The sequence below is a fragment of the Ammospiza nelsoni genome, chromosome 24 (genome assembly GCF_027579445.1).
Source record: "Ammospiza nelsoni isolate bAmmNel1 chromosome 24, bAmmNel1.pri, whole genome shotgun sequence".
Classification (NCBI taxonomy): domain Eukaryota; kingdom Metazoa; phylum Chordata; class Aves; order Passeriformes; family Passerellidae; genus Ammospiza; species Ammospiza nelsoni.
The window spans coordinates 5,247,251-5,369,146 of NC_080656.1; the positions used below are offsets into that span (position 1 = coordinate 5,247,251).

A 121,896-nucleotide genomic window follows, 5' to 3' on the forward strand; every position below is an offset into this window, starting at 1 on the left:
TAAGGTTGAGCTTTTATATTTTCCACATTCTGCACTGCATTGGTGTAGAGCTCTGAACTTCAACACATATAAATTGTCACCAAGTTCTCCTCACAGCTCAGTCCCACAGAACAATCCTTGTCCAGCCCCAGAACCAAGGACCCCACTGCAGCTCCAGCCCAAAAAGTGCAAACAACAGAGAACTGAGCAACAAACAACAGAAAACTGAACAACAGAGAGCAAACTGGGACTGCATAATCTGGAGGTGGAATTGGACAATTAACCCAATATGGAAATGGACCAAACCTCATAAAAATGTGAAAACTCGTGACTCTGAGTCCATCTTGGGTGTAGCCATGGCCAGGCTCTTGTACAGCCCAAGGTGTGTCCTTTAAAACCCTTTTAATAAATCCCTGCTTTATTCCTTTAACTCTGTTCCAGGCAGCCTCTCAAGACATCGCCTCCAGCTCAGAATATTCCATGATCCAGGAATAAAAGTGGCTCAATCCTGCAGGAAACATCTCAGGTATCTCCCCTGTGTTTTTCTGGTTTGTGCTTTTCTCTCTGCACCTCTTCTGTGCTGGGTGAGGGGAATGGAGGGTTGGGAAGGTGACGCAGGGATGGTGCCAGCACAGGGTGATGATATTTTGGAATACAGCAAAAACAGCTTAGGAGGGACATCCAAAAAACAATGTGAGCGTAGCTGGGTGATGTCCTGGGTCAGGAATGAGGGAATTTAGGGATTTCCACACTGCCCTTGTGATGGGAGCACGGACACAGCCAGGATTGGAGGCATGGAAACCTTAACCTGACCTTAAGGTGTTAACCTTGGCCAAAAGGCTGCAAAAATGAGCAGCAAGCTCCTCACACATTGCATCCCCATCCTCTGAGAGCCTGCAGCCTAAAATTCACAATAAAGCCACATTTCAAGTCAGGACACCAGAGGGGAAAAAACAAAAGGACTGATCTGGGGGATCCATGTCTGTTCCTTAGGAAAGCAACAAAAAGGAGCCAACCCACCACGGGGGATTTCTTGATGTTGCAAAGAATTCTCCTGATTTGTGGCATCTGAGTAAAGGGGGCCAAAAAGAAAAAAAAAACAAAACATTGGTGCTTTTAAAAAGGTTGTAAATCACACCCTGAATGTTCACCATTTACATTTTAAGCGAAATAGGATGTCAAACCGTTTTGCTTTATGTTTATTTTCAAATACTGTACGCTTTACTGTCCACTTTCTGCAGTGCCTGTGCCATTTAAATCATATTGTATATAGCCCAGGATGCAGGGGGATATAAATCTCCCAGGGTGTGTGTATACACCAATTATTCTTGGGAAATGCAGCCAGCCAGAGTTCACAGCACCTGAGATACATGAATACAGTGGTCATGATATTCCTGGGCAACATTTTGGGGGATTCTTACCCAGCAAATATTTAAGGGTAAATCCACCAGGTTTGGTGGTGTGACACAGGTTAAAAAATGCATGCAAAACAGAATATTTTAATTTTAGGGAGCAAATTTCAGCTGTAGGCACATACAGATGCTGTGTGATAAATAAAGTCTCTCAACTGCATATTTAAACAAAGCATTAAAGCCTTCACACTTCCTGTTGGAGAAGTATTTTATTCCTTCCCCTTTATTTATACAGTGTGGCAGCGAGAGCAGGAATAAATTTCATCAGCTTCTCGCTGCCTCATCGCCAGCAGAGACACACAGGAACAAGATGAAACATTGTTCAAATAAAATGTAAATTTAACTCGCAAGCCTTGTCCAGTAAAACACTCGGAGAGGGAGAGGGGCCAGGGCAGGGATGCTCTGGGTGTGCGCCAGCTCTGCAGGAAGAGGTTGAATATTTTTGTGGGTGTAAATGCTGCCCTGCCTTTGGTGGGGGCACCAGGATCCAGGATTTGGGCTGGGTCCATCCTGGGAGCAGGCACAGCCCTTCCCTGGGTGCTGTTGCTGAGGAAATTTGGGGTTTCTTGCAGCTGCGTCTCCTTTTCGCTTCACTCAGCCTTTAACAAGGTGAGAGTTCCCACCATGCTGTCCCATCTCTGCCCTTTCCTGAGCTTGTGTTATTTCAGAAAAGGTTTGCTTCTGTTCCATCCTCCCCAAACTGACTAGTTTTGTGGGTGTAAATCCTGCTCTGCCTTTGGTGAGGGTACCAGGAACCAAGCTTTGGGCTAGGCTCCATCCTTTGATCCATCCTGGGAGCAGGCACAGCCCTTCCCTGGGTGCTGGCGCTGGGGAAATTTGGTTTTTCTTGGAGCAGTGTTTCATTTTTGCTTCACTCAGCCTTTAACGAGGTGAGATTTCCCACCATGCTGTCCCACCTCTGGCCTTTCCTGAACTTGGGCCGTTCCACCTGTTCCTCAAAGGTTTGCTTCTGTTCCAAGCTCCACAGAGCTTGAATATTTTGGTTTTTATTATTGTTTTATTATTGAATATTTTGTGGGTTTTTTATTACTGAATATTATAAATCCTGCTCTGCCTTAGGTCAGGCTGTGACCTCTCTTTGTCTTGCAGGTGACCCAGGATTGAGGAGTGCTCATTGTGACCCCCCTGCCCTGCAGGAGCCCCAAGCCACGCTGCTGGGGCACGAAGGGCAGGACCTGTGCCCAGTTTGTGCTTTATGGGCAGAGAAACTCACTGTGTTCTCATGGAAAAATATTTCCCCACCAGCAGCGTAATGAGAGGTTTGATTGCCTCACCTTGAAAAGAGAAATAGGGGGGAAAATCCACGTGGGAAAAAGGGAAAATCCATGTGGGAAATGGGGGAAAATTCATGTGGAAATGGGGAAAAATCCATGTGGGAAATGGGGGAAATCCATGTGGGAAATGGGGAAAAATCCATGTGGGGAATGGAGGAAAAATCCACGTGGGAAACAGAGGGAAAAATCCTTGTGGGAAATGGGGAAAATCCACGTGGGAAACAGAGGGGAAAATCCATGTGGGAAATGGCGAAAAAATCCATGTGGGAAATGGGGGGAAAATCAATGTGGGAAATGGGGAAAAATCCATGTGGGAAATGGGGGAAAATTCATGTGGAAATGGGGGAATCCATGTGGGAAATGGGGAAAATCCATGTGGGAAATGGGGAAAAATCCATGTGGGAAATGGGGAAAATCCATGTGGGAAATGGGGAAAAATCCATGTGGGAAATGGGGAAAATCCATGTGGGAAATGGGGGAAAATCCATGTGGGAAATGGGGGAAAAATCCATGTGGGGAATGGGGAAAATCCATGTGGGAAATGGGGAAAAAATCCATGTGGGAAATGGGGAAATATCCATGTGGGAAATGGGGAAAAATCCATTTGGGAAATGGGGGAAAAATCCATGTGGGGAATGGGGAAAGTCCATGTGGGAAATGGGGAAAAATCCATGTGGGAAATGGGGGAAAATCCATGTGGGAAATGGGGAAAATCCATGTGGGAATTGGGGTAAAATCCATGTGGGAAATGGGGGAAATCCATGTGGGAAATGGGGGAAAACCCATGTGGGAAATGGGGGGAAAATCCACGTGGGAAACAGGGAAAAATCCATGTGGGAAATGGGGAAAAAAATCCATGTGGGAAATGGGGAAAAAAATCCATGTGGGAAATGGGGGGAAAATCCATGTGGGAAATGGGGGGAAAATCCATGTGGGAAATGGGGGGAAAGTCCATGTGGGAAATGGGGAAAAATCCATGTGGGAAATGGGGAAAATCCTTGTGGGAAATGGGGAAAATCCATGTGGGAAATGGGGAAAATCCTTGTGGAAAATGGGGAAAATCCTTGTGGAAAATGGGGAAAATCCTTGTGGGAAATGGGGAAATATGCATGTGGAAACGGGGGAATCCATGTGGGAAATGGGGAAAATCCTTGTGGATTGACATCACCTGAGCTGCTCAGGCGGAAATGGCCACTGAGAGCAGCACTGGAGTCATCCCTGTCCTCTACAACACCAGGAAAATCAGAACCATGGTGAATTTGATGTGTTCTGCCTTAATTTGTACCTGTGTGCTGGACACTCAGCTCAGAGGCAGTGCTGCATCTTCCCTGAGCCACCCTCCTGGTTAATTAAAAGATATTCTCCCCTATAGCTCCTAGCCCAAATCCCATTTACCTGCCTTCCTCATGGGCAAAGAAAGGTTGAAATTCAAGCTGCAAGGGCTAAACAGATCCACATTGTGCTGTGGAAAACGAAAAAAAACCCCAAAAATCCAGCCCACATCCCAATTCAGTTAGCTGCTTAAAACGCTGCCTTGCTTATTGCCATTGTGAGAAAACCTCATAAATCATGAGATTACTTTCTCAGGCTCTGTCCTAGGAGCTGTCCTGAGGGTGGGGAGATTGAGGCAGCGCAGGAAATTTGGATTTTGGCTCAAATCAGTGGCCAGGAGCAAATCCCCCCAAACCCCAGAGACCCCAAGGCCGAGCCTTGCACACCAGGGATTTGCACAGGCTGAGGATTTTGGAACCTCCAAAGCATTTTAGGGAGCTTGCAAGGCTCTGCTGCTTTTGTGTCTCAAATTTGGTGTGGATGGAGGGGCTTTGCAGCCACCCAGATCTGGGGATGCTGCTGCAATTTGGACAATATTTTAACACATTACATTATTCTGCTTTATATTTTCTATTCCTCAGCTCTTCAGCATCCTGAGGTCTGGCAGCTCTTGGGGTTGAAACTGAAGTAGAAAGGATTTCTGTCTTGGACTCGGTGCCTGTGTTGTACTTCCAAAATGCCCAAGATTGAGGAGCTCTCCTCAACAGCTGTACAGGCGCACGTGCTGAAAGAAATTAGGGGTTGTCATAATTACAGCCCAATTTCTGCTCGTGGCAGAGGTGATATTTTGATAAATAATCAAAATGAATTGATTTTGAGAAAACTGAAAGGGATTTATCCCCACTAGGATAAATGGTGAAGCCCTTCCTCTAAAAATCTCGTTAATTATGGAAATCAGGAGTTTTTGTGCAGAGCATTCCTGTTGGTTTAATCTGTTGCGTTCTGCAGGCACCAAGTTTGACCCCAAATCCCCATTTTTCCCTAGAAATGAGCTGAATTGAGCTGAACCTGCCCTTCCAGCAGTGGGACAGGGTTGCCAGGGCAGTTTGACCAAAAATCCCCATTTTCCCACAAAAATGAGCTGAATTGAGCTGAACCTGAGGCTCAGGGCCCACGGGGCTGGCACTGAACGCAGGATGGATCCCAGGATGGAGCCCAGCCCTCCCTCCCTGCCACCACAACAGCACCTGGGCCTAAATTTAGAATTTAGCTCCAGACCTGCCACACTCTTCAAGCCAAACTGGGACAAGCCTGATAGGAGCAGCTCAGAGATAAAATATTCCAGGTCTTTCTCATTACAATTCTCCTCATGCAAGATTATCTTTGATTTCTTTTTTTTTTTTTCCATAGCTCCTCCACACTGGCAGCCAGAGGCTTTGTTTAAAACACATCCATCATTATCACTGTAATGTATTATTATTATTATTACTTATTCATTCATATAGCATTTTTCTCCCACCAAGCCAGGAATCAAAGTGGTTTACACTCTTGCTGTCTGAAAGCAATCTGAAAGGCGAAATTAAGGGCGGGGGGGGGGGGAAGAGTGTTAAAAATACCTAAATAAATCTGTGAAACTGGGTGCAGGTTCACAGTGAAAACTCCAGGTCGGAGTAGGGAGGCAGAAAAAATAATGGTGAGGAGCTGTGGGTAGCTGGGAAAGGGATTTTGTTGTGTAACAAGGTATGAAAGAGAATTTAGAAGAGGTTTTGCCTCGTCTCTTGCCTTGAAGGGTGTTCTCCAGGTAGCTGTGTGTGATACACAATAGATCAGCTCTGAAGCAGGAATCCAGAGCTGGCTTCAGCACGGGGACATCTGGGAGTTCAGGTGGAGATTTATGGCATAATTAATGAGGATGGAGGCTGGTGCAGAATTCCAGTGATACTCACATTTTCGGTTCTGCGGGTCTGGGCTTTATTTGCAGTTATATTTAAAAAAAAAAAAAGCCCAAAACCAGAACAAAACCCAAACCAAACAAACAAACAAAAAAAAAAACCCCAAAAAATCACAAAAAAAGCCCCAAAACCAAAACCAAAACAAAACAAAAAAAAACCCCAAAAACCAAAAACACAAAACCAAAAAACAAAAAAAACCCAAATAAATGTAAAGAAGGGACTTCTGAGGTTAGCTATGAAAGAAGGGAGGTGAAACCCAAATGAACTCCTAATTCTGCCCTTCCAAAAATTAAAACCACCTCACATCTGCCTCACCCCAACAAAACCCTGCAAAGGCAGTGTGACATCTTGATTTTAGAGCCTGGAGAACCCTGAAGCCTTCAATAATTCATTGTTTTCTCCTCCTAATTTCCTCCCCTGCTCCGAACGTGCCCCGCGCGTTTCTCGCTCAAGGTTTAGCTCAAGGTGATTCTGTTTGTGCAGCTTTTTCCGTGCTGCCTCTCTTCCCTTTTTAATTTTAATGCAGCGTTTGGGGTTCGTCTCCTGCAAGCCTCGCTGTCTGCTTTGTGGAGTAGCAGGAAGGCAGGAAAAGATATGACTAAGGAAGATTATGATATCATTCTGGCTAAGTGCAAATGCATTTTAAAAAATGCTTTGGCTTCTTACCAAGAGGAAGTGACAGATGATCTTTGGCAATTTTATTAATGCATCTTTTCTGTGTTGTTCTGCATATCCCCATTAGTTTCTAGAAGCAGACAAGGACCAGCATTAATTTTCTAAATCTTTGCTGTCTTCCCTCTCAAAAACCTTGTAGAGATATGGAAAACTCCAGCCCAGATCTGCAATTTTTTTCCCCCCTTTATGTATATATGTGAAATCCTTATTTGAATATCTGCCCACTGGTTATTCTATACCATCATTTGCATAGCTCAGCTTCCTCCTGACTCCTCAGCAAGATTTAAATACAACAGCCACCAGCCCAGCGTGTATTAACAGGTCTGGGAGTTCACCTGGATGTCTTCAGAGAGCTGTCACGTTCCCAACTGCAAAATAAGGAAAGGAGCCACCGTGGCCAAGAATTTTCTGGACAACTTCCTAAGCAATGCTGGGAGCCAAGGAGCAGCTCCTCTGCCACCACCACCTCTCTGAAGGTATCAGGGTGACCTCTGAGGTGACCAGGAGTGTAAAATCTCTTTTTTTGCCCCAAACCAGGAGTTTTATCCTTTTCTGCCCTGATTTCCTTTCCCCAGTTGTCCAGAGCCTTTTCCAGTGGGATATTTAATTCTAGCATGAAAATATGGCTATAAAAGCAGGTGTCCATCTGTCCAGGGATGCAGGACGAGCCCAAGTGTCCCATTCCAAAGGCCACGTGGTGTTTTTGCCACAGGAACAGACAAGGGGCTAATTACAGGATCAGGGAAACGCTGAGAGAGACGAGTCAAATACAAAATATTCAATTCATTTAATATTCCTGATGAATAGGCAAATTACTCTAATCACATTAGTTATTCTATTCATTTATTAGCTAAGAGTGATTAGCAGTGAATAGCTGTAAGAGGATCTTCCAGGTGCAAAAATTAGGCATCTATAGTTTCATGATGTTTATTTTCAGCGGAGGATAATTGTCTCTTTAGCTCCTCTCAGACACACACACACACACGCTGTCACACACAGACCCACTCCCTTTTGTCCAGGGAAAAGGTAGGGGAAAAAAACCCACACAGGTGTGGAGAGATAAGGCCAATTCCCTGCAGAATTTAACAGGATTTATTTCAAAACAGCCGGGAAGAGATTTCTCCAAGATTAGGGCGAGTTAATGCGCGGGGATTTGGGCGGCGGTTCCCACGGAGCGCTCGGATAATGCCATCCAAAGCACCAGGCTCTGCTGCCTTCCTGCTCGATTTGATTGTGCTGGGGAGCAGGAGCTTGGCTGGATCTGCAGCGCAAACGGAGCCCAGGTCCCTCGTGGGACGGTGGCACTGCCACCCTGCTCTGGTGGCTGCGCTCGCCGGGTTCCTTCTGGTGCCAAATGCAGGATCAGAGGCTGGTTTGGGTGGGAAAAGTCCATCCAATTCCATTGGCAGGGACAGCTTCCACCATCCCAGGGTATTCCAACCTTCTGCTCTCACCATATTCCTTTTGGTGCTAAATGCAGGATCAGAGGCTGAGTTGAAAGAGATGGAAAAGTCCATCCAATTCCATGGGCAGGGACAGCTTCCATCATCCCAGGGTGCTCCAACCCTGCCTGGGACACTCCCAGGAGCTGCAGGAACATCTTCCACCATCCCAGGGTGCTCCAGGGCTGCTCTCACCAGATTCCTTCTGGAGCTAAATGCAGGATCAGAGGTTGGTTTGGGTTGGAAGAGAAGGCAAAGTCCATCCAATTCCATGGGCAGGGACATCTTCCATCACCCCAGGGTGCTCCAATCTGCTGCTCTCACCAGGTTCCTTCTGGTGCGAAATGCAGGAGCAGAGACTGGTGAAGAGATGGAAAAGTCCATCTAATTCCATGGACAGGGACACCTTCCATCATCCCAGGGTGCTCCAGGCCTGCTCTCACTGATTCCTTCTGGTGCTAAATGCAGGATCAGAGCCTGGTTGGGGTTGGAAAGGATGGAAAAGTCCATTTAATTCCATGGGAAGGGACAGCTTCCACCATCCCAGGGTATTCCAACGTTCTGCTCTCACCACATCCATTCTGGTGCTAAATGCAGGATCACAGGCTGGTTGGGGTTGAAAAAGATGGAAAAGTCCATCCAATTCCATGGGCAAGGACACCTTCCACCATCCCAGGGTGCTCCAATCCTGCCTGGGACACTCCCAGGAGTTGCAGTTTTCTGCCAGCTCAAAGTTCAGGAAAGCCACGAGGCAGCCTCAGCCCAAGCGGTTGAATTAAAGGCGGTCGTGGCATTCCAGGAATTTTCTCAATAATTATGCAGTATTACATATGATGGGTTTCTAATTGTTGTTATGAACTTTCTCTAACTGTTCTCTGTTTCAGGATTCAGCAGCTCTCTGCTTCAGGAGCAGGAAGGACCTTCAGGGATGTCAAAGATCAACATCTCCAGTCAATGAACCTTCTCCTGAAGCTCAGGAAATCAATTCTCGGGGCTTTAGCTGCTCACAGTGACCCCAGATGTGTTGGAAAGTCTCTTTTCCCAGCCCAGCAGTCGAAGAAAGGAGTCAGAGCTCTTCAGTTCTCATTCTCAAGGTTGTTTATTGTTTCTTATCTATGAAATTCTTTCTTTGGCCTGCTGAGGTCTGCTCAGCAGGACAGACAGAGGCACTCTGGTGTTATCTTGTTATACTAAAAACTAGGTCTACAATATTTACAATTACTTCCCAATCCCTATCACCTGTGTTAGACAGTGAGCTTCTACTCTAAACCAATCCCAAAGTGCCACCATCACAGCAGAAGATGGAGGCCAAGAAGAAGAAGGAGAAAGGCTGGACACGCCCAGATCCCTCCATCTTGCCCCCTGAACCCCCATTCTAAAAACCCTAAAAAATCTATTTTTCACCCCATGACAAACTAATTATTATTATACTTATATTTTATGTCTTGCAGATCTTTGTATAAGGTTGGTAATTTTTTCCATGGGTCACAATCAAAGTCACAGGGGGCTTGGGCTCTGTGCCAGGGTCTCTGAGCCCCCTGGCAGGGTCTGGGCACTCCAGGACAGACAGAGGGACGTCCTGAACTCCAACAATTGTTGGGCAGCAGCGTTTGGAGCAAACTGACAGCAGCATTTACTCCTGGATCACCGCAGCCCTGCCCTAATTCACTGTTCTCAGGCACCTTCAGGATGTTATGCTAAGCAAAGGCTGAGCTGTCGTTACATTTTCATGAAGTCAATGCTGTTTCTAACAGCTCAGAAAAAAAGAATTTACAAGAATTGATCAAATATCTCATTTTTTCCAAGGGAATCTGCTCCTCTGGATTTCCCTGAGCTGTCAGCTCACGTTGACATGATCTGATTGATGCTGTTTGCCACATTAAGGAACGTTGGGAGCTAATCTGCTTTAATCCCATTCTCTGTTTCTAATATAATACTCTTGAAGGTAACTGAAGGTTATTACTTATTTTAAATAGCTTAAATATTTGTGTCAAAACATTGGCCTCAAAGGTTCAAATCCAGCCTTTGCCACACGGCTTGAGGGAGAGGAAAAAAAAAAAATAAAGAAAACCCCCAAACCAGCAATGTTGAGACCATTTGGAATGATCTAATCCATGCTTCAAATCCCTTTGTTCTCCTGTTCCCTTGCAGTGTTGGAGAGTTGGAGCTGAATGCCATTTATTGGATGGTTGGAGGAGTTTCTTCTCTTTGCAGCTCTGCATTTTCCCAGCTCCCAGTTTGCTCCCAGTTTGGAGGAAAGCTGCCATATCACAGGCAATTTTCTAATGGGAAAAAAAAACTGAGAATCCACAGGGAAAACTGCTACCTTTATTGCTGGGGGGAGAAAATTGTGTTTTTTCCAAGATTTTCAAATCAGTATTGGGGGGATTGATTAACAAAATAAAAAGAAGTCCTGAGGTAATGAGAGTTGTACATTGCCTTAGAGGAATCATTTATCTCCATGCCAGTTGTTTAGCAGGCTTTGCCAAGCTTGGAAATTTAGATTTATTGGTGCCAACACCAGCAAAGGAAACATTTAACAGGCTTGGGCTCTGTGGAGGTGAGGAGGAAAAGCAGCAGAAAGGTGGATGGGATTTTGCATCCATGGCTTTTTTTGGTTTCTTAGGAATAAGTTCAGATTGCTGAATGAAATGATCATTTTTAGGAAGATGGGTGCAAGATAGTGGACATGGATTAAACTCCAGAATTTCACTGATGTCAGGACTTAAATTACTGATTTTTCAACTTTAATTTTGCCTGTTCTGGGGCAATATTTTGTGGTTACTCAGCTTGGCTGTTCCAGGACAAAGCTCCTCTGCTTTTTCCAAAAATTCTGGAATGGGAGCCCCCATGTTTGTGTTTGGCTGGGGCTGCTGTTGTTTGCCCCACACACTCAGAGCTCACATTGCCTTTTTTTGGTTTGTTTTCTTAGGAATAAATTCAGATTGCTAAAAGAAAATATCATTTTTAGGAAGATGGGTGCAAGGTACTGGACATGGATTAAACTCCAGCATTTCACTGATGTCAGGACTTAAATTACTGAATTTTGAACTTTAATTTTGCCTCTGCTGGGGCAATATTTTGTGGCCTGTGCCAGGACAAAGCTCCTCAGCTCTTCCCAAAGGTTCTGGATGGAGCACCCCCAAATTTGTGTTTGGCTGGGGCTGCTGTTGTTTACCCCACATGCTCAAACAGGGCTGCAATTGGCTTTGGTTTTCGCATTGGTTTTCTTAGGAATAAATTCAGATTGCTGAATGAAAGTAAAATTTTTAGGAAGATGGGTGCAAGGTACTGGACGTGGATTAAACTCCAGCATTTCACTGATGTCAGGACTTAAATTACTGAATTTTGAACTTTAATTTTGCCCCTGCTGGGGCAATATTTTGTGGCCTGTGCCAGGACAAAGCTCCTGAGCTCTTCCCAAAGGTCCCGGCTGTGAGCCCCCCGAGCAGCCCCACGTTTGCTTGTGCTTGTGTTCTGCTGGGGCTGCTGTTGTTTATCCCATATGCTCAAACAGAGCTCAAATTAGTTTGTTTCCTTAGAAATAAATTCAGATTGCTGAATGAAAACATTTTTAGGAAGATGGGTGCAAGGTACTGGACATGGATCAAACTCCAGCATTTCACTGATGTCAGGACTAAAATTACTGAATTTTGAACTTTAAATTGCACCTTTCCTTCCCTGTGCTGGGGCAATATTTTGTGGTCACTGATCTGCCCGTGCCAGGACAAAGCCCCTCAGCTCTTCCCAAAGGTCCTGGCTGTGAGCCCCCCGAGCAGCCCCACGTTTGCTTGCGCTTGTGTTCTGCTGGGGCTGCTGTTGTTTACCCCACACGCTCCAACGGGGCTCGCGGTGCCTTGGCAGGAGCAGATGTGAGGCACAATCTTGGACGCCTTCCCAGGCGCGCTGCGAGCGCTCAGCATTTCCTGCACGGAGCCAGTCTGGTCTGACACGACGCCAGCTGCACGAAATGTGCTCTCCCGCTGAATGCTCAGTGTCTGGGTGGCTCGGGGAGAGCACACAGAACCACCATTCCCACCGTTTTTCCCCATTTCCACCCTGTCTCCACACCGTCTTCTTCCCAAACCTCCTGCAGCATCTCGGGGAGCATCCCCGAGCAGCAGTGCTGGGTGAAATGAGATTTTTGTGGACAAAATCCCCCCCGTGCACCTGCTGCACATCCTGCAGCAGCTGCCACTGGACCTGTGCTGGCCCAGCACGGCCCTTCTCATGGCTTTTTAGGCTGAGCTTTCCCCCACAGCCCCCCAAAAAAATGGATTTTTCACCTGTTTTTGATTAAGTCTTCAGCCTCAGAGCGAACAGCTCCACGTGCACTCATGGTTTATGTAGACCAAGCAAAGTGGTGAGCGCTGAGTCCCTCCCTGCCAAGTTTTCCCCTCGCTGCAGCACAGAGTCCACTTAAGAGCTACAATCTGGTTGCTTCATTTGCTTTCAAACTCGCCTCCCCATTTGTTCCTCCAAGACATTCGGGTAAGTGGCAGCATCTGCCTCGCGTTTGTGTTATTCACGCTGAATTTCCAAACGGACGTTTCCAACGGGTGCAAGATGCTGCTCTGGCTGGGGAATCAGACTTCTGCAGGCTGGGCTTGACTTACTGGATGTCAAACAGGCTGGGGCTGGATGTGGGGCTGGATGTGGGGCTGGATGTGGGCATGGATGGAGCCCCCCAGAGCAGCGCTGGAGCGTTTTCCCCTCTCAATCTCCATCAGCTCGGGGTGATGGCGCTGCTGGAAGGGGACCCTGTGCAAGGTCACCTGTGTGTCCCCAAGGATGGTGGAAGGTCCCAGCCCCGGGAAAGGCTCATTCCGCCGGCCCAGGGGCCCTCTAGTGGCATTCCCGGCTGGATCTGCTCAGCCTGGCTCCTCCTGGGTGGGCAATGTCCCTGCTGCGGGGACACTGGCACCAGCCTGGGTGCCCATCACTGTCTGCACCCTCCTCCAGCGCCTTTCAGCACCAAAACCCAAACTGGCCTGTGAGCATTCATGTTCTTCACTTAATTTTCCTTTATTTCCCTTTTTTCTCATTCTCCATCCTTTTATTTTCCCACTTTCCAGGCTCCCTTTCCATTCTGTTCGTAAACAAATCTCCCTTCGTCCATCCCCTTTCCTCCCCTTTAAATCAATTTTTTGGAGGCGTCAGAGAAACCGTTCAGATGTTCCCAGCAGCAAACAGGAGCTTTAAGTTGTTCCCTGATGGTTCTACTCCTTATCCCTTTCATTTACAGTGGGGGGGAAACACAGATAATTGCAGATCCCATGCATCTCAAACTGTTTGTGGTGATAGTCACAATTATCCAAAATAATTGGCAGAAAGATTTGTGGACTTAATGTGCCGGGCTAAATTAATACTTTTAAATGCTAGAATTTTACCAGCCTGTGTTTGTGCCATCCATGCTGGATCTCCTATAAAATGGGCTAAATTTGCCATGCTGGCCATAAAGAGGCATAAAAAGGTTGCTGGTGTCGTTTTGGATTGGAGTTTATGTGAGCAGCTATGAGGGAGGACAGGGAGGAATATCACTTGCACCCATAGGAATCTGGGTTTTTTTCTCAACTCATCCCTCACAGAGTTCAGACAGAGACAAAATGTTCATGTGCTGAGCCAGGCTGCCCAGAGGAAGCCAATCCTCAAATCCTCAGCAGCGCTCCTGCTCCAGGCTGGGAGACAAACCCTCCTCTGGTGTCTCAGACATCTTTTATGGAAAATCCTTTCCTTAGGATTTTTCCTCCTGAGAAGCTGGGAGGCCTCAGGAACAAAATGCAAACAATGGTTATCTGCTGCTGTGGAATGCAACAGGTGCATCTGGGATTGGTCTCGTGTGGTTGTTTCTAATTAATGGCCAATCACAGTCAGCTGGCTTGGACAGAGAGCTGAGCCACAAACCTTTGTTATCATTCTTTCTTTTTCTATTCTTAGCCAGCCTTCTGATGAAATCCTTTCTTCTATCCCTTTAGTATAGTTTTAATGTAATATATATAATAAAATAATAAATCAAGCCTTCTGAAGCATGGAGTCAGACCCTCATCTCTCCCCTCACCCTCAGACCCCTGTGAGCGCTGTCACACACTGGTTCCTCTGTGTCCATGGGAGATGTGCAACAGCAGCAGCTCATTGCTGGGAGTTTCAGGGAGAGGAAAACATCTGGAATTCCTGGGCAGGGCATTGCCCTTCCCTGCAGAGCTGACCCCAACAACAAGTGAGAAATGCTCCTCTGGGGAACCCTGAAATCCTGAATTTGGGATCTGAGTCAGCCAGGGTTGAACACTTGTGCCCATTTGAGTTTTAAGGGGTTGCTCGTGGGATGGAGGCAGAGAAAAGCTGCAGGATGGGGCTGGGGTGCAGGCAGAGATGGAAACACGGCTCAGGAGCAAACCCAGCCTTGGCTGCTGCCAGGACACCTCACTGCCCCAGCAGCCAGACTGTGGGGAGAAAGACATTGGGAGAGAAGGGCTGACAGAGACTGACAGGAGCTTAGCACCCTGCTGGATGCAGCCTTTGCAAAAGGGCGATGAAAGACAAAATCAGATCAAATCCCGCTCCTGGTGCAGCCCTTTGTCTGTCTGAGAGATGCCAGGCAAGGCTGTGCCAAGGTGCTTTTCCCTGACCATCTGCCTCATGAGCCCACATGCCAGGCTTGCCGCAATCCAAAGCCTGAGAGCACACAGGCCTGCTGCTTTATGAGTATCCATTCTGCAATTAAAACAAATATTTAGGATTTCTCCTAAGTGAAGGGGCCAAGTGCTCGTGAGGGAAGTCTGGCGGGGCTGAGCAGGGTGGGGAGGCTCCCCCTGCTCTCCTGACAGAGGCAAATTGCACCAAGATTCCAGTCCAGAGGTCGCTTGAGTCATTTCAAAGCCGTGCTGGGCTTAAAGAGAGAGAACTACAGAAAGTAAAAGTGCAGATGGAGAGGGCACTGCCTGGGTAGGAGGCACATCCTTGTAAGAGCCTGAATGAGGGATGTGAGACTCCAGGGGGTCTCCAAAATGCAGTTTATTGCATCCAAAATGCAGTTTATTGTATTCAAAATGCAATTTATTCCATCCAAGACATTACAGCAGTGCAGGGTGGTGGGTGACAGACCCTGTGCCCACAGCTGTCAGCTCCAGCTGCAGGCAGGCCTGAGACCCTGAGTTTAGGTTACAATGCATTATAGACTTTTCTTTTGGTTACATTGCATTATATCCTTTTCTTTAGGTTACAAATGCATTATATCTTTTTATTTTGGTTACAATACATTTTATACTTTTCTTTTGGCTACAATGCATTATATACTTTTGGTTACAATGCATTATATACTTTTATTTTGGTTACATTGCATTCTATACTTTTCTTTTGGTTACAATACATTATATACTTTTCTTTTGCTTAATTGCATTATATACTTTTGTTTGCTGAGAATCTTCATACAGCAGAACCAATCTATACCTTAACTTTTATCTATAGCCCATCATAACTACTGTAATTACCATATTCATGTTACTGTTCTCCAATCACTAAAAGTCAGTACTTTACAGTTTAAGCTAGAAGTTGTTTTTCAATTTTCTTGCAGTGGAAAATTCTGAGACCTTTTTTCTGTTTGCAACTTTGCTGCCTCGTTTGCCTGTGCTCTCTTTCTGCTTGGTAAAAACATCTTCTCGTTTGGGGTGGGTTTATCCTTTGCTCTAAGCCATAAAAACCCCTTCTAACTATCACACCCTTTGTCTCACTGGTTATCCAGTGAGACTGGCTCAGCAATTCTTTTCTCCCATATAAAAACTTGCTTTTATTTCTATTCTTTAATCAGATTCTACATGTAAAAATCTTTCTGTCAAGCACAGATCTGTGAGACTCTTGTCAAATTTTCATCCCTCCTAAGATATCCTCACCCTTCTGCTTGGCTGGGATCTCCAAGGCAGGAAAGATGGGGTCAGAGATGCTGATTTTGGCTTCATTTCTCCTTTACAATGTCCTGCAAGGTACTTGGGGGGGGAAAAAAAAATCCCTCCTGGCTCAGGCTGGGCTGTTCTCCTGAGCTTGCAGGGGCAGGATTCCTCACAACAAGGCTGGATGTTTCCTGAGCTTCCTCCTGGTGCTCCCACCATGTTAAACAAATGCATATGCTTCCTGCAGATCCTTGGCAGGGCTCTGCACCAATCCTGCATGGAAATGAGGAGGTCTGGCATGCCACTGTGCGATCCAATGGTCTCACACCCCGACAGAGCTCAGCTGCAGGTCATATGTTCCCCTCTGAACCATATTTTGCGATGAAAACCTTCTTGGCTGCAGCCTCAGAAGCAGCTTGAGCTCAGCCAGCGAGGCGGGGAAGGGCCTTGGCCGGGATGAAACGGCAAACTGGGAGCAGAGCGGGGTCTCCTGACTGTCCTGGCTCTTTCTGGCTGTGGTTATGGCCACAGGAAGGATTCAAACCCGTCCTTGCACATCTTTAGCTGCTCCAACCTGCTTGAGGAGCAGAAAGAAGGACGAAAATGAACTCTCCTGGTTCTTTGTGGCTGTGGCTGATGGGCACAGAGAAATTCAAACCCATCCTTGAACACTTTTTGCTGCTCCAACCTTCTTAAAGAGCAGAAAGAAGGAGAAAAATGAATTTCCTGGCTCTTTTTGGCTGTGGCTGATGGGAACAGAGGAAATTCAAACCCATCCTTGCACAACTTTAGCTGCTTAAACCTGAATGAGGAGCAGAGACAAGGAGAAAAATGAATTTCCTGGCTCTTTGTGGCTGTGGTTATGGTCACAGGAAGGATTCAAACCCGTCCTTGCACATCTTTAGCTGCTCCAACCTGCTTGAGGAGCAGAAAGAAGGAGAAAAATGAACTCTCCTGGTTCTTTGTGGCTGTGGTTGGTGGGCACAGGGCAAATTCAAACCCATCTTTGAACACTTTTAGCTGCTCAAACCTGAATGAGGAACAGAGAAAAAGAAAAAAAATGAACTTTCCTGATTCTTTTTGGTTGTGGTTGATGGGAACAGAGGAATTCAAACCCATCCTTGCACACCTTTAGCTACTCAAACCTACATGAGGAGCAGAGAAGGACAAAAATGAACTTTCCTGGTTCTTTTTGTCCGGGGTTATGGTCACAGGGGAATTCAAACCCATCCTTGAACACCTTTAGCTGCCTGAGGAGTAGAAAGAAGGACAAAAATGAACTCTCCTGGTTCTTTGTGGCTGTGGCTGGTGGGCACAGAGGAAATTCAAACCCATCCTTGAACACTTTTAGCTGCTCAAACCTTCCTGAGGAGCAGAAAGAAGGAGAAAAATGAATTTCCTGGCTCTTTTTGGCTGTGGTTGATGGGAACAGAGGAAATTCAAACCCACTCTTGCACACCTTTAGCTGCTCATTCCTGCTTGAGGAGCAGAGAAGGACAAAAATGGATTCTCCTGGTTCTTTGTGGCTGTGGTTGATGGGCACAGGGCAAATTCAAACCCATCCTTGCACACCTTTAGCTGCTCCAACCTACACAAGGAACAGAGAGGAGAAAAATGAACTCTGCTGGTTCTTTCTGGCTGTGGTTGATGGCACAGGAGAATTCAAGCCCATCCTTGCACACTTTTAGCTGCCTGAGGAGCAGAGAGAAGGACAAAAATGGATTCTCCTGGTTCTTTGTGGCTGTGGTTGATGGGCACAGGAAGAATTCAAACCCATCCTTGCACACCTTTAGCTGCTCAAACCTACATGAGGAGCAGAATGAATAGGTTCTTTTTGGCTGTTGTTGGTGGGTACTAGAGGAATCCAAACCCATCCTTGCCCATTTTTAGCTGCTTATTCCTGCCTGAGGGACATAAAAAAGGACAAAAATGAACTTTTCTGTGCAGGATAACCCTCGGGCTCATGGAGGAACCTCCAGGGTGTCACACCTGCCCCATCCTGTACCAGACCTGTGTTTGGTGCTGCCTACGCCCAGTTTTGAGCTGTGCCATACAAAGGAGTGTGGGACCTGTTTTATCCCTGCTGGTGGGGTTCTGGCTGTCAGAAAGTGCATGGTTTCTAGACACACATCCCTTTGTTTGGGAAGACCCTGGGTTGTGTTGACACAGCAGCATGTGGCGCTGCAAAAGGAAATAGAAAAAGCTTTTGAACACAAACTGGGCTGGTGCTGGAAGAATGCAGGGTGGGAAAGGGGATTTGATATGAGGGAGCAGCTTTCAGTTGGAGCTGAAAAATTCAGATTTTTCTCTTTGCTTCCTGTGTTTTTCCACTTGTAGGGAATTTACCAGAGCGGGCAGGTTCAGTGTGAGTGCAGTGGGTGAATTCCAGCAGGATTGTGTGTGGAATTCCACAAGGAAACCCTGTGGAAGCTCTCTGCCTCCTCTGCCTCGTCCTTGCATCGTGGTGCAGCAGCTCCCACTCCCCAAGCCTCAGTTTCTCCTCTGGGAATATTAATGCTTATTGCTAGAGTGCTTTCAGGCCTTGCCCATGAATTTTTAAAACACAACAGAACTGCCAAAAAAAGAAAAACAAAACAAAACAAAAAATAAAATCTGCTGTTTGGTTCCAAGTCAATAATTTCCCACCCTCCAAGGACCGTGTCCTCAATCAAAACACATCTGTCACAGCCAGAGAGGCTCCAGCAGTTTGTAACACCTGTGTCAGGAGTTATTCAGAGCTGTTCCATGGATTTCTCTCTCCCAGGCTGTTTCCTGCTGGATATTCCATGAAATGTGCCTTGCACATCCTGAGATTCTCAAGCGTGGATTTAATTCCTCATCCCGCAGCAAACTCTCCATGGGGCTCTGCTAGAGAAAGCAGGGACATTTTTTATCCTCTGAAAAGTCTTTTTAGGGAAAAAAATTGAGTAAAAATCCTTTCAGGGCGTGGGAACTGGGTTTAATCTGTCTGTGGCTCAGATAAATAGGGATAACTGATACTGTTCGTGTGGCTTTAGGTTATGAGGACTTTCAGGGGAGGCATTTGGGACCTGCCCCAATGTTGTGGGGTGCCTGGTGGGGCTGCACCCCATCCCAGCCCAGGTGGAAGGGAGGAATGGGTGGCAGGGTGGCAGGACAGGGTGCAGCGTTCATCCCCCAGCTCTCCCTCTCCACCCTCGGCCTCTCCGTCCTGCTTTGTTTATCTCTCGGGGCCTTTCTGTTTCCAATTCCATTGTTCTTCACCTGGGAGTTTCGGGCCATTATTTAATTTCCTTCCAGCTCTCAGCCCTTCCCCCCCGTGCCTCCCAGGTCTCCCAGCCCCTCTGTGCAGGGAGTTTTTTCCTTTTCTGCCCCTCTGTGCAGAGTCAGTTTTCCTTGGCTCCCGCAGCATCTCCTCTTGTCGAGGCACCATCCAGTGGGGAGCCTGATTATTTAGATTCCTGCAGCTTCCCCCTTTTTAATATATCTCCTGTGTGTCCTGCAGCCTGACCCCTGCCCAAGGAGCTGCCACCGGGGCTGTTTCTCCCAGTCTGGAGCCCTCCCCCAGCTCCCCTTTCATCTGTGTTTGCTGAGGGCTCTGTGCTCCAGGCAGCAGAGGCAGAGCAGGGTTGGGGGCCTCTGGGTCCCTCCCCCATCACCTGAGAAAAGGCAAAAACCCCTTCCAGAGCCAGCCTTGGAGGGGGTGGGGAAGAGCTGAGCACAGAGAGGGAAAAAGGAAAACATTTAATCCCTTTTATTTTGGGGTTTGCAGCACGGTTCCTAAGCCTGCAGGGCTGCAGCAGATCCTCTGCAGAGGCAGAAGGGAGGAGATCCCTAAAAACGAAGCAGGAGGTGGCACTGATGCCAGGCTGCTGCGCTTGCGGGTCCAGTGTGCCCAGTGGAACCAGTTTAGAACCCTCCACGGGGGTTTTGGGGAGCCTCTCTCCAGGTTCAACACGAGGCACAGGTGCTGGATGCTGTGGATTTATTCCTACCCTGCAGAAACCTCCCTCTCAAGAGCATAAAGGTGATTTTTCCAACCCCACTGAAAGCCTCACCTTTGTTTTTGAGGGTTTCAGTGCAGAGAGAAGAGTGTTTGGGATGCCCAGTGGAACCAGTTTAGAACCCTCCGTGGGGATTTTATGGAGCCCCTCTCCAGGTTCAACACGAGGGACAGATGCTGGATGCTGGGATTTGATTCTACCATTTAGAAATATCCCTTTCAAGAACATAAAGGTGATTTTTCCAGCCATCTGAGGGCTTGTGGGGTTTTTTTTCAGGGTTTCAGTGCAGAGAGAAGAGTGTTTGGGATGCCCTCTGCCAGTATTTTTTGTGTAAAATTGCTGGAGGAGGAGGAGATCCATGGAGATCTCCAAACTATAGACCCCAAACCCAATAAAACATTGCTAGAAAGCATTTAGCAAAGGGGAAACAGAGAGGGAAGGGTGAAAAGAGGGTTTCAGTGACGGCTTTTGGGGTTTTTTTGAGGGTTTCAGTGCAGATAGAAGAATGTTTTGGATGCTCAGTGGAACCAGTTTAGAACCCTCCATGGGGATTTTATGGAGCCTCTCTCCAGGTTCAACACAAGGCACAGATGCTGGATGATGTGATTTGATTCCTACCCTGCAGAAACCTCCCTCTCAAGAACATAAAGGTGAATTTTCCCAGCATTTTGTGTGTGAAATTGCTGGAGGAGGAGATCCATGGAGATCTCCTCTAGAGATCTCCTTTGGGGTCAGCCCTGGGTCCTCAGCCTGCATCCCCAAACCTTGGCTTTGGGATCCCTGTGATGATGAGGGCTTGGGAAACATCACTGCTGGTTGGGAAGCTGCAGAGGACACCAAGCACAGGGATCTCCATTTCAAATGGCATTTTGTAGGGTGGGGAGGAAGAACCCAGGAGCTCCACTCACAGAGCTGGACACTCCAAGATCAGCGCCCTACACCCCACACCCCGAGCTGCCCCAAAATCCCACCTTTTCCACTCTTTTGCTATTCAGGAAAGTGAAGAAAATACCATCTTCTTTCAAAGGAGGAGAGGAAAAAAATAGGAAAGGAAAATATGCAGCAAACTCTCCTGTGTGTGTTTTTTGACTCAGTAATATCTGTAGCCAATTTTCCCAAGAGACACAAACAAACACATGCCAAACCTGAATATCAATGAGGGCTTTTTTAGAGCAGGCACATTAAAATGCAAAACAGGAGATAATGAGATAAAGCAGCGACTTACAGGTTTCTTAATTCCAGATTTTGAGAGGGAAGGAGCTGGAGGAAGGGAGCTGGTGAAGGGAGGGCTGGAGGGGGTGAGGAGGGTCTGGGGGTAGGGGAGAGGAGCAGGGGGGATCAGGGAGCTCAGGGAATGCAGGTGAGAACATTTCAGCGCTGTGAGGTTGAACTCTCCTCTGGGGGATGATGTTCTGCACCTGTTTGGAGGTTTTGGAGGGGCAGGAGCAGCACAGGGGGTTGGGAGGAAATTCAGAGTGGGGCACCCTCGCAGCCCACATCTGCCCCAGGGATGGGATGCAGTGGGTTTGTGTCAGAAGCCAGGAAATTCCTCTGGCTGCCCTGGAGGGCTCAGGACCCTGCCCAGGGGGCTCAGAGACCCTGGCACAGAGCCCCAGAACCCTGTGACTCTGATTTAGCCCTTGGAAAAAACAATTACCAACCTTTAGATGGAGAATTGCAAGCCACGACAGTTTAAGTAGAATGATAGTGAATTTATCACGGGGTGAAAAAATAGATTTTTGGGGTTTTTAGAATGGGGGTTCAGGGGGCAAGATGGAGGGATCTGGGCGTTTCCAACCTTTCTCCTTCTTCTTCTTGGCCTCCATCTTCTGCTGTGATGGTGGCACTTTTGGATTGGTTTAGAGTAGAGCTCACTGTCTAAAATGGGTGATAGGTATTGTGAGGGAATTGTAAATATTGTACATGTAGTTTTTGTATAAAAAGATAACACCAGAGTGCCTCTGTCTGTCCTGCTGAGCGGACCTTGGCTGGACAGGAGAAAGAATTTTATAGATAAGAAGCAATAAACAACCTTGAGAATGAGAACAGAAGAGCTCTGACTCCTTCTTTGAGTGCCAGGCTGGGAAAAGAGAATTTCTAACACATTTGGGGGTCACTGTGAGCAGCAGAGATTCCGAGAGGTTTAGGGAGAGGTGCCTGAACTGAGGTGCAAATGAGGCCATGTGATGGCAACATCCAGGCTGGATTAATGTGGATTTTATTTAACAAGAAATGTGAAAAAGAGAGAGGGAAATAAATAGGAAAGGGTTCTCAGAGAGGGAGAAAGAGAGCAGAGGAGAATCTGCTGGAACTGGATGATCTTTGAGGCCCTTCTCGAACTAAGCAATTCTAGAGAATGTGCATTTTACCTTGATATTACTGTAGTAATAATAATAATAATAAAAAAATAAAAATAACAAGAAATGTGAAAAAGAGAGAGGGAAATAAATAGGCAAGAAGTCTCAGAGAGGGAGAAAGAGAGCAGAGGAGAATCTGCTGGGACTGGATGATCTTTGAGGTCCTTCTTGAAGTAAACAATTCTGGAGGATGTGCATTTTACCTTGATATTACTGTAGTAATATTATTATTATTAGTAATAATAATAATAATAATAATAATAATAATAATAATAATAATAATAATAATAATAATAATAATAATAACAATAACAAGAAATGTGAAAAAAAGAGAGGGAAATAAATAGGAAAGGGTTCTCAGAGAGGGAGAAAGAGAGCAGAGGAGAATCTGCTGGGACTGGATGATCTTTGAGGTACTTCTCGAACCAAACAATTCTAGAGGATGTGCACTTTACCTTGGTATTAGTGTAGTAGTAATAATAATAATAATAATAATAATAATAATAATTTGTTATTACCACTACTACCTCACCCCCAGAGCATTGTTCCTCACTGTTCAGCCCATAAAATCCCCCTGGCACAGGAGGGGACCCCAAGGAGGGGCAGAGCCCCCAACCCTTTTGGGGTGCTGGGTGAACCTGGGCTCTGGGACAAGCCCAAGCCGGGCTGACAGCAGCCCCAGAGCCTTTCCTGGCCCCAGAGCAGCCGTGCTGAGCAGCAGAAAGGTGTTTTTGTTCCTCCCTCCGGAGCTGCAGCCCCTCTGAATGGCAGCTCCGTGTTTTCCCACCCGCAGCCCCGTAGGTGACACTGGAAAATTCGGGGTCACTCTGAGGAGGTGACATTCTGGAGGCCGCTGCCAAAAAGATCATGAAAGGAAAACGAGGAGGAGAATGAATGAGAAGAAATGGAGAGAGAGGGGGGAAAGCACAAGAAAGAGCCATTATTTAACCAGACCTGGCCAAGGGTAAAGGTTTTAATTCTTTCCAAGTGCCATATGTGGTTGCCTGTGGGGGAAAGGCAAAGCCATATTTATCTGACTGGACCAATAATTCATATCTGTTTCAGAAGCCGACTTTGGTGGATTGTAGATCTCCAGCTGTTCCTAGTCTAGGTCCAGACTTTCCCTGTGGGAATCACTGTAGCAACACGTCTGACTTATAGGATTCATATGGAGGGGGAGAGGAGACCCAGAACTGTAAATTCAAACCGTGTGCACGTTACTTCTGTGCCTTCAATTCAAAAGCATTTAGGGGGCTTTTCAAAACACTCCTTTCACTACAGGAAAACTTCCCCCACACTCACAATTTAAAGGAAACAGATCTTTCATGTTTACCCTTCCTGTTTCTTGTAGGAGGTCTTGAAATAAAGGTAAGAATGCAAAGCCGGTTTATATTTTTCCAATAAAATTTGGAGCAGTTGCCCTGGTGGACGTGAGTGTGTGTGTGGAGGGGGATGGTGGATGTGTTACTGGGGAATAAATCACGGTGTCAGGACTAAACAAAGAAGGCCCAAGGAATATACTTTGGCTTTCTGTTGCTTTGCTAAAGGCTGCTCAAGATTATGTCTCTCCTCAAATTTGTTTTTTGACACACAAAACCCTCACAGCTTAAGAACCACCAGACAGGAACACAAGAGTGGGTTTTAGTTCATTTTCACAGCAGAAACTTTGGCATTTTCTTTTACCTGGTTGAGGAACTCCCTCCTTTCTCCCTGGGGACACAGAGCTGGTGTCAGTGCTGGTCAAGATTCTCTCCACAAATTTGTTTTTTGACACACACACCTCTCACAGCTTAAGAATCATCAGAAAATGGTTTTTAGGTCATTTTGACAGCAGAAACGTTGGCATTTTCTTTTACCTGCTTGAGGAACTCCCTCCTTTCTCCCTGGGGACACAGAGCTGGTGTCACTGCTGCTCAAGATTGTGTCTCTCCACAAATTTGTTTTTTGGCACACACACCCCTCACAGCTTAAGAACCACCATAATTTTAGAGGGATCTGAGAGGATGGTCCAGATGAAACCAGCAAAGCGGTTGTGGAGGGGATTTAGGGAGCCCAAATTCCATCATTTCAGAGGGATCTGAGAGGATGGTCCAGACGGAACAAGCAAAGAGGTTGTGGAGGGGATTTAGGGAGCCCAAATTCCATAATTTCAGAGGGATCTGAGAGGATGGTCCAGACGGAACAAGGACAGGGGTTGAGGAAGGGATTTAGGGAGCCCAAATCCCATAATTTCAGCGGGATCTGAGGGATGTGAAGGTGCAGAGAGGAGCTGCTCCAGCCCTGCGAGCCCTGCTGCTGTTTCCTGGGCATTTGATCTCAGTTTTGTTTGCTTTCTGTCTCTCCCTGCCTGTGCCATGTATAATGCATGATGGCCATGCAAGCTCTCCTCGCTCACCACGCCAAGGAAAATAAAGAGTTGGGAGCTCTGAGTTAACCTGCGCTCTGGAGAAGGATCACTGCTGGACTCTTCATGGGGCCAGCAATGACAGAAACCCCTCCAAACCAGGAATTCTGTGTTCCTGTTGCACCTTCAGCCCATCTCCTCTGGCCGCCCTTCCCTTGCTGAACCAGCTCCCTGTGACCCAAAGGAATGGGGGTGCATAAGGATGCTCTGGGGGGATGCTGGGGAAGAGGCTGGGACATTCCAGCCCCTCCCTGGCTGTGGTTCCTCCTGGAAAGGCAGAGGGGAATCCACTGGGATGGTTTCTCTGCATTATTCACTGCTCCACAAAGGCATTGCCTTGGTTTTCCTCTCCCTTTTGAGGTGGAAAGTGAAATTTTCTGCCCTCTGTGCAGCCATGAAAACCCCCCTGGTGCTGCTCCTGAACTGTGCAATGCTCCTGATGTGTTTCCATGCTGCTTCCTGCTCTAATCCTGTGGTTTGGGGGATTTAGGATGGGAGAAGGAACCCTCTGGAGGCAGTGATGCCTCTCCAGTGCTTAAACAGGGATTTTAAATAGCTGCTTCAGACCAGACAGTTAATTTTTTAGGGGAATAAAATTTACATGAGGTGAACCCCAGGTTGGCTGCTTGGGAAATCTGTGTCAAGCGAATCTTTGAAGAGGGTTTTTAAAAATGCAGCTGTTTTCCACGGATCCTGGAGAATCATAAATGTTGAAACATCTCCCGTCAGCCTGGGACTCTGCACAGGGGCTCTGCTCAGCTGCATCTCACAGGGATTTTTGGCAGGTGGCATTTTTGTGGTGGGAGGGGAGGATCTGAGTTGGGGAATGAGGATCTGAGTTAGGGAATGAGGATCTGAGTTAGGGAATGGGGATCTGAGTTAGGGAATGAGGATCTGAGTTAGGGAATGAGGATCTGAGTTGGGAAATGAGGATCTGAGTTAGGAAATGAGGATCTGAGTTAGGGAATGGGGATCTGAGTTAGGGAATGGGGATCTGAGTTAGGGAAAGAGGATCTGAGTTAAGGAATGGGGATCTGAGTTGGGAAATGAGGATCTGAGTTAGGGAATGGGGATCTGAGTTAGGGAATGAGGATCTGAGTTAGGGAATGGGGATCTGAGTTAGGAAATGAGGTTTGTGCTGGTTTAGTTGAGGTGTTTATCCTGGGTTGGACTCAGTGATCTTTAAGGACTCTTCCAAGCCAGTCATTCTGTGAATTCTGTGAATTCTGTGAATTCTGTGAATTCTTTAGGGTTTGCCCTGGGCAGGTGTGGACCCAGAGGTGACCCCAAAGGCTGGAAGCCACCTGACAGAGATGCTGGATAAGCCACATCTACCCAATTACAAAATGCCACCCAAAACCAAGAAGAAAAAGGAAAAGAAGAAACCCAGGACTACATCCTGTGCCCTCCATCTCGCTTCCATCCACAACACACTAAAAATCCCAAAACCTAAACTGGGAGAATGAGTCAGGTTGGTTTCTCTGGGTCGGGATCGAAGGCACTGGGGACAGTAGTTCATGTTCACACTCAGGTGTTTATTTATTATTTCTTATCAGTGAAACAGTCTCACTGCTGTGAGTTGGGCAGCTTTTCACTAGAAGGCACAAAATGGCAACAATCTCTTGTTCCAAGGTCTTTTAAGACCAAACCATCCAGTTAAGAATGGACACCTGGATTATTTTCCCTTTTAACCCAATAACTGATCCCGATGTGGACTTTTCTGCCCAATTACAAAATGCCACCCAAACCCACGGAGAAGAAGGAACCAGGACAACACCCTGTGCCCTCCATCTTCCTTCCATCCACAACACCCTAAAAATCCCAAAACCTCAATTTCTCACCCAGTGACACTCCTACACTGCTCTCTATAATCTATTTCACACTTTTGTGGGTTCCAGTCTATCCTGGAAACTCTCTCCATGGATGAGGGTCAGAGTCAGTGCTGCCCTGGGGGTCAGGGCACCCCGGAGCAGACACAGAAATATTCCCAGTATTCCCAGCAGACACAGAACATTCCCAAATATTCTCTGGGTTTCCACACCTGTGTCCCCAGAGTGATTTGTGTTTGCTCTGAGGGTGCCTGGGATGAGCACCTGCAGGTCCTGGCAGCACCTGGGGACAGGTTTGGAGCCAGGTCCTGGCAGCACCCAGCACACCCTGCCCCAATGTGAGGCACCATTGTGCTCCAACATTTCCCTGCCAGGATTCCTTTTTATTTAAGTGCTGTAGCTGCTTTCCCACCCCCCCCCCCTTTTTTTAACGATATTTTTTATTTTCTTTGAGTGTTTGGATATTTCCAGCGGGAAGTGCTGCCCACCCTGACACCGCAGCCCTGCCAGAGGAACAAATGGGAAGTGCAAGGGATGGAATGGCAGCAGCGCCAGATGCTGCAGCAAGGAAACACTTGGGGACCCTGATTTGTCCCTGCTGTGCGGCAGAGGCACCAACAGCACCCCAGCCATGCACTCAACTGACTTTAAAAGCAACCGAGGTGAAACAACCCTTCTTTTTATTTTATTTTATTTGGATTTTTTTTTTTTTTTTTTTTTTTTAATTTTAAATACCCCGTGGTGCCGAACTGAAACCCTCAGCCAGCTTCTATTTTCAGAGGGGCTGGGTGAGAGAATGTTTTTTATCTGGGGATACAATGAGTGTGGCCCTGCAGCCTGCAGTTCCCAGGCTGGTGCTGCCAGGGCCCATGAATGCGTGCTTTATGAGCTGCTCTTGCAGGTGTTCGGGGGGCATGTAATCACTAATGAATGCTGGGGACACACAAACTCGGGGCAGGCTCTGGCACAGCAGCCAGGACAGGCAGTCGTTTGGGGTTTTTTTTTTTTTTTATTTTTTTTTATTTTTTTTTTCCCCTCTCAATCTGTGAGAAAAAGCACGGGAAAAAAAAAAAAAAAAAAAAAAAAAAAAAAAAAGTCCTGGGTTTTTCGTTCGAGAGTTGTCCCAGCTCGGTGGGCACACACACACACACCCAGATGGGAATCTGGGCGCAGAATTTGATATTTTGGGGGTTTATTTCGCCTCCTCAGGGAGAAATCCCAGGGTGGGCAATCCTTCTATCCACGTGGAGTTTGCAGGAGTTAATCTTGAAGATTTTGGGGGCAGAATTTGGGCACAGAATTCAGTATTTTGGGGTTTCTTGTGTCGCCCTCAGGGAGAAATCCCAGGGTGGGCAATCCTTCTATCCACGTGGAGTTTGCAGGAGTTAATCTTGAAGATTTTGGGGGCAGAATTTGGGCACGGAATTTGGGCACGGAATTCAGTATTTTGGGGTTTCTTGTGCCGCCCTCAGGGAGAAATCCCAGGGTGAGAAATCCTTCTCTCCACGTGGAGTTTGCAGGGGTTAATCTTGAGGATTCTGGGCACAGAATTCAACATTTTGGGGTTTTGCCTCCTTCAAGGAGAAATCCCAGAGGGGAAATGCTTCTGTTCATGTGGAGTTTGCAGGAGTTGATCTTGAGTTTGGGTATAGAATTCAACATTTTGGGGTTTCTTGTGCCTCCTTCAGGGAGAAATCCCAAGTGGAAAATGCTTCTGTCCACATGGAGTTTGCAGGAGTTAACCTTGAGGGATTTGGGCACAAAAACTGACATTTTGGGGTTTAATTTGTCTCCCTCCATGAGAAATCCCAGAGGGGAAAATGCTTCTGTCCACATGGAGTTTGCAGGAGTTAACCTTGAGGATTTTGGGACCAGACTTTGGGTGCAGAATTCAATATTTTGGGGTTTATTCTGCCTCCCCCTGGGAGAAATCCAGCTTCTGTCCACATGGAGTTTGCAAGAGTTAATCTTGATGAATTTGGGTATAGAATTCAGCAGTTTGGGGTTTCTTGTGCCGCCCTCAGGGAGAAATCCCAGGGTGAGAAATCCTTCTCTCCACGCGGAGTTTGCAGGGGTTAATCTTGAGGAATTTGGGTATAGAATTCAACATTTTGGGGTTTCTTGTGCCTCCTTCAGGGAGAAATCCCAAGTGGAAAATGCTTCTGCCCACATGGAATTTGCAGGAGTTAGCCTTGAGGAATTTGGGCACAAAAATTGACATTTTGGGGTTTATTTGCCTCCTTCAGGGAGGGATCCCAGTGGGGAAAAATGCTTCTGTCCACATGGAGTTTGCAGGAGTTAACCTTGAGGATTTTGGGACCAGACTTTGGGTGCAGAATTCAATATTTTGGGGTTTATTTTGCCTCCTTCAGGGAGAAATCCCAAGTGGAAAATGCTTCTGTCCACATGGAGTTTGCAGGAGTTAATCTTGAGGAATTTGGGTGCAGAATTCAGCATTTTGGGGTTTATTTTGCCTCCTCTCATGAGAAATCCCAGGGGGGAAAATGCTTCTGTCCACGTGGAGTTTGCAGGAGTTAACCTTGAGGAATTTGTGCACAGAATTTGGGTGGATTTTCCAAGCTGGGAAACACGAGAGTGTTCCCAAAAAAGAAAAATTATTATTATTATTATTATTATTATTATTATTATTATTATTATTATTATTATTATTATTATTATTATTATTATTATATTCTTATTCTTGTTGCTGTTATTATCATAATTTTATTATTATTTTCCTATTAGTCTTCTTCTTATTAATATTGTTGCTATTATAATTATTTTATTTTTATTATCAATTTTTAATTAATTTTTATTATTATTAATATTATATTTATTCTTATTATTGGTTTTATTTAAATGTTCAGTGGAAGAGAACAGCCCCCAAGTTATGATCACTTTTCTCAGTCAGTGTCAGGTTAACATTTATCCATAAAGCAACAAATTCTTCAGCCTGAAAGGAAGACACTGTGTTGGAAAAAAATAAAAATCAATATTCAGAGTGTGCAGCCTGAGCCAGTGGTTTTATTCGTGCTCATATTTTTTCACTGCCTTTCTTTTACACCTCAAGGACACATTTATGATCTCCTCGTGGTATTTCACTTCTGAGGTGATGGTGATGCCTTGAGAAAAAACAGATTTCACATCAATTTGGCCCCAAAGCCATGAGAGTGCTTGTGGAGCAGGGATGTGGGAGTGCAGCTCTTGGATATTTCATTGAATTTAGCAGGAATTTGCCATTTTTGTGCTTTATTTCTGCAGTTCCAATGCCCACAAAGGCCTTGGGTTGGGGCAGCAGAAGTTTCCTTTAGAAATAAAGGCAGAGGGAATCATTCATGGCATCCCTGCAGGATTACCTAAAAATCCTAAAATGCTGTCTGAAAAAATAAAGCTTTGGGTGTTTATGAGTGGGGTTTTTACCCTGCAGAGGAGGAAGCAGAGCTGCTGAGGTGATCTGCTGCTAAATGAGGGTAATTAATGGTGGGGAAGGACAAGACCCTGCACTGCCAGTGCCTTTCTCATGGGCTGGTGCTGTGGTGTCTCCTCTGGGGCTGAGAGAAACCCAAAATCATCTGCAGGGTTGGTGGCACGGCAGGAAAAATAATCCTCAACCCTCCAAGTGCCAGGAGATGCTTTAACCCCCAGCAAATGCAGCTTTGTTGCTGAATATTTTTAATTTTTTTTTTTTTGAGAGCACTCTGGCTCTTTGAGGATTTTTCGAGCAGCAACTCAGCACCTGTAAAATTGCAATTATCCCAATTTCCGTGAGGGAAATGATCCCCACACCTTTGCACAGCTCTCCAGCAGGAGCTTGGCAATAGTCTGGACCATCTTTGTCCTCACTGAATTCCCAGTGAGGACAAAGCTACTGGAGCCTCTGTCTTGACAAGGGAATTTCTCTGTAGTTTTGGCTTTTCTTGGCTCATTTGTGGAAAAAAAAGCATCCAACAAGCAAAGACAAGATTTGGTTGAGGGGAGGATGAATTTCCCCAACCTGCACGGTGGCCCCAAACCTTTGAACTGAATTAAATTCAAACCTTAAATCAAATTCAAGCCTTAAGTTTGAATTTACCACTGTGCACTGTGTTACATCCCTTGTCCAGGATGTGAGAACCTTCCCCACCTTCCTGCAAGCCCCATCATCTTCACTTGGGAAAAAACAGAAATCCCCCAGGATTTCTGGAAATCTGCCCCAGCCTGCTCAGCTCTTCACCCACTGCTGGGTCCCTCCTCATCCTCACCCTGTCTCTTATTTATGCTTTGGGATATTCCTGCCTCTGTCCAATACCCCGTGCTTTTACCCCTGTTGGATTTCAGCCACTTATTTCAGACGATTTCTCAATTTATCCTGATCATTTTGAAGGCTGATTCTGACCTTACCTGCTGGTGGGGCTCTCCCAGCTCTGTGCTGTCCACAAATTTAATAAATATACTCTCTGTGAAGGTCAGCATGGAAAACATGGAATGGAAACAGAAGGACAAAACCTTGCTTAAGTTTGACACCAAAATTTTCCTCAAATTGTGCTGATTTCAGCATGAAGGAAATGTAATTCTGCCTGTAAGCTTGCAGCTCTCCCAAATACTTCCAGCTCTTCTTTGTCGTTCAGATCTGGGTGTCACCTTAAAATTAAAGCAATAAAGACCTCTGGAGATTTTGAAAAAGCACATTTCCACTCCCAAGAAATGGGACCTAAATGCTGGAGACGACATTTTCATTGATAAGGATCTCCAAATCCACCAGAACTCTTTGTGGAATATTTCCCTATTATTATTCCCAGTCATTTTAAGGCTGCTCCATTGAAACTCTGGGGTTTGGGATTTTCTGGGGAGCCACAAACTCCTCAAGCTTTAATCAGTTGCTTCCTAACTCAAAGCTGCCTCAAATTATAAATTGCTTTCCCTCACCAATGCAAAATGTGACAATTTTGAAGGCTGATTCTGACCTTACCATGCTGGTGGGGCTCTCCCAGCTCTGTGCTGTCCACAAATTTAATAAACATTCTCTCTGTCAAGGTCAGCATGGAAAACATGGAATAGAAACAGAAGGACAAAACCTTGCTTAAGTTTGACACCCACCACACCAAAATTTTCCTCAAATTGGGCTGATTTCAGCGTGGAGGGAATGTAATTCTGCCTGTAAGCTTGCAGCTCTCCCAAATAGCTCCAGCTCTTTGTCATTCAGATCTGTGTCTCACCTTAAAATTAAAACAATGAAGACTTCCCATAGGACTGCAGATTTTGAAAAAGCACATTTCCGCTCCCAAGAAATGGGACATAAATGCTGGAGATGACATTTCCATTGATAAGCATGTCCAAATCCACCAGAACTCTCCCTGGAATATTTCCCTACCTCCAGGATGAGACAGAGCAGCCATTTTAAGGCTGCACCACTTAAATTTGTGGGGTTTGGGATATTCTGGGGAGCCACAAACTCCTCAGGCTTTAATCAGTTGCTTCCTAACTCAAAGCTGCCTCAAATTATAAATTGCTTTCCCTCACCAGTGCAAAATGTGGCAGCATAATGTGGTGATTGATGCTATAGAGGAAACTCTGGTACAGTTTGCACGCTCTCAAATATAATCCTGGTGCAGGTGGGGGACTGAAGCATGGGGTAAATGCAGCTGATTAGATATTTTGTCTCATTCAGGAGCCTTTTCTGCCAGCACTATATGAGTGAATGCATATTGCATGAGGGGCCTGTTCCAAAGTCCATTGAAATGGAGTGAAAGGCTCCCGTTTTTCCCTTTGGAGCAGGGCAGGAACACTGTCAGGCACACACAACAGAGATGTTGCCTTGCAGTTTGAGGGGGGACTGGCTCTCCTAATGGCAAAAACAAATGTTTTCCCCGTGATGTGTGGAGCCCTTAATGACAGCAATTCCTCGGAGAGGCCCGGGATTTGCAAATATTGAATGTATTTCCATTCTGTGGGGGGATTGAAGGATGGAAAATTAAAGGAAGTGGCCGGGTCCTTAGAGAAGAGCTGGAATCATGACCCCTGCTATAGCCTGGACATGCTGGGATGCTTTTCCTGGCAGCAGTGCGGTGGGGATGGGGCTGGGATTGTGCTCCTCATTCCCAGTGCCATTCCTGCTGGGGAAACGCCCTTTCCTTGCACATCCAGCGTGATGGTGCTTGCAGGGGTCTGAGGATGAGGAAAGAGACGAGGATCTGACTCCATGTTTTAAAAGGTTTATTATTTTATGATATATATTACATTAAAACTATACTAAAAGAATAGAAGAAAGGGTTTCATCAGCAGGCTGGCTAAGAATAGAAAAATAAAGAATGATAACAAAAGCTTGTGGCTTGGACTCTCTGTCTGAGCCAGCTGTCTGTGATTGGCCATTATTTAGAAACAACCACATGAGACCAATCCCAGATGCACCTGTTGCATTCCACAGCAGCAGATAATCAATGTTTACATTTTGTTCCTGAGGCCTCCCAGCTTCTCAGGAGGAAAAAATCCAAAGGAAAGGATTTTTCAGAAAATACATCTCTGACAATCCAGCTGTGACTCCAGACAGGCTGTTGTTAATCCAGGTAGGGAAGAGCTTGTGCCACACCAAAAGGCAGCATGGACTAGGAACAGAGCAGGCTAAATAAACTGCTGGCATTTTTGGGGTGTTTTCTGGGCACAATCCCAGCAGGAACCTCATCCCTTACTCCTGTCCCAGCAGTGCTGCAAGAGCAGAGCCCAGGAACTCCTCTGGGAGCCCAGCTAGAGGTGTGAGGGCAAGGAATGGCCAAGCAGGGTTGATTTCCCTCTGCATTTCCCAACCACGGATTCAGATCTTTCTGCTCCCTGCAGAAAAATCCGCTTTTCCTCGCTCGCATTTTTGTGCTGCTGGGGAAGAGCAGCTCTGCCCTGCAGAGCCCAAACTGAGGCACAAAAGGCAGGGAATTAAATCCCTTTTTGCAGGGATCTGAAGCCCACAGGTGGGACAGACAGAGAGGTAGGAGGAGGATGCTCACCCGCATCCCCGCGAGCATCTCGGGGGTTTTTAGCCTGGGGGAGGGATCAGAGCCAGCTCTGTGTGCCCTGAATGTGCTCCATGGTGTTTCTCCTTCTCGTGTCCCTTTTTTTTGCCCTCCCTCCTCTCTCCTTTTATAGTCAGGGCTCGCCAGAGCCTCCGACCAGTGCTGTTGGGAGCCCAAAATTCAGCAGCACCCCGAGCCTGAGGAATAAATAACGGGAAAACCAGAAATAAAGCAGCAGGGAGCCCAAAATTCAGCAGCACCCACTGCACCCCGAGCCTGGGATAGGAATAAATAACGGGATAAAGAGAAATAAAGCAGCAGGGAGCCCAAAATTCAGCAGCACCCCGAGCCTGGGACAGGAATAAATAATGGGATAAAGAGAAATAAAGTAGGGAACACTTCCAGCAGAACTGGAGGTGCAGCCACCCCCTTGCAGCCCTCACCAGCGAGCAGCAAATGGAACTTTGTTCCCTCTCCGAAGGATTTGGTTGGTTTTGTTAATTATTTTTCCCCCCCTCATTTCTAGCAGTGCTCGAGACCTCCAAGAGGTCTGGGTGCGGATTGCAGTGACTTCCAACCTCTTTGTGCCAGTTATCTGCGGCTTTCCTTCTTTTCCTTCTCTCTCTTTCTTTAAAAAAGCCATAAAACAGCGAGGGCTATTCAGTGATTAGGATTATTTGGGTTCACTTCAGTGCTGGCACGGTGCTAATAAAATAATAATTAAAAAAAAATAAAACTAACCCAGCATTAAAGGGTTTGCTCTCTCATTTGCAGAAGGAACCGTCCCACTATGGGAATGAACAATTAACAGCATTTAAATGAGCTGAACTTGGTCCTTTTCTCCCATTGTCTTTGTGCCTTTTGAATCATCTGGAATTGGATTTTCTGCGCTGTCTCTTTTCCGGTGCGCTAAGATGTTTTACATAAATCACAGGGAGCAGCCCCGAGCCGTAACCCCCTCGTCCCCAGTGCAAAAACCACCAAAGTGTTCTGCTCAGTCACCAGGAGCTGCTGCACCATTGCAATCTTTGCAGATTATGATTTTATTATCATTCCCTGCCATTTTTTATTTTATTTTATTTTTTTTTTTCCTGAAAGGAAATGCAGCAGAGGGATGGGGAGGGCGTTCTCTGCCCGGTTCCGTATCCGCAGGCATTGCTGCCTTCATTAATTAAAAATGATAGCGAGGAGGAGAGCGAGCAGAGGGGTTTGATCTTTACATGGGAAAGGCAGTGTGTGACCTCCTCTAAAACCTTTTTGGCGACAGATTCCAGCTCTTCTCTCACTCTGCAACCTCAGCAGGCTGCATCTGTATATTAAATATATATTTTTTTTTTAATTTAATTTTTTTTCCTGGGCTACATTGAGTATGTAAGGATACTGAGTATGTAAGGATATTGAATGTATAAATATACTCAATATATATGTACATTGGTCATATAAGTATATTGAATGCATAAAAATATATTCAATATATGTGTCCATTGATTATATAAGTATATTCAATGTATTAATATATTCAGTATATATGTGCATTGATAATATAAGTGTATTAAATATATAAGTATATTGAATATATAATTATATTGAATATGTCAGTATATCCAGTGTTTAAGTATATTGAATGTATAAGTATATTCAATGTTCACATATACTCAATATATAAGTATATTGAATATATATTACTTATATAAGTATATATATATTACTTATATAAGTGTATTAAATATAATATATTCAATATATAAGTATATTGATTATATAAGTGTATTAAATATTTAGGGATACTGAGTATATAATTATATTGAATATGTCAGTATCATCATTGTTTAAGTATATTGAATGTATAAGTACAGTCAATATTTATGTATACTCAATATATAAGTATATTAGATATATAAGTATATTCAATATATAAGTATACTGATTATATAAGTGTATTAAATGCATAAGTATATTGAGTATATAATTATATTGAATATGTCAGTATGTTCAACGTGTAAGTATATCCAATATATAAGTATATTCAATATATGTGTATTCCATATATAAATATATTGATTATGCAAGTATATTCAATATATAAATGTATTAAACAGGGAACTATATTGAACACAGAAGCACACCGAATTCCCAGCAGTATTAAACATCCCAGGATTGGGATGTGACACGGAACCCGCACAGCCCGTGGCGCCGGGAGCGCGGGGCGGGCGATGCCGGGGGCGGGTTCCTGGTACCGGGGCAGCCCGGGCGGGGCGGGGGCAGCCCGGCAGGGGCTCTGGGGGCTCGGTGCCCCCGGGCCGGGCCGGTTTTGCCGATCGGGGCCGGGCCCGGCTCCGCGGCCGCCGCCGCACCTCAGATGAACCCGCCGGCGGCCGCCCCTGTTGCCAGGGCGTGGCGGGGAAGGCGCGCGCTGATTGGCTGAGGCCGCGCCCCGCCGGCCAATGGGAGACCGAGGAGGAGGGAGGGGCGGGGCGAGGCGCAAGCCCGAGGCGCGCCCCGGGTCCGGCCCCATCCCGGGATATGGTGAGATGTCCCGGGATATGGTGAGATGTCCCGGGATATGGTGAGATATCCCGGGATATGGTGAGATATCCCGGATATGGTGAGATGTCCCGGGAATGGTGAGATGTCCCGGATATGGTGAGATATCCCGGGATATGGTGAGATATCCCGGGAATGGTGAGATATCCCGGGAATGGTGAGATGTCCCGGGATATGGTGAGATGTCCCGGGGTATGGTGAAATGTCCCGGGAATGGTGAGATGTCCCGGATATGGTGAGATGTCCCGGGAATGGTGAGATGTCCCGGATATGGTGAGATATCCCGGGAATGGTGAGATGTCCCGGGAATGGTGAGATGTCCCGGGATATGGTGAGATATCCCGGGATATGGTGAGATGTCCCGGGATATGGTGAGATATCCCGGGAATGGTGAGATGTCCCAGGAATGGTGAGATATCCCGGGATATGGTGAGATATCCCGGGAATGGTGAGATGTCCCGGGAATGGTGAGATGTCCCGGGATATGGTGAGATGTCCCGGGAATGGTGAGATATCCCGGGATATGGTGAGATGTCCCGGGAATGGAGAGATATCCCGGGATATGGTGAGATGTCCCGGGAATGGTGAGATATCCCGGGAATTGAGAGATACCCCGGGAATTGAGAGATATCCCGGGAATTGAGAGATATCCCGGGAATGGTGAGATATCCCAGGAATGGTGAGATGTCCCGGGAATTGAGAGATATCCCAGGAATTGAGAGATGTCCTTGGGAATCATGAAATATTCCTGGGAATCGAGAGATGTCCCATCCCAGGAATTGAGAGATATCCCCAGGAATCGTGAGACGTCCCCAGTAACGCTGAGATATCCCCGGGAATCACGAGCTATCCCAGGATCTTGACATATCCTTGAGAATCCTGAAACATCCGGGGAATGCTGGGGTACCCCTGGTCCTGCCCCATCCCAACTGTGGCTCTGTGAGTTTGTCATCTCTGCTGTGCTGCGGCCACTCCATGATGGACAATGACGTTTGAGGTCCTTTCCGACCCAAACCATTCCATGTTTGAGGTCCTTTGTATCCCAACCATTCCTAAGGTCCTTTCAGATCCAAACCATTCCATGTTTGAGGTCCTTTGTATCCCAACCATTCCTAAGGTCCTTTCAGATCCAAACCATTCCATGTTTGAGGTTCTTTCCAACCCCAACCATTCCATGTTTGAGGTCCTTTCCGACCCCAACCATTCTATGCAGGAGGAGGAGCTGGCAGAGCAGCTGGTGGGAAGCTCAGTTCCCAGCCCTGCAGAAAACCCACCAGCCTCACGCTCTGTGCCAAGCTCTTAGAGCAGAAAATATCAATTTCTCAGAGCACAGCTGAGCAGGACCCCGCTGTTGCAGGCCCTGGCTGTGAAGCTGTCCCTGTTTGTGCTGTCAGCAGTGACAGAGGAGCAGCCAAGTCAGCAGATTTGCCTGCCTCTCCCCCTGAACCCGCTGCTGCTGCAGCAGGGATGGTTTTCTTACATAACCACGGAGCAAAGCCCCTCCTGGGTCACCACATCCATCCCCAAGAGGGATGGAGCTCCTCTCCAACCTCTCCAACCTCTCCAACCTCTCCAACCTCTCCAACCTCTCCAACCTCTCCAACCTCCCCAAGAGTGATGGAGCTCCTCTCCAACCTCTCCAACCTCTCCAACCTCCCCAACCTCCTGGGGCTGCTGCCTCTTCTTGGCATCTCGTCCTACCCATTGCTTTTCCTGGAAAGTCATCCCAGCCTGTCCCTGTCAGCCCATGTGGGAGCACTGGGATTGTTCCCTGTGGCTCTGTAGTGGCTCGTGGACCCGTCTGTGGCCACCCCTGGGGTGCTTTGTCAGAGCTGGGTGTATCCTGGTGATCCTGGTGATCCGTTTACGTTAAAATAAACGTAATTCCACGTAAGAGGCTGTGGCGGAGAGGAGATGGAACACAGACACACAACCTGGGGTCTTTGTGCAGAACGAGGGCAAAAGTCTGGCCTTGTTTATTCTCACCCTGGGAGGACTCAACCAAACACAAATCTGAAAAATCCTGGCCTTTTCTTCCATCCCAGGCTGAATAGCAATCATCATCATCTACAACCCTAAACTCACCCTCCTCAACTTCTACCTATAGTCTATTATAACTGCTACCATTTTCCTCACCCTAAACACAATCAAAGTCCTAAAGATATCTACCCCACCACTGGGGTGCTTTGTCAGAGCTGGGGGTCAGTGGTCCAGTTAACAAATTTTGGGATTTTTGGGGGTCAAATTGGTGGTGGATCCCATGGATCCCTGTGGGGTGCAGGGTCAGAGTGGTGACTCCTGTCTCTGGAGCATCTCCCTGGAGCTCCACGTGCTGGAGTCACCCCTGGAAAGGCAGCAGGAGCCATGTGGGCCATGTTAGAAGGCTCAGGGGGCTGAGGAGGAGTCAGGGCTGTGGGATGGAAGGAACCTGCCCCAGCGTGCCCAGCACAGCTCCTTCCTCCCATGCAGGATGGCTCTTGGCTCCACCATTTTTCTCCTTCCAGGTCTGACCTGGAGCATCTCCTTGGAGCTCCATGTGCTGGAGTCACCCCTGGAAAGGCAGCAGGAACCCTGTGGGCCATGTTAGAAGGCTCAGGGGGCTGAGGAGGTGTCAGAGATGGAAGGAACCTGCCCCAATGTGCCCACACAGCTCCTTCCTCCCATGCAGGATGGCTCTTGGCTCCCACATTTTGTTCCTACCAGGTCTGACCTCACCAACTCCCCTTTTCAGAGTATTTCTATTCATGGCTCATGTCCAAATTTTTTTTTTTTTTTTTAATTTTCTCTGTGTAACTAGAGCTCGACCCTAGAGCAGCCAGTTAACCCTTTCAGCTCCCTGTCCTCCCAAAGCAGAGCTGGCTTTGGTGAGTTTATATGGATTTCTCCAGAGGATGAGGCGTGCTGAGTGTTGTGTTGCTGTTGGGGTGCGCGTGGATGTGCAGGCACAGCCCAAAGTTTGCTCTGGAGCAAAACCCTCCCCACATCCCCATCCATCACCCACAGCCGCCTCTGGGCAGAGCCCACAGAGCCGCATGGCTGGGGGAAACTTCAATTTCCAAATCCCTCACGTTAAAATAAATGTAATTCCACGTAAGAGGCTGTGGGGGTGAGGAGATGGAACACAGACACACAGCCTGGGGTCCTTGTGCAGAACGAGGGCAAAAGTCTGGCCTTGTTTATTCCCATGTAAATTCAGAGTAAACCCAGGCGATTTTGTCATCGCGGGCTCTGACGCATTACTGTAAATCCTACTTTCGTAACTCTGCCATTATTTATGAGCCTGACTGCAGTGCTGTGTGAGATCAGGGCAGAGTTATGCCTGCTCACGTGGCTGCTTTAAGGACCACAGCTTGGACGTTGGAGCAGAGGAGACAAAGGCAATCGATCATCTTCATTTTACAAATAGGGGCGTAGGATTACATGATCTGCTGGAGAGCTTGCAGGAAGCCGGTGTCTGGTCTGGACAGGAAACCGTTTTCCTGTCCTGAAAAACTTTTCCTAGTAGAGGGGGGGGAAAGAAAAATAAAAAAAAAAATCCTGTTTGATGTTTGGGGTGAAGGGTTCCCAGGGCAGGAAAATGGGATCAGAAAGTGCCTGATGAGGGTTTCAGATTTGCCAGATCTGCAGGCGGCAGAAAAGGGACGTGGCTTTGCAAATATTCACTGCAGGTCAGCAGCTTTCCCCAGGTTGGGGGGTTTATGGATCATCCTGCCCATCAATGCAGGCAGATTTTCTATCTGTGATCAATAGTGATCACATGAGCAGCATGGATTCATGCTCAGGACTTGAGGTTTTGTCTGGGAATCAGGTTCAGGGCATGATGGAAATTAATAAATAAAAAAGGGTTTGGAGCAGGTCATCACCTGGCAGGACAAAGGCAGTTGGAGGAGGGTCACCAGATGGAAGGCTCTGTATGTGCCCTGTACAACATCACCCATTTAATCACCTTCTGCCTTGGCTGAGCATTCCCATCCCCTGCCCTGGCTCTGGCTGGCACTGCCCTTTGTCTTGGAGCTGCTGGGGAGGATTTCCCTCATGGCTGTGCCAGCTTTTCCCTCTCCAGGCTGCCAGCCTGTGCTCCCAGCTCCTCAAAGGCTCGTGGCTCAGTTGTTGCATGCTGGTATCTGTTGCTGCCATTCAAGGAGTTCCTCCTCCTGCTTTATTTTGCCATATTATTTCCCTGCCTTGAGCTGGAGGATTGAAACCACAGAGGAGAAATGTAAATCCCTGCTTTTCTCCGAGGAGGTCACTTGGGCAGCGTTCACACTGTCCCTGCCTCTCCTTAATCCCACATTTCTGCCCAGCTCCTCTCGCCCTGTCTGGCTTTTCCAGCCACAGCACCTGCTCAAAGCACATCAGGTAAATGCAGCGCCTCAGTATCGACCCAGGAGGGGAAAATGATTTTCTAATCTGTTGGAGAGCAGTGTTTCCTTCTCAAATCAGCCTCCTCCTCCCATGCAGAGCCCAGGAAGGAGGAGGTCTCAGCCAGTGCATTGCAGAGGAGCAGCCTTTGTTGTGTGTGGGTACTGCAAAATACTTGGGAGAGCTGAGCAGGTATCTTTCAGAGGGGGAAAAATTAAAAAAAAAAAGGTAGGTAATTAATTAGACTAAATAAACATATATTAGGGTTCAAAATATGCACAGCCAAAATGAAAGTCTCATTCTGGTTCATTAAATCTGAAAAGACTTCACACGTTTTAAACCTGTAATCATATTCACAGATGCAGCACCCCTTCCCCAACCTGCCCCCCACCCCCTCCCGCAGATTTCACACCTTGGGAATGGCTATTGTATAAAAAACCCCAAAAAAAAAAGATCAGGAGAAGGTTTTCTGCTTCAGGGCATGGGCAGGAAAATCAGTTTTTGCTGTGGCATCTCTGTGTGGCTGCATTCAGGTGCTCAATGAGGAGGAGGAGGAGGATGAGGAGGAAGCACAAAATCTCAGCTCCACTGCTCCTGCCCGACCTGGGGTCTCTCTCTGAGTTCCCCCCCTGCTTCCAGGCTCTCCCCCTCCCCTGGAGGGTGGGATGTTACCAGGGAGCTGAGCTGCAGAACATATGGAAACGTCATGCGTGTATATATAGCCGAGGAGCGAAAATGGATGCTCTTGGGTACAATAAACATTAGTGGATCTGCAGGGGGGGCAGAGAATTTCAGCTATTTGGATGTTTGTAAGGGGGGGTTTCACTGCTGTTTGTAGCCATAAATGCATACATATAATTTATTTGAATTAGGAAGGCTGTGGAGTCGTTCTTTGCATGGAAATTCTGCTTTATTCCGCAGCGGCGCAGGCAGAAAGGAGGATGTTGTGACTGCGTGCCAGCAGATATTTGTAAGGAGACATTTTGAAAATCTGGAGGGATCAGTGTGAACGTTTTCAAGATGTTGGGGCTTGTTCTGGGATACCTTGGTGATTCAGTGCTTTCTTCTGGCTTTAGGTAAAATGAGATCAAAATTCAGATGTTTCTGGTATGCAGCAGCTTCGTGCACCCATTTAGTTCTTTTAGTATATTTTTTTCTGATTTTTTTTCCTTTAAAAGAACCAATGTGTAGTGAAGATTTCTCCCTGCCCCAGTGCGTTTGTGTGCTATTCAACAGGGTGCCAGCTCCCTGGGCTGCAGCTCCCTGCATTCTCCTTTTTCAGGGAAGCAATCCCAAGGAATTTGATGCAGTCACTCGGGAAAGTAAGAAAGCTCAGCATTAGGTGCCTTACACAGAAACCTGGATATCATATCAGCCTTTCCATGCCTGGATATCTTGATCAGTTTAAGCTGATTAGAAAAGCTCCTCGGTTCATTCTTGGGCAAGCTGGAAAACGATCCCTGCTTTGTATAATGAAGTATGTTATCTATCCTGCCCTACAATAAATCCAGAGCGGGGCTGCAGGGGGATTGGCATCTGGTCTAAATTAGCATTGCTCCAGTGCTGTCGGTGCAGCCCTGCCAGGGCTCACCAGGTGAGGATGTGGCCCATTTAGGGAGCTCCCGTGGGGTTACAAAAGCAGCATTGAGGACCAGAGTTTCAGAGGAGGAAAGGAGCCAAGAAAGGAGCAGGACAGCTTGCAGGGAAATCTTAAATGGCATTAATTGAAATCTTATCGCTTCCTTCATCTTAAGGTGAACCCGGGGCACAATAAAGAGCAATTATCTGCCATCTTCCTTCATCTGTCCCAAGTGCAAGGAGGGGAAGAGTGTATCCATCACTCTTTCTGCTCTACCTTTTTTCTCCCAGAGACAATCCGATATATTTACAGACCTGTCACCCCTTCCAACCCCTCCTTTCACAGGAGAGCTGAACAAAAGCAGGTAGAAGCAATGGAGCTTGGAAAAGAGAGGGGATCTGGAAACTGGAACCAGGTGAAAACAGGAGCTTCAGCCCTCTGAGAAGCCACTAAAGGGACTTGAGTTACCACATGCCAGGGGAATGGCCATGAGAGGTTTGTGAGGTGGCAATAAATAGAGCTGAGCAGAGAGCTGCTGCTCTAAAACCTGCAGCAGGACTGGCTGGAAGCTGAGAGAGGCAGGGAATTCTTAGCAGGTCATGGAAATTGGTGCAGCACCCAGCATGCAGACCCTGGCAGCTCTTCCCCCAGGTGCCTTCGTGAGGTGAGATGGAGCCCATGGTCCCATGGTTTAAAGCAGCAATCCCTCAGCTCTTTAGGATCTTTAGGAGGGACCCAGAAGCTGGATTTCATCTTGGCAGAGCAGGGGGGAGATGGTTTATGCCCTGTCCTTTCATGTTTTCTATCCATTCTGCAAACACAGCGAGGACAGCAGTGCTGGGGCTGCTTACTCTGCACTACCAACCCAGACTTTTGTTCAGGCAGCAGGGAGGGGATTTTCTCAACTCACAAGAGGAAAACACGAGAGATGTCTGAGATTTTGAAAATCTGAAGGGATCAGTGTGAACGTTTTCAAGACGGGAAAGAGGAGCAGGAGGAGCTGGTGCTGCCCAGGTGTTTCTCTGGGGCTCTGGTGGGGCCATGGTTTGTGCCCCCACTCTCCCAGCAGGTTTGAGAGGAGCAGGAAGGGGCAGTGACATCTGAAACACCGAGTGCAGCCCGTGGAGGGAGTCAGGCTGTGAGAGGGGCAGGTTCCAGGGGCTGGCTTTGGGCTGTGTGTACGGAAACTCCAAGGCCATGTTGCTTTCTGACAGCAAATCGATGCCGCTGTAAACACGAGAACAAAGGAGCTCGCAGAGCAGAGGGGGAAGGAACACGGGAGGGATGGAGAACTGCTCCGCAGCCAGGGCTGGAACAATGTTGGGAAAAGCTCAATGACTTCAGCACCTATTCATTCCCTGGCCAGAGCTGGTTGCTTGCCCATTCCCAAGGCCAGCGAGGAACTGGTGGCCGAGGTGTGAGGGCACCGGCCGGGAGCAGGGGCTGACCCGGCTGCTCCCCATCCCTCTCCCAGGGTTCAGCAACTGCTCAGTGCCCCAGGCCAGGGGCTGGATGAGGCAGACACTGTACATGTGTAGCTGGTTAGGGCTCAGCGTGCCCCTCCCCTGTGCAGCCTTGTGTCTCATGATGGATATCACTGGCAGGGTGAATTCCCATTCATTTGTCCCGTGGCTCCGGCACTGCGAGCGGTTTCCATACAGATCCCGCCGGAGAGAATGCCGTGGAAAAATGGGGCTTTGGGAGCCAAGATGCTGGGATGTTCTTCTTCCCAGCTCTGCAGCAAAACAGATGAGCTGGGGCCCGGCAGGTCTCAGTTTGGGACGGGGTCTGGCTCCTGACCCGATGTTGGGGTCACATTGGTACGTGGGTTTGGGGTTTAACCCATTGCAGGCAGGGTGAGGGGAGTATTTGAGGCAGAATCACAGAATTACCCAGGCCCTGTGCTGATCCACATGGTTTTCCACCAGAATTAAGGGAGTGGGAATGCAGTCAGATGCTTTGCAGGTACAACTCGTCATTGGAAGGCTCAGCCCTGGGTGAAAGCAAGTTTTCTTGTTTGGGTAGGGTTTTAAGTTCAGCTATTTTCTCTGGTTGTCGTTGGGAAGGCCACATGGAAAAGCTTTAAGGACCCATCCAGGGTGGGGAGAGGGAAATTTGGAGCGCACAACTCAGCCCCTGAGCCTGCCCATCTGTAAAGAATCAGCAGAACAGCGCTTAATGTACTTCCCCAACATGGCAGTTGTGGGCCTTAATTAAACTGTGCAGAGTGCTTGGAGATCCTCAGATTAAAGGCTGTGTGTACAGTGAATTACAAAAGCAAACAACATGAAATTTTCCATGTGTTGTGCTAGAGCTGTCTTCGTTTACCAGAAACAAATCATTTAATGCACCTCTTACATGGAGCTTGTTTATATGAGATGCGCCTGTTATTCCAGTAGGAGGGAAATCTGGTAGTTTTGATTATTGTTTCTTAATACTTCGTCCAAAAAAAAGGCCTAAAATTTGAATATGATAATCAAATAATATGGTAATAAAATGGGGTTTTTAACTATGTATGTGTAGCTAGCCCTGGGAAACGCCGTCAGTTTTAACAGGCCTGAGAGATGGTGGGAGGTAAATTTAATATAGTATAAAAATAAAGGTAATCCCAGCAAAAGACAAGCATGGAGCAGTCGCTGGAGTCACCACAGGCAGAGACAGAACATGTTTTGTGTCCAACAATAGCAGCGTACGTGACTTGAAATGCTCTTTCCTTATAAAACAAAATACCCACTGGTTTGGCTTATTAGTGCTAATCTTCAAAGGGAGAAGCAGTGCTGAGGTTCCTGGTTCAATTCAGAAGTTCAGCCCCGCTCTGGCAGCGCTGCCTTGACAAAGTGCCATTGTTGCCCACGGCCGGGGCCGTGTGTGTGTGTGTGTGTGTGTGTGAGGTTTAACCTTGTGCATTTCCCCTTTTCTGCTGCGCGAGGAGTGCCCAGAGCCGCGCGGAAAAAATGTCTCTGATGTGTGGTTTACACGTGAAAATGCTGCATTTGAACTTGCACTGACTCTGCCCAGAGTGGATCGGGTTAAATGGACTATTACAATGGCGGGAGCTCATCTGGAACTAATAATTTTTGAGGCCACCAAAAGTAAAAAGTAAAACAAAAAAAGAAAAAAAAAAAGGTGGGGGGAGGAGGAGGAGGAGGAGGGATTCTTTGGGGTTTGGTGGCCAGTGACTAAAGCTTCTGCTGCCATCTACTGCACATGGGTGGCAGTAGGGCCAGCTGGGAACTGCTGGCTTTGGGCTGAACTGGCCAAAAGAACAGGTTAAAAAGTGAATTATCGGTTCTGGCACAGGCAGAGCTGCCTCTCAGCTCTACCCTCCCATAAGTGTATCTGGGGTCGGGCTTTTGGGGGGTTTTAGGACCAGTGCAGAGTGTCTGGTGGGGCTGTGGAGAAGGAGAGGAGCGCGGTGCTCTAATCACTGCAGGTTTTGGGCTGTACCCCATGGCATTGTCACCCCTTGGGATTGTCCCCCCATGACATTGTACCCCCATGGCTTTGTCGCCCCATGGCTTTGTCACCCCATGGAATTGTCACCCCATGGTATTGTCATCCCGTGGCTTTGTCGCCCCATGGCTTTGTCACCCCATGAAATTGTCACCCCATGGTATTGTCATCCCGTGGCTTTGTCATCTTTTGACATTGCTGCCCCATGGCTTTGTCACCCCATGGTTTTGCCAGCCCTTGGTTTTGTCATCCTTTGACATTGTTGCCCCTTGGCATTGCCACCCCTTGGTTTTATCACCCTATGGCATTGTCACCCCTTGGAATTATCACCCCATAGCTTTGTTGTCCCATGGTGTTGTCACCCCATGGCTTTGTCCTCCCACAGTGTTATCACCCCATGGCACTGTCACCCCTTGGCTTTGTCACCCCATGGCACTGTCACCCCATGGCACTGTCACCCCATGGCTTTGTCACTCCTTGTCAATGTCGTGTCTCACTTAGGATTCCCCACCATGGCAGAAGTTTTTGGCTCCAGTTATGGGCTTTGGGAGGGCACTGACAAACCCCTGATCCTGGGCTTTGGGAAGGCACTGACAAACCCCTGATCCTGGGCTTTGGGAGGGCACTGACAAACCCCTGATCCTGGGCAGCTTTGGGAGGGCACTGACAAACCCCTGATCTGAGGGGCTCAGCACGGATCCCCCACAGCACAGCACGGGTGAGCCACATCTGGTTTGTCTCAGCACGGAGCAGCCCGGCCCCACCCGCTGGAAGCGGCTCAGGCATTACCGTGCTTGGCCAGACAATAAAAGCAGCATTTATTTATGATGGCTGGACCCTTAGCAGGTCACTGGCACCGTCTCCAAGGGCGGCGCATTCGAATCCCGCTCTGGATTTTCCCTCTTCCCATCTCTCCAGGCTGCCTTCTATTCTTTGTGCCTGCTCTCCCGGGAGATCTGGGCTCAGAACAAACAGCTCGCCATCCCTGTGGCTCTTGGTTGCGAGGTTAAATAAGTTTAGGAGGGAAAAGTACATTTGGGAATGGTGTTGATGCAGAAGAACGAGCCAAACACGCTATTGTCTTCACCAGCTCCGAGCCTGCCGTGGTGATTTGCGGGGGACAGAGACAGGCTGGCTGTGGCTTCCACAGAGCTACTGCAGAGTGGAGCTGGACAGGAAACCAGGCTGGTCCCGTGACCGAGCACACAACTGGGGTTTGGCCTCCAGGCTTCTGTTCCTGGCTTTCTGAGGGATCCTGAGAAAGCCCTGGCAGGGAGGAAGGAAAGCTGGGTCACTTCAGAGCCAGGCTAACCCCAAAGGAGCCAGCAGCCCCAAAAGGGGGGTGGGGAGGGTGTTGGGAGGGGAACTGTGGCTCTGCTCTCTGCAGAGAGAGGTGCTAACAAAGAGAAGATGTTTGGCCAGGGCTTCTCTCCAGCCTGCAGGGTGTGCGTGCCTCAGGAGCTGCCTGGCTGCAGGGGGGATGTTCTCGCCCAGATCTGGGTTGGGATTCGTTTCACGTCGGCTCTGGTGTCTCACAGTCCCCAGGCTCGGCGTGAGGCAGTCGCCGCTGAGTTCCCAGTACAGCAAAGAGAGTCTGACCTATTTTGGGATGTGGGAAGCACTCTCTGAACTGCTGTGCCTCTTCTTGGCTGCGGACGAGGCCTGGAGTGACCCTCTCAGCTTGGGCAGGGATGGATCCTGCCCGCTGTTACACAGAGCCCAGGCCAGCAGGAACCTCCAGCCTCTTCTCCATCTTCTCGTTACCCTTTGGGATCTGTCTCAGGCTTGGGGAAATGCAAAATGCACAGGCAGCCATTCTCCCAAGTGCACAAAAATGATTGAGAAGGGCTCACTCAAACCCCAAACCTCCATTCAGGTTCCAAATTCCTCCTTGGAGAGCATCTGCTTCCCTCACCAGCTACAGAAAGATCCAGGGAAAATAAGTGTTCTTTTGGCCAGGCCAGCCTGGAGATGAGAGGCTTGGTGACGTGAATGTCACTTCTTGTCCACCTCTGCCTCAGGCCCTCCACTCTAAAACATTCCCCTCCTGTGCAGCCAGTGTCAGGTTGTAGCTTCAGGATGAATTTCATCACCTCCTGCTCACTGAGTGTCTTTCCTTTCCCAAACTGCTGTCTAGCTCCTTTTTTATGATCATCCATCACCCTGGGATTCTTTCCAGCACAGCCCCACGCAGGTGCTGTGAAAAATAAGAGGTCAGGTCTACTCCCTAAATCAATCCAGGTCTGCAGAGCCAGGGGAGGAAAAATCTTCAGAGCATGACGTCAGCCCAGCTCTGAGAGTTTGAGGTTGTGTGCTTCTGGATGCCTGGAATTTACAGGAAAGAAATAAACCTCACATCCTGGAAGATGCCATTTCTCTTGCATCCCACACTTGGCAGGTTGGGAAGTTTGTGGTAGGAGCCAAGATGTTGATGGTTAGCATGAATCTTTCCTTCCCGCAGACCTGCTCTTCCTTCCTTCCTTCCTTCCTTCAGCTGGGCTATCTGGGAGCTCTTGGCTCCTCCATCCCCAAATCCAGCTTGAGTTCTGCTGTGAAATATCCTCAGTTATTTCATCTTCCCAGCTGAGAAAGGCTAAACACAATCATTCAGGAGTCTGGCACAAGCACTGGTGGTGCTTGCTCAAAGGGGGAGCAGTGAGCCAGAACTTCAGCTGCTCTCAACATCAGAGCCCATCGAGTCTGAACAAAGTTAACCCCTGGTGGGATTTTTTGCTGTATTTCCACCTGGTTTCCTCACTCCTGCAGGCAGATCCACATCTTCCCCTCCCTGTGGCTGCAGAAAGCAGCCCCTGATGTTGTTTGGGGGAAAGAGGTGAATTTTCAGGAGTGGCAGAGTGAGGGGAGCCTGGATCCAGCTTTCAATTTTCCTGATTCTCATTGCCCTTGTCCTGTCCCTGCTGTTTGATCAGGAGCACTGAGGGGATGGGAACGGCTTCAGACTGACCCAGGGCAGGGTTGGACTGGATATCAGGGAGAAATTCCTCCTTGTGAGGGTGGGCAGGCCCGGGTTGGAAATCAGGGAGAAATTTCCTCCCTGGGAGTGTGGGCAGGCCCTGGATTAGGAATCAGGGAGAAATTTCCTCCTTGTGAGGGTGGGCAGGCCTTGCATTGGATACCAGGGAGAAATTCCTCTCTGTGAGGATGGCACAGGGTGCCCAGACGAGTTGTGATGGGTTTGTGCCTTGTGCTCCATCCAAAGCTCCTTCAGGAACTGCAATCTTCCTCTTTGATGGGTTCTCACCATAGTGGGGAAAAAAGTTACAGGCAATAAAAGCTTAGGGTGGAAACCTTCCCTATCCATAGAAACCTGCAGGTTTTGCTGGGAGATGAGGCAAACTTTTATTCCATTAAAGTTTTCTCAGTCACAGCACTGAGGCTTCAGAGTCACGTCAGTTCCTCTGGCAGAAATTGGGTGCCTGGAATGAGGTGGAGCTCCTTGTACCTCCTGGGGGGAACAATCCATTCCAGCAGCACTAGGAAACAAAAATCAGTTTTATTCAGGACCGAGGGAGCAAGGAATCACTGTTTGTTAACGTTGCCTTAAGCTAAATGTTAATGAAGTGCAACACTTAGGATGCTGCATGCCTCAATTATGTCCACCAAGATCACATGTTGCCTTTCCAATTATCTGGGCTGGGAAATGAGGACGTGTGAGGAGGCTGCTGCCTGCTCATTACCTTCCCTGGCAGCAAAAATCCTGCTGGATTTGGGCTGCTCAGGTGCAGGGGTGGGATTGTCCTGGAAATGGGTTTGAAACACAGAAAATAACGCCTGAGGTGGTGCTGGGCAAACGTGGAGGTGAAGCCTGGACAGGTTGGAGATGGTGTTTGGTGTCTGGGGGTGTTGGTGACCTTGAGGGAAGGGACAGGCAGACGTGACTGCCTTGGGAATGAGGGTGGCACCTCCCAGGGTCTGCACCAAACTCAATTTTCCTGATTCTCCCTGCCCTTGTCCTGTCACTGCCGTTTGATCGGGAGCACTGAAGGGATGGGAACAACTTCAAACTGACACAGGGCAGGGTTAGATTGGATATCCTAGAGATTGGATATTTTAGATTGGATACATATATATATTCAATTGGATATATATAGATATATTGAAGAAATTCCTCCCTCTGAGGGTGGGCAGGCCCTGGCACAGGGTGCCCAGAGCAGCTCCATGTCTCCTGGAAGTGCCCAAGGTTGGATGAAACTTGGAGCAACCTAGGATAGTGGAAGGTGTCCCTGCCCATGACAGGGGTCAGAAATTAAATTAATTTTAATTTTAAAATAATTTTTAATTTTTTTTTAATTTTAATTTTTTAATTATATTATTTTAATGTCCTTCCCAACCCAAACCATTCAGTGATTCTAAAATCCTGTCAGGCTTTGTAAAACAAAATTGTGTTCAGAAAAAAAGCTCCTTTTTCCTACACTAGACACACAGATGCTGGATAATTTCAGAACACAGAAACTGATTTGTTTACCCAATCCATTTTTTATTATTATCATTAAGTGGGGAAAAAAAAATATGGACAGACAAAAATTCCTTCAAAATTGTGCAATAATACATAGCAGAAATCAATGAATGAAAACAAAAACAAACAACCAAACAAATAAAGGACACAGAGTAGCAATTGAAATAGCACAACATTAAACTTCACTTAAAGAACCTGATTCAAAGGTGACACTACCTCTATTAGAGGCTGGCTGCTTGTGGACTGATGCAGGTTTGTAAGGATTAATTAGAATCTTGCAGCTATTTCCAGGAGCAGAGATGCTCTTGGGGTCCAAGAGTAGCTGAGTTATTGCACCATTTCCCTTCTCAAGTCCATTTGAAGGAGACTTGAAAGCTCTTTCAGAAAAGGTTTTGCTGGAAAAATGACATTTTGCTGTTTCATCAGCGAGCAGGTGAAGTTTGTCATTAAATATATTCTGATTCCAAGCATGGAGATGCTCACACTGAGCTGTGGCCCTGCCAGGAATGGGACTTGTGCTCAGGGAGGTTCCCTCGGCTCAGCTGGGGTTCCCTGGTGGGTTATGTGAGGGGTTTGGTGACTCTGGGGACAGGAGCAGTGAAATAACGTGAAATTACGTGAAATTTGGTGACCACCAAGGTGACCACAAACACAAAGCTCCTGTGGCCATGAGGCCACAAGATGTGGGTGCTGGCAGCCAGCTCTGCCTGTCTGCTCTTCCCTCCCCTTCCCAGCCGCCTCTGAGCTCCCAAACATCTCCATAATCTGATCGGTGTCCAAGGAAAAGTGGCTTTTCCTGGGGCTGAGCTCTCTCCTAAGGCTGTGTCAAGGTGGGAGCACCTGGAGCAGGTTAGGTCAGGGAGAGCTGGCTCTTCTGCACATTAAATATCTGCAGGCAGGTGTTTTCTCCCGAAATTTCACCCCTCTCTGAAATTCTCTTGCATTTTTCCTGGGGTTCAGGCCCTTGGCCAAACCCCTGCTCCAGCTGCTTCCTGCGTGGGCTCTGCTCTTGCTGGGTTCAGGAGATTTTACAGGGCTGGTGTCACAGACATCTTTTATGAAAAATCCTTTCCTTAGGATTTTTCCTCCTGAGAAGCTGCGAGGCCTCAGGAACAAAATGTAAACAATGGTTATCTGCTGCTGTGGAATGCAACAGGTGCATCTGGGATTGGTCTCATGTGGTTGTTCCTAATTAATGGCCAATCACAGTCAGCTGGCTCAGAGAGTCAAGCCACAACCCTTTGTTATCATTCCTTCTTTTTCTATTCTTAGCTAGCTTGATGAAATCCTTTCTTCTATTCTTTTAGTACAGTTTTAATATAATATATATCATACAATAATAAATCAAGCCTTCTGAAACATGGAGTCAGATCCTCATCTCTTCCCTCATCCTCAGACCCGTGTGAACACGGTCACAGGCTGGCAACCCACACATGGGGTTTATTCAGACTGAAAAGAGCCTTTTATTGACTTTTAATAGGTCTGCAGCCTGGAAATGGTACCTACTTGTCCTTTCTTGTAAAAACCAAACCCCCAACACAAAAAAAGAGAACCTCGCAAAAAGCCTGAGCCAAAGCAAAAGAAGCCTCACGGTCCAAAACCTCAGCAGATTTTTGTGTTCAACTTTTGTCTTTTGTTCAAATGGACTTGAGAGTGCTCATGGGCCTCTGAAATGGGTGCAAACACAAATTAACTGCTGGAAGTTCCTCCTAACCAGGGTATTTCCCATACCCTTTTTTGATCCAAACATTTTACTGCATTCCTATAAAGCAAACTCAAACCACCTCCCGGAATTTAGGGTAGCAAGTCATGTCACGTCACATAACGCTACTGAAAACGAAACCAGAACAAAATATACATCCACATCCACGTTCCATATTTACAGCAGAACCCTCCCACCCCCTGCATGTCTCCGTGAACAAGATTCCGTGCTTCAAAAGTTCATAAAAATATACAATTTACCCCAGAACTGCATGGGGTTCTCCCCACCTGGAGCCCAGACTCCTCTATCTCTACATATAAAATACACTAGCCCTGTGAAAGTTGCTTTGCTGAGAGCACAGTGGTGATTTTTGCAGTGAAGGGGAGGGTTTGGGGACACCTCTGAGTGGCTCTGCAGTGTCCCCAAGCCCCTGGGTGGCTCCACAGAGGGCTCTGCTCTGCCCATGCTGTGTTTGGGAGTTGGATTTAACCAAAAGTGCTGGGTTTGGGTACAAAATGCTTTGTTCTACACAATTGTCTCCGAGCCAGGAGCCTTTCAGAGTGGCCAGGAGTGACCTGGCCCCCAGGTGATGCCTGGAAATCTCCAGCCAAGGGATTTCTGCAGGATATAAAGTGGTTAAAAGGGTCCCCCTGGGCCAGACTCTAAATTCTGCTCATTTTACTGCAGCAGGATTTACCCTGGGGGAGAAAAATATCAGAATTTAACCCCTCCTAACCCTTACCAGAGAGGCACCAGATTTTGGGATGCTACATTGTAATTTTCAGTTACCTGTGCTAAAAAATTTTGCTTTATAAAGAAGGGGTTAAATACTCCTTTTCTCTGTTTTTAGGCTTCCTCTCCTGCATAAAATCTTTTGATTTATGTTTTTGAGGCTGGTTTAGCCTCTGGGTCAGAGTCTGGTCTCTCTGTGTAGCTATAACAAATTGAGCTGTGTGTACTGCGTTGGTTTTCCTCAAAAATTCAACTCCTGAACAGCACCTGATCCACTGACAAGGTAAAAATATTGCAACTCTGCGAGCTTGCTGCTTCTTATAAAAATCTGATTCTAGTTTGGTCCCAGCTTTGGTGGGGAGGAAAAAAAATCTGTCACCAGTATGGGAATGCTAACACCAGTAATTGAAAATAGAGTCAGTATTTCTCTAGAGTATCAAACCATCCAGACCTCAACTTTTTTTTTTTTATACATTTTTTCTATTGTGAAATTAAACGGATCAGTCACATATCAAAACATAGCTGGCCTCTCTCGTTTCATCTGTAGGAAGACTGCAATTATAAGTTAATTTACACAGCAAAAATACCTTTTGTTTTTCACAAAAACAGTGTGACAAGACAGTGTGCTGCATTTCCTGGTGAGAAGTTTTGCATATATCGAGCACAGCCAGGGGAGAGCCCTGAACGTCCTCTCCTGTCGTGCCCCTGGGTTGGCAGGTAGTGGTGAGGTTCACATTTTTTTGGTGAAATTCACATTTTGCTGTCACAAAATCAAAGCTCCAAACAAGCGGCAAGCAGACTCTTTGCATTTGGCTCTGCAGCCAGTATTGTGTCTGCTGGGAATGTGAGATGAGAAAATAACATGTATGTGTGTGTGTGTGTGTATTTATATTATTTCCAAAGCTGTAGGTAAAACTACAGCTGCTTTTTGGAAATTCTGATGAGGGAGCATCAAATCCCTGCTGTTGGCCAAATTAATTTAAATTTCCAGTAATTACTGCTCTGGGTGAGTGTGAAAAATCTGGATTTGCACACACTGGAGATTCCCCCCTTCCATCCCACCACTGTGCTGAGGGAAGCTCCATGGAGGAGGGGTATCCTAAAAATACCTGGAAAATGAGTTTTAAGGTGCAAGTGGCAGTTTTTTGTTCCGGTGATGTGGTGGTTGTAAGCTCCAGATTAATCAAGCCCCATGTGATGGGCAGGGGCAGCAGCAGCAAATCCCCACATTTGGTGTGGGGATATTTTTGACTTCCCACAGCAGCAGGAAGCTAAAAATCACCCCTAAAAGATATGCTGCTGTACTTTAAGATTGCTCAGAGATTGGGTCTTTAAAAGGGAGAAAAACTCAGTGAAAATGAGGGGTTTTATTATCATGGCAAGGACAATGATGGGGATGCCAAGATACGACTGCCTTGCGAGATAAAGTGGCACATGTTCTACACAAGAATGTGTACAATGTCTGACGACTCTGGAAATCTGTTCCTCACCAGATTTCCCAATAAATTAACACAACAAAAATACTTTCATATAAAACAAAGTCCAAAGGATTTTTTTTTTTTTGTCCTAAAGTAAAAGCAAAACCTTCAGGGACTATATTATCTCTCTCTACATATATAATCTCCTGAATTTTTTCTTTTTTTAAATAAATTTATTCTTGTCTTAGAAAAATAAAATGAGTAGCCAATTTAGTCAACGGAAAATATCTCACAGACTTAAAAGCATGCCCAGCAAGCATAGCCTTGTAAGACTAAATTAATGTTAAATCAAAGCAATTTGTTACTCAACCAACCTAGTCTGCAATTCACAGTTGATTACTACAAAGTGTATTCTTAAAATTATTATTATTTTTTTCTTTTTTTGGCCCATATAAAAATAACGTATTGCAACTCAAAGTGCATTTTTAAAATAAACAATCAACTATTTTTATCAAATAAAATATTTACACCATTTGGTTTTGTACAGTCAGAAATGAGCTTCAGGCGATGACCATGGGGACGTCGTCTGAAAATCCAGTTATCATTGGGGCTTCATCGTCCTCATCTCCTGGAAAACAAACCCAAAACAGAAGCTGTTAGGGGGCACTTAAAAAATCTGGGTTTTATCCTCAGCACTTTAAAATCTGGTTTTAAGTGATTTGCATTGGAAGGAGGGGCTTAATTTAATAAAAATATTGGTTGGGAAAATTTTGGCGGTTGGACTTGATCGTCTTGAAGGTCTTGTGATTTGTACTCTGAGATCAAATCCATAGAGATTGTGATGCCAGAGTGGCCCAAACCAAGACAAAGAATTAATTCTTGCACTGATTTCACATCCTCAATGCATTTTTAGGTGATTTGCATTGGAAGGAGGGGTTTAATGTGGTAAGAATGTCTGGTTGGGAAAAGTTTTGGCAATTGGACTTGATGGTCTTAAAGGTCTGTGCAACCTAAACTATTCCATGATTCTGTGATTTGCACTCTGAGATCAAACCCATAGAGATTGTGATGCCAGAATGGCCCAAACAATGATAGAAGAATTATTCTTGCCCTGATTTCACATCATCAATGCATTTCTAAGTGATTTGCATGAGAAGAAGGGGCTTAATTTGATAAAAACATTTTGTTGGGAAAACTTTTGCTGGTTGGACTTGATCTTGAAGATCCTTCCAAGTTTAACAACACTGTAATTCTGTGATTTGTACTCGGAGATCAAATCCATAGAGACTGTGATACCAGAATGGCCCAAACCGCGATAAAGAATTAATTCTTGCCCTGATTTCACATCCTCAGTGTGTTTTTAAGCAATTTGCATCGGAAAGAGAGGCTTATTTGATAAAAATGTTTGGTTGGGAAAGCTTTTGCCAGTTGATGATCTTGAAGATCTTTTCCAAGTTTAACGACTCTTTAATTCTCTGACTTGTACTCTATGACCAAACCTCTGGAGGTTGTGCTGCCAGAGTGTCCCAAACCGCGATAAAGAATTAATTCCTGCCCCAATGTCACGGCCCCAGTGCTGTCCCCAGATGCCACCAGGGCCATGTACCCAGATCATCCCCCGAGGAGAAGATGGCCGAGCCCAGGCGCGAGCTGTAGTGGCTGTTGGCGAAGGCAGTGAAGCTGCTCTGGAGCCTCCTGTGCCTCATGTAGAGCACCACGAAGCCAATGCCCAGGGTCACCAGCAGCAGGAACAGCACGGGCACCACGATGGCAGCCACGTCCGTGGCCTGGCCCGATTTGGTGGCTGAGGGGTCTTTACCTGGTGAGGGAGGGACACAAGAGCTGTTTGAGCACATCCCTGGTCACAATGGGACACAAAATAAAACAACACAGACACTGGAACTCCAAGGTAAGAAGAAGGGAAAAGAAAGGAAGTTTATTTCCTGCCTCTAGTATTTATAGACTTTCAAATGTGACAGTGGATTGGTGCGGTGGTGTTCGCAGGGGTCCCAGGACAAGGGAAAAGATGAGAATCTTGACTCCTGTCACAGACATCTTTTATGAAAAATCCTTTCCTTAGGATTTTTTCCTCCTGAGAAGCTGGGAGGCCTCAGGAACAAAATGCAAACAATGGTTATCTGCTGCTGTGGAATGCAACAGGTGCATCTGGGATTGGTCTCATGTGGTTGTTTCTAATTAATGGCCAATCACAGTCCAGCTGTCTGGACTATCTTGGTCAGCCACAAACCTTTGTGCTATCATTCTTTTTCTATTCTTAGCTAGGCTTCTGATGAAATCCTTTCTTTTAGTACAGTTTTAATGTAATATATATCATAAAATAATAAATCAAGCCTTCTGAAACATGGAGTCAACATTCTCTTCTCTTCCCTCATCCTCAGACCCCTGCAAACACTGCCACAGACTCCATGTTTCAGAAGGCTGATTTATTATTTTATTTTATATATTATATTAAAATAAATTTATATATTAGAACTTACTAAAAGAGTGGAAGAAAGGACTTCATCAGAAGGCCAGCAAGGAATAGAAAGGAATGATAATAAAATCTTGTGGCTGCTCACAGCCTCGACATTGGTGATCAAGTAAAAACAATTTCACATGCTGGGTAAACAATTCTCCAAATCACATTCCAAAGCAGCAAAACATGGAGAAGCTGAATCTTCTCAGGAGAAAAGAGCCTAACAAAAGGATTTTTCTTAAAATGTGTCTGTGACAGATTGGAGGATGAACTTGCCACCTCTGCAATGACACTGGACAAACCAACAGTCCATCAAATTTCTCCTCCTCCAGAGAGGAATGTAAACCAATAATTATTTACATAAAACTGCGCAAGAAACTCCATTACAAGAATTTAAACATCAGAAGGCTTAGGAGAACTTAGAAGAACAGGGCGACACATCCCTAAAGAATTTATGAGGCTTCCTGAGTGTTTTTTAAGGAGGATGAGGAGGAAATGGGGACTCACCTGTTCCCAGCTCGTCATAGAGAAGCGTGGCTGGCTCCCCACACATCTGCCCCCCGTACAGGCACCGTGCCTGCACGCTGAATGAGTAATTGTGGCCCATCTTCAGGTTGGACACCTTGAAGAAGTTCTCTGTGGTGTTGCCCAGGTAGGCTGTGATGTTCATCAAGCTGTCAAACATGTGAATCTCGTAGCCCTGAGGGAAACACAAAGCCCAAGTCACTCAGCTGCAGAGGGCGGGTTTGCTCCTTCCAAAAGGGCTTGGAAATTTGGTTTTCCTCCTGGATCTGGCTTTGATGAACCCTGCTGGGAGGGAGCAGGGTGGAGTCTCCTCCAGGAAGCCCTGCTGGTGTGCCCTGACCTTGGCCAGTTTAGGGAGGAGAGATTTCTCTTCTGCCAAGTGACAGGATGAGAGGGCACGGCCTCGAGCTGTGCCAGGGGAGGATTTTAGGAAAGATTTCTTCACTAAAAGGGTTGTTAAACATCGGAAGGGCTGCCCAGGGAGTCCCCATCCCTGGATGTTCAGGAAACAACTGGAGGTGGCACTCAGCGCTCTGGGCTGGGGACAAGGTGGGGACTGGACACAGCTCGGACCCAATCTTGGAGGGCTTTTCCAACCTACATGACTCTGGTTTGGTTTGTTTGCTCTACTCTATCCTTAGCACACACCACAGCCCATCCAAGCACAGAGTCCAGGAGGGAGAGGGTTTTTTTTGGTGCAGTTTTCTCCTTGCCCATGCTCTGACAGACAACATTTCACGGATTTCCTATCCAAGTCTGAATAACAACTTTCCAGACTTCCTGGCATGGCAGGGCAGTGTCCTTTCCTCAGTCCTTTCACACAGGGGACAATTGTCCTTTTCTAGCAGGATAATTATGTTCCTAAAAGGTGACTGATTGGATCTATCAGCTTCAGAGCCTCAGCCATGACATGAATTTTAGTGAGCCCTTCTAGAGGGCTCACCAAGGACAGGATGGATTTCAGAGCCTGTGAAAGGAGCCTTGCACTGACTCTGCTCCAGGATTTTCTGTAGGGCAGGAGGCACAGCAAAACTTACCCGGCTTTCATTGAAATTACTTTCCTTCAGTGCCAAACTCTTCCAGAAAAGCAGAATATGGTCGTTTTCAGTGATGATTTTTAAGGCGTCCGGTGCAGAGAGAGGGACTGCAAATGGGAAAAAGTGGAAGCAGGTGAGGTTGTAGCACTGGTGGCACTTTCCTCTTACACAAATGGAGTAAATTCTGAAAGTTAGTGGGGTTTTCTAGGGATCAGCACAATACTCTGCTTGGAAAAGGGATGTGCTGGAGGAGAGGATGCAGGAGGGATTTTTCACTGGGAGGGCTGTGGTGGTACTTGGCGATGTGTACACAGCCAAACTAGTGCCTTTCCCCTCTCCATTTATCAGAAGGAAAACATTGGGTATCACTGGAGAAGCTTCCTCTCCAGTGCTGATATTTTGGGGTGTAACCACCTCCCAAAATTGGGCTTTGCCTGTGGGAGAGGACCAAGAGCTGCAGGAACATTCCTGCAGCCTCAGGGTGGGCGCTGTGTCCCTCACCTGTGTTGATCTTCATGCTGGACTCCTTGCTCATGTTTCCCAGCTGGACAATCACGTGGTATTTCCCTCCTGGCTCCAGTTTCTTTATGGTGTACTCCACCGTGCTGTTCTGGCTTTTCACTTTGTAGATTTTATCTGTTTTCCTCACCAAATCTTTAACTGCCACGGCATAGAGCTGGATGGGGAGGAAATGGATGGGAAAAAAAAATCTAATTTTCCTGCAGAATTTCAGCTAAACAGTGGTAGGACATTAAACAGGGTGGGTAAAATTTGCTTTAAATCAAGGCTGAGCTTTACAGAAAACCTGGGGAGCAAAATTCCAAGCCTCTCTCTGGATCCCTGCCCAAAATCAGCATTTACTGATACAGAAAAAGACTGATACAGAAAATCAGCATTTACTGATACAGAAAATTACGGAAAATCAGCATTTACTGATACAGAAAATGCAGTCAGTGGAACAGACGAGAGCAGGAGGAAAAGCTCAGGCTGTATTCTCAGTGAATCACAAAGATGCAATGCAAACCCCTGCCCTGTCAGCCTCCAGCTCTGCTGGGAAGGTTTCTACCTCCAAACTTTTGCTATTAAAGTCTCTGGAGCAGAATGGGAGGGGAAAGCTTGCTGAGAAAATGACCGGCCTTCAATGGAGCGAGACCTGAGTGTATTCCAGCGTGGCAGAGAACAGAACTGGGCTTTGTTGAGGCAGGAGCAGTGCCCCAGCCCAGCCTTACCCTCCTGGGCAGAGCCAAAGCCCAGAAAGGTGTTTTGGCACATGCCCAGGGCTGGTTTTAGACATGGTCAGCAACAGATATCCCAGACCTGGCTCTTTTTTTGTGTTACACTCCTGAGCTGATGGCCAGCAGGGAGGAAACCAAGATGTTGGAGGTGTCAGCACTTTGATTTTATGCGGAGCACAGACCTGACCTCAGGCTTTCTCCAGCAGAAGAAAATGAGACAGAGTAAAAATTCTGCAGAGCAGAAATCCATTTTGATTTAGGTGAAACGTACATCTTTAAGTCTGTGTAGCCTGACTGCAAGGCCCAAGCTCAAGGGAAACTGCTTCAATGAAGGACAGAGGTAAGGGGGGCAGACAGAGACTGCTGTGAAAGCAGGTCAATCTGACCTAAGAATTCTTTCTGATAAAGAAGAACCAGCAGCAAACATCACGCAAGATTCGTAAAAATGAATGTGTATGAACCTAGTGTGAAATTGTATGCATATGTATTTAAGAGAGAGATAAAAAGGGACCTGAAAGTTCCCTTTTTGGGAACCTGAAGTTCCCAAAAGTACACATGTCTTTTAAAGAAAGTAATCTCCACATGTGTCCTCCATAACAAACATATCGTCATTACAACTTTCACAAAGTTGTAGAGTTTTTAGCTATCTCCAGAAAACAAAAGGCAAGGATCTGTTTTTGGGGCAGGATTTAGCGTTCACAGGGCCAGCAGGAGGCTCTGTGAGGGGTTACCATGTCCTGGTCGGGCGAGTCGTAGGGCGATTCCCACTTGATGACGGCGAACGTCTTGCCGGTGCGCACGGCGTGCAGGTGGCGCGGCGGCAGCCGGTTATCCGGGATCATCTTCACCACCACGGAGTCAGACGGGGGCCCTTGGTAGGGAGACACCACCCGCACCTGGGAGGGAGGCACAGAGGTCAGGGCAGCGTCCTGGGGGAGCCAGGGGCGGGCAGGGGGAGGAGGAGGAGGATGGGGAGCCCACCAGGAACAGGTACTGCTCGTCGCGCTGCACCAGCACCGTGGCGTTGTGCGCGCTGGTGGTGCTGTTGTGGGGGCTCCTGTACAGCTCCAGGAAGGACGTGGCGTAGAAAATTCCATAGATCTGAGGACGAAAAAGCACAGCAGGGATTGGCACAACCCAGAGCATCCCCTGGCTGCTGTGGGAAATGGATTTGTGGAGAATTCTCAAAGTCTGACGGGAGGTTTACGTGGCGCGTATCTGTGTGTAAACCTTGAGATAAGAAATGTTGACTTAGAAATGTCATGGGATAGGATGGATATGGTTGGGAGAGAAATGGAGCTAGAAACAGACATTGTAGAGACAGAAATGGAGGCAGAAACAGATATTGTAGAGACAGAAATGGAGGTAGGAACAGATATTGTAGAGACAGAGATGGAGGTAGAAACAGATATTGTAGAGACAGAAATGGAGGTAGAAACAGATATTGTCAAGAGAGGAATGGAACTAGAAACAAATATTGTTGAGAGAGAAACGGAACTAGGAATAGATATTGTAGAGAGAGAAATGGAACTAGAAGCAAGTTTTAAAAGATGGTTTTATAACTAAGACTAAATAAAAGGGAGAAATGTTGAGTTAGAAATGTCATGGGATAGGATGGATATGGTTGGGAGAGAAATGGAGCTAGAAACAGATATTGGAGAGAAAGAAATGGAGCTAGAAACAGATATTGTTTAGAGAAAAATGGATCAAGAAACAAGTTTTAAAGGATGGTTGTCTACATAAGACTAGATACTTTGGAGAAATGTTGAGTTAGAAATGTCATGGAATAGGACATATTTTTGAGAGGGAAATGGAACTAGAAACAAGTTTTAAAGGATGGTTTTGTATATAAGACTGGATATTTTGGAGAAATAGGACTATGAAAGATGAACTGTAGTAGGATTTATGTGGAGTAATTTTAGATTATTGGTTTTAAGGTATTTACAGTGTGGTGTGGTAAAAGTTGATAGGTTAAGAAATGCTTATAATGTATTGTAATTAGGAAATAGAATTCTGTCAGACTTTGATAATTTTCTATAAATCCATTTCCCACTGGCTATCACTTTTTAGGGGCATGAAGCAAAGACCCTTTTCCTGCTTTTCCCTCTGTCTTGCCCAAGTTCAATCTGCCCACTTTCCTTTGAACTCCCAACCCAAAACCCCTGAGCTCAGCTCAGGTGACAGCAGCTGATTCAGAGGCTGCTGGAGCATTGCGCTGTGTTTGAGCCACTTCTCACAGCAAGAAACCTTGCTTTGCTTCTGTTTAAAAGGCAGGAGGTTCCTTCCCTCATCATCCCCAAAATTTTCAGGGCCTTGGAATTCAACCCAAACAATTTATCCTGGTTTCAGGGGGGTTGTGAGCTGCTCTGAGGGAAGGGCTGGTGCCTTACCACATTCCTGGGGCCAGTCCAGCTGCATTCCACGGCCGTCTGGTTGATGGCCTTGGCCTTGAGGCTGGGGGACACTGGCCTTGTGCCACCGGTCACCACGTGCACAAAGGACAGAGGGCTGTCACCCAGCTCTGTCTTAGCCCAAGCAGAAATTTCATAGGGGGTGTGAGCTGTCAGATTGGCCACTGAGCAAGAAGAGAAAGAGGCACTGTTAGGTGAGGCAAAGCACAGCAAGAGCGGGGTGTGAGCACGAGGGAAGGGTCAGCATCACAAACAGGCAGGAGCCTGCCTCTCCTGGGCTGTACTTTCATGATTTTGCAGTAATTTCCTTTATACTAAAGGATCTGAGACTCTGGAATCCAACCCAGCCTTGCTTTTCTGTGCCTGGATGATTTCACAAATCCACACTGAGATTTTCCCAAACCAGAAATGTCATTACTGTGTGCAAGCCCAAGAAATCCTTGTGCTGTTTCTGCTCCGTTTGGCAGATTAAAAACAGAACAACAAACAAAACCCCATGTGATGAGAAAGGACTGGTGCATCACTGGGGGTAAATCCCAAATCTGCTTTGAAATCTCCAGGTCCTCAGAACAGAGAATTTGCTGCTTTGTCCTGTCCAGATTTAAACAGGATTGCTTAAAGAGAACTACTAGTAGCAAAAAAGAAATAAAATAATCCAATAACCTCTCACAAATCCTTCTGCTTAGTGTTGACCAAAGCAAAGCTTTCTATTTTGAGCAGAATTTACCTTTTTGGATGGACTTTTCTCCTTCTATAACCAGAGTCCTTTTTTCCTGCCTGTGGCTATCGAATGTCCAGTAGATGTTGACCACGTAGCCACTGACCTGTCAAGGCCAAGGACACAGAGCCATCAGCTCAGCTGGTGCACACAGGGAACCAGGGCTACTGTCAGACCCCTGACAGTCCTTGCATTGTATTTTCCATCCCAATTAAGAGCCCCAGGGCAGTCTGGGAGCAGGAAGAAATGATTTTGCACGAAATAATTGGTAATTGCAATGCTTCAGCGGGTGACAAATTCTCCCAGCCTCTATTCGCCATTTCCCCAGATCAGATGGAAGGGGAAAAACTCCTACCTTGATATTCGTGGTCATTTTTAGGCTGAAACTTATGGAGTCCTCAGTGTAGCTCTCAATGTGGATGACAGGGGGAGGAATGACTGGGAGGAAAGAGAGAAAAGACATGTTAGCACAGCACAAAGAAATAAAAATATTTCTTGAAAGGGGACAGATAAAATACAGATTTTTGTGTTAAAAGCTCCCAGAACAGGACATCCCAACCTTGCCTAAGCCAGTCCCCCTCAGAAAAGACACTGATTTTTAACTCCAGCACTGAAAAGCTGCTTTATCTGTGCCTTGCTCAGTGCAGGCTGGAGCTGGAGGGGTCTGGGCAAAGGGATTTCCCTCTGAACTCAGCAGGGTGAGCTCCTATCCCAGGAAACAGCTCCTGCCCTTCCAAGGAGCTGCTGAGGAGCATCAGGAGCTGTTGGTGCTGAGCCCTCCTGCAAAACCTGAAGTCAGAGCTGTTTCTGTTCCTTCCACCTCTGTTTTTCTAACCATCAGGTAATTCACATTATCTGGATCCTGCACTTTGAGCAGCCTGGTGTTTTCTTTCCCTTCTTTCATCTGCCAAATTAGCTGACAATTTTGATGCAGGGACATAAGTTTGGATGGAAAACTTGGCATGAATACAAACGACTTCAAAAGGCTTTTCTTAAAAAGCAAAAACAGGTTGGGAAGGAAATGATTTACTGTGCTGTTTGAGTTTCTCTGCTGCGATGTTGTGATAGTTCTTGGGAGCTGTGGTTGTTTTTTATGGTCTGAACCTGCAGGAGGAGCCACAATAATTGTGACCTAAGAGGGAGAAGGATGAGCCAGCATCCTTTTAGAGTGAGAGTGATGGAGTTGGTAATTTCTTGTCTATCTGGAGGCAGAATTTGGCCTACAAAAGTCTGAGGGAATCTGTCTGCAGCTTGGGAGAGGGAGGACAGGCTCCTGCTCAGTTCCAGGGCATCACATCCATCCCCTGTGCAAGGAAGAGGCAGTGACCCCCTCCAGAGATGCCACTGAACTCTGAGGCAGCTCAGGATGAGAGAAAAATTCACTTTTTAGAGGTCATTTTCAACAGCAAAGCTGTGAAAGGCTCAGCAGGGAGAATAAAGGGCAGGGAGGTGGCTCTGGATGCTGCTGATGTTTGAAGCTGCTCCTCTGCCTTGTGGTCACCCAAACAACTTTTACCTTTGCCTTTGACCGTGGTGATGGACTTGGGTTCACTCCAGTTTCCCACCCCTCGGCTGGTCACTGCAGCAACCTTTGGAAACCAGAGGGAGAGGGACCATGAGCAACATTTCACAGTGCAAACAGAGAGAGGAGGTGAGAGCAAGGTTACAGACCTGGCGGGGCTCCTGGGAACGGGACTTGGAAGCAAACAATGGCTTAATTACTCGGCAATAAAATGCTTAATGCAGAGATAAAGCCGAGTGCTTAAAGTCAATTAAAGGGATCTAAGAGGAGGGAGGTGCAGCCTCTTTGCAGATAACTGCTCTCTGATGGGATCTTTGAGGAGCCCATCGAGATAAGGAGCTGGGGACTCCATGGGCCATAAAGTGGGTGAGGGCCACGCCAGGGAAGAACATGCAAGGCCTGAAATACTTCCAAAGATTTATCTGGGGATGGGTTATATTGGGAGGGAATAGCATGGGAGGAAAGAATAACACAGATTTGGAGGAGGGGACTCATCCCCCCTCGCAGTGAACTTCCCCAAGAGCTCAGGAGGATGGACAATGGCAAAGCACTCATTTCCCAGGGCTCACTGTGCAGACTTCTCATTTCCTTTCCTTATTACTTCTGTCTATAATTACTCAGCCTCTCCCCTGTGCAGACATTCCCCACAGGCAGATCTGCTTCTTTTCCCACTGATACACCAAGGACCCAATTTATCTCTGGCCCACATCCAGTGCAACTGCAGTGACATTGGAATGGGCAATTAGCAGGGAGGATTTTGTAATCCAGCCTGGCCTTGTGGGACAAAGGAGCAAATCAAGGGCTTGGAACATTAGCAGTGGTGGTGTGGGTTGGCATTAAAGGGCAGGGCTTTAACAAGATTTTTATTTTTTTTTAATAAAATATTTTTTTTAGCAAGTTTTTGGCTGTGCAGGACTGAGGCCACTCAGGAATGAGAGTTTACTTAGAGGGAGCTTTGGAAATAGTCATTATGAGAGGGAGCTTTGGAAATACTCATTATGAGAGGGAGCTTTGGAAATACTCTGAGAAAGAGTTATAGAAATACTCTGAGAGAGAGTTTTGGAAATACTCTGAGAGGTCTGGAAATGTTCCCTCTGAGAGGGAGCTTTGGAAATACTCACTCTGACTGTGTAGAGAGTGTTGACCTGCAAGTTCTTGATCTCCGTGTAGTTCTTGGTGGTTCTGAGGGATGACCACTCCTTGGATCCACTGCTGCTGTATTCCACCTAGGAGCACCAAAACAAGGCGTGAGGGCTCAAAAATAGCACAGGTCAGCAGAGAGACCTGTTTATCCCTCTGAGATAAAATGCCAGCAGAAAGAAACACAACATCTAAGAAAGAGAGAAATTAAGAACTCCAGGGCTGTGGTGCTGCCCACAGCATGTCTTCTCCCAACATGCTTGATGTTCCCAGCAGATTTCCTCCACAAAATATCCCATTCCAGGCCCACCCCTGTGCAGCTGGCTGTGTGCTGGTGTCCCCATGTCCCCAGGGCCAGCAGGACTCACGATGAATTCCCGGATGAGGCCGTGGGCGTTCACGGGGGGACTCCACCAGCCCAGCACCACACCCTCAGCTTCTCTCTTCAGGGACAGCTGCAGGTTCAGAGGAGCATCTGGTACTGGTGAGAGAAAGAGAAATATTAGTGACAGTCACAGTGGTGGAAAAGCAGCATCTCCCTGAAAATCAGGGCAAAGGGCTGGATGGCCCTTTCTCTCCGTCCAGTACAATTCTAGTTCTGGAATGTTCTGCCCAGGGAGGTGGTGGAGTCACCATCCTTGGGTGTGTTTAACAAAGCCTGGATGTGGCACTGGGTGCCAGGGTTTAGTTGAGGTGTTGGATTTGATGATCTTGGAGCTCTCTTCCAGCCTGGGGATCTGGTGATTAATTCCCAAGCCCAAGGAAAGACCTTTCTTGTTCACAGCAGGGATATCTCTACTTTTCAGCCCTATGGCATTCACATTCCCTGAAAAAATTTCTCTCCTGGGAAGCTGAGAAGCCTCAGAGAAAAGGAAAACAATTCTTATCTCATTTGCTTCTCCTCTGTTTTGCTTGTGTGGAATGTGTTTGGAGATTGTTTCATTGGATTTCTGGTTTGAGTTTTGACTCTTTGGCCAATCAAGGCCAAGGTGTTTTTTGACTCTGGAAAGAGTCACGAGTTTTCATCATTATCTTTTCAGGATTCAGTATATTTTCTGTATTCTATAGTATAGTATAGTATTTTTTAGTATAATATAGTATTATAAATATAGTATTATGGTATATACATTAATAAAGTATATAAAAATATATTAATAATAACACAATAAATAATATATTGTAACATATAATTATATATTATATTAATATATATAATCTATTGTATATATACTATATTAATAGTATTATAGTATAATATAGTATTCTGAGAACATGGAGATATATTATGAGAACATAACATAGGATTATAAATATAGTAATAACAGTATTATAGTGGAATATATTAATAGTACATATAATATATTATTAAGAATAATATAATGTAATTAATATATTGTAATATATGTAAAATATAGTAATTATATTAATAAGATATGTAATGTATATATATGTTATATATATTAATAATATTATAGTATAATATATTATTATATATAATATTATATAGCATAACTAATATATTGTAGTATATGCAATAATTATACTGATTATAATTATAATGATCTATATATAATGTATTGTATATATATATGTTATATATAATACATTAATAGTGCTATAGTATAACAGTATTCTGAGAATACGGAGTCAGATGCATCATTCCTGCCTTGGCTGGGGCATTCCCTGCAAATACAAAAATACAATTCATCCCAAAGCAGCACAAATCAACACAATTTAGCACCAGTGTGGCAGGCAGTGGTGGCAGCAGCAGCTGTGCTTACGTCCTTCGGGCACCCTCAGCGTGATGAAGTCGTTGGTGTTGTAGACCCTGCTCAGACACTGCACCTGCACCTTCACCTGGTAGCTGCAGTCGGGCTTGAGGACTTTGAGAACGCCGTTGGTTTTGTTGCTGTGGGTCTCCAGGACCTTCCAGATGCTCTCCCCGACCATCCTGAGGGACAGAGCCACACATCTCCCATCAGGATGGGCTTTTTTTTTGCCATGGAACATATGTACTTATCCCAAAAATGGAACCATTTCAAAAGGTTGCTGCTCGTTTTGGTAGTGCCACAACTGCAATTTGAAAAGATGCTGCTGGAAAGTCTGAACTAACCTCGCCTTGGTGACTTATAAGCCCCTGAGCTTTTCTGTAACTCTTGTGCTCAAATTTATTACCTTTGTTCTTGCTGTTAATGGTCCCACAAAGACAAGGCCCAAGTGGAAAAAACAATGAATATAACCACTTTACTGCCTGAGTACATGGTCAAGGAGAAAACCAATGCAATTTGTCACAATTCCTTCTGGGTGCACCTATTTTGTGCCTCTTTTGCTACCAAATATTACATTTTCCAAGCAGAACTTGATTAAGGAGCTCTCAAAGTTTCAGGCCTGATTCTGTGCAGTTTTCTGCAGTAAATACAGGCACACCTGTGCTCATGCTTGTCCTCTTTACCTGCCACAGCAGCAGGGAGGGATGAGGTACCTGTAGTAGATGTTGTAGACACAGGAGGCTGAGGACATCCTTTTTGGCCGAGCCCACGTCAGGGTGACAACCCCAGAGAAATCAGCTGTCCACTGCAGGTTCTGCACCTTGTACACGATTGTGTCATCTGAGCAGAGAATGGGAAAAGGGGATTAACTACAGGGAAACAAACCCTGTGCCCAGGAGAGAAACAGGAGCTTTGTTTGTGACACCGACAACAGGGAAGGCAGGGACAGCACTGACTGAAGGGGTGTCTGCACGCTTTAAATGAGATGTGTGATTTATCCTGGGCTCACAGAGGGCAGATCAGAGCAGGGATTTATCCCTGGTGCTCTGAGTTCTACCCAAAATACCTTTATGCTGCATCAGGCAAGCATCCCCTTTCCCCTAAGGAAAGAAAGTGTGGCTGCTGATGAAATAATTAGGAATTTTGGGATTGTGTGAGTGCAAACTGCTCGCTGCCACCCTTCTCCTGCAGTGATCAGTCTGTGCTGTCCCTGTCACCATCCAGGCCCTTTCTTTGTGTGTTTTCCCTCATCACATCTTGTGCTCAGCAGCAGGACCAGGCAAAGGCTGGTAATTCAGGTTTGGGGCTTGCCTGGACACAAACTCTGTGGCTGAATCACTGCCTGACCTTCTCAGAGGCATTTGGGGGATAAAATCACCGTGGAACCCAGCCCAGGAGGGAGGTGCTGATCTGAAATGTCCCAAATCCATGTCCTGCTCCCACCAGGTCACTCCCTGCTCTCTCTTTGTGTGCCCAAATCCCTCTGTCTCTGGAGCCCAAATCCCACTGTTGTGGTTTGGCTCTGCTGGGATGCTCAGCTTTGGTGCTGAACAGAAACCAAGCAGAGCAGGGGCAAATTGCTGCTGTTTTGCTTTCCCCAAATAGCTGGAATTAAATCCAGCAAGCACATGGGGCCATGGACAGCATGGCAAGGCAATTTTTCCAAGGGAAAAGGAATGGTTTGGTTTTCCCTTGGTGTAGCAGCTGAGTTGTGCACCTCAGCAGCTCCTTCCCCCTCCCCTGACCCTGCCAGCCTCTCCCAATCAATATTTAATTAAAGAACTAAACCTGATTGATGGCCAGCCCCCCCAGCAGTTCTGTGGGGGAGCTGCTGAAGCTCATGGCTGGCTGGAGGCAGTGATCAATCCCTGCTATCAGGGTGGGCTCTGTCCCTCTGCTACCACAGGAACACCAAGGGATGGCAGCAGGGCATGTGCCACATCCCCAGGGTCACCTTGCAAAGCAGGGCAGAGCAGGAGACTCATTTCACCCGTGGGCTGTGTAAAATTGCCAGTTTTGCTCCTATCCATCCTAAAATGATTTTATTTTTTTTCCTGTCTCTGAGGCTGCTGGAAGACAAATTGTCAGTGCAGAAGCTGCTGGGAAGTTTGTCCCGGCTGGTGATAAATGCTTGGACAACAGAGGCAGATAAATGAAGGACGTTGTGAGGGAAATACCACACATCCAGGAGAGCACATCTGTGTGCTGACAGGGAGCAGGGAGTGAGGCATGGGACAGGGGATGCTGCTCACCTGTGCAGTTCCTCTCATCGCTGCTGTCTGAGCAGTCCAGGTACCCATCACAGCGCTCCGGCAGCAGGATGCAGGCCTCCCCATCCTCACACCTGAAGCCATTGGGGCAGGACAGGCTGCTTGGAGTGGCTGAAAAGAGGCACAACAGGTCAGGACTGGAGGCAGGGAAGTTCCCTCGGCAGCACTGGAATGTTTGCAGGTGGCTGCATGTCAGGGATGGAGCTCAGGCCGGTGTGGCACACTCTGGAGTGTGGCACACTCTGGGGTGTCTCCTGCTGGCTGCACCTTCAGAGGAACCTGGAGCTCATCCCATGAAAAACAACAACTGGACTAATGGGAATAGCACCCCTTGGACTTTTTATCCTTTTTTTTTTTTTTTAATTTTTTTTTTTTTTTCTGTAAAGGATTTCTGTTTTCTGTAGAGGATTTTTTTCCTTAGAGGCTTCCCTGTCCTCACTAGTCTCGGGTTCTCTAGCTGGTCAGACTCTGAGATATTTTAGAAAGTCTCTTTTCTCAGCTCAGCATTCAAAAGAGTCAGAGTTCTTTAGCTCTCATTCTCAAGGTTGTTTATTGTTTCTTATCTATAAGATTTTTTCTCCTTTCCAGCTGAGGTCTGCTCAGCAGGACAGTCAGAGGCACTCTGCCTACCTCAGAGGCAGTGTTATCTTTTTATACCCAAAAACTACCTGTACAATATTTACCATAACTTCCCAATACCTATCACCTATGTTAGACAGTGAGCTTCTACTCTAAACCAATCCAAAAGTGCCACCACCACAGCAGAAGATGGAGGCCAAGAAGAAGAAGAAAGGCTGGACATACCCAGATCCCTCCATATTACCCCCGAACCCCCATTGTAAAAACCCCAAAAATCTATTTTTTCACCCTGTGATAAATTCACTATTATTCTACTTAAACTGTCATGGCTTGTAATTCTTCATATAAGGTTGGTAATTGTTTTTTTCCAAGGGCTCAATGAAAGGCACAGGGGTCTGGGGCTCTGTGCCAGGGTCTCTGAGCCCCCTGGCAGGGGTTTGAGCCCTCCAGGACACACAGGGATCTCTCCAGGAGAAAGCTGCAGGCGTGCCCCGGTCCCTGCCCGCACTCACGGCAGCTCCTCTCGTCGGTGCCGTCCTGGCAGTCCCTGACTCCATCACACCGCTTCCAGTTGGGGATGCACTTGTGCAGCTGCTGGCACTCGAACTCGAAGCGGCTGCAGCGCCCCGGCAGCGCGGGGGACGTGGCTGTCGCGTTGGGTCCTGCACACAGAGACAGAGACAGGAGAGCTCCAGGGCTGGCACCGCCACCAGGAGCGAGCAGCGCTGTCCCCAAGCCCCGACTCCACTAGATGGCAACCTCCTTCCATCAGCAGGTGGATGGGGATGACGCCTTGGCCATCCTCTCTGCTGACTGCAGAGGGCTGGAAAAGCCTCGGCTCTGCAGGGAATGTGTAGCCATGATATTTTCTGAAAAATCCTTTCCTTAGGATTTTTTCCTCCTGAGAAGCTGGGAGGCCTCAGGAACAAAATGTAAACAATGGTTATCTGCTGCTGTGGAATGCAACAGGTGCATCTGGGATTGGTCTCATGGGGTTGTTTCTAATTAATGGCCAATCACAGTCAGCTGTCTTGGACTGTCTGGTCAGTCACAAGATTTTGTTATCATTCCATTCTCTGATGAAATTCTTTCTTCTATTCTTTTAGTATAGTTTTAATATAATATATATCACAAAATAATAAATTAGCCTTCAGAAACATGGAGTTAAATCCTCATCTCTTCCTGGGACCCCTGTGACCACCACCACAGGAATGTGCTGCTCTGGAGCACTGTCTCAGCTGGTGGCACTGCTGGAGGGTGACCCCAGAGCCAGGGGACATTTCACACCACAAATAAACCCTCCATTCCAGCCTAATCAAAGCCTACCTAGGATCACTCGCCCTATCCATCCTCATCATCCTCATATCCACATACAGAAACAACCAATGGCCCTCAATCTTCATAAAAACCACCAAATCCTGAAAATTATCAACGACGCCTTAATTGACCTCAAATATCTCAACATGACGAAACTGATGTGATCTGGGAGAAGGGAAGGGGTGAGGGAGAGGAGGGCTTACTTGGGGTGGGACAGGCCTCTTCATCAGAGCCATCGGAGCAGTCCTTGTAGCCGTCACACACCCAGCCGTTCATGATGCAGGCGCCGCTGTTGCAGCGGAAATGGTTGGGCAGGCACGTCGGGGGGATCAGCGTGGTAATGGGATGAACTGGAGAGCCTAAAAATACACCAGGGACAGCTGAGCTGAGCTCCTGCTCCTGTGTAAGCTCCCTGCTGGCTGAGGGGGAAGGAGGTGAGGCATCACAAACCCAGTGTTTTCACCTGCATGGTTTCGGTGTTCAGGATATCCAAGAATACAGAGTAAAAGGGGCATGGAAGTGCCCTCAGGGGGCATTTTGGGGGCTGTGGGGAGGCAGAGTGATCCTTCAGCAGGTCCTAGTCCCTGTCATGTCCGTGTCAGTGTGTCCTTACCCTCGCAGTCCCTCTCATCAGACCAGTCCCCGCAGTCGTTCTCCTGGTCGCACTTCCAGCGGTTGGGGATGCAGTGCCCATTCCCACACTGGAACTGGTAATACCGGGAGCAGTTCGGGGCTTCTGTCGGGTTCTCTGGTGAGGAGAGGAGAGTCCTGTGAGCCACAGGGGCACCTCAGCACAGCTCAGAGGTGGGAGCATCACCTGAGCAGCACAAGCACGTTCCTTCCTCATCATCCCCAGCACTCCCATTACTCCCAGCCCTCACTCTGTCACTATCACTGTTTTGTCTGTGTTCTTTGTGGCCAGACACTGTCACAGACAACTTCTGTAAAAAGTCCTTTCCTTAGGATTTTTTCCTCCTGAGAAGCTGAGAGGCCTCAGAAACAAAATGTAAACAATGATTATCTGCTTCTGTGGAATGCAACAGGTGCATCTGGGATTGGTCTCATGTGGTTGTTTCTAATTAATGGCCAATCACATCCCAGTTGGCTCAGACTCTCTGTCCGAGCCACAGACCTTTGTTATTCATTCCTTTCTATTCTTAGCTTAACTAGCCTTCTGGTGAAACTTTTTCTTCTATTCTTTTAGTATCGTTTTAATGCAATATATATAATAAAATAATAAATCAAGCCTTCTGAACATGGAGTCAACACTCTCATCTCTTCCCGCATCCTCAGACCCTTGTGAACACGGTCACAAGACACCATCCTGATCTCAGAACCAGAGCAGGATCCACCAGAGCATGGCAGAAATGGAGGAGCAAACCCTGCAGCTCTGAAATGAGGCTGCAGCTGCCTCGCCTGGCTGGGTACAGCTCCTACAGCCACCCAGGGAACAGTGGTAAATATTGGGTTTGGCTGCAAACTGCCTGTCTGCTCAGGGCTGGCAGGCTGCGCAGTAAATATGGTCACAGAGGAGTCAGTCAAGCACAAGATGTGCCAGGTTTTCTGCAGGCTTCACTTCACCTGCCTGCAGCAGGAGGGAAACTACACCGATCTGCAGGTAGGACAGGCTGTGATGCGCTACACTCACACACACACGAGTGAGAACATGAGGAAGACACTGCTCCATGCTCCTGGAATCCAAAGGAAGCTGGAGCTGCAGTGGCAGAAGGCTCTGGGGGTGCTGCTCACCACAGTTTGCCTCGTCAGAGTAGTCACCACAGTCATCCATCCCGTCACACTTCCACACCAGGCTGATGCACACCCCGTTCTGGCACTGGAAGCTGAACTGGTCACAGGTCCGGTGGAACTCGGGATCCTGGGCTGCAGGGAGAGGTTGGGTGTAAAGATCAGGGGCTTCAGGAAAGCTTGAGCAGGAAGGAGCAAGCCTGGATTTCTAAGCAGCTCTAGAGCCATCTCTTAGGAGAGCTGGCATCCCTGGTACCCTGGCTCTCCCCAGGGCTCTGTTTCCACGCTGTGCCCACCCTCCCCTGAGCATTTGTGACACTCACAGCACCCAGCATAGCTAGCATCCCTGGTAGCCCACCCACAGCTCTGTTTCCATGCTGTGCCCACCCTCCCCTGAGCATTTGTGACATTGGTGACACAGCACCCATAGCTGGCATTCCTGGTACCCTGGCTCTCCCCAGGGCTCTGTTCCCATGCTGTGCCCACCCTCCCCTGAGCATTTGTGACACTCACAGCACCCAGCATAGCTAGCATCCCTGGTAGCCCACCCACAGCTCTGTTTCCATGCTGTGCCCACCCTCCCCTGGGCATTTGTGACATTGGTGACACTCACAGCACCCATAGCTGGCATCCCTGGTACCCTGGCTCTCCCCAGGGCTCTGTTCCCATGCTGTGCCCACCCTCCCTTGGCAGAAGTGTGACACTGGTGACACTCACAGCAGCCAGCGTAGGCGGCGTCCTCGTCGGAGCCGTCGCGGCACTGGACGACGCCGTCGCACACCATGGAGTGGAACAGGCACTGCTGCCGGTTCTTGCACACAAAATCCATGTAGCGGGTGCACAGGGGCTCTGCGGGGACGGGGCAGGACAGGGCGACGGGGCTGGCACCTCTGCTGTCCTTGCAGTGTCACCCACCAGGGGCTGTGCGGGTCTGAGCGCAGCTCAGGGAGGGTTTTGGGGATTTACAGAGAGTTCCCGACACAAATGGTCTGAGCTGTGTCCCTGATCCTCACCAGATCAGCCCTCAGGGTGGGCACAGGCACCAGGAGGGGTTTGGTGCCTCCCTGGCAGTGTCCCCCAGGCTGTGCCTTTTGCTGACCTGCTGATTTCACAGTGGGCCCATGACTGCCCATTATCTCCCAGGGCTTTACTCCCAGTGCAGTAAAGTGCCTTTACTGCCATTCCTGGCTTGGGCAGAGCAGAAAAATAAATGCAGCTTTGCTTTTTTACCAGCAGAAAGCTGGTTCAGACAGTACCTAATATGCTTAAACTACATATTTTAGATTTTCTGGATAAAATAAGACAAACCCCTGGCTTTTTGAAACCTTTTCAAAAATTATTTTTTGAAAGCAAAACCTGGGTTTTCCCTGAGCCTGGTACCCACCACAGTGCTGCTCGTCCGAGGCGTCGGAGCAGTCGCTGATGCCATCACAGTGTTTGCTGGTGGGGATGCAGGTGCCATTGGGGCACTGGAAGCCGTTGCACTTCTTCTCTGAAAGGCAGAATTGGGTGGACGTTGTGCGTTTTTTTGGGTTTTGTTATGGTTGTTTTAATTAGCGAAAAAAAAGCCAGGGTGTCTGTGGTATTCAGATGCCTTCTGAACAGAAAGAAGTTGTGAGACAAGCAGAGAAGAAGGGAAATACAATTCTTATCTTGCTTGCTGTGCCTGTGTTGTGCTAAAGTAGAATGCAGTATGGAGATTGCTTACCCAAAGTGAGGATGTTTTGCTCCTTTGGCCTATCAGGGCCAAGAAGTGTGTGTGATAGTATTCATTTATAGAAATTATATAAATAAAAGAATGATGATATTCTATAAATAAAATAATCTATATAAATTATCTAAATAAAAATATTATAGGAATAGAAGAATTATAATATTATATAAAAGAATATAAATTACATAAACAAAATGCAATAAAAATTAATTATATTATATACATTAAATGATTTGTATAAATTATATAAATAAATTTTATAAACAAAATAATTATGATATTATGTAAATAGACTAGTTTATATGAATTATATAAGAGAATTGATATTGCATAAATAAAAATAATTTAGATAAGCTATATAAATAAAAATATAAATAAGAGAATTATTGTATTAAGTAAATAAAAATAATTTAGATAAGTTATCTAAATAAAATAATATATAAATAAAAGAATTACACTATTATATAAATAAAGTATTTTAGATAAATTATATAAATAATTATGATATTATACAAATTATATAAATAAAATGTTAATTATTTCATCATACTATACACATCCCTTGGTATGTATAGTATGATAAAGTAATTAATTAGCCTTCTGATACCCATAGAGTCCTCCTCATCATTCTCTGCCCTTTGATTTACAATAGGTTTTCTCTGCACTGTGACTGCTTTTGGAGGGGTGTGGTGCTCTCCCCCTGAATTTGCCGCTGTTTTATCTCAGTGGGAGTGCAGAAATCCCTCCCATCCGTGCAGAGCCCCCCCCACACACACAGGCCAGGTTACCACAGGTGGCAGGGTCCTCGTCGGAGCCGTCCTGGCAGTCGGCGTCGCCGTCGCACGCCCAGCGCTGCGGGATGCAGTGCCCGTTGTGGCACTGGAAGCTGGAGGCCTCACAGGTGTGATAAACTGCTGGAACCGGAGCAGGGCGACACCTGAGCGTGGCTGTCACCGCGTCCCCGCGGAGCTGAGAGCGTCAGCCCACACGGTCCCAACCCTGCTCCTTCCCCTGCCCCAGCATGTCCCACCAGGCTCCCAGCACAAGCAGCCACCCCGTGGAGCCCAGGCAGGAGAACTCCCTCAGAATTCCCACTTTCGCATGGTCTTCCCCTCTCTGTGCCACTCTTGCTCACAAGCCTGCTGTGCTCAGGGATGGCTTTTACAGGGCAGAGATGTCCCAAAGCTCTCCCCAAAGCCAGCAGCCTCTGTCCCTTTGATCTCAGCCCTTGGGGTGCGTGGGCAGAGGTGACAGTGGTGGCACCGTGCCAGAGACGGTGAGAAATGTCACCGAGATCAAGCAGGGCTTGGCAGGGCTGCAGAGTCCCCCGTGCAGGGCAGAACAGTCAGAGAGAGCTTTTAATTAAGGCAAACAAGGCTCTTCTATGTTGCCAAAGCAAACAAGAAATACGATTCTCCCTGGGGGTTTTCCTTAGGCTCCTGTCAGGAAAAATATCTGCCTGTGGGGTATCTGGGTTGCAGCCTGGTTTGTGTTGTCACTTCAGAGACAAATCCTGCTTCTCAAGCAGGAGAGCACTCAGAGTTATTGAGAAAATCAGTGTTCAACTTAATTAAATGGCATGATCCTGAGTTTCAGGTTAGAGAGTGACATGCACTCGCAGATATTTCCAAATAGTACAATCTGCTGGCAGTAATATTCTATTAGGTATTCAGCATGAAATGTAATTATTTCAGATAAGAGCAATAATTGCAGCCCGGTGAAGTCAGACGGAATGTTCCTCAAATAATTGTGATCCTCTTAGATAATTCCAACTCGGGGCTTTACAAACCTGACACGCTTTTTGAAGTAGGTTCCTCTCCTGTAGTAATTCTCTCTGGAGAAACTCATGCGAGAGATAAGTGATACCAATATAAATTAAACCTCCTTACAAAGCCACACTCATGGAATACTAATGACCAGGATCAGCCCAGGGTGCTCCAGGCACAGCAAATGCCACAAGGGGTGAGCAAAGAGGAGCTCAAAGACCTGAAAGAGATCTCTTAAATCCTGAAATCCTCCTGCCAGAGCCCAAGGACAGCACAGCTGGTGCCACTCTCTGTCCCAAAGGCTCCAGACTGCTGCCAGCATTCCCAGATCCTGGTCCCTGCAGGCTCCCCATGCCATGGAAAGCACTGCTTTTATCTTAAATATCCCATGGATGGCTTGATAAATACAACTTTGTGTCTTTTATTATTAAATATCCCACGTATGGCTTGAAATACCCCATGTATGGCTTGATAAATACAACTTTGTGTCTTTTATCTTAAATATCCCATGTATGGCTTGATAAATACAACTTTGTGTCTTTTATCTTAAATATCCCATGTATGGCTTGATAAATACAACCTTGTGTCTTTTACCTTAAATATCCCATGGATGGCTTGATAAATAGAACTTTCACTCTTTTATCATGAAATATCCCATGTATGGCTTGATAAATACAACCTTGTGTCTTTTACCCTCAATATCACATGTATGGCTTGATAAATACAACTTTGTGTCTTTCACTGACAGACTGGTGCTCTGCCTGCTCTGAGAAGTTTCTTCCCATGCAAGCACTGAGGTTTTTGGTTTGGCTGATAATTTTGCTTGATTGTTTCTAGTGGAAAAGGCCAGTGCAGTGCTATCTGTTGTTTTATCTGATGAGAAAAGGGCTCTGTGTGGGTGTGTGAACCTCGGGAGGCTGCTGAGGAACATCAGCAGCACTGTGGTGGTGAGGAGGGTGGAGTGTTGTGACTTTCCACTCCAAGCACACAGCGAGGCTCACAGGAGCTGCACAGGAGGCACAGAGTAGGAGCAAGGTTATTTCTGCCAGCCAGGCTGCTTTACAACGAGCTGTAAGTTAAACCAAGAGTGGGTTTTCTATGTGGGACCCCCTCTTCAGGTTTTTGAGCCCGTGGAGCAATGAGGCTGCCAGAGGAGGACTAAAACTGCCAAACTAAACTTGCCAAACTAAACCTGCCTCTTCTTCACATCAACTAACTGCGGAGAAGCGTGCCTGTTTTCTGCCCCTGATTAATGGCAAGGAAACAGAGTGAAAGCTGTGAAATGCTGCCAGTGCCCACCAGCCTCATTCTGCCTCCCTGCAACATGAGCTCTTCTTGCAGGAGAGCCCTTTGGCTGCTCAACAGCCACAAAACCACTTCCCATCCTACAGAGCTTTGCCTGTGGGTGCAATTTTGCAGGTAAAAAGCAAAGCTGGGTTACTGTGTGAGCATCTAAGCTGCCAGCAAATTCCCAGTGAACCTGGGGGAAGGAAATCCTTGGATTTGGAGCGTCACATCACCCTAAGGTGCTCTAACAAGCACAGAAACTGAGGCACAAGGCACTGGCTGATGCCTCCCAGGCTGGAAACAAAAAGTAGGAGCAGCAGGAGGTTTTTGAGCAACAGCTGAGCACTCACCAGTGCAGTTTGCTTCGTCAGACCAGTCCCTGCAGTCGTTATCCCCATCACACATCCAGGACAGACGGATGCACATCCCTGAGCTGCAGCTGAACTCATCATTCCTGCACTGGTGAGCTTCTGCAAACAAAATATTGGGCTTCAGGGCACGGGAATGCCCAAGGAGCAGAGAGGAAAGGTGGATAATGACGGCACAGAAATCTCCCAGCTGGAACACAGCGAGGGGAAGGACCAGCAGACGGCCTTGCTCTCTTGTCCTGTCCCTCACTTCCCGGTACATGATGGTGCTGGATTCTGACATGCCCTAATTCCCAAACACCCTGGAAATGCTGGTCCTGTCCCCCATTTCCCAGCCCTGAGCAAATGAGTAAATTTGTAAATGAGGTGTAAATGAGAAGGAGAAAGGGCAAACAGTGGGATCCTCCCCTCCATCATCCCTGAGCAGCATCCAGAGCAGGAGCAGCTCTGAGCAGCACAGAGAGCAACAGAGAGCAGCTGCCCACCCGTGCCCAGGGCAGGAGGGACACTCACCACAGTGGCTTTCGTCGCTGTTGTCCCCACAGTCGTCCTCCAGGTCACATTTGTAGGACAGGGGGATGCAGGTCCCCGAGCCCTGGCAGCGGAACTGGGTCTCGGTGTCGCACACGGTGGTTGCTGATGGAGACAGGAGGAAGAGGAGGAGGAGAAGGTGGTGGTAAGAAAACGGTTTCTGCTGCCTGAGGGTAGGAGAGACAGGGACAGAATCCCGCCCGCCCAACCTGAATTCCTGCTCTTGTGTTTTAATGCCATTTTTAGGCGCTCCATGCAAAGCAGAGCGCACAGGGGTCAGTTTTCTGTCTGGGGACCAGGACTGAAACTCATGATGTCCCCTCCCAGGCGCTGAGGTGCCGCCAGAGCAGACACCTGAGCCTGGCCAATGCCACCAGGGCAGGACACTCACGGCAGTTCTTCTCATCGCTCATGTCCCCGCAGTCATTGTCATTGTCACACTGCCAGATGCTGTTGATGCAGTTCCCGTTGGAGCACCTGTACTGGTTGGGCAGGCACGTGTTCTCTGGGGCAGGAGGGACAGCAGAAACAAGCTGGCATGAGGCTGTGCCTCCAGAAACGGGCCAGAGGACAGGTCACACCAACCTCTGGTGATGGCAGGAGCCACCTCAGCCAGGCAGGACCTCACCTCCCTTGATGCAGGGCCTTACCTTGCTTGATGCAGGTATTGTTCTTCATGCTGTAGCCATGGGGACAGTCACACCTGAGCTCCCCACTGGGCAGCACCGTGCTGGCCACCCCCTCGGGGCACTTGCAGCTGCGGCCGTTGTTGGACCTGGGCAGGCAGAGCAGGCTGCAGGGCTTGGTGATGCAGGCGTTCTGCCCTGGAGCAGGGCAGGAGGAAGGGGACAGAGTCAGGGCAGAGGCACAGGAGCCCCAGTGTCACCTGCCACCCCAAAACAGAGGCATGGGAATCCCAGTGTCACCTGCCACCCCAAGAGAGAGGCACAGGAGCCCCAGTGTCACTGCCACCCCAGAATAAAAGTATTGGAATCCCAGTGTCACCTGCCAGACTAGCACAGAGGGACAGGAGCCCGAGTGTCACCTGCCAGCCCAGGACACAGGCACGGGAGTCCCCGTGTCACCTGCCACCACAGGATAGAGGCATTGGAATCCCAGTGTCACCTGCCACCCCAGAATAGAGACACGGGAGCCCCAGTGTCACCTTCTATCCCAGGACAGAGGCATGAGAACCCCAGTGTCACCTGCCAGCCCAGGACACAGACACAGGAGTCCCAGTGTCACTGGCACCCCAGAACACAGGCACTGGTACCCCAGTGCCACCTGCTTAGGGTTCAGACTACCTCAGGAGCCATCTCTGCAGGGCTGAGTGCTGAGGTCACCCCTAGGAATGTCCAGAGCCATCTCCAGGGAGTCTGAGGGCCTTTAAGGGACACAGCTCATCCCAGTGGCTTTGGAGGTCTACCAAAGGATGTCAGATACACCCCCAGAGTGCCCCTCCAGTCTGGAGCCCTTCAGCGGTCTGGTACCCATGTGGAAATGGGTATGAACAGCCCACGGGGGTCAGCACTGCCTTGGCACAATGCAGACAGACATTAAAGGAGGGCAGAGTTAGTGCAGCCCTGAAATCCTGTGGTTTTTTGGTCTATACAACACTTAGATGGAAAAGCCAGGATCTGACACAAACCATGAGGTGCCACCACAGCCAAATGCCCTAGGAACTCTCTCTCCTGGCAGCCAAAAGCAGAATATAGCCCTGATGAAACTCATTCCTGAAAGCCTCAAGCCCTGCAGGAATGGGTGGTCAGGAAATGCAAGCCAGGATGGCCCAGTGGAAATGGGGAAAGAAAACATTCCTGAATCCCATGGAGGATCATCTGCATCATTACCTGTTGTCTTTCCTCTGTAAAAGATCTTCATATCCATGATCCCATTCAGTCGGCCGACCAAGATCTCCATCCTGGAGCCGCTGGTTTTGGATGCTCTGAAAATACTCAGCTGTGACCAGTCATTCCAGTAGATCTCATTCTGAAACACAGGCCTGGCTCTCAGTGTGAGCAGAGGCACCTGCAGGGCCGTGCTCATCACTGCCACCTGCACTCATCACCCTAAACACCGCAAAAGAGAGAGTGAAAAGTGTCCCCAACCCAAGGGGGAGAGGAAGAGGAAGGCCTGACGTGGGATCTGAGCAGGAATGAGAGTGACAGAGTGATCTGCTGAGTGGCAAATGTTGCAGCGCAGCTGCTTGGGAATGCTGGTCCTGGATTGGGCTGCACTTCCCTGCTGGTTTCAGGGATCTGTGGGAAAGTTTCAGGGAAGCAGACACAGAGACAAAGTGGGCTCCAAACCACATCCCTATCCTTCAAATTCAGGGATTTGTGGGAATGTTTCAGGGAAGCAGAGAGACAAAGTGTCATGCCTGCTCCAAATCACATCCCTTTCCTTCAAATTCAGGGATTTGTGGGAATGTTTCAGGGAAGCAGACACAGAGACAAAGTGGGCTCCAACCCACATCCCTATCCTCCAAAATTCAGTGTGCCCCGTGCTCCTCCAGCACCAGCCTCAGAGCCTGCATGCTATGGAAAAACTAACAACGGGGGAAACAAACCTTAAATACAGCAATGGCGTAGGGGTGAGGGAGGCTGTCCAGGATCACAGATCTCTGCATGCCATTGAAATCCACCCTCTCGATCCTGTCCATGTAGGCCTCAGTCCAGTAGATCCAGTGGTCATCCACGGAGATGCCGTTGGGCCAGCGCACGCCCTCCGAGACGATGCAGCCGGCCAGGGACCCGTCCATGTCACTCCTGTAGATGCCAGCCCTGGAGTCCCCCCAGTCCGTCCAGAACATCAACCTGGCAGCAGGCAGAGAGGTTAGTCTGAATCCACACAGAGCAGCTTGTCACAGATATCTTTTATGGAAAATCCTTTCTTTAGGATTTTTCCTCCTGAGAAGCTGAGAAGCCTCAGGAACAAAATGTAAACAATGGTTATCTGCTGCTGTGGAGTGCAACAGGCGGATCTTTGATTGGCCCATGTTGATTGTTTCTAATTAATGGCCAATCACAGCCCAGCTGGTTTGGACAGAGAACCGAACCAGAAACCTTTGTTATCATTCCTTTTTATTCTATTCTTAGCCAGCCTTCTGAGGAAATACTTTCTTCTATTCTTTCAGTATAGTTTCAATGCAATATATATCATAAAATAATAAATCAAGCCTTCTGAAACGTGGAGTCAGATCCTTATCTGCTCCCTCCACCTGAGCCCCCTGCGAACACGGTGACAGCAGCTCATCAAAAGGATGGGGGTTAGCAGAGGCAGAGGGTGGAATGCTCCACATTCCGGAATGCTCCTCTTGCCCGACATGCCTTTGAACAGGGAGCTCTGCAATTCTAATGAGCACCACCAGCAGCAGATTTACGAGCAGCACAGAGGCTTTTGAGCTGCAGGCTCTGTGGTGGGAGTGCAGCTGCAGGTTACCTTGCCGTGAACTGCTCTGGTTTGTCAGAGCTTACACTCACAGCCGAGGCCAAACCCCAAAAAGATGTAACTCGGATTGGGCTCTTGATTTCGAGCACTGCTCAGTTCCTCACGCATCACTGCAGCTTCCCCCACTGACCAGACCAGTTTTACGGGCAGGAAAAGTTATTTACCAATGGATATGTATGGGCAGGAAGGAATTAACAGTTGGTGATCTGCACTCTGAGGGAGCTGGTGCCTTAGTTCGGGATGCAGTGGTGACAGTGGGCTCCACAGGGCAGGACTGTGCTGTGCCTGCCCCCATTTTCACCTCACCAAGCTGTGCTCCCTGAGGAGGAGGTGGTGAGGGAGCAGCAGTTTTCCTTGGGAATAACAGGGAAATACTTGTGATTTTTTCTTTCTTACCCATCTCGAGGAACCAGAGCCAGGGCTCTGGGCCGCTCCAGTATCGAGGAGTTGAGGACAGTCAGTCTCAGGTCTCCATCTGGATTGGCAACCTAGACCCAAAACCAAAGCCAGGACAAGGTGTGTTTGCTACTTGAAATGACACAGAATCTGTGGCAGGCAATTACTGCTCCTTAATAATAAAATATGCACTGCCACAGGTGGGCAGAGCTGTACCTCGATTTTGGGAATCCCAGCGTTGACCCAGTAGAGCAGCTGGCTGAGAGGCTCAAAAGCCAAAGCTTCCACTGTTTCCAACCCGGTGCTTATGATTATTTCCTGCCCAGAGCTGCCGTTGAGACAGAGACGCTGGGGAAAAAAATGAAAAATAATCAGAACAAAAGACGAGGAATTGCCTGAAGCCTGAAGGTCGGGGACAGACAGCTTGGAAGGGAGGAGCACCAGGACAAACATTTGCATTTCAGGGTGTGGATGCAACACCCGGGCGGCAAGGGGGTGATGCCTCCCTGCTCCCAGCTCACCTGGATGATGTCCAGAGTGACATCAGCCCAGTAGAGGCAGTTGTGCTCGTAGTCAAAATCCAGGGCCACAGCCCCCCTGAGCCCGGCCAGGGGCAGCTCCTCGCTGACGCCCGAGGCCAGATCGTATCGGTGGATGGAGTATCGGGTGGCGTAGAGGATGAACTCGTTCTCCTCTGCAACAACAACGCCTTGTTTAGTGGCCGCTCTTGGCTGCTCGAGGGGCAAAGGAAAGAAAATAGCAGGTGGTTTTCACCCCTGGTTTAGCACCTCGGGGAGGCAAAGAGCTTTTGTCTCAGTGGGATTAGGTTAATGGGAATGTGGTAATAGCCTCACATGGGGCTGGGCACACACTGTGGGCATTGTCTGGTCCAGGAGGAGGAGGAGGCACAGAACCTGCCCTGACCCCTTTCGGGCTGCCAATGAGAAACAAAATACTGATCTCTGTCACAGACATCTGTTATGAAAAATCCTTTCCTTAGGATTTTTCCTCTTGAGAAGCTGAGAAGCCTCAAGAACAAAATGTAAACATTGATTATCTGCTGCTGTGGAATGCAACAGGTGCATTCGTGATTGGTCTCATGTGGTTGTTTCTAATTAATGGCCAATCAAAGTGAGCTGGCTCAGACTCTCTGTCTGAGACACAAACTTTTGTTATTGATTCTTTCTTATTCTATTCTTAGCCAGCCTTCTGATGAAACCCTTTCTTCTATTCTTTTACTATAGTTTTAATATAATATATATCATAAAAAAATAAATCAAGCCTTCTGACACATGGAGTCAGATCCTCATCTCTTCCCTCACCCTCAGCCCCTGTGAACACAGTCACAGATCTCCTCTTCCTTAAAAATCCTCAACATCAAAAAGAACAGGAGTGATGCAACTCTGCAAGTCCTTGGGGACACTGGCCCCAGGAAATATCCCAGAGCGGGTTCTGTTTCCCAGTGGAGCCCAACCCAGGTAATGGGATCCTGGTCCAGGACAAATTCTCCTGGGCTTTATCCCAGCACCAGTCCAGTCCAATAATGCTATTAATGAGTAGAGCTAATGTCAGTAAGTAACTCTGGCTGTGCATGCCTAATGAGATTATAGGGAGATATGAAACAGATCCTGTACATGAAAGTGTTACCATGGAGCGAGCCAGCACGGATCCCCAGCCCATCTCTGGGAACACAGCACTTCAAAGGCCAGTCCGTGGGGACAGCAGGTTTACTTTGCAATCAGCAGGGCCCTTCTCAGCATGCCCAACACAGCTCTCCAAATAGCTCAAGAGGGCTCAGAGGGGTGAATAACATGTCAGGAGTAAAGCTGAGTGCAGAGCTGGCAGGAGTCCCAGCTCAGGGGATGCTTCCCCGTGCTGTTCCACACCTGGAATATCTTTTTGCACGCTGGAAAATTTTAGGGCGGTGCAGGGGAGCCTGCTACTGGTGGGTCTGGCTGCTCTGCTCAGCTCCCAGCCCTTCCAGGAGCCCCTGCCCTGCCTGAGGCCCTGGAGCTGCAGCAAGCAGCAATGCTGATCACGCAGCTCGTGACGGCAGATTAAATTAAAGCTCTAATGAGCAGAATGCAAATAACTCTGGCAGCATAGGGGCACGGGATTGCTAAAGTGCCTTGTATGCTCCAGAGGAGAAAATAAGCATGGGGAGGGTGAATTCTGGCAGGCAGAGGTGTGAGGGATGAAGGTCTGCCCTGGTTTGGCCCCAAAGTGGCTGCACATGGTGGCTGTCTCAGAGTGGGACCTTCCTGTAGCCATGATATTTTCTGAAAATTCCTTTCCTTAGGATTTTTCCCCTTGAGAAGCTGGGAGGCCTCAGGAACAAATGTAAACAAAGGTTATCTTCTGCTGTGGAATGCAACAGGTGCATCTGTGATTGGTCTCATGTGGTTGTTTCTAATTAATGGCCAATCACAGTCAGCTGGCTCAGACAGAGAGTCTGAGCCACAAACCTTTGTTATCATTCCTTCTTTTTCTATTCTTAGCCAGCCTTCTGATGAAAACTTTCCTTCTATTCTTTTAGTATAGTTTTAATACCATATATATCATAAAATAATAAATCAAACCTTCTGAAACATGGAGTCACATCCTCTTCTGTTCCCTCATCCTCAGACCCCTGTGAACACAGTCACACCTTCCCAAGAATGGGGATGTCTTTGAAATAATTCCTGTCTTTCTGATTGGGTTCAAGCCAGCTACAGCGAGGATGTGACCAGGGTGAAGGGGATCCTGCTTGCAGCCTGCTCCTCAGGGCTTCAGAGGGCTCAGCACTGTGGGCAGCCACTGCTCCTGAGCAGGACCCTCAGCAGCTCCGGCCACAGGACAGGGTGATTTGTAACCCACCCAGGCTCCTGTGTCACAGGTTTTGTCTGAGAGCCCTCTGGGACTCCGTGCCTGGTCCCTGAGGCACCAGCCAAAGGTTTTATGAATGGAGCCCTTGTGCCCAGAGCAGCTCCTGGTGCACACTCACCCGCCAGCGGGCACGGCACCAGCTCCCCCTCCAGCCGCGACTCCACGTCTCCGCCCGTGCAAGTGTCCCCAGAGATCTTCCTGTAGCTGCAACACACAGAGACAGCCAGTTTATTCGTTTATTCCATGGAAAAAAAAACTGTGAACAAACCACCCTGTGCAGCCAGAATAAGCTGTGGTGTTTAATTGCCATGTATGTCCTAAGTGGGTTTAACTGCGCTCGGATTAAAATGTTTGTTTGCTGCTACTCTTGTGGGTCTTGTGGTTGTTGGGGGTTTTTTAATCACCAGTAAGATAAACTGGAATATCAGGTTGCCCTCCCAAGCACAGCACATACCCTCGAGTCTTCCTGTAGGTTGAGCCAACAGGGCAAGGGACTGGTGGGTCATAGGGTTTCCCAGCAAACTCAGGGTCAGGGACACAAACCTCTAAGGACAAGTCATCGCTCAGCTTGAAGCCAAAATCACTGCAAGGAGAAGAAAGACACAGGGAGGGACGGGGAAAAGCAAAAAATGCAGCCATGCTATATTGTGATTCTATTTTTGCCTAGAATTTTTAAGAACCCAAAGTGACCCTTTGTTTATTCTCAGTATTTAGCTGCACAGAACACCTCCCAGCCAGACAGGGTGTTTCAAGAACACTTTGCAAATCAGCTTTGCCCGCGGCTGGGCAGGCTGGGGAAGGTGAGGCAGAGCTGAGGCAGTGTGCTCTGCAAAGCTGGCTGCCAGCCCCAGTGCTGCTGCTGAGCTGGCTCGGGTCACTGCTCTGTCTCCTGCTGGCAAAATGGGAGTTACAGTGCGGCTGTTCTTTGGAAAATGCTGTGGGGGAAAGAGGTTTCGTCAGTGGGATTCTGTAGGGAGCCCAGGCTGAATTCTGAGGCAGGATCCCACCAGCCCTGCTCTCAGTGTGCTCGTGGTGAGCCAGACTCGGTCTCAGCATCAGACAGCAGCAGCCTGGTGTGAGCTCCACTGAAAGCCCCAAAAAGCAGTTCCCTTTCTAACCCCAGACCTTTTCATCAGTTTGCCAGAGCGTGTTTCCTGATCCTGAAAGCAGAGTCAGGATTGTGGGAATTGCAGTCAAAGGGCAACAGCAGGGCCAGCTGCACCCCTGTGGCTACAGAATCACAAAGATTTTTAGTGGGTCCCTGTCTGTGATGGGAAATTACCCATTCTCCTTTGGAAGGTGATGGATTAACAATACTTCCCTTTTCCGTGGAACCTTTCAGAGGCTCCCAAAAGGCTCTAAAGACATTAATTAAGTCTCATGCCCTGTTATTAATGAAAGGATGTTTTCAGTCTGTTTAGTTTCCTCTCTGCTATAAAATGAAGCGGCAACATTCCGAGCTACATAAATTGGATGTTTGCTCACTCGGAGCGATTGGTCACAGATACTTATCTTGGATTTACAATCCAGACTAGAAGAAATTAATTGCTATTTTACCATTCAAAGTCCTCCCTGGTACAAGAGCAGTTGGAGACCATGACAGGCCTGTCAAAGTCTTCCCCATTGAAGCAGGTTGCATGAGGAGTCCTCCTTTTGAAAACGGTTTTATGCCCCAGCAAACACTCATTGCCTCGCTCGTCCGAGGGTGACCACAGCTTGTAGTCATTCTCTGTGCAAGGGACCCCTGAGAGGAGAAACAAGGTTGGGGTGCAGAAAGGTGAGAATTTGCAGCATGCCAGGTTTAAAGACAGAGAGATGCTGATGTACCCAGGAGTGCCAGGCGTGCCGGCATCCAGCCCCACACCACAGGAATGCCTCTTGTCCCAGGGAACCACTGAGAGAATGAGAGGACTCGGCCTTAAGCTGTGCCAGAGGAAGTTTAGGTTGGACATTAGGGAAAAATTCTTAATTTAAAGTGTGATTGGGCACTGGAATCACCTGCCCAGGGAGGGGATGGAGTCACCATCCCTGGAGGTGTTTAAAACAAGCCTGGACATGGCAGTCGTGCCATGGTTTAATTGATGAGGACGTGTTGGGGCTTTTCCAACCAAAAGTCTTTTCCCACCTGGTTCATTCTGTGATTCTATAATTCCCTCCCCCTCCACCTTCCCCTGGCACAAAACTTCCAGAAAACGGAAAAAGGAAAGCTCCAGCTGGGAGCGTGCGGCGGCACGCAGTGACAGGAGGGAACAGGCAGCTCCGTGGCAGTGACAGGGAATCTGAATGAACTCGTTCTGGTTACCAAACAGATCTGTTCCCAACAAAATGTCAAGGGAATCGGTGATAAATTTTAGTCAAGCAAATTCCTCTGTTGGGTTTAACTGCGCTTTGATTAAAATGCTGCCTCGCAATCAAAGCTGAAATGGGTTATAAAACATTCATAGGCACAAGCCTTCAGAAGGAATTTTTTTTTTTCTCTTTTCCTTTTCAACAAATTCCTCAGTGAGGAGGGAAGGAATACAAGGAGAGCACATGAGTGCCTTCAGCAGCTGTGTCCACATGGACATGAGACTCTTGGGGCAGGGTGTGAGGAGATGCTCTCTCTCCAATCTGCACAGCCACCCCAGAGATGGCTCTGCCACCCGTCCCCTTACCCAGCACGTCAGTGGTGTTGATCTGCAGGATCAGCCAGCTGTGGCCATTCTCCTTGTAGGAGCCAAAGATGGTGAAAATGGTGCTCTTCTCCCCGGGCTCGGTCAGGAGCCCGTACACAAACACCGGCTTCTCCGAGAACGTGAACACTTTCCAGGTTTCCCCTTCGTTTGTGCTGTACCTGCATACAAAAGGAGACTGGGAGAGGTGCCAGGGGCATGTCCTGCTGCAGGGCACTCTCTGCCATGCCCAGCCAAGCAGCAGAGCAGCCCCTGTGCCCTGACACTCACTTGAGCTGGTCAGTCTCGGTGCCTTGGGCGATGGCCACCAGAATGCCACCGTGGTCACCCCAGGTGTAGTAGTGGGGTCCAGACAGTGCCTGGAAGAGAGACAGCGCTGAGGGGTGACCAGAGCTCTGCTCCGAAGGGGAATGGCTTGGTCAGAAACTCTGCCTGAGCCAAGCTAACGCTTCAGCCAAATCAAGTATCTGGAGGCACCAGAGATTCAAGTGTTAATGGGACACCATCTGCAGATGAGAACAGCCAGCCCATTTCCCCTAAGAGATGTGTGTAAAAGCTGCCCTGAGCCCTGGACTCTGTTCTTCCTGTGCTCTGTGCAGGGAAAGAACCAGTGGAAGAAGCACCATGACACAAAACCAGAGTCCATCATGCCTCCTCTCATTTGTCACCTCTGTGAGGCTTTCCTGACACCCAGCTGTGACTTGTGGCCATCCCAGGACTGCAGAGAAGTTGGGTTCCCTCAGGCTGTGGAAGGTCTTGTGAATGTCCAGAGAGAAGTGGGGCCATGGCATGCAGAAACAAGCCCTGGAGACAATTCATCCATGGCCAGAAGCTTGGATCTCACGCTCACCTACACCTCCAGCACATAATCAGCCTTGCTTTCCCATCCAGGGAGCCCAGAGCACCTTGGGATGCAAACAGGGAACGTGTCCATGCCAAACCCTGCTCACAGGACATGCTGTCACACTTGGGGACACTCAGGGCACTGAATGCATTGTTCCTTTCTTCTCTGGGCTGTGAAATCACCCGTGTGATCTGCAGAGCCTCCCAGCCAAAGCTGAGCAGGAGGAGCTGTGGTGCTGCTGCTCAGCTCCTCTGCTGGGTCATTCTGCACCTCTGCTCATGACACAAACATCAGTCGGGAGATTTGAATCAGAATGTTTCAACTGCACTCCAAGGAAAACCTGCAGAGCTTTGTTGTTATCATATTTCTAGAGTTCCATACCTTCAGGGTGGTTTTCTCACAAGCAGCTCTTCACAGCAGTGTTGCTCCTACTTCTTCATCAGGGCCCCTCCAAGGCTCTCCCCGACCAGCCCACCCCCTTTTATCCCAGTTATCTTCATTAGCCACAGCTGCCACCCAATTAAGGACATCACAGCTGCAGCCCATTTAGAAGAACTAGGAGTGGGGCAAAGCCACTTATACAATACATAGATTTTACTATGGCTCAAAGGCCACCTACACAATACATACTAAGATTCAATGGCCACCTATAGAGCTTGGCACCTGAAAGTCTCTGGTTTTGGATACCCTGCCCTATCAGCTCCCCACAGCTGCTCTCCTGCTGGGTTCTGGAGCCAGGAGCAGCCTCTGAACCCTCTCTGGCATCAGCCAGACCTGTGGCGTGCCCCCAGCCCCAGGGCAGCTGCCCAGACCTCACCCTGACCGCGCAGCATTCACAGGAGGAGAGGAGGCTGCTCAGCTCCCAGGATTAAATGGCTTGCAGATGTTGGAACACCACATTGCACTGGCTGCAGAGTGCACAGGCACACCACAAACACTGCCACAGACCAGAACATCCACTCAGTGAACAGCAGCACACTCCCCATAAACCAAGGGCAGCTCCCATTTCTCTGCAAGGAGCCAGAGCCTCTCCAGACTCTCTCACAGACCAAGCCCTGGCTGTCAGTCCCATCTCAAAGACACCAAATGTGCTGAGGAAATATTCTGCCAGGTGTAAAGGAAAAACAGAGGGAGCTTTCCTGTGTCTGATTCCACCATCCACACCAGAGGCTCCTCTCCAACCAACCCACGCCTGATTCTTCATCTAAAAACCTTTTTCCCTCATTTTAAGGTATTGAGCACCTTCCAGCTCCTGTATTTATATAAAATCACCTTTAATATAACTCATTTATATTACTGGAAAATTCTTCCTGTTCCCCCACCACGCTGGCTGATCTGGCAGGTGTAAGAGCAGCCTTACCTCTCTCCACCTTGCTCCAGCACTGCTCGAGATATAAACATTGGTTTTCCTTGCCATGTTCTTGCCAACAGAGCCTGGGAGAAAGGAAGAAATCATCCTTCTTGAGGAATGCAAAGTGATTGCTTAAAAGGAAGCCAGACACCTCCAGACTATTTTTATCTGTGATTGAGGAGATGATTTTTCACACTATAAATTAATCCCTTCAAAACCAAATATTTCAAGGACTATTTCAAGTTTGAAAAGCAGATGGGGGAAAAACCCATGGCTACAAACATGATTAAACAAAATGTGTGCTTTCTTCAGTAACAGAGCGAGACAAACAGGAATTTCTGAATCTTAAAGAAGCCCTTCACGAGGATCAGGAAAGAGGATCAGAGCAGAGCAGGTTTCTCACATCTCTGTGCTGCAGTGAAATGTTCCTTCTGTAATTACTGCATGGGGACTGCAGCAGGGAAAGGACAGCAAAATGCACCATTTAATTGCATTTTATAACCTGCTTGTACAAACTAAATACTGCCTGGCAACAACACCCCCAAGGCAAGGGAAAAGCAGTACCAGTGGCAATGATCAGTCCTGGCGCCGACTCCTTGGAGAGAATGGGCATCCTGCGCAGCTGGAAATTCAGCAGCTGGCTCAGGCGCTGGGCCAGGTGGAGAGAGCAGCCCTGGGACAGCTGGGAAACAGAACAGTGGGTTAACATCCACCCCTCATGCTGTGTATTCCAGTCCTCTCTGCTTGGAAAGGCCAGGAGGGACTCCCTCATGGCGGCATTGCTGTTTCAACCTCTTTTTGTAGAGCGAAAACACCTCAAAGTCACCAAGCCCACCACTAATAAATCCCCAAATGTCATTTTTGGGGGTCTTCTCCCTGTCCCAGCTCCCCATGGTATCTGGCAGTCAATGTGCTCCCCATAATGGGTCTGTGTGGGGGGCTGGAGCAGCTCCCAGGGGTTGCCCTTGTCGAAGGTGATGATGGAGCGCATGTTCTCCAAGATCACCAAGTTTATTATCACTAATAAACCACAACCCCAAATGCCACTTTTGGGGGTCTTTTCCCTGTCCCACCCCCCATGTGGGGGGTTGATGTGCTCCCCATAAGGGGTCCATGTGGGGGGCTGGAGCAGCTCCCAGCATCACTTGTTGAACGTGATGATGGAGCACATGTTCTCCAAACCAAGCCCATCACTAATACACCACAACCCCAAATGCTATTTTTGGGGGTCTTCTCCTTGTCCCACCACACCATGGTACCTGGCAGTCAATGTGCTCCCCATAGTGGGTCTGTGTGGGGGGCTGGAGCAGCTCCCAGGTGCCGCCCTTGTCGAAGGTGATGACGGAGCGCATGTTCTCCTCGCTGAAGGAGCCGTTGATCAGTGTGGCGATGTAGACACCCCGCACGCCTTCCACGCGGTGGAAATCTGCGAAGGGCTCGTTGGCAAAGTACCTGCGGGGTGGGGGAAATGGGAATTGAACCCCTTCCCATAAGGCTGGGGGTGTGGGGGATTGGCGGGCAAAGGTAGTGCGTTGATGTGGCAGAGCCAAAAATCGCGGATTTTGGTCGTTGTTCTCATTTGCCTTGTGGTAATCACAAATCCTCTGAACAGAGAGAGACAGCTCTCTCTCAGGGTTTTCCTGGGAAGCTCTGAGAAAGCTCAGAGAAAAGAATGATAAGCCATTCTTATCTCCACTTGCTGCACGTGTTGTTGTGCACATGTGGAATGCTTTATGGAAATTCGTTTACCAAAGGGTGAATTCTTAATTGGACACTGGATGGTGTTTGGATGGATTGACCAATTCAGTAAAACTGTATTGGACTGTAAGGGTGCTGAACTTCTTAATAAGTATAGTAGAGTACAATATAGTATAATAGAATAGAATAATAGAATGTAGAATAATATAGTATAATAGAATATTATACTATATTGTATAATATAGTGTAGTATAAATTAGTATAACAGAATATTGTATAATATAGTATAATATAGTATAATAGTAATATAGTATAGAATAATATAGTATAACAAAATAAAATTATAGTAAAATTATAGTATAATATAGTATAATAGATTGAAGCCTTCTGCAATCATGGAGTCAATGTTAATTATTCCCAATTCAGGGGACCATTGCTAAGTCCTGTCTTACCTGACCAAGGTGTCGCTGCCAGCTCCCCCTGGGCTGTAGTAGAGCACATTTTCCAGAGACAGGGAGAACTTCAGGCCCTCAGCCTCCGAGATGTAGAGGTTGGTGCGGTTGTTGTCGTGGCTGACACACACAAACACCTGGTCCTCCGAGGCATCAGCAATGTAATATTCCTGTGGGGCACAAAGAACAGGCTTTGTGTGTGTGTGTGCACACAGGCTGGTTTGGATTTCCTCTTATCTTGCCTCTACTTTTTTGTATTTTTTCCACTCAGAAGGTGAAAATTCTCCACTTTGTTTTTTCTGTTGTGTTCCCCCCACAGTGATTCCTTTCAAAGCCCCCTGGAGCAGCATTGGTCTCCCAAGCCCCATGTGTGCTGTATCTCTGGACCCCCCTGAGGCTGGGAGTGCACCCCACTGCTCTGCCAAGCACCAAAACTTGCTTCTCACGCCCTCCTTTATCCCACCAGCCTGGGGACACCAACAGCATATCTGGTTCATACATCAGGGACTCTTTGCAAGCTCTGGCGGTGCCCTGGGCTTCCTCAGCCTGCAAGAATTGGATGCTCCAGGTCATGCCAGTGCACCCCACGCCATGGGAAGGGGTAAAGTCCCCAAAAGCAGAGTCAGAGCAGTGGGATCAGCCCCTCTCTGGTGTCTGGGCTTTGCTGCCAGCCCCATCCCCAGTGACTGTCCAGGTGCCATCGTGTAAACAACGAGATCATCCCAATGTGGGCCTTGGCTCTGCCACCCCCCAGCAGGGTCATATGAGGTTCCTTCCCTCTCCTGCAGCATCTGGAGCTGCTTCTGGCACTGCAGGGTGTCCTTGGCAAGGCAGGGAGCTGGGAAGCTGCTCGGGAAGCACCACTTACCTTAATGGGATGCTTGGTAACGAACTGTGCCACCCGCATGGGCTTGCGGTTGAAGGAGACCCAGAGCTGGACTGAGGGGGGCTGTGAGCTGCCGAGCAAACGCTGTGCAGAGCACAGGGACACGTTAGGAGGGGCTCTCACCCCAAAAAGTCACCCTCATCTCCACTGGGATCCCCCAGTGCCTGGGACTTCCCTCTCCATGCATGTGGGCAAAGCGTGGCAGCTGCGCCACGCTGGGAGCAGTGATCCCCACTCAGGGTTTAAATTGCCACAGCCAGGGCTCAGCAAGGAGACAAACTGTCCTTCCTGGTCAGTCAGGTGGGGGTAAGGAGGCTGGGTTTAGTTCCTCCTTTCTCCTCAGAGCACACTGACCTTTCCTTCCTATTTTTATCGATTTGCGCAAAACGAAAGGCGCCGGCGCGAAGCCGAGAAAATAAAAAATCTGGGGGCACCCTATTTCATACAGGATGCCAATGGTGAGGACCTAAACCCAGATCTAGGCTCCAAAAATAAGCGGCCTGGTTTTTGGTTTGTTTTTTTTTTTTTTTTTGCTTTTTTTTCCCCATCCTCTGTATCACTAAGCAACCGCGCCTCCCACGGAAAGGAGCAGAAGTCAGAGCCCTGGGCGCCGCTGCCACCCAGCCTGTCCTTCCCCCCTGCTGCAGCCAGGCTTGGAGGCAATGCCTCATCCCAGACCTGGGGATGTGACTCCCAAATGAGGGGTTTGCAGCCAGCCTCCCTCTGTCTCGGTGTTTCCCAGCAGTGCTTGCTGTGGGGTGGAATACGGGTGATTTTATTGATGTTTAATCACTACAGCTGCAGGAGGAAGCAGGGCGTGCTGCCCGCTGGCCCCTGAGTGCTTCAGAAGCAGCAAAAGCTCCAAAGCACCCCCAAATGGTGCCCAAACCCTCCTCAAGCTTTCAGGATGCTGTCCCTGAGCTCAGTGGCGTGTCTTCCCTGCAGAGACACAAACCACCCCCAGTGTTTCACCCTGCACCAGCACCGAGCCCTCGATAAAATCTCCTGCAAACCACAGAGCAGGCACAGCGCCAAGGGGATGGGCCCTGGGAGGCACAGGCTGTACTACCTGCAAGGGAGACTTCTGAGAAACTGAAATTGCTCTGCAAACATTCCCTGCCTGTGTCAGACACCGCTGTGCCCGCTCAGGGGGCCAGAGGTGTCACCTACTGCCCAGGAAACCCTCCCTGGTTCTGCCAGCAGCCACCCCTGAATAAAGGGTTCCTTCTTAAAGTACTCGATGGCAGCTGCAGGGGAGAAATGCATCTTCTGAAAAGAAAGCTGCTGCTTGCATTCTAGAAGGATCAGGACTTTATCCCTCTCTGATCTAGAAAGGCCTGGCCCTCAGAGGAAGCATTGACACTTTCTTGCTTTCTTTCAGGTTTGTTCGAATTTTACCAAGAACTAAAAAGCACAGAGAGGCTCTGGCTGCAAAGGGACCAAAAGATCACTTTTGCTCGCCCACATCCTCTTTTCTTAGGCAAGCAGACTGAAAATGCAGCTTTCCTTCCAGGCTGGAGCACATGAGGCTGCTTGGAGCTGGTCCACGTTTGATGGTAATCTCCTCTGACAAGCGGCCTCCTTTAACCACCGAGCTGCCGAGCCACATCCCCCTTCCCCTGCCACCCCCTCCCCGATGTTCCCAGCCACCCTCTGGCTTTTCCCTGCTCCCAGCCTTCTGCAGGCTGACCTACTTCTGCCCAGCCTGCCCGAGGCAGGGGCATGGAAACACCACGGGGAGAGCAGCACGGGCAGCCATGCTGTGAGCCCACAGGGGTGGCAGCTGCTGGCGGGCTGGGCGACACCTCTGTGACAAACCAGCGAGCTCTGCAGGCTCTGAGGCGCAGCAGAGATGCTCCTGCCCGCTGTGGTTCTGCACCACATCCACCCTCGGCAGCGAATTCACTCACCACAGACTTGGTTGCAAACATGTATTTGTCCCTGAGCTGGAAATCCTGCACGTCCTCCAGGATGATCTCCTTGTTCTCCCGGCTCTGGAAGAAGTCTGTGCTGCGGATGACGGTCGAGGCCCCCGAGGGCTCGTGGCGCTCGATGTACACCGTGCTGGGCTTGTCGTAGGGCTCAACGCCCCTGGGGGCACAGGGGACACGGTGACACGGGAGAACAAGGCAGCAGGAGCAAGGAGATGGGGTAGGGGGAATGGGAAGCACCCTTGTGTCACAGATATATTTTATGAAAAATCCTTTCTTTAGGATTTTTCCTCCTGAGAAGCTGAAAGGCCTCAGGAACAAAATGTAAACAATGGTTATCTGCTGCTGTGGAGTGCAACAGGTGCATCTGGGATTGGTCTCATGGGGTTGTTTCTAATTAATGGCAAATCACAGCTGGCTCAGACAGAGAGCCGAGCCACAAACCTTTGTTATCATTCCTTCCTATTCTATTCTTAGCCAGCCTTCTGATGAAATCCTTTCTTTTATTCTTTTAGTATAGTTTTAATGTAATATATATATCATAAAATAATAAATCAGCCTTCTGAAACATGGAGTCAGATCCTCGTCTCCTCCCTCATCCTCAGGCCCCTGTCAACACCATCACACCCTTGGGTGCCAGGCTGTCACTTGACACCATACCCACAGTGCAGGGTGAGGGGAGCAGGGCTGGAGCACACCCTGGTACCCAGATTTCTGATTTTCACAGGGCAGCAAACAGTGCAGGAGAAGTGTCTTCTTCTCTTGAAGGACAGGAGCTGGGTGCAGTACATACCAAGAAAACGACTTCACGTGCTCCTGAATCATTATCCACGTCTGGCCAAAGTCATCTGATTTCCAGAGCTGCAACAACAAAGGTGAGAGATGCCAGCAGGATTGGGACACAAACAGACCCAATCCTTCAAGACACCCAGCGTGTCCATCCATGGCTACTCTCATGGCTTTTCATGTGGCAGCTCCTGGAGCAACAGCAGCTTTTCTGTTAATAACAGATAACCCAAACAGCAAAAAAAAAAAAATATCCTTTAGCCTTCTGCCAGAAGGATTTCCCACTGTTTACCTGTTTTCCCACTGTTTACCTCCAGGTTTTACTCAGTGTGTATCTCAAGGTGCTGTAATTATTTTCAATCTTTACCCAGCAGCTCCAGAAGGGGAAAAAAAAAAAGTGTTTGTATTCAAGCAGCAATTTGTTACTCGGGACCCAAAGGCAAACCACAGGCCCACATGAAACACTGCAGAGGTCACCCTGCCTCAGCTGCCAGGGCTCTGTGGTGAGTTATGGCCACGGTGGTTGGGGTGATGGATGTGGCTGGGAGCAGTGTGGATGGAGGAGAAGGGAAGGGAAATAAGAGAGGCAGCCTGCAGGTATTGTGTCCTCATTCTCCTGAGGTGAGAACAGGACAGACTGCAGGGAAGGGATGGATTTGGACAGCTCTGCATGTGAGATCAGACTCCCTTAATGGCCAGAGCGTCGCAGACATCTTTTATGAAAAATCCTTTCCTTAGGGTTTTTCCTCCTGAGAAGCTGAGAAGCCTCAGGAACAAAATGCAAACAATGGTTATCTGCTGCTGTGGAATGCAACAGGTGCATCTGGGATTGGTCTCATGTGGTTGTTTCTAATTAATGGCCAATCACAGTCAGCTGGCTCCGACTCTCTGAGACACAAACCTTTGTTATCATTCTTTCCTATTCTATTCTTAGCCAGCCTTCTGATGAAATCCTTTCTTCTATTCTTTTCGTATAGTTTTAATGTAATACATATAATAAAATAATAAATCAAGCCTTCTGAAACATGGAGTCAGATCCTCGTCTCTTCCCTCCTCCTCAGACCCCTGTGAACATGCTCCCATATCGTGTCCTCATTCTCCAGAGGTGAGAACAGGACAGACTGTAGGGAAGGGAGTGACCTGGCAGATTTGGAGAGCTCTGCATGTGAGATCAGACACCCTGAATGGCCAAAGCACGAAGCCACAGAGCACCAGGCGCGGTGGCTCTCAGCTGTGAGAGGCCACAGGAACATCCCACAGGGCAGGGTGTGATGCTGCTTCCCCACCTGAGCAAAGTGCTCACCTGTTTTTTGGGGTGAGACCTGTCGAAGCCCAGGAGGAGGTTGGGGTTCCTGCTGTGCAGGAGGAGGTCAGCTGCTCGGAAGGGGATGGAGAAGCCTTGGATGGTGTTGCAGAAGTCGGTGGTGATCCAGAGGTACGGGGCAAAGGCATCCACAAAGATATACTGGGAGTGGAGGGACAGACAGGGCAGAAGGTCAGAGCAGAGCCCAGGCTGGCAGCGATGGAGGTGCACATCCCAGGGGAGCCTTTGGGAGGGCAAACTTTGGAGGAGGAAAGTTTTCCCTGCTCCCACCACACTCTGACCATCACCAAGGCACAAGAAGTGCCTGGCCCAAGGGGTGTCCAGACACCCTTGGATGGCCAAAACATGAAGATACCCCAACAATCTTTGTCCCTGTGACAGCAGGGACAGAGGCCCAGCTGCCATGTCCCCCTCACCCTCTTGTTGTCAGCAGGGCTGTGGTAGAACTGGGCGATGGCCACCTCGCTGCTGTTCCCCCCATCGAAGCTGAACCTCTCCGAAATCTTCTTGAAACTCTTCCCATAGTCATAGGACACATAAACCTGCAAAGGAGAAGCCCCACGGTGAGAAGCACAAAGTTCTGATCTCACTTCTGACAGATCTGGTGAAAACTCAGTGAATTACAAGGTGGGGAAAGATTTGAGATTTTCCCAACCATGCCTTGAACCCATGGGGCAGCACAGGGGATATTTAATATTTTGGTGCCTCTGAACCCAAACTTGTGGGGGATTTTTGTGATATTTAATGCTTTTGTGCCTTTGAACCCAAACTTGTGGGCTTTTTTTTGTGTCTCAGGACACAAGAACAAGTCAGGCTGTAGCTCAGCAGCCACCACCACCTTGGTGCACCTGCAGAGGGCCAGGGTGTGTTACTTACATCGCTGTTTTTGGGGCCCAGCAAGGACAGGCTGTCCCTGGCCAAGGCCACAATCACGTTGCTCTTCTCTCCTGCCCAGTGAACGACCATCTGATTGTGGGAATCATTCAGGCTGACCTGCAACGCCAATGAAAGGACACCCTGAGTCACAGCCTCACCCCAGGGACAGCAAACACCCTCTCAAGCCACCCTTCCTTGGGAATACCAGACTTTGGGGAAAAAAAAAAAAGCACCATCTCTCCTGAACATGTTCACAGAATGTGCCAAAAAGGGTGAATTTTCCCTTTGTTCTTCCTCAGGCAAACAGGACTCAGGGGATGATGAGAATGAAAACTCAAACCAAGCACTGGGACGTGTTTTAAGATCCAGGCTGATGAGACACAGGGAAGCAGAGGGCCAGGCACTGATCCCTTCTCTCTGGTGACCATGGCAGGACTCAAGGGACAGCCTTGAGATGCTTCAGGGGAGGTTGAGCTGGATATCAGGGAAGGTTCTTCAACCAGAGGGTGCTGGGGGCTCCTCAGGGAATGGACACAGCCCAAGGAACTGCAGGAGTGTTTGGATATTGCTCCCAGGGATGCACAGGGTGTGATTGTTGGGGTGCCTGTGCAGGGCACTGTCGCAGACATCTTTATATGAAAAATCTTTTCTTTAAGATTTTTCCTCCTGAGAAGCTGGGAGGCCTCAGGAACAAAATGTAAACATTGATTATCTGCTGCTGTGGAATGCAACAGGTGGATCTGTAATTAGTCTCATGTGGTTGTTTCTAATTAATGGCCAATCACAGTCAGCTGGCTCGGACAGAGAGTCCGAAAGAGCTGCCTTTGTTATTCATTCTTTCTTTTCTATTCTTAGCCAACCTTCTGATGAAATCTTTTCTTCTATTCTTTTAGTATAGTTTTAATGTAATATATATCATAAAATTATAAATCATGAAACATTCTGAAACATGGAGTCAGATCCTCGTCTCTTCCCTCATTCAAAAACCCCTGTGAACAGTCACAGGGCACAACCCCAACAGCTCCAGGAGCATTTGGATATTGTTCCCAGGGATGCACAGGGTGGAATTGTTGGGGTGTCAGCCCCAGGAGCTCCAGGAGTGTTTGGATATTGCTCTCAGGGATGCACAGCCTGGGATTGTTGGGGTGTCTGTGCAGAGCCAAGGGCTGGCTCCCTTCCAGCCCAGGATATTCCACGTTTCCCTGCTGCTTTCCAGCACACACAGAGCCGTGCGCGATCCCGTTATTCCCGTTATTCCCATGTGAGCGGTATCTGCCAGCACAGCGCTGTTTCTATGGGGAAGCTCTCGCAGCAGCAGCACGGGGGGAGCTGACAGGGCAGGACAAACCCTCTGTGGCTGTCAGCAGCCAGCAGGGACAGCCAGGAGAGCCGGGAGAGCAGCTCAGCCCGGCCGTGGATGCAGCAGAGCAGTGCGTGCCTGAGCCCTCGCACGCCACAGCTCAGCCCAGGGCTCTAACCCCGGAGCTGGGGCCTTGGGAAGCTGTAAAAATACAGGATAAGCCCTTCTTAGGCTTGATACCCTGCAGCTCCCGCTGACCCCGGGATCAGCGAGCAGCACCGCCTGGAGAAGGGGCTGCTTTAACCTCCAGCAAGCCAAACACTGCAAAAACAAGGAACTGATTCTGGAAGAAGACGGGCAGGGAGGGAGGGGGGGAGAGCCAAGTAGAAGCCCTCAAATCCCTCTTATGCAATAGCTCACAGGAGAGGAAAGAGAACCGACCACAAGCCTGGCGGGAGCATCTCCCAAGCCAAAGCATTGCCGGGGCCGGAGCATCCCCCGAGGCTGGAGAATCCTCAGCCTGGAGCATCCCCCGGGGCAGAGCATCCCCGGGGCTGGAACACCCCCTGGTTGGAGCATCCCCTGGGAGCTGAAGCATCCCCTGGGGGCTGGAGCATCCCCTGGGGGCTGGAGCATCCCCCTGGGTCGGAGCATCCCTGGCCCGGAGCATCCCCCGGGGCTGCAGCAGCCCCCAGGCTGGAGCATCCATAGGGATGGAGCATCCCCCGGGGGCTGGAGTATGCCCAGGGTCCGAGCATCCCCCTGGCCAGAGCATTCCCTGGGGGCTGGAGCACCCCCGGTGCCCGAGCATCCCCAGGGCTGGAGCATCCCCTGGGGGCCAGAGCATTCCCGGGACTGGAGCATCCCTTGGTGCCCTAGCATCCCCTGAGGGCTGGAGCATCTCCTGGGGCTGGAGCATCCCCCAGGTTGGAGCATCCCCCAGGCTGGAGCATCCCCCTGGCCGGAGCATCCCCCAGGCTGGAGCATCTCCAGGGCTGGAGCATCCCCGTGGCCAGAGCATCCCCTGGGGCTGGAGCATCCCGGGGGTTGGAACATCTCTGGTGCCTAAGCATCCCCCAGGGTCCAAGTATCCCCCTGGCTGGAGCATCTCCAGGGCTGGAGCATCCATAGGGATGGAGCATCCCCAGGGCTGGAGCATCCCCCGGGGCTTGATCATTCCCCAGTGCCTGAGCATCCCCCGGGGCCAGAGCATCCCCCAGGTTGGAGCATCCCCCAGGGCCAGAGCATCCCCCAGGTTGGAGCATCCCCCAGGTTGAAGCATCCCTGGCAGGGACCCCCCCCTCCACCGGGCAAACCCCGCCAGAGCTCCGGCTCCAAACGCGGCTCAGATTTAGGTCAGCCAGCAGCAGCAGCAGCAGCTACAAAGCCAGGCAGCCAGAGCCCTGCGTGCCCACCAGAAAAAAGAAAACAAAATAAAAATGAAAAGGAAGAGACGCTGTTTGAGGATGCAGGGAAATAGGCCGGAGGAGGAGGAGGGATTGCTGCTGATCTCTGAGACAGCCTGGGGTGTGGAACTGAGCTCTGCCCTCCCCGTCCCCTTCCCCTGCTCTGGAAGCAGAATAACCCCGTTTAAATCTCCCACATCTCTGCAGGTTATTTTGGGTGCAGCTTTTTTAGTGACCAAGCTGGAGCTGGGCACTGTTAGAACACAAACTTGGTCCTTCAGATCCTCTCAGCCAGGAGGGGTTAGTCACTACCTCAGTGTCCATTTTATTAGTACTTCTCTGGGGTTTTTTGGGGTTTTTTTCCACAAGGAATCCAACACTTGGAGTTTCAAAAGCAGGAAAACCAGAGGAGACTCCTATCTGCACCTTGGTTTAACCTCAGTAGTAAACCTCCTCAATGTAGCCATGATATTTTCTGAAAAAATAATTTCCTTAGGATTTTTCCTCCTGAGAAGCCTCAGGAACAAAATGCAAACAATGGTTATCTGCTGCTGTGGAATGCAACAGGTGCATCTGGGATTGGTCTCATGTTGTTGTTTCTAATTAATGGCCAATCACAGTCAGCTGGCTCAGACAGAGAGCCAAGCCACAAACCTTTGTTATCATTCCTTTCTATTCTATTCTTAGCCAGCCTTCTGCTGAAATCCTTTCTTCTATTCTTTTAGTATAGTTTTAATGTAATATACATCATAAAATAATAAATCAGCCTTCTGAAACATGGAGTCAGATCCTCATCTCTCCCCTCATCCTCAGACCCCTGTGAACACGGTCACACCTCTGTACATTTTTTATTCTTGTAAGATAAAGCAGACAGCAAGATCCCTTTTTTGGAGACTTGGGACGTTAAGTGAAACCCAAAAACCAGGCAGGGGCAACGTGTTTGGGTTCAGGGGGGCCAGCTGAGCTTTGTTAGCCCTTGAGGAGCAGGGTGGGCTCAGGCAGAGTCCCTCTATAAAGGCAAACCGGAGTCAGGTGAGGTTTGGCTCCCTGGTAGGAGCAAGGAGTACTCAGTAGGAAGGGTTGGAGCAGCTGGAGAAGCTCTTACTAGAGGTTGTAAAGCAGGAGAAGGCAACCAAAGGATGCTGTAACTCTCCCAGGAAGGGGTTGTACAGCATTGGTTGGGTTTATGAGCACCACACTTTTGGTTTTTGCTGCTTTGCAGCCCTTCAGAGCTCTGAGGGAACCCAAAGGGCTCAGGGGAGCACCAAACAGGACCCCACAGCTAGGGGCTGATGTTCCATTAACCAGGATAATAACCATTAACCAATAACTTTGGGATAAGGCTGTGGCACTGTCACAGTGTCCCCAGCTCCCCCAGCAGGGCACAGCTGCCTGGGGAACTGGTGTAACCTCTGAGCAGACAGTCACTGGTGCCTAATGGAAACAGCGTTTAGCATAAATTCCACTTAATGGGGAAGTGTTTTGGTCTTTGCCAAGTGATTAAGTGTATATGAAATATGCATGAAATTCTAATTTGCCCTCCTAATATGCAAGGTGCCAAATGAAGTCCAGGAGGGGGAAAGTGCAGCCAAGACACAGCAGAGGCTGTAATGGAGACAGTGTTTGGGGCTTTGCTCTGTGTGTGTTTCTTTGTTAACAGCATCTTCTAAGCAATGAATGCCCTGCAGGGATGGGACGGGAAGAGGACAGCCCCAGGAGGAGCCACCTGAGAGCAGGTATGAGCTCCTGGGATGCAGCTGGGGCCTGGGGGCTCCAGGCTGGGCTGGCAGGGGGAATTTCTGGGAGCTGAGATGGGATTGCTGCCCTGCTGAGCCTGGAGAAGTGATGGAGGTCAGGAATTGAGTGCAGTGCTGAGTGCCCAGGGCTGGGAGAGGAGCCCTGCCCATGTTCTTTGGCACCTCAACTTGCAGCTTCCCTTCCTGCCTTGTCCCTCTTAGCTGCCTGCGCCCAGATTTGGAGTTTGGAGAAGGGTTTTGGTTGTGGAGGGGCCTCACCCCTGGCATGTGAAAAATGCCAGCTTCGGGAGTTGGAGGGAGGGTTTGAGTCCTTTCTTCCTGAGATAGGATGGTGGGGTAACTGTAAGAAGGGGTTTAATCTTCAATCTTTGACTTACAAGACCAATGTTTTTATAAACTATTAAAGTTAATTCGAGTTTGAGCAGTTTATTCTCTAGGGCAGCTGCTAAGGGGGAATAAAAGTGGGATGATTGTGAAGTAGGTGAATGAGGCTGGTTGGCCAATGGTGATGGATGGGTGCAGGCTGGTCAGGGATGGGTGACAGGCAGGGGCAGCTCTCAAGCTCTGTCCAGCCTTGGAGCCCCTGCTCTGCGTGGGAAATGTGACTTCTCCATGCAGAAATCTCACTGCTAGGTGTGCTGAGCAGTGACAAGTGACAGGACAGCGTGAGGGGCTGCTCTTGGTGTCCAGCGGGCCTGGGAGCTCTCAGTGTGTGTCCCTGGGCTTGCTTTGGTGAGGATTAAGGCATTAATGCTCCACTCCAGGGCTGGCACAGCAGCTCAAGGTGGGTGCTGGCGATTCCTTGGGAGGTGATGCACTGTGAGAGCTCAGGGCTGTCACAGACATCTTTTACGGAAAATCCTTTCTTTAGGATTTTTCCTCCTGAGGAGCTGGGAGGCCTCAGGAACAAAATGTAACCAATGGTTATCTGCTGCTGTGGGATGCAACAGGTGCATCTGGGATTGGTCTTGTGTGGTTGTTTCTAATTATGGCCAATCACAGTCAGCTGGCTCGGACTCTCTGTCTGAGCCACAAGCCTTTGTTACCATTCCTTCTTTTTCTGTTCTTAGCCAGCCTACTGATGAAACCCTTTCTTCTATTCTTTTAGTATAGTTTTAATGTAATATATATCATAAAATAATAAATCAGCCTTCTGAAACATGGAGTCAGATCCTCGTCTCTCCCCTCATCCTCGGACCCCTGTGAACACGGTCACACAGGGCTGCAAAACTGAGGGCAGAACAAAGATTCCTGGGGATCACCGGGGTGTTTTCCCATCCTCACAGTGACCTACAAACAAATGCAGCTCCCAGGGAATTTCTGAGTAGTTAATGAGTTATCAGTGCTGTGTGATAAGCGAGGCTGACAGAGAGCAAGGGTCCTGAGCAGCTCTGAAACCATCCAAGTGCTGCCAGCTTGGGTCACAGCTCCAGAGCTGCCAGAACATGTGTGCAGAAGGGGAATGGGTAAAATATTTTGATCCCAGCAGCTGGTGGGGCTGAAGAAGGCGTCAGAAGCACAGGGCAGAACGAGAGGGTGCTCTGATCGCGCTCCTCCTCATTCCAGCTCTCTGGAGGCTGCAGAGGACAAGTGCCAGGCCCTTGGTGCCCATTTTCTATCCTCCCCCTGGCAGAGCTGATGCAGGAGCCTGGCCCAGAGTGCCAGGGGTGGCTCCTGCTCCCAAAACAGCCCCAGAGTGCCAGGGGTGGCTCCAGGCATAGCCCTGGAATGCCAGGGGTGCCTCTTTCTCCCGGCACGCCGCGTTCCCCACGCTCTCTCCCACTGAATCTCCATTCCTGCACCTTCTGCTCCTCTCCCCAGCATCTGCTGCCAGCCCTGCCAGGAGAGCTGAAAACGCCGCCTGTGCCTGCCGTGGAGCTGCCGGTGGCTCGGACTGCAAATGCCAGGGTCTGAAATCATTGATATGAAACACGGCTGACTCATTTCGCAGAGCGCCAGGCCCCGTGTTAATTTGGTTAATACTGGAATCAGCTGCTTGCAGGGCTGTTTTCTCTCTGCCACCACCAAGAGAGCTCTCCCTGAGCTGCTGTTTCCAGAATGGGAAAGGGAGGGGAAGAGGAAGATTGGGGTCAGGGCAGGAATCCAGAAACAACCTAAACTGATAGAGGGGCAGGGATGTGATGGGAATGGAGAGTTCCCCAGCAGATCTGGCAAGTGCTGATGAAATTCACTCCCCCATAACGAGGGAAGAAGGCTGCAGAAGAGGTCCAAAGTGTGCCATGAGCTTGGCGTTGCAGCTCTGGAAAACCTTGAGCGATGCCCCTGGGACATCACAGCGCTCACAGGATCTGTGAGGAATCTGCTGGAGGGGAAAAACAATGAATAAAACCACAAATACCTCTCCCAGCCATTATGGTGCCAGGAGCAGGAACTGCGTGGCTTGCAGGGATCAAGCTCTGGCAAAAAGCAAATGCCAGGAGCAGGGAAACCTCCTCAGGGTGCAATGGGGAGGAAGAGCTGCAGCTGGGACACGTCACCACCCAGGGCACCTCCACAAGGTTAAAGTCTGATCTGGGGAGGCTCTGCCAGGCTGGCAAAGTAGGTCAAAATTAAGTATGGTTCAGTTGGGATGCGGCGTGACTGATGTCTGCGCTCCAGGGCTGCGTGGAGCTTGCCCTGCAGAGCAATCCCTGCCTCCCCTGGGAGCAGCAGGGCTCTCTGCCAGCTCTGCACGACGGGCAGGGCATCATCGGAGGCCTCCGTCAGCACAGAAGGGTGGGCAGGGTCAAGGTCGAGTGGTGGGGCTGGTGAGAGGTCAGGCTGTAGTGAACGGGCTGGGAATGATGAAAACCCGGTGGCTGTCCTCAAAGGCAGGATGGGTTATCAGGAAACGGGAAGGTTGGGTGCAATTAAATAGTTCCCACAGAAAAATGATGTTAGGGCAGGCACTAACTGGTGCAGGGAGGCACAGAGGTGACAGCCACACACAGGGACAGGGAGGCACAGAGGGGACAGCCACACACACAAGGACAGGGAGGCACAGAGGGGACAGCCACACACACAGGGACAGGGAGGCACAGAGGTGACAGCCACACACAGGGACAGGGAGGCACAGAGGTGACAGCCACACACAGGGACAGAGAGGCACAGAGGGGACAGCCACAGGGACAGGGAGGCACAGAGGGGACAGCCACACACAGGGACAGGGAGGCACAGAGGGGACAGCCAGGCACAGGCTGAGCACAGGGAGAGGCTCAAGCCCTGCAGTGAGAGCACAGAGGGGAAGGGGCTGCCACAGGAGCCACCAGCACTCAGAGATGATGTCCTTTGTCCTAGCGTGGTTTAAAGCAATGATTTCTTGCGAGCTGTGTCCTTTGGGGGTGGCTCCAGATAAACCTTTGCCAGAGAAGGGGGAGGGATGCCTGCAGGTCAAGGTCAGAGATGTTTCAGCAGTGTCAATGCTCTCATCACTCCCCTCAGCACCAGCAGAGCCAATCTGGGCTCCTGCCCCGACATTTTTCCTCTCTGTGTGCCACAGCCCTGACACTACAGTGTCCCCATACCCCTCCCATGGTCATCCTTCAGCCCAGCACACACCCAGAGTGGCTGCTTTGCTCTCTTGTGTTTGTTGTATTCTCTGTGGTTCAGGGCTGGTTCACACCCAGCAACCAGGATTTATGTGGGATGGTGGAAATGGCAAATCCTGGAGGCAGGCCCTGTTTAGATAGGTTAGATATAAGGAAAAAGTTTTTTACAGACAGGGTGATAAATTTCTGGAATGTTCTGCCGGGGGAGGTGGTGGAGTCCCCATCCCTGGGTGTGTTTAACAAAGCCTGGATGTGGCACTGGGTGCCAGGGGTGAGCTGAGGTGCTGGGGCTGGGTTGGACTGGGTGATCTTTAGGGTCTCTTCCAGCCTGGTCATTCTGTGATTTTCCTGTGATTTTTCCTGTGATTTCTGTGATTTCTTGGTCTGAGCAGGGCTGTGTAGGCAGGAGCACAAGGGTTGTGAGGGGACAGGAGGGTGGGTGGCAGACCAGCCCCTGTGCTGGTGGCCAGCAGCTCGTGCCAGGATGATGAGGTGCCACCCTTGTGGAAGGGGTTCAGGGAGCCCTGCTCACCCCAGGAGTGAAGTTTTCTTGCCCTGGGGATGCTCCTCTGCTGCCAGTGGCATCCTAGAACGGTCCTGTCTCGTGTCAGTGCTTGCCTCAAACAGTCTGTCCATTGTAACCCTCACCAACAATCCCACAGAGGTGAGGGCTGGGCAAGGGAACAAAACCTGCTCTGTCTCCAAGCTGATGGACTCGAGTCAGGCATTTGGTCTCCTGATTGCTGCTGTTTCAGAGTCAGAAAAAAACAGGAAAAGCCACAAAGGGGGATGAGGCTGCTGGTCCTGTTCTTTGGGGATGTTCCTGGGAAGTTTTGCTGCAAGCATGTGCTCAGCACTGAGGGTCCAGATAAAAAAATCCAAGTTACATCTTGTGCTTTGGTGTCCAAGGCAAGAGGGCTCTGAGCCTGTTCCTGACAGTGCTGAGTAAGCTGTGCTTGGCTCCTGAGGAGCTACAAAGGCTTTGGGTGTTCTTCCCCTGCTCGGTTCCAGACAGAGAGCGATGCATCCCTCCCTCTGCTCCCCTGATGCCATCACCCCCACAGCAGCAAACCCTGCTCTCCCCAGCCCCTGGGCTCAGCCTGGGCTCTCAGCTGTGCCCCCAGCCTGGGTCAGAGAGCCAGGAAAGGGCAGGGAGTTTGGGGGCATGAGCCAGAGCGCAGCATATGGCCAAGTGACCTGCCAAAGGCACGGGGGTGGGATGTGTCCCAGAGCAGGGACTGCAGTGACACAACACAAGGATGCTGGCTCCAAACACTGCCCCAGAGTGCCAGGAGTGGCTCCTGCACCCAGCACTGCCCCACAGTGCCAGGGGAGCTCCCAGCACTGCCCCAGAGTGCCAGGGGAGCTCCTGCTCCCATCCCCAGAGTGCCAGGAGTGGCTCCTGCACCCAGCACTGCCCCAGAGTGCCAGGGTTGGCTCCTGCTCCCGTCCCCAGAGTGCCAGGGGTGACTCCTGCACCCAGCACAGCCCCACAGTGCCAGGGGAGCTCCTGTCCCCAGCCCCACAGTGCCAGGGGTGGCTCCTGCTCCTGTCATCCCCCTGCTCCCTAATGCCATCACCCTCACCAGCAGCAAACCCTGCTCTCCCCAGCCCCTGAGCTCAGCCTGGGCTCTCAGCTGTGTCCCCAGCCTGGTTCAGCACCACAGCACAGAGCCATGCAAGGGCAGGGAGTTTTGGGGCACGAGCCAGAGCGCAGCATATGGCCAAGTGACCTGCCAAAGGCACGGGAGTGGGATGTGTCCCAGAGCAGGGACTGCAGTGACACAACACAAGGATGCTGGCTCCCAGCACTGCCCCTCGTGCTGATGGCCCTGGGAGAGGAGTGCTTTGACTGCACTTTGATTTTCTGCTGCTGCTGGAGAGCAGGGAGCTGGGGGAGGGAGGTCATGGGGATTGCTGGGTGCTTGTGACCAGGCACGAGACCCCTGAGCACGGAGCTGCACGGTCTTTCCGGCTTGCCAGGCATTAGGAACTCGTGTGGTCAGATCTGTGACGCAGCCCAGGGCACACAGGCTCCCTCCTGTCCCTTTTATTGAGGCAGAGCCCTGATTTGAAGTGCTGTAGAGAGCTCAGAAATGTTGTTTAGTGCAGAGCAGCTCTTCCTGGTGACACACCTGGGCTGTAAAATCTGTGTGTCCTGCCCCACAGCAGAGGGAGGAACGGGTGCTGTGAGCTCTGTTGCCAGCGAGAGCAACTCCATTCCCCAGGCCAATCCCTCCTGGAAGCTCGAGGCAATGAGAAAATCCCAAACAGTGGCAAACTGTTGAACTCCCACTGCTTCCTATTAGCCCTGTTCTGGGTGGTGACAGGGTCACTGCACCCTGCAGGGTCTGCAGCTCCCGTGCAGGTGACAGGGACATCCCTGCTGGAGCTGCTCTCAGGGGATGGGAGGCATGGGGAGACAGAAGGGAAAGTGCCACCAATGCCTTGCCGTGCATGAGAGACAAGTGTAATGTTTTCTTCTAAAATGGGGTAGCTGTGTTATGCTAAAAACAGCCAAACGCTGAGGAGGTAGAGGAGGCGAAGCAGATTTTCAAGGGGAGGAGGAACAGCTTTTCCCTAAACAAGGGAACAGAAGGGCTTTAGGAGCAGCACCAGCCCTGCATGTGCCCCTCCAGCAGCTCCAGGGCCGGCCCTGCCTCGTGACTGATCCTACAAGTAGCAAAAAGGGGAAATTAAAGAGCACCAGGGGGAAAAACACCATCCAAGGAGGCAAAGGCAGATGTCACCGAAGGCTCAAAGCCTCTCCTCAAGTGTGCCGTGTCCCTTCGTGGGCTGGTCCCCCCCCCATTGGCATTTTGGGCACATGATGGGGACACAGGCAGTGTCAGCAAGGAGGATCAAGTAGGGCAGAGAAGTGCAGACAGCGTGCGGGTACATCAAAAATAAACCAGAACCTTTAAAAAGCTGAAGCTTTCCCCAGCCTAAAGTCCAAGGGTGTAATTTGGGTGTAGTTTGTCATCACCACCCAAAAGAGATGGAAAAGAAGGGGGATGAGGGGGAGCCTTCATGGTCCTGGCAGCAAAACTTGCCAGTGAATGGAGCCCGAGCAGGGATACTTTCAGCAAAAGCAGTTTCTGTGTTTGCCTGCCGTGAGCCGCTCTGCTCCCCTTTTTCCCGAGGCTCAGCGGAGGATGGCTGGGGCACGCCAGGATCGCGGGGACGGAGGGAAGGAAGGAAGGACACGGTGCCTCGCACAGAGCCATGGTTTCCCCCGGCGTCACCTCCCCCTGCCCAGCTCAGGGCGAGCATCCCCAGCTCACGGCGCCGCTGCCCGCAGGGAATCCCTGTCCGTCCCTTCCCTTGCCGGGGATGCCCGGCCCCAATCCCCGCTGCGTGCCCTTGGCCGCTCCCTCCGAGCCCGCGGGGATGCGGGGATGGAGAGCCGCGATCCCCGCACCGAGCCCTGCCCGGGCGCGACCCCCGGGGCAGGCTGCGGAGCGGGGGGAGCTGACGGAGCTCGGGGCTCGAGCGGTGCCTGCGCCCCTCGGTGCCGGCCGCGGTGCGGGCTCACCTGTCCGTACACCTGGATGGGCTCGGGCGGGCGCGGCGCGGCGCGGCGGCCCCGCGGGGGCTCGGCGGGGGCCGGCGGGGCGCGGAGCAGCAGCGGCGGCGGCGAGCGGGCAGGAGCGGGCACCGGCAGCAGCAGCAGCAGCGGCAGGAGCGGCAGGAGCCGGCGGGGGAGCGCGGAGGCACGGCCGGCCCCGCCGCAGCTCCGTGTCGCCATGTTCGTGCCGCCGGGGCCGGGCGGAGCGGAGCCGAGCGGGGCCGAGCGGGGCCGGGAGGAGCGGCAGCCGCGCCGCCGCCCGGAGAGAATGTGCATGGGCAGCGAGCGCCGCCGCTGCTGCTGAGAGCCCCCCCGCGGGCACCGAGCCTCGGGCCCCCGCGCCTCTGCTCCCCTCTGCTCCCCTCTGCTCCCCTCTGCTCCCCTCTGCTCCCCTCTGCTCCCTCCTTTCTTCCCTCTGCGTCTTTTTATTCCCTCTCCGTCTTTTTCGGCCTCTCCGGAGGATGCTCGGCTCCCCAGTGAGATGGAGTCTCGGGGAACAATCTGAAATAAGTTCTAGTGAATTTCTGTGAAATGGACTAAAGCTCGGCCCCCCTCCCCTCTGCTCGCCTCCTTCTCGCTCTTTTCTTCCCTCTTCTTCTTTTTCTTCCCTCTCCGTCTTTTTCGGCCTCTCCGGAGGATGCTCGGCTCCCCGAGCTTCACGAGATGGAATGAAATAAGTTCTGGTGAATTTCTGTGATACGGATTAAAGCTCGGGGCCCTTCCCCTCTTCTCACCTCTTCCTCGCTCTTTTCTTCCCTCTTCTTTTTCTTCCCTCTTGCTCTTTTGCTTCCCACTGCGTCTTTTCCGGCCTCTCCGGAGGATGCTCGGCTCCCCGAGCTTCGTGAGATGGAGTGAAATAAGTTCTGGTGGATTTCTGTGAAACGGATTAAATTTCGGGCCCCCTTCCCTCTTCTCTTTCCTTCTCCCTCGTTTCTTCCCTCTTCTTCTTTTTCTTCCCTCTCCATCTTTTTCGACCTCGCCGGAGGATGCTCAGCTCTCCCCGACGAGATGGAGTGAAGTAAGTTCTGGTGGATTTCTGTGAAATGGATTAAAGGGTCCATTAAAGGGCCTCTTCCCCTCTTCTCGCCTCTTCCTCGCTCTTTTCTTCCCTCTTCTTCTTTTTCTTCCCTCTTGCTCTTTTGCTTCCCACTGCATCTTTTTCGGCCTTTCTGGATGATGCTCCTGGCTTCCCGACGAGATGCAGTGAAATAAGTTCTGGTGATAAATTCTGTGATATGGATTAAAGCTCGGGGCCCCTCCCCTCTTCTCGCCTCCTTCTCGCTCTTTTCTTCCCTCTTCTTCTTTTTCTTCCCTCTCCATCTTTTTCGGCCTCTCCGGAGGATGCTCGGATCCCCGAGCTTCACGAGGTGGAGTGAAATAAGTTCTGGTGAATTTCTGTGAAATGGACGAAAGCTCAGGACCCTCTCCTTGCATCTTCTCTTCCTCACCTCTTCCCTGCTCTTTCTCGTCTCCCTTTCCTTTCCCCTGCTCTTTCTTCTCTTCTTCTTTTTCTCCCTCTCCCTCTCTTCACATCCAGATAATAAGTGAAGTGAAATAATAAGTGAAATAATAAGTTCAAGTTCATTTCTGTGAAATGGAGTAAAGAGAAACGAAGCAGCCGGGAATTGAGTTGAAGGGAGCAGGAGTGAATGAAAGGAAACTGTGTTGAAATAAAGAAGCTGCTTAGGAGAGTGTGGAGTGACAGGGCAAAGGGGAAAGGCTTCAAACTGGCAAAGCGCAGGGTCAGATTGGATGTTAGGAAGAAATTCCTCCCTGTGAGGGTGGTGAGACCCTGGCACAGGTGCCCAGAGAAGCTCTGGCTGCCCCTGGATCCCTGGGATTGTCCAAGGCTGGGTTGGATGTGCCTTGGAGCAACCTGGGACAGTGGGAAGTGTCTCAGTTTCTGCTGTGTTTTCACCTGGGCAGAGCTGGGAAGGTGAGCAAGACATGGTGGGAGCAGGAAGGCAGAAACACTCAGGGTCTCTCCAGGGCCTTGTGCCCCCTCTCCCAGCCATGGCAGCTGGGTTTGAGCTGTGCCAGTGCCCGTGTGCTGCCCACAGAACACTTGGCACGGGCAACGTGCCCATAACTCACCAAAGGGCAGGAGGTGATGCTTGGCTGGTTGTGCAGGGACAGCACAGCCCTGATGCCAGTGGCCACAATCTGATTTATTGGGGCAGCTCAAAATCCCAGCTGTGGGATTCCCCTGGTGCTGCTCCCCTGGTCACTGTGCATCCCTTTCAGAAAGCGATTTAGAGAGACAAGCTGGGGCTGGGCAACAGGCACAGCTCACCTTTGCTGCCATCTCCCAGTGTCATTTTGTCATCTCCCAGTGCCATTGGAATCTCCTGCCTCAAATCCTTGCTCCCCCATCCTGCCCTGCATCCTTGCTTTGCCCATCTCCTGCTGTTTTGGCCCAAATTTGCTGGAGCCCAGCACTTTGAGCAGCCCCAATAAATCAGATTGTGCCTGCTGGCATCAGCCCTGTGCTGTCACTGAATACCCAACCAAGCCTCATCTCCTGCACTGGTGGTTTTTAGGTCTGGTATTGCTGCTAAGAAATGGCCTGAGCTCAGGTGGGTGGCTCAGGTGGGTTTTAGTGTTGGTTAATCATCAGTGCATTTATTTCTTGTGGTGAGATAGAATTAGGAGAAAGGTAAAGTCCTCATCTCTGGGCCAGATGAGAAGGACTCAAAAAGGAGCTGGACATGAGGAATTGTAGCGATTTTGGTTTGTTAGTTGTAGATTATTTTTTAATTTTGAGATTTTCTAACTGCTGTGTTGATGAGTGTGGTGGGTTTTAATGTGGTTAATCATTAGTGTATTTATTTCTTGCAGGAGAAAGGTAAAGCAGGTTCAAACTAACAGGAATAGAGTAAGAAATGGGAGGAAATGAGGAGCTGCCTTTGCTGAGGTGCTAAATGGAGGAAAATGGTGTTTGGGGGTTTGCTGTCTCTGAGGTACTGAGAACACACTGATGGCTTTCAACCCCTCTGCCTCTCCAGCATTTCCAATAAAAAAAAAAAGGATATTGCCCAGCAGTGAAGGAATGGGAGCCTGTAAATCCCATGGACAGCCCCAAGGCAATCTTACTCCTCCTTTTCCACTTGCCTTAATAGCAGGAACGTTGTCCAGAGCTTTCCCCGAGGTGCTTTCACCTAGAAACCCAGATAGTGCATTTCAATTATAGGGTCAATACAATTATAAAGCCTCCTAAAAAGGCTTTTAGAGGTCTGGGCTCAGAGTGATGTCCCCGTGGCTCTGGGCAGAGTCACTGAGGGAATTTGGTTGTGTGGGAATCCCTGCAGCCAGCTGCTCTCTGGGCAGGATGAGAAGGACTCAAAAAGGACCTGGAGATGAGGAGCTGTAGCGATTTTGGTTTGTTAATTTTAGATTTTTTTTTTAAATTTTGAGATTTTCTAACCGATGTGTTGGTGAGTGTGGTGGGTTTTAGTGTTGGTTAATCATCAGTGTGTTATGTATCTCTCTGGGCCAGATAAGAAGGACCCAAAAAGGACCTAGAATGAGGAGCTGTAGCGATTTTGCTTTGTTAATTTTGGATTTTTTTTTTATTTTGAGATTTTCTAACTGATGTGTTGGTGAGTGTGGTGGGTTTTAGTGTTGGTTAATCATCAGTGAATTTATTTCTTGTTGTGAGGATTAGGAGAAAGGTAATGTCCTTCTTATTTCTGGGCCAGATGAGGACTCAAAAAGAACCTGGAGATGAGGAGCTGTAGCGATTTTGCTTTGTTAATTTTGGATTTTCTTTTAATTTTGAGATTTTCTAACTGATGTGTTGGTGAGTGTGGCGGGTTTTAGTGTTGGTTAATCATCAGTGTATTTATTTCTTGTTGTGAGATAGAATAAAGGTAAATCCTTCTCATCTCTGGGCCAGATGAGAAGGACCCAAAAAGGACCTAGAATGAGGAATTGCAGTGATTGTGGTTTGTTAATTCTAGATTTTTTAAAAATTTTGAGATTTTCTAACTGATGTGTTGGTGAGTGTGGTGGGTTTTAATTTTGGTTAATCATTAGTGTATTTATTTCTTGTTGTGAGATAGGATAAGGAGAAAGGTAAAGTCCTTCTCATCTCTGAGCCAGATGAGAAGGACTCAAAAAGGAGCTGGACATGAGGAATTGTAACAATTTTGGTTTGTTAATTTTAGATTTTTTTGAAATTTTGAGATTTTCTAACTGCTGTGTTGATGAGTGTGGTGGGTTTTAATGTGGTTAATCATTAGTGTATTTATTTCTTGCAGGAGAAAGGTAAAGCAGGTTCAAACTAACAGGAATAGAGTAAGAAATAGGAGGAAATGAGGAGCTGCCTTTGCTAAGGTGCTAAATGGAGGAAAATGGTGTTTGGGGGTTTGCTGTCTCTCTTCCAGCCCATTTTTCACACTTTTTGCAGGGTGTAAGAAGGGTCCCTGTGCCCCTGCGGTGGGCACAGGGTGGGAGCTTCAGCCAGTGGCTGGGTGAGCCCAGCCCTGCTAAATGCTCACAGATGAATGGCTCTTTCTTTGTGCAGGGAAACACACGTTTCCCTTGCCAAGGGATTTTTTTGTTGTTGTTGTAAAGGGGAGAGGGGAACAGTGCAGAGTTTATTTTAAGGTCCATCTGGATTTCATCAGCAGCAAAAGCTGTGAACTCCAAGAGCAAGGTGAGGAGCCCCTGGCCCCCTGGTTTTCCTTCCCCTCGTCCTTGAGACCTTTCCCTGTCTCAGCTTTAGAGCTCCCAGAGGGTTTGGGGGGCTGGAACAGCCATTGCCACAAAGCCTCACTGAGAGGGTAAAGCTGCTTAAAGGAGCCATTGCTTGATGCTGGAGTGGAATCAGGGAACCAAGGATTGCACCCTACCCATGGCACTGGCCTCAGAGCCTTCCTCAGAGGATGATGATGGATGTAGGGTTCCCTGCAGGGCTCAGGGCTGTGTCAGAGGCACCCAATTGTTGCATTCTCACACACACTTGGTGTGCTGGGGGCTGTCTGAGGGGGATGTTCAGTGTGTGGTACAAACGTGTGGGGGTGAAAGGAGGGAAGGAAATGCTCTGTGTGGGGTGGGACAGGGCAGCTCTTGCAGACAAATCAGCAGAAAAGGCTCTGATGACAGGAAAAACGTGAGGAATGGGGTCATGGAACTGGAGCAGGGACACCCCGTGTGTGTCCTCTAGGAGAGCCCCTCCTGCCCCACGCTGGAGGAGTGTCACCCTGGGTTTTTAAGATTTTCTGAGCCTTCTGATGCTGATATTCTTGTAGCAAACTTTCTTACACATTTTCTGTAAATGACTCATTGTTTTGCATTCCTTTATGAAGGAGGAGAAAGTTGATGGGCTGTTGGTCTGTCCAGTGTCATTGAAGAGGTGGCACTGTCACTTTTGGAAATCTATAAATGTTATCTATAAATCTATAAATGTTTGAGTCAGAAATTTAAATTTTTTTTTACCTTGAGAGAGCTGTGTGTCCACATCGTGTTGGTTTGCGCTGTTTTGCATTCCTTTATGAAGGAGGAGAAATTTGATGGGCTCTTGGTTTGTCCAGTGTCATTGGAGAGGTGGCACTGTCACCCTCCAATCCACTGCCACTTTTGGACAACTATAAATGTTAGAGTCAGAAAATAAACTTTCGGTTTTTTCTTCACCATTTCTTGAGAACAGCGATGTGAGCTTGTGTTCTTTGGTGATCTATAGCGACCGAGGAGGAGGAGGAGGAGGAGGAGGAAGGGCGTCCACGCAGGTGCAGCCGTGGTGAGCAACATCCCCATCTTGTGGCAGCAGCAGCACCAGGGGAGCGGAGCCAGAGCTGCTCCGTGTTCCAGAGCCCCAAGGCCACTGCGGGGATGCGACAGCCTTGGCAAGGCCGTGTGAGCGGCAGGACACGATCTGTGAGCGGCAGGACACGATGTGCCCGTGCCCGGAGCTGCGGGTCCACCCCGGGGCAGTGCCAGGCAGCAGGGCCGTGGGAGGGCGAGTGCACCAGAGTGATGCAATCTCACCCCAGGACTTCAATTATGGGGTCAATGCAGTTACAAACCCTCCTAATGAGGCTTTTAGAGGCCTTGGCTCAGAGTGATGTCCCCCTGGAGGACTCACAGTGGCTCTGGGCAGTCAGTGAGGGAGTTTGGTTGTATGGGAATGAAGATGTGGTGCCCTGTGAGGGTCACTGTCTGTCCCCAAGCTGCCAGGATGGGGTCCCCAGACTGCACCCACCCAGGATGGGGTGCCCAGGCTCTGCTAAGGTGGGAGGATGGGATTTTGAGAACCCGAGAACCCTGGGGCCTTTCCAAGAGTGTACTGGGAACCAGGCTGGCCAAGGCCTGTGGTGTTGTCACCGTGTTTGATCTGGGCTCTGCCGTGACCTCGGGTTAATCAGCACACAGGGCTCAGGGGTGCTGTCCACGTGGGCAGAGCAGGTTGGGATGGTGAAAAGGAGAAGGCAGAGTGTGACTGTGGTGGCAGGACATGGGGCAGGTGTCCCTTGTGCTCTCCAGTTGCCACAGGTGTGGTGGTGCGGTCTTGGGGACAGCTGAGGATGGACGAGGAGCAGAGGGGCTGTCACCACTGCAAGGGACCCACAGAGGGGCTGTCACCACTGCAAGGGACCCACAGAGAGGCCTCCATCCCCAACAAGGACCCACAGAGAGGCCTCCATCCCCAAGGACTCACAGAGAGGCCTCCATCCGCAGCAAGGACCCACAGAGGGGCTGTCACCACTGCAAGGGACCCACAGAAGGGTCTCCATCCCCAGCAAGGACCCACAGAGGGGCTGTCACCACTGCAGGGGACCCACAGAGGGGCTCCATCCCCAGCAAGGACCCACAGAGGGGTCTCCATCCCCAGCAAGGGCTCCAGGGACTGGTGAAACTGGGGGAGCAGGGCGTGGGAAAGCACAGCTGTCACTGTGCAGGGACACGGTCACACCTAAGGTTTTGTGGTGGCTCTGGCCACTCTGTTTTGCCCATCTTCTGCTGTTTTGGCCCAAATTTGCTGCCAGCACAGCACGGCTCTGTGCCAAGCCCCTCATGGGTGCTGTAGGACAGAAATGGGCTGCCCCAGGAGTCAGGGAGAAGGGAGCAAACAGCAGGCAAGTTGGCAATTGAGATTTATTAAACATGGGTCACCCCAAAGGTCACCCCAGATTTCAGCAGGAAACACACAGGCCCTTAAGGGGGGAAGCTGACCACGAATCCTTGAGTGAGGAGAAGCCCCTGCCCCTCACATTTGGGTGCCCGGTCCTCCTCCCTTCCCCCTCAGTGTTCTCAGAGACACCCACAAGACTCAAAGCCTGCTTCTGTCCTACAGGCATGATGCTTCCATGGGACATCCCCGGGCAAGAGGAAGGAGGTTGAGTGCAAGAAGTCCCACCAAGGGAGCCATCAGAAGAAGCCACACCACCTCCAAAAGGTAGGGTTTTTTCCAAAATACAGCTTGTCTTGATGGACACCATGATGGGAACAATGAATCACCAACAAAGGGGAGCAGCAGAGGAACAAAGCCCCTGCCACAAGTCACGTTAATTTGTGCCACGTTACTGTTCTATTTGTGCCATGTTATTCTTCTTGCAAAGCATCAGAACAGCACTAAAGCAGCGCAGGGACCTCATCAGAGACCCAAAGGGAGCTGGGAGGGGAAGCAGTAGGAAAATCAGAGCAGATCTGTGGTTGGAGCAAGGCCGGACGCCGCCGATTTGGGACCGGGGCAGATCGGACGCACACCAAAAATCACCGCACGCTGATCACGTCATCAGGGCCTCTTTGTCCGTGGGAAACAGTCTTGGGTGGCTGGTGAGGAATGGGACAAGATCCAGCCAGAGGAAGGACACACCTGGAGGAAGCCTACTCAGTCTTGGAGGCCACGGTGCCATTGGATGCTCCCAGGTCTTTCTTGGAGGCCCCGATGCCGTTGGACGCTCCCGGATCTTTCTCTCGGAGCTTGCGCAAATAATCATGGGGGCCTTTGCCCTCAAAGGATGTGGGGCTCTTGTAGGAACCCCCAATCTTGTCCCAGAGGGTGAAGTACTGCCCATAGTTGTAGTCGAAGTACAGGTGGTGGTCGGTGTGGTGGGCAGAGCCGTTGATGATGTGCCGCAGCAGCCGCGGCACGCGGTAATCGCCGTCGTGGATGGAGATGGTCCAGACGTTGACGAAGATGTAGAGGCCCAGGTAGGTGACTTTGTGCAGGGGGAACAGGAAGGGGTAGATGTGGTAGGGCAGGCTCTGCATGAAGCCATCCACGGGGTGGAAGGCGTGGCTGGCGAAGGGCGTGGCGATCTTCCACAGGTGGTGGGGCTTGTGGAAGCGCTGCAGGGACACGGGGCTGTCAGTCAGGGTGGATCCCCAGAGCCAGATTCACAGCCCCAAGGGATGCTGTTGGGGCCACCACCACCCAAACTGAGAGGGGGACATGTGCCCTGTCACAGACATCTCTTATGAAAAATCCTTTCCTTAGGATTTTTCCTCCTGAGAAGCTGTGAGGCCTCAGAAACAAAATGTAAACAATGATTATCTGCTGCTGTGGAATGCAACAAGTAGATCTTTGATTAGCCCATGTTGGTTGTTTCTAATTAATGGCCAATCACAGTCCAGCTGACTCAGACAGAGAGTCCGAGCCACCAACCTCTGTTATCATTCTTTCTTTTTCTATTCTTAGCCAGCCTTCTGATGAAATCCTTTCTTCTATTCTTTTCGTTTTTTAGTTTATTTTATTATATATATTATATTAAAACTATTTTATGATATATATTGTATTAAAACTACTCTTACAGTTTTAATATAATATAGATCATAAAATAATAAATCAAGCCTTCTGAAACATGGAGTCAGATCCTCGTCTCTTCCCTCATCCTCAGACCCCTGTGACCACCATCACAAGAGGGTCCCCCAGCCAGATTCATGGCCCCAGGGGATGCTATTTGGGCCACCACCACCCAAAATGAGAGGGGGGCATGTGCCCTAAAGGGCTCTCAGCTTGACATCTTCAGTGCCATGCTTTTTATAAGCTACAAGAATATAAAATTTGGTGGGTGATTGGTTGATGATTTATGATCATGGTTTGTATTTTTGTTTGGTTTTTTTTTTGGGGGGGGTTAGTTCTGGGGTTAATTCTGTGTTTGTTTGGGGCTGGTTATGGAGTGATGGTGACAGTTGGTTATTGTTTTTGATACTAGGAAATATAGAGGAAGGTTAATTAATAGTGTATTGATGACCATCACACGGTGAAGCCTTGTTCAGCCATTCCCACCCGAGAAGGACAAGGACTCCTGTCCAGAGTCCCCTGTCCTGTCCCATACCTTATAGAACAGCCTGTGGTGGAGACCACGGTGTATCCAGTAGATGCCCATGTCAGTGAAGAAGAGGAAGGACAGCATGCTGAGGAAGACACCAGACCAGCCTGGAGAGGGGGGACAGGGTTGTTAGAGGTGGCACATCAGGAGGCTGTGAGGGTCCCCACAATGATCCTCGTGGTGGGAGACACAGGTGAATCGTGTCAGAGTCTGCCCCATTGAGGTGACAGGCTCAGGCTGTGCCATGTGGGCATCAGGAGGCTGTGAGGGTCTCCACAATGGTCCTCATGGTGGGAGACACAGGTGAATTGTGTCAGGGGCTGCCACACAGAGGTGACCCAGGGCAGGTGAGTCAGGTGCTGTTTCACTGGGAGCCGTGCCCAGGGAAAGGAAGGATCTCTTGCGGAGGGTGGAGTGTGTCAAGGAGGGGGACACAACCCGAGTGAAAGTGTCTGGGTGTTCTCCTACAGAGAACCTGGGCTTTTGGCTCACAGGCTGGGACAGCAGGTACCCAGGGGGATCTCCTGGGGTTGCCATCGGAGAAATGGGGTCTGAGGGAGGTGACCCAGGTGTGGCAGGGGTGCAGGGAGGTCACTCACCATACGGGGAGTCCTCGATGTTGTCGTAGAGTTTGCTGTAGCCCCGCACCTCGGCGAAGAACAGGGCGACGGTGGGGACACTGATCCAGGGCAGGGAGCGCAGGGCGTAGGAGATCTCCCGGCTCACCTGGTTCTGGGGGTGTGACAACAGGGTCAGGGGCACAGGGGACATCTCCTGGTTCTGGGGGGTGTCACAACAGTGTCAGGGGCATGGGGGACACTTCCCAGCTCACCTGGCTCTGTGGGGCATGGCAAGAGGGGTCAGGGGCACAGGGAGTATCTCTACCTGGTTCTGTGGGGTGTGGCAAGAAGGGTCAGGGGGCACAGGGGACATCTCCACCTGGCTCTGTGGGGTGTGGCAACAGGGATCAGGGGTCAGGGACATTTCTGAGCTCACCTGGTTCTGTGGGGTGTGGCAAGAGGGGTCAGGGGGCACAGGGGACATCTCCACCTGGTTCTGTGGGGCACAGGGGACATCTGAGAGCCCCAATGCCCCTCATAAGGCCAGGAGGGCTGGGGTCTTGGCCGTCCCTTTGTCGTGGCATCTGTGCCATGGTGTGGGACACAGGGTGCTGCTTTTATGGGGACAGCTGTGCTCGAGCTGGGTGTTGGGGTCAGTGGGATGTGGCACTGGGATGAGGCAGAGAGGGGTGGATGTGACAGCAGGGACAGCCCGTGCCACACCACTGGCAGGTGACATTTGGATGGCCGAGGGGATGGCAAGGGGGACAGTGCCACGCAGGGCCTGGGCGAGTGTCACAGACATCTTTTATGAAAAATCTTTTTCTTAGGATTTTTCCTCCTGAGAAGCTGAAAGGCCTCAGGAACAAAATGCAAACATTGATTACCTGCTGCTGTGGAATGCAACAGGTGCATCTGTGATTGGTCTCGTGTGGTTGTTTCTAATTAATGGCCAATCCCAGTGAGCCTCCCTCACCCTCAGAGCCCTGTGAACACGGTGAGCAGCCAGCAAGGAGCACCCACCTCCAGGAACTGGGGATGTTTCTTGAGCTCGTGGTCGAAGATGAAGTAGTAGCTGAGGGTGCCGAAGAGCAGGTAGAGGGCGAGGGCGCCCAGGTTGGTGATGACGAAGAGGCTGAGGAGCTGCCGGCACGGCTCGGCCTCGGGCCACCCCGCCGGGTACACGTAGGGCGTCAGGAGGTGCCGGTCCGCGGCTTCCAGCACCAGATCCATGGTGGCTCCTGCGGGAAAAGGACTCGCTGTGACCGAGCTGTCCCTGCCCAGCACGGGATATCGGTGCCCGCCAGGATGTGGGCAGGGGTTGGTAGGGCTGGCATGCTGTCTGGCTGGCTGGATGGCCTCGGCCGGGAATGGGGAGCGGATCTGGAACGCGCAGGGCGTGGGTGTGAAGCGGGGCAGACGCAGGAGTGGGGGACGCGCCTGATTCTGTGCGCTGAGCTGCGGAGGGGACACTTGTGGCAGGGGACAGCGGGCTGTGGGTGGCAGCGGGACGGGTGACAGCTGGGCTGCGAAACCCCTTTTGGTGCAGCTCAGGGGGCTCCGTTCCGTGCCCTGCGGGGCGATTCCCCGGGCAGGGTGGGCGGCCAGGGGGGCGTCACCGTGTCCGGGAGCCGCAGGCGGCCCGGCAGCGGCGGGGAGGGACGCGCGGGGAGCGCGGGGGCGCTGCCGGCGGTGCCCCCACCCCGGTACCCCCATCCCGGTACCCAAGCCCCCCATGTCGGTACCCCAGTCTCCCATCCCGGTACCCCGATCCCCATTCCCGGTCCCCCCATCCCGTTACCTGCCACAGGTCCCACGGTGGTGCGGGGCGGGGGCGGGGCCACACGGTAGCGCCACGTGACGTCACCGGAGGAAGGGCTCGCGCCACCAGGGTGGTGACGTCAGTGCGCAGAAAGAGGCGGAGTCATGGGCTGGGGGCGTAACCATTGGCTGGGGCGGGGCCATGGGCGTGGCCTGGTGCTGGGCGTGGTCGGGATGGGGCGTGGTTTGGGCGGGGCGTGCGGAGCGCTGCCGGAGATGGAATTTTGGGGAATGTTAGGGAATTTTCGGGAATTCTGCCTGCTCCGAGCTCCTTCCCTGCTGTCCCCTCGGTCGTGAACATTATATATATATATATATATATTTCCCAAATATATATGGGAAATATTTGTGTGCATATAGATAAATATATGTGTATATGGCTATCTGCATATATATATATATAGATATATAGATTTATATTTATAGGTATATCTATATATCTATATATGTAAACATATAAATATATAGATATATATAAAAATATAGAAATAGAGATATATAGAGGTATATAGAGATATAGATATATATATAAATACATATCTAGATATCTATATCATCTATCTATCTATATCTAATCTATATTAATCTATATATAAATATCTATATATATAAATATATAGATATCTATATAGAAATATAGAAATATATATATAAATAGATATCTAGATATCTATATCTAATCTATCTATATCTATCTATATATAAATATATATATATAGATATTTCTATATAGATATCTATATAGAAATATAAAAAATATATAAAAATAGATATGTAGATATTTATATCTATCTATCTATATATATATATATATATATATAAAAGTGTGTATATCTATATAGCCACAGATATAGATGATACAGGTAGATATAGATTATATAGATAGCTATAGATATATCTGAAACTCCAAAAAATTCCATGTTTGATACACATTTTTATCCATCTGTAACAAATGCAGGATATTGATATGGAAAGATGAAGGAGGGAAG

The 121,896-nt window shown here is 49.0% G+C and overlaps 2 protein-coding genes across 2 annotated transcripts; both read right to left on the reverse strand.

Moving 5' to 3' along the window:
• Positions 1–49,878: 49,878 nt before the first annotated feature.
• SORL1 (sortilin related receptor 1) lies at positions 49,879–97,789 on the reverse strand. Its single transcript, XM_059488246.1, has 47 exons — positions 97,673–97,789; positions 97,213–97,338; positions 96,776–96,937; positions 95,480–95,547; positions 94,666–94,846; positions 92,738–92,839; positions 91,870–92,039; positions 90,979–91,171; positions 90,284–90,401; positions 89,729–89,802; positions 87,795–87,883; positions 87,507–87,685; positions 86,410–86,596; positions 85,307–85,435; positions 84,971–85,056; positions 82,509–82,681; positions 82,204–82,335; positions 81,988–82,079; positions 80,711–80,957; positions 79,992–80,130; positions 78,792–78,965; positions 78,533–78,646; positions 78,124–78,246; positions 77,593–77,712; positions 74,978–75,103; positions 73,860–73,967; positions 73,193–73,324; positions 72,479–72,610; positions 71,343–71,477; positions 70,933–71,088; positions 69,925–70,074; positions 68,816–68,944; positions 67,277–67,403; positions 66,576–66,745; positions 65,163–65,275; positions 64,776–64,880; positions 63,649–63,721; positions 62,488–62,570; positions 62,142–62,238; positions 61,394–61,578; positions 59,985–60,104; positions 59,735–59,899; positions 58,270–58,444; positions 57,769–57,875; positions 56,714–56,906; positions 55,337–55,549; positions 49,879–54,358 (listed from the first exon to the last, which is right to left on the reverse strand). Exons 1-47 carry the CDS (start codon positions 97,760–97,762, stop codon positions 54,291–54,293), a joined length of 6,330 nt encoding a protein of 2,109 aa, XP_059344229.1. The 5' UTR covers positions 97,763–97,789; the 3' UTR covers positions 49,879–54,290.
• Positions 97,790–116,328: 18,539 nt separating this feature from the next.
• On the reverse strand, positions 116,329–121,033 carry SC5D (sterol-C5-desaturase). Its single transcript, XM_059488486.1, has 5 exons — positions 120,888–121,033; positions 120,110–120,327; positions 119,126–119,258; positions 118,533–118,633; positions 116,329–117,543 (listed from the first exon to the last, which is right to left on the reverse strand). The coding sequence occupies exons 2-5, from the start codon at positions 120,317–120,319 to the stop codon at positions 117,079–117,081; spliced, it is 909 nt and encodes a 302-aa protein (XP_059344469.1). The 5' UTR covers positions 120,320–120,327; positions 120,888–121,033; the 3' UTR covers positions 116,329–117,078.
• Positions 121,034–121,896: the final 863 nt, after the last annotated feature.

Coding starts and splice junctions, on each gene's coding strand:
- SORL1 (XM_059488246.1), bottom strand. CDS start 97,762: ATGGTCGTTCACTGGGCAGGAGAGAAGAGCAACGTGATTGTGGCCTTG. Junction 82,336..82,508: donor TCACTCTGGACATCATCCAG/GTGAGCTGGGAG, acceptor TTTTTTCCCCAG/CGTCTCTGTCTCAACGGCAG. Junction 64,881..65,162: donor GCCTCATCCGGGAATTCATC/GTGAGTCCTGCT, acceptor TGGTGCTCCTAG/GTGGAATACAGCAGCAGTGG.
- SC5D (XM_059488486.1), bottom strand. CDS start 120,319: ATGGATCTGGTGCTGGAAGCCGCGGACCGGCACCTCCTGACGCCCTAC. Junction 119,259..120,109: donor AACATCCCCAGTTCCTGGAG/GTGGGTGCTCCT, acceptor TCACACCCCCAG/AACCAGGTGAGCCGGGAGAT. Junction 117,544..118,532: donor ACCACAGGCTGTTCTATAAG/GTATGGGACAGG, acceptor GTGTCCCTGCAG/CGCTTCCACAAGCCCCACCA.